General features: G+C 46.1%; 15 protein-coding genes, 1 long non-coding RNA gene and 2 pseudogenes across 30 annotated transcripts in view; 7 read left to right on the top strand and 11 right to left on the bottom strand.

Moving 5' to 3' along the window:
* Positions 1-14223: 14223 nt before the first annotated feature.
* LOC120654482 (pentatricopeptide repeat-containing protein At1g02060, chloroplastic-like) lies at positions 14224-17024 on the top strand. Of its 3 annotated transcripts, none has more exons than XM_039932021.1 (2): positions 14224-16399; positions 16475-17024. In XM_039932021.1, the coding sequence occupies exon 1, from the start codon at positions 14270-14272 to the stop codon at positions 16133-16135; it is 1866 nt and encodes a 621-aa protein (XP_039787955.1). In that variant the 5' UTR covers positions 14224-14269; the 3' UTR covers positions 16136-16399; positions 16475-17024. The 3 variants fall into 3 exon arrangements, with proteins under 3 accessions (XP_039787955.1, XP_039787954.1, XP_039787956.1); XM_039932020.1 differs by having other exon boundaries at positions 16480-17024; XM_039932022.1 differs by having other exon boundaries at positions 16611-17024.
* Positions 17025-26249: 9225 nt separating this feature from the next.
* On the top strand, positions 26250-28983 carry LOC120654483 (annotated as a pseudogene).
* A 997-nt stretch (positions 28984-29980) lies between these two features.
* Positions 29981-30556, bottom strand: LOC120654285 (ergosterol biosynthetic protein 28-like). The gene is made up of 3 exons (XM_039931794.1): positions 30439-30556; positions 30157-30363; positions 29981-30051 (listed from the first exon to the last, which is right to left on the bottom strand). The coding sequence occupies exons 1-3, from the start codon at positions 30554-30556 to the stop codon at positions 29981-29983; spliced, it is 396 nt and encodes a 131-aa protein (XP_039787728.1).
* A 2037-nt stretch (positions 30557-32593) lies between these two features.
* LOC120654484 (histone deacetylase complex subunit SAP18-like) lies at positions 32594-36491 on the bottom strand. The gene is made up of 6 exons (XM_039932024.1): positions 36260-36491; positions 36046-36078; positions 34186-34296; positions 33713-33808; positions 32959-33030; positions 32594-32861 (listed from the first exon to the last, which is right to left on the bottom strand). Exons 1-6 carry the CDS (start codon positions 36371-36373, stop codon positions 32829-32831), a joined length of 459 nt encoding a protein of 152 aa, XP_039787958.1. The 5' UTR covers positions 36374-36491; the 3' UTR covers positions 32594-32828.
* Positions 36492-51933: 15442 nt separating this feature from the next.
* On the top strand, positions 51934-55003 carry LOC120654485 (UTP:RNA uridylyltransferase 1-like). Of its 2 annotated transcripts, none has more exons than XM_039932026.1 (6): positions 51934-52727; positions 52864-53223; positions 53479-53702; positions 53773-53836; positions 54332-54528; positions 54650-55003. In XM_039932026.1, the coding sequence occupies exons 1-6, from the start codon at positions 51984-51986 to the stop codon at positions 54861-54863; spliced, it is 1803 nt and encodes a 600-aa protein (XP_039787960.1). In that variant the 5' UTR covers positions 51934-51983; the 3' UTR covers positions 54864-55003. The 2 variants fall into 2 exon arrangements, with proteins under 2 accessions (XP_039787960.1, XP_039787959.1); XM_039932025.1 differs by having other exon boundaries at positions 51935-52727; positions 52861-53223.
* A 304-nt stretch (positions 55004-55307) lies between these two features.
* LOC120654486 (protein DETOXIFICATION 46, chloroplastic-like) lies at positions 55308-62737 on the bottom strand. 2 transcript variants are annotated; one of them, XR_005667077.1, is made up of 14 exons: positions 62191-62737; positions 61806-61900; positions 61166-61274; positions 60694-60749; positions 59859-59914; positions 58891-59029; positions 58018-58155; positions 57874-57942; positions 57667-57777; positions 57134-57262; positions 56944-57013; positions 56315-56386; positions 55984-56046; positions 55308-55879 (listed from the first exon to the last, which is right to left on the bottom strand). XR_005667077.1 is itself a non-coding variant. In XM_039932027.1 (14 exons), exons 1-14 carry the CDS (start codon positions 62561-62563, stop codon positions 55778-55780), a joined length of 1590 nt encoding a protein of 529 aa, XP_039787961.1. In that variant the 5' UTR covers positions 62564-62724; the 3' UTR covers positions 55308-55777. The 2 variants fall into 2 exon arrangements, 1 of the variants encoding a protein (XP_039787961.1); XM_039932027.1 differs by having other exon boundaries at positions 56944-57021; positions 62191-62724.
* A 473-nt stretch (positions 62738-63210) lies between these two features.
* LOC120654487 (eukaryotic translation initiation factor 3 subunit J-A-like) lies at positions 63211-66324 on the bottom strand. Of its 2 annotated transcripts, none has more exons than XM_039932028.1 (6): positions 66078-66324; positions 65023-65147; positions 64297-64445; positions 64006-64156; positions 63761-63920; positions 63211-63637 (listed from the first exon to the last, which is right to left on the bottom strand). In XM_039932028.1, exons 1-6 carry the CDS (start codon positions 66088-66090, stop codon positions 63537-63539), a joined length of 699 nt encoding a protein of 232 aa, XP_039787962.1. In that variant the 5' UTR covers positions 66091-66324; the 3' UTR covers positions 63211-63536. The 2 variants fall into 2 exon arrangements, with proteins under 2 accessions (XP_039787962.1, XP_039787963.1); XM_039932029.1 differs by having other exon boundaries at positions 65026-65147; positions 66078-66319.
* A 580-nt stretch (positions 66325-66904) lies between these two features.
* Positions 66905-72486, bottom strand: LOC120654489 (protein ACCUMULATION AND REPLICATION OF CHLOROPLASTS 6, chloroplastic-like). 3 transcript variants are annotated; one of them, XR_005667078.1, is made up of 7 exons: positions 72087-72445; positions 71121-71351; positions 70786-71010; positions 69651-69911; positions 68461-69457; positions 68234-68367; positions 66905-67747 (listed from the first exon to the last, which is right to left on the bottom strand). XR_005667078.1 is itself a non-coding variant. In XM_039932030.1 (7 exons), the coding sequence occupies exons 1-7, from the start codon at positions 72363-72365 to the stop codon at positions 67454-67456; spliced, it is 2289 nt and encodes a 762-aa protein (XP_039787964.1). In that variant the 5' UTR covers positions 72366-72486; the 3' UTR covers positions 66905-67453. The 3 variants fall into 3 exon arrangements, 2 of the variants coding, with proteins under 2 accessions (XP_039787964.1, XP_039787965.1); XM_039932030.1 differs by having other exon boundaries at positions 68593-69457; positions 72087-72486; XM_039932031.1 differs by having other exon boundaries at positions 68896-69457; positions 72087-72441.
* A 4315-nt stretch (positions 72487-76801) lies between these two features.
* LOC120654490 lies at positions 76802-78203 on the bottom strand. The gene is made up of 2 exons (XM_039932032.1): positions 77497-78203; positions 76802-77390 (listed from the first exon to the last, which is right to left on the bottom strand). The coding sequence occupies exons 1-2, from the start codon at positions 78001-78003 to the stop codon at positions 77052-77054; spliced, it is 846 nt and encodes a 281-aa protein (XP_039787966.1). The 5' UTR covers positions 78004-78203; the 3' UTR covers positions 76802-77051.
* A 2030-nt stretch (positions 78204-80233) lies between these two features.
* Positions 80234-81652, bottom strand: LOC120654491. The gene is made up of 2 exons (XR_005667079.1): positions 81370-81652; positions 80234-80730 (listed from the first exon to the last, which is right to left on the bottom strand). It is a non-coding gene; the product is annotated as an uncharacterized LOC120654491 (long non-coding RNA).
* Positions 81653-87369: 5717 nt separating this feature from the next.
* LOC120654496 (calcium-binding protein KIC-like) lies at positions 87370-88171 on the bottom strand. Its single transcript, XM_039932041.1, has one exon. It carries the CDS (start codon positions 87978-87980, stop codon positions 87531-87533), a length of 450 nt encoding a protein of 149 aa, XP_039787975.1. The 5' UTR covers positions 87981-88171; the 3' UTR covers positions 87370-87530.
* A 2220-nt stretch (positions 88172-90391) lies between these two features.
* On the top strand, positions 90392-92225 carry LOC120654492 (histone-lysine N-methyltransferase ATXR6-like). The gene is made up of 3 exons (XM_039932033.1): positions 90392-90819; positions 90913-91229; positions 91331-92225. Exons 1-3 carry the CDS (start codon positions 90528-90530, stop codon positions 91802-91804), a joined length of 1083 nt encoding a protein of 360 aa, XP_039787967.1. The 5' UTR covers positions 90392-90527; the 3' UTR covers positions 91805-92225.
* A 2100-nt stretch (positions 92226-94325) lies between these two features.
* LOC120654494 (serine/arginine-rich splicing factor RS41-like) lies at positions 94326-98362 on the bottom strand. 5 transcript variants are annotated; one of them, XM_039932037.1, is made up of 7 exons: positions 98208-98316; positions 97604-97709; positions 96882-97015; positions 95533-95645; positions 95205-95440; positions 94681-95067; positions 94326-94598 (listed from the first exon to the last, which is right to left on the bottom strand). In XM_039932037.1, exons 3-7 carry the CDS (start codon positions 96985-96987, stop codon positions 94568-94570), a joined length of 873 nt encoding a protein of 290 aa, XP_039787971.1. In that variant the 5' UTR covers positions 96988-97015; positions 97604-97709; positions 98208-98316; the 3' UTR covers positions 94326-94567. The 5 variants fall into 5 exon arrangements, with proteins under 5 accessions (XP_039787971.1, XP_039787972.1, XP_039787974.1 ...); XM_039932038.1 differs by lacking the exon at positions 97604-97709 and adding an exon at positions 95903-96161 and having other exon boundaries at positions 98208-98225; XM_039932040.1 differs by lacking the exon at positions 97604-97709 and adding an exon at positions 95824-96161 and having other exon boundaries at positions 98208-98224.
* Positions 98363-99547: 1185 nt separating this feature from the next.
* On the bottom strand, positions 99548-103834 carry LOC120654493 (ribosomal RNA small subunit methyltransferase, chloroplastic-like). Of its 2 annotated transcripts, none has more exons than XM_039932035.1 (10): positions 103588-103834; positions 103337-103498; positions 102733-102789; positions 102363-102455; positions 102168-102263; positions 101801-101885; positions 100949-101001; positions 100756-100839; positions 100519-100624; positions 99548-100344 (listed from the first exon to the last, which is right to left on the bottom strand). In XM_039932035.1, the coding sequence occupies exons 1-10, from the start codon at positions 103813-103815 to the stop codon at positions 100322-100324; spliced, it is 987 nt and encodes a 328-aa protein (XP_039787969.1). In that variant the 5' UTR covers positions 103816-103834; the 3' UTR covers positions 99548-100321. The 2 variants fall into 2 exon arrangements, with proteins under 2 accessions (XP_039787969.1, XP_039787968.1); XM_039932034.1 differs by having other exon boundaries at positions 99548-100438; positions 100514-100624.
* Positions 103835-107107: 3273 nt separating this feature from the next.
* LOC120654497 (cyclin-dependent kinase A-2-like) lies at positions 107108-120360 on the top strand. Its single transcript, XM_039932042.1, has 7 exons — positions 107108-107145; positions 107269-107399; positions 107544-107701; positions 108293-108456; positions 108551-108638; positions 108807-108860; positions 119998-120360. The coding sequence occupies exons 1-7, from the start codon at positions 107123-107125 to the stop codon at positions 120082-120084; spliced, it is 705 nt and encodes a 234-aa protein (XP_039787976.1). The 5' UTR covers positions 107108-107122; the 3' UTR covers positions 120085-120360.
* Positions 120361-124776: 4416 nt separating this feature from the next.
* Positions 124777-128634, top strand: LOC120654499 (peroxisome biogenesis protein 16-like). Of its 2 annotated transcripts, XM_039932046.1 has the most exons (8): positions 124777-125080; positions 125538-125595; positions 126858-127071; positions 127142-127467; positions 127586-127851; positions 127946-128013; positions 128095-128156; positions 128241-128634. In XM_039932046.1, the coding sequence occupies exons 1-8, from the start codon at positions 125012-125014 to the stop codon at positions 128300-128302; spliced, it is 1125 nt and encodes a 374-aa protein (XP_039787980.1). In that variant the 5' UTR covers positions 124777-125011; the 3' UTR covers positions 128303-128634. The 2 variants fall into 2 exon arrangements, with proteins under 2 accessions (XP_039787980.1, XP_039787979.1); XM_039932045.1 differs by having other exon boundaries at positions 124794-125080; positions 128095-128634.
* Positions 128635-128921: 287 nt separating this feature from the next.
* LOC120654498 lies at positions 128922-132038 on the bottom strand (annotated as a pseudogene). Its single transcript, XR_005667080.1, has 5 exons — positions 130381-132038; positions 130138-130288; positions 129882-130029; positions 129556-129801; positions 128922-129305 (listed from the first exon to the last, which is right to left on the bottom strand). The product of XR_005667080.1 is annotated as an uncharacterized LOC120654498 (transcript).
* A 1772-nt stretch (positions 132039-133810) lies between these two features.
* The window catches only part of LOC120654500, a 3453-nt gene continuing 959 nt past the window's right edge, over positions 133811-136304 (top strand). The window contains exon 1 of the mRNA XM_039932047.1: positions 133811-134073. Coding sequence (XP_039787981.1) covers positions 133969-134073 — 105 coding nt within the window. The 5' untranslated portion in view covers positions 133811-133968. The remainder of the gene's footprint in view (positions 134074-136304) is intronic.

A 136304-nucleotide genomic window follows, 5' to 3' on the forward strand; every position in this document is an offset into this window, starting at 1 on the left:
AAAAACGAGATCGAACGTAGCTAAGACGAAGGTTACTATGCGAACTCGATTAGTGCTAATGACAGTGATTAGCCTCAATTAGCGATTAAGCATGATATTAGCGTCAAGATTAACACCGGGGTGTTACAGCCCTTCCCCCTTAAAAGAATCTCGTCCCGAGATTCATGCCCGGTAGAAAGTATAAGGCGAGAAGGTTGAAAGGTGAAGTACCTGGATGAGCGTTTAAAAAGTCCGGATACTTGGATCTCAGAAATTCCTCTTTCTCCCAAGTAACTTCTTCTTCGGAGTGATTGCTCAATTGAACTTTGTAGAATCGGTTGGTGGTGCGACGAGTAACTCAATCCTTGCAATCAATAATCTTGATAGGATGCTCAGAATATGTGAGATCAGACTCTAACTGAATTGAGTCACTTTCCACAGCTTCAGTCAGAACTTTCAGACACTTTTTGAGTTGCGATACATGGAAAATGTTATGAATTGCGGAGAGATTTGCTGGAAGATCCAACCGATAAGCCACAGGACCGCATCTTTCCACAATTGGATATGGGCCAATGTACCGAGGAGCTAACTTCCCTCTTACTCCAAATCTTTGCACGCCTTTCCAGGGTGATACTCTTAGGTAGACATGGTCACCGACCTCAAATACCAGTGGCCTACGCCTTCTATCAGCGTAGCTCTTCTGCCGAGATTGCGCGATCTTCAAGTTTGCTTGGATAAGACGGACTTGTTCTTCGGCCTCTTGAACCATGTCGGGCCCAAAGATAATTCTTTCCCCGGTTTCAGACCAATTCAAAGGTGTACGACATCGATGACCGTATAATGCTTCAAATGGCGCCATTTTGATGCTTTCTTGATAACTATTGTTATAAGAAAACTCAGCCAATGGTAAGCACTCATCCCATTTCTGTGGATAGACTAAGACACAGGTGCGGAGCATATCCTCCAAAATTTGGTTAATCCTTTCCGTTTGGCCGTCTGTTTGAGGATGATATGCAGAACTGCGAATAAGACGGGTTCCCAAGCTTGCATGTAGTTGCTCCCAAAAGCGAGCAACAAACTGGGTCCCTCAATCAGAGATGATGGTTTTGGGTACACCGTGTAAACACAAGATACGGTTAATGTACAGCTCAGCATACCTCTTTGCCCGGTAGATGGTATTAACTGGAAGGAAGTGTGCTGACTTGGTCAGTCTATCCACCACGACCCAAATAGAGTCGTAACCCTTTTGAGTTCAAGGTAAACCGACAATGAAATCCATGCTGGTGTCTTCCCATTTCCATTCAGGAATATTCAAGGGTTGAAGAGTTCCAGCTGGTCTGAGATGAATGGCCTTAACCCTTCGACAGATGTCACATTCAGACACATACTTGGCAATTTCTCTTTTCATCCTCGTCCACCAAAATCTTTGTTTCAGATCTTGATACATTTTGTTGCTACCAGGATGGATTGATAGTCGTGAAGTATGAGCCTCATCAAGAATTTGTTTTCTGAGCTCAAAATCCTTAGGCACCACTAATCAGTTTTTGAACCGTAACACATTCTCATTATCTTGGTGGAAACAATTGACTTTAGGATCTCCTTCTGATATCCTTCTCTAAATTTCCTTCACCCCCTTATCTTTCTTTTGTGCCGCGATGACGAGATCATGAAGAGTAGGAGTGAGTTCTAGATGAGTCAATGTGCCATGTGGTACAATGCTTAAATTCAGCTTTTCCATTTCAAAGCAAAGAGACTCGCTTAATGGTATAGCTGAGATGCAATGGCAGTGAGCTTTGCGACTTAGCGCATCTGCAACCACATTTGCTTTGTCCGGATGATAATGCACTTTGAGCTCATAATCTTTAATTAGCTCAAGCCATCGTCTTTGACGCATGTTCAGATCAGTTTGAGTGAAAAGATATTTGAGACTCTTGTGATCGGTATAGATGTTGCACAATGTACCCAGAAGATAGTGTCGCCAGATCTTTAAAGCATGGACCAGAGCTGCTAATTCAAGATCGTGAGTGGGATAGTTTTCTTTATGCCGCTTGAGTGATCGAGAGGCATAAGCAATCACTCAGTTATCTTGCATCAGAACATAGCAAAGTCCTGTGCCTGAAGCATCACAATAGACATCGAATGGCTTTGTAGTATCGGGTGGGGCCAAGATTGGAGTTGAAGTGAAAAGTGTTTTCAATTTCTAGAAAGTTTCTTCACATTTATTACTCCAATAGAACTTGACACCCTTCTTAAGGAGTTCAGTCATCGGTTTAGCAATTTTGGAGAATTCCGGAATGAACCGATGATAATAACCAGCTAAACCCAGAAAACTGCGAATTTTCGGAACTGAAGTTGGGGCCTCCCAATCTAGTACATCCTGTACTTTACTGGGATCCACAGAGATACCCTCAGCAGATATGACATGACCGAGGAATGGAACTTCCTTCAGCCAGAAGTCACACTTGCTGAATTTGGCATAAAGCTGATGTTCTCTAAGACGTTGAAGAACTATGTGAAGATGATGAGCATGTTCTTCCTCAGTCTTGGAGTAGATCAAGATATCATCAATGAAGACCACGACGAACTTATCTAACTCCGGCATGAATACTGAATTCATAAGGTACATGAAGTAAGTTGGAGCATTGGTTAATCCGAAAGACATCACCAAATACTCGTAAAGACCATAACGAGTAGAGAAAGCTATTTTTGGTATATCTGCCGGTCTGATTTTGATTTGATGATAGCCAGATCGAAGATCTATTTTTTAGAATACTTTCGCTCCAGCCAATTGATCAAAAAGAAGATCAATACGAGGAAGTGGATATTTGTTCTTGATGGTGACCGCATTCAGAGGTCGATAATCCACACATAACCTTAACCCTTGGTCTTTCTTCTTTACAAACAGAGCCGGGCAACCCCAAGGTGAGGTGCTCGGTCGAATGAAACCTTTATCTTGTAACTCTTGCAACTGGACTTTTAATTCAGCTAACTCGCTTGGAGTCATTCTATATGGCCTTCTAGATATGGGTGCTGTGCCAGGTTGTAACTCAATGACAAATTCAATATCTCGATCGGGAGGCATGCCTGGCAAGTCCTCCGGAAACACATCAGGGTATTCACAAACCACATGAATTTCTTTTAAGGTTCTTGCCTTGAGATGATATATTGCTCTTGTTGGAATCTCGTGCTGGGAAAGATGAATATCCATAGAACCATATGTGGGAGAGTTTAACTGAATGATGCGGGAAGAGGTATCAATGATAGCGCCGTTCCTTTTCATCCAATTCATTCCAAGTATGACATCTATTCCTTGACTTGGAAGGACAATGGGAGTGATCGGAAAAAATTTCCTCCCAAGTTAAGGGGAACATTTCGAACTACTTGGCCGGTATTTAATTGGGTGACAGGTGTCTGAATAATGTATGGTCTCTCCAGACATGTTACCTGTAAGTGAAGTCGTTCCACACATGCTTCACTAATAAAGGTATGGGATGCTCCCGAATCAAATAACACAGTAACAGGGCAGTGATTAATGGAGAACATACCCGCCATTGCTTGGGTGCCCTCCGGAACCTCCTCCAGAGTGGTGTAGTTCACGCGACCAGTCTTAGCGGGTACAATCTTCTTTTTCTGATCCTTCTGGCTAGAACCTTGACCCGGCGCAGGAGTGTTATAGTTATTCTGCCGAGGTGGCATACGGCAGTCACGTGCAAAGTGCCCCAGATTACCACAATTGTAACAGGGATAGTTGTTGGGACGTGGAGCTTGTAGCATTAGAGGACTCTGCTGCTGTGTCGGGAGACGTGGTGCCCACTGCTATTGTTGTTGTGGTGGTCTAGCGACCCATCGACCTTGCTGCGGAGGGCGGTTTGAAGCTTGCTGAGTCCCTGTCTGAACCAGCTTGTACCTCTGGGGTGCATTGCTGGAGGATCCCGCAGGTGCCTTCCTCTTCTTATCAGCCTTGTGCACTAATGTGGCATCTTCCTGTGTGATGGCCTTATTAACTAGCTCAGTAAAGTTGTCACAAGTAATGAGAGCTAGCTTATCCTGAAGTTTTGTGTTGAGTCCCCTCCTGAACCAATCATGTTTCTTCTCATCAGTATCCACATGGAACCCACCATACTGGGACAGCTGATTGAAGGTTTGGGCATATTGAAGGACCGTGTTATTTCCCTGCTTCAGTGCTAGGAATTCTGCCATCTTTCTCCTCATCAAGCTAGTAGGGATGTGGTGGGCTTTGAAAGCTGCCACAAACTCATCCCAAGTGAGACGCGTATTGGCGGGAAGTAAAGCCTTGTGATTGACCCACCATATCTTGGTAGGGCCTCTCAGCTGTTGCGCTGCAAATGCAGCTTTGTCCATTTCTGTGCAATGGAGAATGCTGAACTTGTCATCAATGGTGCGAATCCAAGCATCTGCCTCAAGGGGATCATCGGCCTTATGGAACAGAGGTGGTTGGGTGGCCAGAAAACCGACAGTCAGTTTCTGCTGGTGGTGGCGGAGCTTGTCAGCCTCTGCCGGCATTGGCTTGCACCAGTTGTCTCATCAACTCAGCCTGCTCATTGCGGTCGGCGATAAGAGCCGCAATAGCCTGACCCAAAGAGGGAGGTTGTGGTGGCTGTGCTCCGTGATTCTCATGATCGTGGTTGGCAGCGTGGTTATCACCCATCTACAAAATAACCACCCCTTGGTTAGCCATTCCTCTATCAGGACTAATCCAAGCAAATAAAGAATGTGCATAATTAATATGAACACACAGTATGAATCGTTCCCTTCGTGATATGGTTCACCAAGAGAACAAAATGGCTTGCTTCAATTGGAAACCGCATCTATTCAGATTTGAACAGCATGTTGGTAACTCGGCTAGCCACAAAGTTGTAGTCCCAAGGTTGCACAACTATTAACTACGAAGTGACCAACCAACTCGAATATGCAAGATGCATGCACGTTCTATCGTTCTCACCCAAACAATTACCTATTATGGTATACGAAGACGACTAGTGGCACAAATATGTACTCTCTCTATATATACTAGTCGTTCCTACGATCAAGGATTTCATAACGCGCTTAACGTGGTTAGTTTACCTGCAGAAAAACACATAGTATATATAACCACATCTGGATCCTTCGTGCCAGCACTCACGAACGGCCCTCATGTGTTCTACGCCACATGGGTAACGCATATGCAGTTTCCCACATATTTACACATACATTACCATCCACTATAGAGATGGCACCCAGACGTTCGACGCTGAATGGGCAGCGTTGCATACGTCATAATAACGTATTCACTTCCTGTACACTCGCCTTACAGGACATCCAAGGGTAGACGTGTCCCAAGGGTCACGGTCATGGCCAACCGCATGACAGGTTTACATCTCGTAACATTGCCTTACAAGATGACCGTGATTACAATCACACAGTAGAAATCCGCGCTCCATATCAGGCGGCAGATAGCGACAGGCTCGTTTGAATTGAGCCTTATCACCTCCTCGTATGCTCATCATACGGGACCCGCGCACGTATGAAACACATGGGCTATTCTAAGGACTACCCGAATGCTTACCTCAGCGTAGGTGCATCGTTACAGAATAGTAGTTATGCACAAAGTAAGGTTTAACGAAAAGTAAATGCTGGAAGTGCTGGAATAAAATAGATACTTAGTTGCCACTTAACTCTTATAACATATAATTAGGGCATACGAACTATCTATCTTATTCCTTAGCGCATCTAGCGTCAATTTTCCGAAAAAACCCGAAAGTTTTTTTTTGCAAAACAAAAGTTGCTTAACTTAATTAAGCACGCAAGTAATCACCCCCAGTGCAATTTAGCTCTGATGCCAGCTGTAGCAGATCCGCCCAAATTAAACCGGCTTAAGTGCGCTAACTATCATCTTAATGAATAATCAAGTTACCACGCACTTAAAATGGTGTAATCCGACAGTCCGTCGGGTAATTCCCGATTAAACTACTGTATTCCAGGATCACATTTGCACTAGAAGACTCGCACGAAGACGAGCACATGTGATACAAGTATACAGAGATCCTCAAATTAATTTACAACACGGGTCTTACATAAAAGTTTTGAATACACACTACGGAGTTCAAACACACAGCGGAAGTTTAAAACAACGTTCAAAATACAATAAAGTACTACGAACGACGATAAAAGTGGGCCTCACATCTTGCCCACGATGTGCTGGCAACTGGCCCGAACTTCACAGAGAAGACGGGACCCACTCGACGGTCCAACCCGGAGGAAGCGGTTGTCCAATCAAGGACACACAGACCTCCTCGAAGTCAGCGGGAACACAACCTGCTCAGAAGGGTTACAACAACAACCCTGAGTATACTAATACTCAGTAAGGCTTACCCGACTCTGGGTATACTTAGCCCATTAATTAGACATGCAAAGCTTTTTGGCTCTGGAGCTCTTTTGTTGAAAGGCTGCAAGCGGTGAATCCTTACTTTCAATATTTTAGCTCCATTTAGTATATCAAGTATTAACTAAATTCGCTTAAGTATCTAGAGCACACATGGTGAATCAGATTATCTTTCAGTAACATACGACCCAACATTTCCATTCTGTTCTCATTCCACTTCTTTACTACGATGTGACAGAGAGATCAAGGTTCTCTTAACCGAGAGAGACGGCGAATCGATCCGATTTAACCTTGCAAGGTGGACCTAACCAACACAACACATGTAAGCCCCGTCGGGCCACGCGCATCAACTATTTCCATCATTACCACGACATCTGAACCACGCCTGCTAAAACCCAGGTGATGGGCCCCTCACGGTGAACTCCCGGAGAACCCGGAGGCGGCATCCTATCCAACACCCGCCAACTCCCATGCCCAGCGTAGCAGGACGGAATTTAAACTATCATTGTAAAGCGGTACACAGCTTACCGGTTTCGACTACCTCCTATTTCCGGCATGTGGTCAGTACTGTTCAAGCCTCTATCAATGTGCCAACAACGGTACGGTCCTCAACCGACACAGACGGAGCCTTACTTTACATTCATTCCCAAACCTTCTTTCCAACTTGTCTCAGCCCAGTCTCCACTTTTCCTTCCTTCCGGATTTATACTCAAAGCCACCTGCCATCAGAAACAAAAATCTTAAATCTCGCGAGTGACAGGAATCACTCGACTTCTACCGAGATCCTACTTAGCAAAGCACTTTTAACGACACCTGAAAACTACTATGGACTCACGGGTACCTAGGGAGAACATGCACGCTAGGGTTCCATTCAACTCCTAGAATGTAAATGCACAAATTACTTAAATAAATATTGAATACTTAAAATTAGGTTTATGCTCCGGGGCTTTCCTTGCAGGTCAGCGGGATTAGCAACTTCCTTGGGAGCGTGCTCAACGGTTTCCTCCTGCTGTTCTTCTGCTTGTGGCTCCTGGACTGGCTCAGCAACTAGCTCGTAGACGTCTTCATTCGCGGTGTCTACATGTATGAAAAAAATATGCCATGCAATAATTAAAATGGTGCAATGAAATGATATAAGTGCTCATGATGCAACGATATTACCGAAAGAAAGATTATTTGGCAACGCAAAAAGGAAAACTGCGGCTAGAAGCGAAACATGCGCAAGAACTTAACTTGCAGACAGGAATAAAGCCACAAAATTTACTAGCATGAAGATACATTGATATCACATGCAAGAAAAATTTATTAACTTTTATTGCAAAAAGAAAACATTTATTTTTTCCCTAGCAAAATAAACTGGACAACAATAGACCCACAAACATGTACATAGGCTATGCACCTAAAATTTTTTTAGTGAACTACACACATAAAGAGTAAGCAACTGCATAAATTTCATAATTTTTAGAGCAATAGAACAACCGGTATTAAATAAACTATATTAAGCACAAACCAAATTTTTAGCAGGGACAAAATTGACATTTCACATACACGAGTATTTTTCTTCTGAAGATCTTAACTTAAGAAACCCAAAAAAAATTAGTTTCAATTTTTTGCATTTTTCTACAATTTGCTACACAATTTCAAAATTTTCAGACAAAATAAATAAAACGAACAAAAACTACCCTTAACCCCCCTCCCTGACCCGCGGACCCCACCCAGCAGTGGAACAGAGAAAGAATAGAGGGGCTCCCCTGCTTTGCCTGCCTGCCCCGGCCACGCACGCCGGCGGCGCGCCTGGCGGGCGCGCGGCGGCCGTGGGCCAACCGGCCGGCGGGGTAGCGCGGGCGGGCTCGCGCGCAGGGGCCAGCCAGCGCGCCCGCGGCCCGCGCAGGGGCGGCATGAGGCGGAGCGAGGCGGCGGCGGGAGGGGGCGGCGCAGGGCCAGCGCGCAAGGCCAGGGGCGGAGCAGGCAGCCGCGGGAGGGAGCGGCGCGACGCTGAGGGAGGCTCGGCGGCCTCGGGGCGCATGGCAGTGGCCCGCAGGCTTGCACAGGGCAGCCCCGCGGCGACACAGCGGCGGCGTCAGGGCGGCCACGGTGGCGCGGCGGTGGTCCAGCGCCGGCGGTGCTGGATTCGAACGGGGAAAGGGTTGAGAAGGAAGAGGGGGTCGCGTCCGAGCTCACCGAGGGCTCGATTTGGGCGGAGGGTGGCCGGAGGACGAGGATCGACGGCGGGGCGGAGCTCCGGGCAGCCAAACGATGGCAGCCGGCCGGCGCAGGGCCGATTCGGCCCGGGGATGACACGAAAGGGCTCGGGGAGGGGCGGCGTAGCTGCGGGGTGAGGCGAGGGAGGTTAGGGCGTAGCGAATCGACGAGGGATGGCGAGGGGCGGTCGGCGCAAGGCCCGGCGGCGGCAGCTCTGCTCTGGCGCGGCTTTGCTCGACCCGAGCTGGAAGAAGGAGAGGAAGGGGATGGATAAGGGCAACGTGGTCTCGGGAAGGGATAGGGACGCGTCCGCGCGGAGAGCGAGGATTGCCGCCGGCCGACGCGTGGAGTCGCCGGCGGTCGGTCAAGGTATGGGCGTCGGCGACACAGTGGAGCACAGGAGATGAACAGTGAACTCATTTGACTCAATTTGACTCGAGTTTGACCATCCAAAACATAAATTTTCATATGGGAACATGAAATTTGGCCAAAATAGAAGTTGTAGAGGAAAAGAAGATCTACAACTTTTGTTTTGGGTGAAAGTTGATTCGAAGCTCGGATTAGGGAGAAAAATGAGATCAAATGTAGCTAAGACGAGGTTACTATGCGAACTCGATTAGCGCTAATGACAGTGATTAGCCTCAATTAGCGATTAAGCACGATATTAGCGTCAAGATTAACACCGGGGTGTTACATATACAAACTAATCTCATGGTGGTCAACAAAGAATTATGATTCTTTGGGCATATAAATAGTTCCATACAAGTAATAATCACTGAGATAAAGGGTAAAGCACCGAAACCTACAAATAAATGTGACTATTATTAGCTCAATCTAAATAGATGCATGGGAAAAATCAGGGAGTTAGTCATGTGAGGAATCAAATAGCATAGATAATTATTAACATTATTATCCCCATCTAATCTTATATAAGTACACACTAGGCATGGAACACAAATGTGATCGATACCTCTAAGGAAGTATAGAGAAAGAGAAGAGAAAAAGATAAAGAAGCACCAAGATTGATGGGTAAGGAAAGTAGAAAAAGGAGAATAGAAAAAAAAGTCAGGAAAAATGAGAAAATGAGGGGGGAAGGACAAAAGTGAATTTATTAGTTTAGTCTATAAATAATATAATTAGAATAAGAAAAATATTAAATTATAGTCATGTCACGTTGAATATTTGACATCTTTCATATATTCATGAAAAAATAGAAGAAGCGGTTCTACCGAACGATTTTCAAAACAGCTCTATATCCATAAGAAAAGATACTCCATCAAAGAAGCCACAACTTGAGTTATTTTAGCCACAGATACAGGTCTGAAGCCCTACTAATCTATCTCAAAGTCGATTGCCTACAATACAAAATTAAATGATTCAAACAAATGTACATTGTCGATGTTCCTCTTCGCTCAGAAAAAAAACCCCGAGGCACAATACTAAACAGAAAACTTCTCCATTAGATGCATCGGATGCGATACACACTAATTGATTTCAAATATACCGAGGAACAAAATAGAAGACAGAGAAATCAATAAAAATTGCTAGAGAAAATGGAAAATAAAGAAAAGAGTTAGAAACAACAATAAAGATATATATGGAACTATCTATCACCGAGATGACAAAACTCTAAAGTAGACCAATATATGCAGTCATATGGGCTAAAAACAAATAAATTGTGCAGTAACCAAAGTGAGAAAAATAATAATAGGTTCGGTTAAATAAAAAAATTAAAATATATATGCATTAACATAGCATGCATATATATATGTTTTGCATAACATTTATTTACCAAAGCCAGCAGGAGGCCTCAACTTATTTTTTAACATAAATTTTTTTGTCTAATCCATGATCATTTTTATTTCGCTCCGATGATGAGTTAGGTCTAGATCTGCTAGATGCTACTTTAGTGCTCTAACAACTACACTAGATATATTTTCGCTAAATATTAATCAAAATATTGCAAGATACAAATCGAACTCCAACATCTAAGTTACAGATTGTTGGCAAACATAACTATCAAATACATATAAATATATTTCATAATTATAAAAAACTTTATATGAATACAATTATGTACAATTTGCTCCATATTCAAGGTGACCCAAAATTGAATTCAATCCTCAAATTTAGATTTTGCAAGTTTAAGTACTAAAATATGCAACTATAATATAGAACAAAGCAACATAAAAAGTGATGATTGATATGAACTCTTATGCATAGAAAGCTGCAAGTATTATAATATTCAACAAGAGCAGAGGTAAATAAATTACAAAATACATATCTTCTGTCAATGTAAATATTTTTAAAGAATTAAATAAAAAACTAACTACCCGCGCTATTAGGGCGGGCCACCTTGCTAGTTATTTATTATTTGGTTGTCATAACATTTTAGTTGCCAATACTATATATATATATATACACACACACACCCATTCTGTTATTATTTATGTATCGTATTAGATTTGTCTTAAGTCAAATTTAGCAAATTTTGATCAAACTTATAGAAAGAAATAATAACATCTACAATACCAAATAATGTGAAAGTTTGGATAACAAACATGACGCTCCACACGGACTTCAGGCCTATGTGTCATCGATATGCGATACGGCGATACTGGTAGGGGTATACGATACGCATCTCCCAAAAAATAATGATACGATGATACGACACTACCCATAAAAGATCCTATCATCATCAACATATGCAGCTTAATTATGAAGCATTTGAAGGATGTGATGTCATTTAGAGCAATGATACGGCAAGACTATCATCATAGCTAGCGTTGCAACTGTGATTAGCTTTGGAACCTTCGTCCTGAAATGTAGGATATTCTGGAGTTTTTATTAGAACATATTATGGTTGTGTAGAAAAGACTCTCCTACCCTTAATTATTATACATTGGAACTCTATTTGGGTCATTAAATATGTGCTAATTAAAGTAGCATGACATTTTCCCATGCACCTCCACCACATGCACCTCCCCTTACATGGTTGCATGTGTATCTTTCTATTGAGAAAGACCCGAAAATAATACACAATTATGATGATTGGGTCCACTTTCAACCTGAAATGCCTAATATTTGAGGACAAATTTTGAATCCTAAAATTCCCTATATTTCAGGACGGAGGGAGTAGGCTGAAGGACCTTTCTAGTGGCGGTGGCACAAGCTTCGAAGTGGGGAATTTAATATTTTACCATTATAACGATGGCTACCTCCTCAGATAGCATTTTTATTTTTGGCACTACAGATTTAACATTGGAGAGAGAAAATCTTTATATTTTTAGCATTCTTGCTCACTTGGCACGGCAGCACAGCAGTCCAGCTCGTCTCCGAGGCAACATAGTAGGGGGGAAAGACCGTGGAGCCCCTGGGCTCTCTCTTCTTCCTCCAGCCAGTTTCTGCGGCCGCGCTCCGGGCAGCCGAGATGCGGAGGGAGGCCGTGGCCGCGCCTCGCCGAGGTGCTGCGCGACGACGAGAAGTGTGTCCGCGTCGTCGCCTCCGACGGCGCATCCTCGTCGCGCTGCTCGAGTGCCCCGACGCGCGCTCCAGGAGGAGGCGCTGGAGGCGGTCTCGGTGATCGCCGGGTCCGATGCGCACATGGGCGACCTGGTCGTCGGTGGCGTCATCGCGCCGGTGGTCCGGGTCCTCGACGCGGGCGCCTGCAGCGCGGCGGCGCGGGTGCTCTGCAGGCTCACCGAGAACTCGGACAACGTCTGGGCCGTCGCCGCGCACGGCGGCGTCACGGCGCTGCTCACCGTATGCGCGGACCACGGCGCGAGCGGCGGCGAGCTCGTGTGCGCGGCGTGCCGGGTACTGCGGAGCCTCGCGGGCGTCGACGAGATCAGGAAGTACATGGTGGCCGACGCCGGGGCCGTGCCGGCGCTCGTGTCGCTCTCGCAGGGCGCCGCCACGGACGACGCGGCGCGAATCCAGTCGATGGAGTAACTTGCCGCCATCGCCTCCAGGGGAACGGCTCCGCCAGGGAGGCCGTGATCCAGGAAGGCGCCGTCGAGTCCCTCGTCCGCGCGCTCGACCCGTCCTCCCCGACCCGCTCCTCTCAGCTCCTTTCTTCTCTTCTTCCCTCAGACACCAAGCCCCAACGCGCACCAGCCCCCAACTCGCCCACACGCCATTCGCCCAGACTCAGAACGCCAGCGCGTGCGACGGCCATGGCGTGGCGCATGGTGGCCAGCCGCTCTGAGGCTCCGCAGCCCCGACAGACAGCCAAGGTAGCAGCATCCGCACCCCAGGAGCACGCCTAGGCCCCCAGACTGGCCTTGGAAGCGCCGGAGCACAGGGCTCGACGGCGACCCCCATGGCCACAGCTCGGCCACGGCGGCGAGCCCGCGTTCCGGCGAAGACACGCTCGGAACCGGCCAACCAAACCCACCTACACCATCTGCACACCTCACTTCCGCTTCTAGACCACGCAGACCTAGCCCAACACCACAAAACCCCCTCCTCACCGGCGACCTCACCTTCACTGAACGGTGGTGACCCGAGGTTGAAGATGATGGCGGCGCTCGAGTGTAGGGTTGAGGAGGCAGGACAGTAGCTTGATGGATGGGTTCACGACTCCTAGACACAGGTTCTAGCGAGTGGGTTGGGCGGATAGCGGACGGACGGCGGCGGATTTCGCTGGAGACTGCGATGGTGGAAAAACAGAGCGGTGGCAGTGAAACGGACGAGCGCGAGACGGGAGTGCAGTAATTCATTCAAACACTTGCCGCCCAACGCCGTGCCACCTCCTGCTGCTACATATTGGCACATATCTCCGTATCGCGCCGAATCGGATATGGGGGTCCGGCGACCTGTTGGTCGTATCGGTGATACATAGCTTCAAGCGCTCCCAATACTACTGGGAGCTAATTACACAAGGCAACAACAAACAGAATGGGAAAAGAAGGCAGGGAAGAGAATGAGAAAGGAAGATAGGGAAGAGCTAGAGCTATCCGTAATCCGTGTTTGATGCAGCTGATGAGATGAATTAGAAGGTTCACACACACACACCCCTTTCACATTCTAGCATAATTATATGCCTTATAATACACTAACACATATGCTTTATATTCTTTATTATTTGGTTGTCATAAAATTTTAGTTGCCAATACTCTATACATATACTCACTCTGTTTTTATTTACATATCGTATTAGATTTGTCCTAAGGCAAATTTGGATCAAACTTGTAGAACGTAATAATAACATCTACAATACCAAATTTGTTTCATCTGAATCCACCAACCATGAAGTATATATTGATAGTGCATATATTGAATAATATAGTTGTTGCTATATTTTTTCATAAATTTGGTCAAAAACTAATTAAATTTGACTTAGAACAAATCTAATATGATATGTAAATAAAAATGGAGGGAGAGTATACCTTTTCATTCATGTTCGAGTTTTCCCTTCAGATGGATTTATCCGTTTGTGATAATTTTAGTTGCCAAAAGTAATTTATCGCAGCAAAAACGGAAGATGCAAAGCGAAGTGCAGGAATCGAGTGGTGCAACACTTGCACTACCATATGTCCTATATATATGATTTCCATGAAAATATGTTGCTTTTTGTGCAATGCTCACAGAAAAGATAAGCCATTACCAAAAAATTAGCTAAATTTTTTTTGCTCAAAAAAAGATTAGCTAAATTTTACTCAAAACAAGTGCAGAGAACGAGCACGTCATTTTCCCCCCACCTCTATGGGCTCGTCGGGAGCACCGCCGGAGCCGCCGGCAGTGGCGGCGGCCAGGAAGCTGCACCACCTCCTCCGCTCCCGCGACCTTCGCCCGGCGCTCTCCTACCTCCGTGCCCTCCCTTCCCCGCTCACCCTCCTCCCCAACCACGCCCTCAACGCCCTCCTCCGCGCGCTCGCCGCCGCCGGCCGCGTCCGCGCCGCCACCTCACTCTTCCGCTCCATCCCCAACCCCACGCCGCACTCCTTCAACTCCCTCCTCGCCGCGCTCCTTCGTAGGGGCCGCCGCCGCGCGTCCTCCGCCCTGCTCGCGGCGTTCCTCCGCTCCCCTGACGCCTCCCCCGACGTCACCACCCTCAACACCCTTCTCCATGGGCTTTCCACTGCCTCCCCGCGCCCGTCAGCTCCCACGCTCCTCAAGCTCTTCCGCTTCTTGCCGGAGACCTACGCCTTCGCCCCCGACGCCATCACGTACAATTCTCTGCTATCTGCTCTGTGCCGAGCGGGCGACCTGGCCACCGCGCGCAAGCTATTCGACGGAATGCGCGAGAGCGAAGAGGAGAGCAAATGTGGCGCCCTCCCTAATGTTGTCACCTACACTACCATGATCAGGGCGTACTGTGCAAAGGGGCTTGCTGACGAGGCATTGTCGCTCTTCATGGTGATGGCTGCAAATGGCGTGCCGCCAAACAGGATCACCTACAACACGATGGTGCAGGGCTTCTGTGAGGCCGGAAGGATGGAGCTAGTTAAGGAGGTGTTCGAGGTGGACTCGTTTAAGCCAGACACATGCACGTTCAACACGCTAATGGCTGCACATTGCAGGGTAGGGCGGATTAAGGATGCAATGAAGGTGTTTGATCAAATGACAGAGCTTCATGTGAGACGTGAATCTGCAAGCTATAGCATGGTGATCCGAGCATTGTGTGAGAGCGGTGACTTTGGTCGGGCTGAGGAGCTTGTGGATGAGATCTTGGAGAAGGAGGTGCTCAAGAAAAGAGGTGGTTCTGTACCACTTGTCGCAGCGTACAACCCAGTTTTTATGTACTTTTGTGATAATGGGAAAGCAAAAAAGGCCAGGGTGCTGTTCGGGCAGTTGCTGGATAGGAGGAGCAAGGTTGATTTCCAAGCATTCAAGACGTTGATACTAGGTCATTGTAAGGAGGGCAATTTTGCAGAAGGGTACGAGCTAGTGCTCTCAATGTTAAAGAGGGATCTTGTCCCTGACAATGAGTGTTATATTGCTGTAATAGATGGCTTTATGAAGAAAGGAAGGATGAAATCTGCTTGGGAAGCTCTTCACAGGATGTTAAATAGTGGCCTTCGGCCTAGCACAAGTACATTCCACTCGGTTCTTTTGGGGCTTTTGAAGAAAGATGGCTGTGCGGAAGAAGCTGCCAATTTGATTGAGATAATGCTAGAGAGGAAAATCCGGCAGAACCTTGATCTTTCTACTAATCTGATCGATGTATTGTTCAAAAGTGATCTCAATGACCGTGCATACAAGATTACTAAGTGTCTGTATGATAATGGCTATTACATCAATATGGAAAAGGTAATTGCAACACTTTGCGAGGACAAGAAGTTCGTAGATGCAGCAGAGTGTACTTTGTTTAGCTTGCAGAAGCACCATGAACTGGGTGTTGGAGTTCACAGTCTTGTTTTGGATGGCCTCTGCATGGACGGTAGAGCTGAAGAGGCATTCCGGCTTTTCTATGAGCTAATTGAGAACGGAAGCACTTCTGCTGCTGTTGCTCCCCGCAGCTTAGTCTGTCTTCATCATGCACTCGAGGAAGCTGGAAAGATGAAAGAAGCTGATTTTATTGGTAAACAGATGAGACGTGCCACTGCGAAAATTAGGCAAAGGAGCTAAGACTTTACTCACATTATTCCAAAGAAAAACCTTGCAAACTCTTCGCAGCTTCTGTGCAGTGTGGTCTGCATGAGAAAAATGATGCTGAAACTGGAAATCCAGTTGGTTGCCTGATCAACTGATTGGCAAGGAATTGATGGTCATTCAACAAGGTTTGTTTGATGGTGCAGGATTGCTTGTGAAATCAATGGATCATCAAATAGCTCGATTTTCTTGGAGTTGCCCCTATCATCAGATATTCTGATTGCACAAGCACATCTCATGGTTAGTCCTAAAGTCAAATAAAGCCTTTATTTCCTCATACTATATTTGCATCTTACTATTCCTGTTTAAATGAAGTAAAGGTTCAACAAATTTTGCGATCAATGAAATCACCACGGACGCTTTCGCAAGTACCCATGCTGAGTTTAGAACTTGAACCTGATGACACAAGGAACGTCCGAGGGATGTCTAATGCACATCGCTGTTCCTACAGCATCCCACTACAAGAGCAAGGGCGGCAGATCGCCGCTGCCGAATCATCGAGGTCACAAAGCCAGCACCGTCAAGTCTTCACGGATGGTCTGCTGCCTGTGTTGCCTAGCCTTGGCATAATGCTGTCTGTTCTCAATCTCAGTTGTGCAGAAAACCTCTGTGCGGGCAGCAAGTAGGGGCACAAAAAGGCATGCCAAATTGGAGATTGTAATTTATGTGAATTTAGAGTGGAGTTCAGGAATCGTGTCACTGAATGTTAAATTCAGACTATAACTGATGTGATTTGGGATTGTAACTTATGATCGTGCACCACCACTAGCTGTTATCAAACTGCCATACTGAATTCTGTTATCAAACTGACAACATCAGTGATATGTTCTCAAATTGATCTGTTATCAGTTAACGTTCTATATTACCAATGAAACCAAAGAATTGAAGAAATGTTATCTTTCTCTAAAAGTTTTAGCTTGGATGTGACACTTCTGGTTTGGAGCGGACCTGGCAGCAGGGGACGCCGATGTAATTACCCTGAAGACGATTACTACTCTGTGAATGTTCTTCAATGTAATATAATAATTTTGTGTAACTTTGGTTTGACATCTTGGTGCTCAAGCCTCTGGGTTAACCAATTTGGTTTGACGGATGAATTTCTTTAGAGCTATGGCTGTGTTTAGGTATTGTACCACATTTCGTTGTTATTTGAAAATTATTGTCCAATCATGAATTAATTAGACTTAAAAGATTTATCTCGTATGAAATAGTTAAACTGTGTAGTTAGTTATTTTTTTCAACTGCATTTAATGCTTTATGCATATGTCCGAAGATTCGATGTGACGGGTACTGTAATAAATTTTTTGAGAACTAAATAGGGCCTATGTTTGAGTATAAGTATTTGTCAGTAAAATGATAAAAAAAGTAGTCTTTTAGATGGAGATGTAGCAGAAAAATCCTGGAAGGGGAGAAAAATCCTATAAGCAGAAAAATTAAGATAATCTTCAAGTGTAGCCTAATTTGGTGAATTTTAGTTTAAATATTTAAACTGCTCAATATATATTTTTAATTTTTATTCAAAATAGGTTGGCTCCATCTCTTATATACCTGCAAAAAGTTTTATAATTTTTGGAGGTGATTTGTATGTCGTTTTGGTTAAAAAAAACAGAGAGCTAGAAGCATTCATAGTTACTGTTCACGTCGCTTAACTAACGGAACGAACGCTAGTGTCAGAAATAGAAAGAAAGTTAACTGTCAAATAGGGAAAAAGATTTTGAGGACCAAAGAAGGAACTAATTAATATATATATTAGTGTCAAATAGGGGAATTTGCTATTTGTTGTTTCTTCAATCCTATGCATTGCTATCTTTGCAATTTGTTGCTTCTAGAACGAGTACCGTTAGGAAAAAAAGAGGCTGTGGTATTTTATCTTACTAGAAAAGAAATCGTACCAATTAGGAAATTGACGGTGAACTGCAGGTTACGTGGTGTTTGGTTTGGGAGATTGTAACGTGATTTGATTATTACACAGTGTACAACCAAACAAAGAGGAGTGACCTACGTTACGGTAGCAGATACGCCCTAATTGATTCCATTAGCATTTGCATTACCGTCGTACTAACCAAGTCCAGTCCCTTTCCTGTGTACGAACTAACATGGGAAAAGAAAGAAATTAACAAGACAAGAAATTAAATTAATGCATTGTTTTGTTGCATATGTATACAAATGTATGCATTAAATATAGAGTAAAATGCACTGGAGTCCATAAACTAGTTGATCTGTTCTGTTTAGATCCATGAACTTCGAAATTGTTGATTGAGCCCCCTAAACTATTTAAGTGTGTCACTTGAGGTCCAAAACATCTCTAACCCCACTGATCGTCTATGTGGACAGCCACATCAGATCCAACGTGGATCGGGCCTGTGTGTTCGCGGTCACGATGCTCTCCCAGCCTCCCGCGGGACGCCGCAGCCTCCGACAGGGCTTCTTCACCAGGGGATGTCACCATGGCTGGCGTCACCGACTTGGCCGCCGCCGCTGCCGGATCGACGGAGGCTGTATCTCTGGCGGCCCTAGCTCAATCGACTGCTCCACCACCCAGAGAGGGATGACCCTAACGCGGCGACATGGTCGAGGTACTCGTGCAGCAACCCGCGGGACCCCACCGCCTACGCCAGAGCTTCACCGCGCAGTCGGGTAGTTCTTCGGCAGCGCCGCCAGCTCCGCGGCGTGCATGAGCCGTTGCCGAACACGAGCAGCTGCCAGCGCGAGCTCCGTAGTGGGCGGAAGATCTGCCGCGGGCAGGCAGGACTCGGGGGGGGGTGCGGCACTCCGGCGTCCAGCGGCGGCGCCCCTCCTCTCCCACACCGCACTGCTCCACTGCATCCGGCCGAATTCCAGCGAACTAGGACGAGGCGGCGGTGGAGGAGGCGGGGATCGGAGGATGTAGTGCATGGGGCTCGCTGGCATCAGGTGGCCTGCCTCTCTCTCTGACTCCCCGCTCCAATGTTGGCCTCCGCCAAGAATGCAGAGTGACGCTCCGCCCCGCTGCGGCTGACCTGCCGCTGCTCCGCTCTGCGCTCGGCCGGTGAGGCTCGCCGCACTCCCGCACCTGCGCCAGTTCGCCCTCCACCTCCTCCGCCTTTAAGTGCTCCACCAGTCCCGACCCCAAACCCTAGCCCCCAAATTTCCTTCCCTTCCTGCATTACCGCCGCCACGAGTTCCTTCCCCGATGACGGCCGCCGTCGATTCGTCCTCTACGGTGAGCCATTCATTGATTCCTCTCACCCACACCTCCTCCTCCCTCCTGTCTACCTGTTTGAGCCCTCAATCAGCCCTTTGCCTCGTCGTGTAGAGCACCCGATGTCGAAGCTCAGCCCGCTGCCGCCGTCCTTCGTCGGGCCGCCTCCTCGCCGCCGTTCTCCGCACTTTGGCCGGCCGGTGAGGCTCGCCTCACCGCCGCACAACCCATGCGCGCACCATCCCTGCTCCGCTCGCTTCCCTCGCTGCCTCGCCGCCGGCCAAGACGCGATGTGCGCGTCGTGCAAAGCCTCAGCACGCGCTGACCGTGGGTCAAGGCGTGCGCTGTCCACGTAGATCGGACGTGGCGGTCCACGTAGGCGGTCAACGCCGGTAAGAGACGTTTTGGACCTCAACTGACACATTTAAATAGTTTAGGGGGCTCAATCTGCAATTTCGAAGTTTATGGACCTTAAAAAAAATTAGTCAACTAGTTTACGGATCCAGTGCATTTTACTCTTAAATATATCAAAGTTGCAGCTCACATGATCTTTTTTAATGAATAGGTGTGTTTCACGTGCTCAAGTTATACAATATTTAATGCGTTAGCTAGGAAACCGACAGCGAAAAACAGACGATGTGTTGATATGGAATGTGGCATCCCACCAACCTAAGGATAATTCCAACTCAAAACGCAACCAGTAGTTTCTATACTTGCCATATCATATACACATGCATTACTCACTACATTTCTAATAGATAGTTTCTTCAAAATAAATTGATATCTAATCATATCTCTTCTCTCTCTTTTCTCCCTCCAACCATCTCTTCTTTTGTCTTGGTTTTCGCGTAGATACGGTTTCTTGCATGAAATCCGGTTTTTTCATATTTTTTTCTTATCTCCTCACTATCTGTCCTGCCAACTTAGCTTTTTGCTTACATGGCACCATATTTAATACTATGGAAACCAAGTGAGTTGGAGAGTTGGGACTGTCCCAAAAAAATGGTCTCATTAATTAAATAAAAGTATATTTAATTAAGTATTAATTAAATGATTATTCAAAATAAATTTTAAAAATATGTATCATGATAAACGTCACTGCTATTGCATAGCTTAGGTCAACATAAATCTAATGCAATAGAAACGGACTACACGGAATCAAATTTTGCAAATATAAAAAAAAGAAAGAAGTGATCTCACCTCAATTTTCCTTCTTAGAAAAAAAGAAAAAAGGGGTCAAGATCAAGATCAAAATTAACCCTGTGCGTGGGTACATGCAGTGCTAAATAAAACTCAATAACTTATCTCAAAACAGTTTGAAGCTCTAGTGGTAATAAATTAAACATGAAACATACTCCTGTAAAACTCACAGGCGAGCAGCCCACGATAGCCCATGAGTGGAGCGGTAACTCTTAGTCTACTCGAAACCATCACTCTCGTTTGACGAAACCTCTCGTAGCGTCGTCGGCTCAACGCGCCTCAACCACAAAGTCGAGGAGGGAGGCTTATGGGTTGTGGCAGACAGGCAGAGGCGGCTACCTCATGGCCAGTTACGCGTTGGGGCTACAGAGCTCATCCGTCCCTCACTTCAAGACTGACCGGAGGGTCTCGTCGAGGTGGGCTTTGGGGCACTGCATTGGGCGAGGACAGGGTTGCCTGTTGCAGGAGAGGGAGCTCATTCTGGGCGTGGGGTGCCTTTGCAGGCAAGTGGTGATTTTGGATGTTGCGATGATTTTTTGTATGTTGCCCAGATTTTTTTTTTGGAGGAGGGGGGTTGTTAAATGTATATAGTTTTTTGGTGTACATGTTTTATCAGTGGTGATTTTGTTTTTGGTTATTGGACGAGGCTAGCTCTTGGCAACTTGTTGGCGCGCGGCTGTAATCAGCCAGCAATCCAAAACGGAACAGCACGATGCGAGACGTACGGAAACGAGATCGATCAGACCCGGGTTCCGATCCGCCCGGGGCTAGGCGTCGGCCACGCGCCTCCATACACTAACAAGTAACAACGTCCCGCCAGCTACAGCCGTACCATGTCGGGGGCAGACATGGTATACGATGTTTTTATGGGTCTACGTCCTCTTCCACCTTCTTGGATCCTGACACACGGATCCAATGTGAGGGATAAGATGAGCCCAATTTAGCTAACAAATATTTTCAATTGTTTTCATCTGTACAGATATAGATTTGGGACTGGGTGACAATATAACTAATGGAATTAACAAGTTTATGAGATCATATTTGTAGAATTTCTAGATTCCACGGATTGCTGAAGCACACTCTGTTCTTCTAGCATATATCGTTCGGAATTTTGAATTAGCAAAGAGAATTGATTAAAAAGTGATGGTTGGGAACAAGATTCCTTATAGAGCGTGCGCGCGCCGCTACTGGCAGGCGGGAGGTGGGCGGGGCGGTCGGAGGCTGGCGGCCTTCTTGTTTTCGGGAGGTCGGGGGCGGCAGGCCGGGCCGGCGGAGGTGGCGGGCGCGGGGGCGGCGAGGCGCGGCGGCGGGGGCGCCGCCAGTCGGGCAGTGGGGGACGCCGGTCGGGCCGGGGCGGGGGCAAGCTGCGGCGACGAGGATCCGGAGACGAGCAGGGCGGTGCCGGCGGCAAGGGCGAGCTCTGGTGACGAGTTATGGTGGGAGAGATCGAGACGGCGGCGGCAGATCCGGCGGCGTGAGCCGCCGGAGACGATCAGGGCAGCGCCGGCGGTGGAGGCGAGGAAGAAGCCAGTAACAAGAACAATACTAGTACTAAGGGGAGTTCGTTCGCTGCTACTCTTAGCGGCGAACGCGCGCCCTGCAGTGTCCCCCGTTGGGAACTGAAGGATATGACAGCAAAAGCCACTCGAATCATGCATCCATTATTTTTTTTGCTAATTGGATGCCTTGCGCTGGAACCTAAAGCATGCATGAAACTATTCGAAACAACATAGACACTATACATGCTGATGAGCATCATTTTTTTTTCAGCTGATGCATTTTTTCCACACTTCATGTTGTCAACTGTTCGTGTCTCGTTGCTTAATGGATGGGTGACTGTTATATGGATAGGATAGGAGGATGGGGCAGATATATGGTACAAAAAAACCTTAGGTTTATTAAGGCTCTCCACAATAATGTGACAGTGATGCTAAAAAAAAAGGACCCCCACAATGAGTAAAAGCTCCAGCGTGCAGAAATTTAGCATCGAAGCTATCTAAACCGTTGGATCCGCATGAAGAAATAAAATATTATTATTATTGGCTCTCGTCCGAGTTTGCCACCGCGTTGAGCAGCCGCACGTGGAGCATTAGATGAGTATGGGACCAACAAAATACTTTTTCATCAAACATGCACCGGAGGTTGTACTTGCCTCGCTCCAAATTTTCTAGGCATCGCCAGGAGTTGGCATCGCCTGCCAAAACGTGAGGAGCGATGCTCTAATATTTTCTCTCCTCTTTAAGCATCACTTTAGCCAAAACGTGAGAAATAAAGACAAGATGGTGGCATGCACAAGGAAGGATACAGTGATGTGCCACCTACACCACCACAGGACAGGGTTGAGATCGCTTCCTGCTACTCCTCAGTGAAAAACGTGCTTTAGGACGTTTTCAGAAAAAAGATGTGACACCTACACGTATGCACATTCTTCAGTTGACGATGAATAAGCCTTTGCGCAAAAGCCCACAATTCTAAGAGACTAAAAACGTTCTCCGATCCTGCAGCTAGCCATACATACCGGTAAAAGGTTTTCCTTCATTTTTAACTTACGATACTAGAAATAGTTTTTCCGTAAAAGGAGAAAAGAAAAACAACAGGGTATATATGAACTATATCTTACGATATATATCTTGGCGCGCACAGCCCCATTTTGGACAAGAGAATGGAACTATTTTTGTGTAAACTCTACGTGTTTCCAAATATGACTTACCTTTTTTTCTAGATACCGACAATGCACAAGCATATGTCGCAGATTCACACATTTCGTTGTATTTAGTTCGCTTGAGAAAAAAAAAGAGATGCTAAAATTTCTCATAAAAATGCTGGTCGGTCCAGCTCCAGCAGGTTTAAAGAGGGGGCTGTCCTATTCCTTCCGACAGTCTCAGGGACGCAGAGGGGGCGGAGCCAGCATGGGGGCAGGGGCTCCAGCCCCTCTACCCTCATGTTGTCCATTGAAGTCCCCACAAGCCTGTGACGACGGAACCGTCAAATTTAAAATTCTAATTAATCGTAATGGCCGTCATTTGAACATATCGGGCTCATTAGCTTAACGGCTTAATTTGGCGATCCTTTCGCAACCCACGTCCCGATCGAAACATCACCAATAGTCCCACGCGGAGATGGGCGCAGATGGTAAAAGTACAACATACTTAAAAATACAACAAATATACATGATATTTTACTTTAAGTTTTACAAACCAAGTGTGAACAAATATATAATTTATAAACTTTGCATTAATGAAATCCGGCTCAACTAAAGGAAGGGGCTATAACTACCAAAAGTGTGCCCTAGGGAGATCCCTAACTAAACGTCTGGCTCCACAACCTCTCATCCCTCTGCATCCCGGTGGATGAACTTGGCGCAGCAGGGACAGAAGTCTACATCTGCGTGTCCTGAAATAATGGTGGCAACAAACCCTGAGTACACTAATACTCAGCAAGGCTTACCCGACCAGTGGGTATAACTTAGCCCACATAGCTAGACATGCAAGGCTTTTGGCTGGTGGTTATTTTGCGGAAAACAGCGACTAAAGTTATTCCTCACTTTCCTTATTTTAGCCAAGTTCTATATAAATTAACATAGTCTAAAATTTGCATGACCAAACCTAGAGCAAGAATAGTGGAGCAATAAATGATAAATCATATATCCATCAACATAGACATAACCATTATTCCATCACCACACTACGCTGCGACGCGGTGACCAAGGTGCTCATATCCGAGAGCGACTGACGGCGAATCGATTCGATTTAACCTTGCAAGGTGGACCTAACCAACACAGCACGCGTATGCCCCGTCGGACCACACGCACCAACAATTCTCCTCCCCGCCTCGAACCACAGAACCACCCCACCTTCATATAATCAGCCGAGCTCAACGTGAGACCACCAAAAGTAAACATATGCATCCCGTTTCTCCGCGACTACTCGACTCGCCCTACGGGGTGGTGATGCAGTTCTGTACTTTCGAAACGAGGCAGTACTAGGCTTACCGGTTTCGACTACCTCCTACTCCCGGCATGCGGTTAGTACAGTTCAAACATGATCAGCAAGGCCAACAACGGCTCGGTCCTTAACCGACACAGGCGGAACTACATTTCTCCCGCCCGGTCTCAGATTCTATTCTTTCTTTCCTTCCAAGACTTTCATCCATAAATTAATAACTCATATCTAGAACATAAAACTAACCAATATCTCGTGAGTAACCAAGAATTACTCGTCTTCTACCGAACCCTATCTAGAATAGCATTTCTAACGTCCTATACATACTAGTATAACTCCAGGACACCTAGGGTTCATGCAGCTAGAGTTTCAAACAACTCTTAAACGTAATGCATAAGCAATAATTACACATATAGGTGTCATAATTTTAAAAGTAATAGGATGTGCACCGGGGCTTGCCTTGCGCCTGTTGCTCAACACTAGGATCAACCGGGCTTTGGGCCGGGTGCTCACACCTCTCCTCCTGGGCTTGCGTCGGCTGCTCCTGCGGTGCCGCAATCACCTCAAATACGGCGCCCTCAGCTGCGGATGCTACACTTATGCATATGAAATAAATGAGTGCAACTCAATGATGTAACTAATTTACTTTAACTAGAACGCCCAGCGGACTGTCCGCGCCCAAGTGGCGGACCGTCCGCCATATTATTCTACCGACCCACCAGAGACAACAACGTCTCTGGAACAACTTCTAATTCTACCTGCGGACTGTCCGGCCACCCTTGGCGGACCGTCCGCAGTTTACGTATTCGATCAACCAGAGACGGCAACGTCTCTGGACAAAATCCTAGACTCTACTGCGGACTGTCCGCGCCCAAGTGGCGGACCGTCCGCAGTTCAATCCTGCGAACCCCCACCAGAGACATCGTCTTTGGACAAACTTCCAGTTTCAACGGCGGACCGTCCGCTCCCCTATAGCGGACTGTCCGCAGTCAATCCTTCTGAACTACCAGAGACAACATCGTCTCTGGACGAAACCTAAACTGACCGGCGGACTGTCCGCACCTCCCAGGCGGACCGTCCGCGATACCTAACTTTTGACACCGCGCACAGGCGACAGCAAGTGCAGCGGCGGCGGCGGCGGCCGTTCAGCGGCGGCGGCGGCCGTTCACCGGCGCCGGCGACTCACCACGGAAGGGAAAAAGACCGGGGAGCGCAAGGAACTCACCACGAACCCATTCCCGCGGTCGGTTCGAGCAGAGGACGACCGGAGAGGCGAATCGATGGTGGAGCAAAGCTTCAAGCACTTTCAATGGCGTCCGGCGGTGGCGGGGATGATTCTGGCCGTAAGAAGCCGGTCTAGGGGTTTAGGAAGGTGGAGGAGGTGCCGAGCAAGGTTCCCGCGCGAGGAATCGAGGTTTGGTGGCCGGAGGAGGGAGATCGACGGGGAGGGGTGCCGGCGGGGCGAGCACACGAGCTCCGCTCGGCTCTGCAAGAAAAGTGAGGAGGAAGAGAGAACTAACAAGTGGGTCTCACATCCATCCAGATAAATATCTGGGCGTCGCCTTGGCAGACCGTCCGCAGGCCCAGTGCGGACCGTCCGCGAGGCAGTTGTTACAAAGCCCCCTCTAAGAAATTTTGGCATAGTTAAGAGAAGGAAAAAGGAGAAGAGAGGAAGAAGAAGAAAAAAGAAGAAAATAAGTCTCCCCTTGATACAAACTCTGGATCCGCCCGTGCATGGACGGACAGAGCGTAGTCACGGCCTCACGGGTGAGGACTGACAGCGCTCAAATTATTGCACTTGTCACGAGCTGAAATCTTTGGTAGCATTCAGATTTCAGAAACACTTCCCATAAATCTTTGCTAGCTTTCTGCTTGTTGTGTGTATTCAGCTGTAGCTAGCAATGGCCGCTCACATCTTCTTCGTCACCTCCGTCCGGCCTCTTCTCCTTTCGGCTTCGCCGGCGGCTAGGAACGGCCGGCGAGGAGGCCGCCCCGGTGGCTGTATCCGCACTTTGCCGGCTTCCAGAACGCTGCCGCCGAGCGACCATGACCTCCAGGTAGCGACCAACTATCTTTGCACGTGTACACGATGCACGTCCAAGAGTTTCATCGTTTGAAAAAGCAAATTTTAAATTTAGATGTGGGCTTACTGCTTAGTGCTTACACTCTGCCTGAAACAAACCCGGCCAGAAGAGCATCATGAGTGTACAAAAGACTTTGCATGGACATCTGAAGAGCGGACGGGAGGTGATGGCCGCCGTCGACAACCTCAAGCGCCTCTGCATCGACCACTACTTCGAGGAAGAGGTCGAAAGCGCCATGGCCGTGGCCGTGGATCTCGTCCGCAGCGACGACCTCCTCGATGCAACCCTGTCATTCAGGTTGCTGAGAGAGACCGGACATGATGTTTCAGCAGGTCAGTAATACTTTGGAGCAAATCCTAGGGATTGATGCCAACCGGCCGGTGCTACCAAAATGTTCTACCCACGCCAGAGCCCGGCGACCATCACCTTTCTGCTTTTCCGTTCACATAGACAGATCGAGAGAGGTATGACTCCAGCATTGATCGATGTGTGGCAGATGACCTTCTCCGGAGGTTCACCGACGGCGCCGGCGAGCTCAGCCTCGCTCTCACCGAGGACATTTGGGCACTCCTGAGCCTGCATGACATGTCACACCTGGACATGGGAGAAGAGGCATCATCACTCCACAAGGCAAAGGACTTCTCAAGCAAGCACCTTGCATCTGCCATCAGGTACCTGAATCCCGGCCTGGCAAGGTATGTGAGGCAGTCCCTGGATCACCCCTACCACATGAGCCTGATGCAGTACAAGGCCAGGCACCACCTCTGCTACATGCAGAGCCTGCCAAACAGGAAAAGCACTGCAGCAATGGAGGAGCTGGCAACTGCAGAGTTCCATTTCAACAAACTGCTGCATCAGAAAGAGATGGAAGAGGTTAAAAGGTACATAATTACAAGTCATCCTTGTCAAGAGAATGACAGTTTAACTGATATGATCTGTAGTTTCGTTGCTATGGTATATTGGATGAAATCTGTGACCCAGATGGTGGATGGGCCTAGGATTGGCCCAAGAAGTACCGGTGGCCCGGGACCAGGTGCTGAAATGGTACATGTGGTCCATGACAATCATCCAGGGATCTTCCTTCTCCAGATTCCGGGTTCAGTTGACAAAGATAATCTCTCTTATCTATGTTGTGGATGACCTATTCGACCTTGTTGGCACACAAGAGGAGCTCTCCCTCTTCACCAAGGCAGTCAAAATGTAAGCCAGAAAATAACAGTACGAATTAAAACTCCTACACTAATAAATGGTACAGTAGTAGCTATACAATAGTTGTCAAGTTTCCAAGAAAATATATATACTTGTTCTAATTTTTGATATTGATTGATCATTGTTGTAACATTAGAAATATTTCTGCTAATTGTTTCCTGCATATTTTACAAATTGCAATTTGCAGGTGGAATACTGCGGCTGCTGATTCACTTCCCAGCTGCATGAGGTCATGCTACAAGGCTCTTTACACCATTACGAATGAGATCGCAGATACGGCCGAAAAGGAGCATGGGATGAACCCTGTCAATCATCTTAGAAAAGCAGTATGTTACTGTCTTGCATTCCTTTAGTTTGATCTGCATTGACAACAACAATCAAACAAAATGAACCTGCATGTGCTCAAATGAGCAATCATGAACACAAGAGAACAATCTACCATTTCGTGCAGTGGGCAGAGCTGTTTGATGGTTTCATGGTCGAGTCAAAATGGCTGGCAGCCTGTCTGGTTCCTGCAGCAGAGGACTACCTGAGAAATGGCGTTGTCACATCAGGAATGCCGCTTGCATTAGCACACGTGCTCTTCCTTCTTGGGCATGATCATGCAGCATTTGGTGATGCTGCAAGGTTCACTGACCACATCCCTCCGGCCATCTCTTGCCCGGGCAAGATCCTCAGACTTTGGGATGACATGGGCAGTGCCGAGGTCAGAGCAGAACATTCAATTGTTAAAAAAATTTCAAATCCAAATAAACTGCCTGCAAATTTAGCAGCAAGGCCTCAGCAATTAAATTTTCTTTGCAGGATGAAGCACAGGAAGGATTGGATGGATCCTACAGGGACTCGTACTTGATGGAGAACCCTAGCTGCACCCCAGCTGACGCGGAAGAACACATGCGGAGGCTGATCGCGAGGGAGTGGGAAGAGCTCAACAGGGGGTGCTTCAGCAGGACGACCTTCTCCTCCAGCTTCATGCAGGCTTGCTTGAACGCAGCAAGGATGGTGAGCGTCATGTACTCGTATGACAAGGACTCAAGGAGCAGAGGCTCCTCGTTCGTGAGGACTACGCGAAGATGCTGCTGCTCTGAAGCTTTGCTGCATGAGAATCCACTAGTGTTCGTTCATCTTGTATGACTCTACTTACGCTACTCTAGTGTTTCATTTTGCACCAGAGGTAAAAGAGTCATTTCGCGTGGTTTTAACACCGTACCGTTAGCTTGTCAAACTAACGGAAGTGCCAAGAACTAGAACGAAATTCGTTTTTAGACCAAATAAGCAAATTCAATCAAAAAGAGGTCAAGAAATTAAGATTATTTTTGTTAGGATCAAGGAACTAATTTGCTCTTTGCCTTATGGGCATGCTTCCAAACCAAAAGAAACAGAATATGCAAATCTTTATTCCAATCTGGGCCGAGCCCAAGCATGGAGCGGAGCGAGGAGTATGGCCCAATAGTGGCCCAGCTAGTCCATCAGCCCACGCCTAGGCTAGAAGTACCACTCAAAAAAAAAACCTAGGCTAGAAGTAGTGCCCAATAGTACCTCTGTTCATTAACGGTTTTACGGTTTTCTTTACTATTTTCATATAAAAAACTAAAGAAAGGTACGAAAAATGTGACGTCTATTATTATTAAAGTAATGGTGTCTTGCTTGATCATGGAGAAGTCCCTGCATGCCTTCAATTCAATCCTTCATCTTTTTAGGAAAAAACAGTAAGAAACAAACAGTAATATTACAAATTCGCAACTGTGAGACCGCGGGGCTCGACCAACAAATTTGTCCGTCGAAGCATTGGCCCTGTTTGGTAACTTCCTAGAAGTGTCTAGAATGCACTTTGACCGCTAATTAGAGGTATTAAATGAAGGCAGGTTACAAAACCAATTTTAGAATTCCTGCGCTATCTAGAAACCCTGAAGAATCTAATGATATCTTTGACGCGTGATTAGAGCATGGTACTGTAGCATCATTGTAGCCAATCATCGATTAATTACCGTCGTTACGCGAAAAGTTACGCCCATCCTCGAAGAGATTTTGCAAATAAACTTTATTTAGTATTTCATGCGGAGTCTAGAATTGGTATTCTAGAATCTCTAGAATGTAACCAAACAACAAATTTGTTTGGTGTTTCTTCTGTGCGGCACGGTACGGGCCAAGCTTAGATTGGTATCCAGTTAGAGCAGGCATGCCGGAGAAGCCGCTCATGATCTGATCAGGCCCGCTTGGCAGCCGCACGGGGAGCATGGGAGTTCCACTGCAGCAGCATCCAGACGATCGACGTCACTGCAGCAGCAGCATATCCAAACGATCGTCCAGTCATCATCTTCCCACGAGGTGTGAATCGATGGTGTAGTAGGACACAACACAACACAGTAGTACGTCTCGTACCTGCGACGAGGGCGAAGCTGCCGAGGTTGGCGGCGGTGAAGGTGTGGTAGACGAGGTACTCGAGGATGAAGTGGGCGTAGGCGTAGACGAAGGACAGGAAGGTGGCCATGTAGAGCGGCCTGTTGTCGAGGTTGAAGGCGCAGAGGAAGCAGAGCGTACAGGACAGCAGCGTCCACACCCCGAACGTGCGCCCGTGCACGTCGGTCACTGCACGAACAAGGCTCTATTAGTTTAATTTCTTGACGATGAGGCTGATCGATGACTCGATTCCGTAGTACGTACTCTCTGCACGCGCGTAGGTGGCGGCGCCGAAGAAGCCGGAGCAGGTGAGGCCGACGCGGAGGGCGCCCGCCGGCATGCCGCTGCTACTACTCTTCTTCCCCGCGGCGGCGGCGGCCATGCCTTGCGCAGGTTGTGTGAGCCAGACCTGGGTGTGGATACTTATACCTCGAGCGCTTCGCGTTTCATACACGGTTGTATGTTGCGTAGATAGAAAGTAATAGAAATGAAGGTGGATGTAAAAATTAGGGGTGTCAATTGGTGGCCCATAGGTGCCCCTTCAACCCTCTTTAATTTAAAATTTTGTACTAATTCTTCAAAACGATATTTCAATTTGAAAAAATAGTACAAAATTTTGCACTAAAGAGGATTGGAGGTGCACCTAAGGATCACCAAATTGCACCCCTAGAAAAAATATTAAATAGATATGATACTATATATATCACATATAACATTAATTATTCTAGGTAATTTAGGACGGCGAACCATAGGCTGTATGTAGCTAGTGTGGAAACATAAATATATTTTACACAGAGATAATCATGAGCAGTTTTGATAGTTGTTACAAAAAATCCATGCATGGTAGCGTGGATGTAGACACAATATTATAGAAAATCCAGGCTTGGTAGCGTGGATGGAGACAGGATGAGCAGTTTTCGAACATTATTTTTTCCAGGTATGCTATTTTAAGAAGTTTGTTTTTTTTTCTTGAGCAATGCTTCATACTACATTTAAACTGTGGAAGAAAACTAAGGTTACAGTCTTTTCAATTTTATACAATACACGTGGATGAAGTCTACATTTAAAAATAGAGCTCTGCCTTGAGCTACGAGAATAGTCCATTATTTTTTTTCCCAGCTAGTTACTCTTGTATTCCTCATGCTTAGTAGGTCAATTTAACTGCAAAGCATACTAACGTAAGATTTTAGGGTTCAAACTACATAAAAACAAGACAGCAAGACAAGCTCTAGAATCTCCATACCAATAACCATGATTCCACAGTAAAGAAAAATGCAAAATAATTAAAGAAAGGGGTAACTAATGAACTGATAGTTACCATGAGTCACACAAGACCAAGATGCAAGTTAAAACAGCACTGCGCGTTATAGGATTTGATAGTTACCTTGAGTAGGATCAGACCAAGATGCAAAGTGAATATAATGGTTCAGATTATAGGATTTGTTTTTGGTTCCAAGGGTGGGATTGAGATTCAATTCGTAACAACTCACATCACTGAACAGGATAGCGCTGATTGACCAGAATAGACACCTCATATTTCACCTTCTTTGTTCTATATAACTTTAGGAATTTGCTTTGCTAAACTGGACTGAAATGCTGAACTTATTCAGAAAAAGAAACTTTTCAGAGACACAGGTGAGCTCATAGAAATAAGAAACAATTCTACTTAATTTCTATATATGGCCTCGAAGGGAGTCAACATGAGGTCAGGTCATCTAATGTGTCAAACTGTCAATGACAATTCCCTCTATGAAATCAAGGGCGGTTCCTTCTATGGTTCTATTTGATTTTTGTACATAAAGGTAGCCAATGTGAAATCAGCATGAAGGAAAGAACTATAGCAGAAGATTCAATTGTTAGATGTTTCTTTCACTATACACATATTAAAAAATTTCAAATCCAAATAAGCTGCCTGCAAATTTAGCAGCAAGGCCTCAGCATTTAAATTTTCTTTGCAGGATGAAGCACAGGAAGGATTGGATGGATCCTACAGGGACTTGTACTTGGTGGAGAACCCTAGCTGCACCCCAGCTGACGCCGAACAACACATGCGGAGGCTGATCGCGAGGGAGCGGGAGGAGCTCAACAGGGAGTGCTCCAGCAGGACGACCTTTTCCCTCAGCTTCATGCACGCTTGCTTGAACGCCGCAAGGATGGTGAGCGTCATGTACTCGTACGACAAGGAGCAGAGGCTCGTTGTTGAGGACTACGCGAGGATGCTGCTGCTTTGAAGCTTTGCTGCATCAGAATCCATGTGCCATACTGCCATGCGTGATTTATCCCACTCCTTGTTACAAATCTCGTACGTAGGACAAGGGAGTGTTCCTGTTTGGAACCGTCAAATTCTTTTGCCGGCGGTTTTGTGCGGCATTCATGTCCTAATTTCCGCCGAACAGGTGGAAAACACACGATGTTCAGATTTGCAAACTCCAGGCACCAAGATATAAGTACCATACCATATTAACAAGCAACCACACCAGACACCTTGAGCGTTCAGAATGTTTAGTGAACTTTGATCGTACCAGTATTACAGACAATTTTGGTTCCAATTCCCTAATGCTAACACAGATTCATCCCTTGCCCCCCTGGGGCTTTTGACGTCACAACAGTTACATCCAGTCCGGTGCAGTGATCGAGTTCAGCATGGGCATCGTCTACATGATTGCAACGCTCAAGTAATCACCAATCTGCAGAACGAGGCAGCATAGATGAGCAATTTGTGCATTGTCAGCATTGACGAAAGGCATAATCAGGAAAGGCACATAATACAGCATTGGCGCAAACCTGGAACCCGAGCTCTGCCAGAGTTTTGGCATCATCCCCTCTTCCATGACCATATGCAAAGGTCGAACCCACCTTCAAATATTCGACAAAACAGGAGTTATGAAAGGTTAGCAATGCAATGGAACATGAGTTGCATAGAGAACTTTGCACAAGTAGGCAGATCGCTAGCAGTTTGGATGAACTAACAAAGTAACAAGCAGCATTTTAGCAACAAGTTCAAGACCACCCTGATGTGAACAGTGCAGTAGCTTCAATACACGCATGGAAAGCCTAAAGTTGTGCTAATGCCTTGGGTTGCATATGTAATACCTAAGAACATAATTGTATGATGGCAGCAGCAGTAAATAATTCAACATGATATTAATTAATTGAAGAATAATTGAGATTACTGAAAGGTTAAATAGACACAGTCTCATAATGATAGCTCATGGATCAGTATTGACACCAAGGGGGCTTCTCATTTTTGCATTAACGACACAAGTTCATTTCACATCAGAACTTTGGTCAAAAATAAAGAACTGACATTTGCTATCATAAAAAAGGGAATGTGGTGGCATCAGCATTGCCGAGGAGGTTTCACATTTTAGCAACAGTTACAGATTCATCAATTCATTCCTTAGAAGGTTGATTTGATAATTGATACATCCTTAGAAGGATAGATTTGCCAATTGGTACAAGTGAATCATGCGGTACTTGTAAATGAAGGGAAGAGGATGTTATGGCAAAGATAGTCAAAACTGGAGTGAACTCTTACCTGTCTGACAACAAAACGGCCATTCTTGTCTGGGTACACAAAAGCAAAAGAAAGCCTAGCATTTCTTTTCCTTGCTGGAAGAGCAACCTCTTTTACCTGAAAAAGACAATCATAATAAGATTGCGAGAAGTGCAATAGACCTACTTGGCATGCATGCTCAGGCCCCACTTGTCACTGTCACAACCAGTGGCATATCAATACAACAACAACAACATAGCCTTTTTCCCCCAGCAAGTTGGGGTAGGCTAGAGATGAAACCCGAAAGAAATAAGTTCAAAGTTCAGGCACATTGATAGCTAGTCTCCAAGCGCTCCTATCCAAAGCTATCTCTTTAGAGATATTCCAATCCTTAAGGTCTCTCTTAACCGACTCATCACCAGTGGCATATCAATAAGACATGAAAATCTATTCTCCTCCAACATTTTATTTTTCCTTAAAATGTCACAAGCAACTAAAACATGTGAATGACTTACAAGGTCTGTGAGCTCACGGAGCGTGGCATCCTTCCATGTGTAAATCTGAACTTCATCTTTTGGCTCCTTCCCTCTCACCGCAAACTCTTCATTTTGGTGATGGCCAGCAACCTGTAAATAGTCACCAACGATCAATTTTCTGAATACACAGTGTTTCCTCATCGAACTTTACTACAAGACATGTACGAAGATAAGATATGCACGACATGTACTATCACCCGCATTACATTTGTGCAGATTACTCACATAAAAATTTATATCCTAGGGTTAGAGATTGCTACTGTGATTTCAAGAAACATCATAGGCGACCAACTTCAGAATTAAAATAGACAATATAGTTCCGATTGAACAGCACCAGTTGGCCCAGTAAGGTAGTAAGCTTTCAGGGAAGCTAACTAATTATACCACAAAAAAATGTGCTCGTAGAAAACAATTCCTTGCCCAATAAATAGCTACATGTAAATGGAAAATCTAACTTGCAGGGCATGTTACGGTGTGGCCCTATAGGGTGAAGCGTTCATGGTGGTTCTCAGCCGGTAGAAGGTTGGATTCCTTCTTAATTGAAATACTGTGGGAGTAGACTCTTCCCACCAGTCAAGTTTTTTTTTCTTTCAACATAACAAGCAGTTTATTCCCATTAGTTAAGCAGGTCAGCTTTTTCCAGTCATTCCAAAGGTTGGCCACATTATGTTTGTTCCCCTTTATGCCACTATGTAATTACAGCCTAGTGTTTAACCAAGCTTCCCTGGTAATTGATTTCACCATCAAACAGTTATACTGTTATGCAATCTTAGTTAGACGAAAAAGTGCAACCCATGCTTATAAAAGGATTTCCAGCACAAGTAAACTGGCAATAAATTGCATTTTCAGTACCAGAGTTCTATGAGTAAGAAAAAGCTTTCTAACAATTCCACTACTGGCCGACTATACCATGAAATCCATTCAAATGTTGAAGTCATATACAAACAAAAACATGTGGATCCAGAATAAATTTATGCAGATCACTCACATAAAAAATATGTCCTAAGGTCTGATATTGCAACCGCACTTCTCAAGAGACATTGAGAATGATCGGTGGACAACTTCTGAATTCATATCTTGGCAATATAGTTCCATTGAACAGCACCAATTAACCCAGTAAGGCAGTAAGCTCCCAGAGCAGCTAAATATGTGATAGGATACCACAAAAAGTTTGCTCATAGATCACAATTCCTTGAGCAGATTAGCCAAGTTATATAAATTGCAAATTTTAAAAGTTGTAAGAAAGGTTACTGTGCTCATCAAGTCAACAGCTCTATAAATAATTAAATAAGAAAGTGCGGACATCTCAACATAACAAACAGTTTGCTCCCTTTAGTTAAGAAGACCCGCTTTTTCCGGAGTCATTCTAGAACAGGTCGGACACATTATATGTTTGTTCCCCTTTATGCCACTGAGTATGTACGTCCTAGTGTTTAGCTAAATTTCGCTGATTGTCATTCACTAGTTTGACCATCGAACAGTTATACTGTTATGCTTTTTTTTGCGAACAGTTATACTGTTATGCAATGTTACTTAGCCAACAAAGTGCAGTCCATGCTTCTAAAAGGACTCCCGGTGCTAGTAAACTGGCAGTAAAATGCCTTTTTGTAAATACCAGTTCAATGAGTAATGAAAAGCTTTCTGACAATTCCACTATGGGCCGTTGATACCATGAAATCCATTCATAAGTTGAAGTCATATACCCATATACAAACAAGAATAAGTGGATCCAGATTCCAGAACACTACAACCTCTCAAGTTTGAACACACTAAAGTACTAATCAGCACATGCAACAAGAAAATTAGAGGGGGCAAAAACAAAAGGACAAGCATGCATACCCTTGTGAAGACCCTGAGCAAGAGAGGACAGGTCTGCAATAAAAAAAACAGCATGTTATCAGTGAGTAATCAGACAGATTCATGTTCCACTTGATGCAAAACCTAACCTAATGCCGTGGAATCGCACATCGTTATTCACCTACATCTAGAAGCACAACACGATGGCCAAGCCATGGGTTGGAAGAGCGAGATCAGGAGCAAGGGGGGAACTGACCTTCTCGCGGTCTATCGGTTCGGGGCGGAGGCGCGCCATCGGCGGCGGCCCCCGGTGCTGCATCAGCGGGCCCGGCCGCGCCGGCCTCATCGGCATCTCGCCCATGCCTGCCATCCCGGGTCTCTAGCCGGGTCTCTAGTGCTCGCTGCCGCCGCCGCCGCCGCCGCCGATTCGTCGCGGGGTGAGGTGAGGTCTGAGGTGGGGATGGGAGTCCGCGGCGAGGATGTGTCTGGAAGCGAAGCAAATAAACCCCTAAACTTCGCAGATTCATCCCTGAGCTCAATGAAAATTACATAATTGCAATTCGGTCCTCTCCTTAAAATTCGTCACCGTTCTTACGTAGTAGTAGTTCCCTTATGCTACGTTCACACCATCCTTGCACGTTGCCATGATTATTATGGTATATAAATATATAAATAAAAAACGGTACAGATCAAACTAAAACGGAGCGTTGAGTTTCATGGCTATTTAGTTTGAACCTTGCGTGCATGGAATCATGCCTACTTCCAATTTTGCTTATTTACAAATGAGTAAAGTCCATCATCGGAACTCGTTTATGTCATCTCGATCTTTAAACTTGCAAATAAACCATTTAAGTACTCAAACTTATTCTTCTAAATTTTCTTGGTCATCATACTTGTTCACATGTGTGGCAGAACCGTCTGAATTATCCCGGCTCAAGTGCGCAGGGCATCACCATAAAGGCAACACTAGCTCAAACGCACTTCAAACGGAACAAGCATACCCCGCACGAAGGCGAGTCCAGAGATATTACAACCACAAGTTTTGCATCACAGGCATAAAAGTTATTACAAACTAGTTCTAAAACATTATTACAAGTACAAACTTTAAAAAGCAGTTATACAAACCATAACTTTAACTTCAGAGTTTGAAAGCAGCGGAAAGAGACAACGATGGCTATAACACGTCGCAAAAGTATACCAAGCTAGCTCAAGCAAGGTATCACTCGTCATGGTCATTGCCGGCCGAAGACGAATCCCATTCGACGGACCAGCCAGGATGCAAAGAGCAGGGATAGGATAAACTAGCGACCTGGTCCTCAAGACTCATACCTGAAAAAGGGTTTCAACAGTAAGGCTGAGTATTCTAATACTCAGCAAGACTTAACCGTCAACGGGTATAAGTAGCCCACTTTATCTAGACTATGCAAGGTTTTGTGAGGCTCTGGTTTTCCTTTTGCTGAAAAGCAATAAAGAGTATGTCTTTACTTTCAGGTTTTAGCTTTCAAGATTCTAGTTGATTAACCATTCTATGTAAGCAACTATTAATCAATCATGGTAGAACTTCTAAGCAAACATCAAGATTGATCATAATATTGTTGCTCTTGTTACTCTGTGTGGCAAAGAGATTAAGCAGTCTCATTTCATCGTGAGAGGCGGACGATTCTGAATCGAAATTCAACCTTGCAAGGATAAACCTAACACACACGCTTGAAGCACCGTCGAGTCACTACCAAGCAATGTTCAAGAAAACGCTAGGCGCTAGGCAGGCGCTAGCCTACTGACTAGCGCCTAGGAAGATTAAACGTAGATTAAACGTGATTAATCGTTTGTGTGTTTTTTTATTTTTTATTTATTTTTGTGCTGCTGAGAGCAAGATTAGTAGTAAGTACTAAGTAATACAGAGGTAGCACACATAAAGACTAGAAGACTGCAGACCCCGATCCAATTCATCAACCAACAAGGCAAGTATCACTAGCAGACATCCATGCAGTAGCAGTCATACAGAGAATAAACAATCCAGTGAAGGAGAAATTAACGGATTAACATGGGGAGAGATTGTAGGAGCACCTTGATTGGATCTATGTCGAGGAGCAGAGGACGCAGGTGTGCAGCAGGGGCGCATGGCTTTGCCGGCGACAACGCAGGGGACGGACCGAGGAGAACGCCGCCGCCTGCACCAGCACTCGATTTCCCTCCAGGATGTGCTGATTTCTTGAGCAGCTCCCTCGATTCCCCTCCAGGCCGTGCGATTTCTGGAGCAGGGGCGCAGGGCTCCGCTCGCTACCGGCAGGAAGCGGAAGAACAACAACAGGTCATAGCCTCGCGTGTGCGAGGAAAGAAAAGGTTCGTACCTATCTAATCCCTGCCGCCCGCTCTGTTTTGGCGCAGTCCGCCCGCAGCCCGCCCTTTTTTCCTGCTCGCACTTTCCGCGCGCGCGCGGCCGCCGCCCGACCCTCCCGCCCAGCGACGTCTAGCGTCGTTTTTTCACGCGTCCGCGCCGCCTACGCTCCGCCTAGTGCGTAGACGCAGCGTCTAGGCATGCCCAACGCTTAATTGGGCGCCTAGGCCCTAAACGAGACGTTAGGCTGCCGTCTAGCGTTTAATCTCGATTAAATGATGTTTAATCACGTTTTTTTGAACCTTGCTACCAAGCAACCGTTGACCTTTCTTTCCGGCTTGTGGATAGGGTCACTCTCCCCGACTACAGGGCTCCAAGGTCCACCCGTGCCCGGTCCACCCTTGTCCCTTGAAGTCGTAGTGTTGATCAACAATAACATTTAAAAACATATCTCTAAAGAGAGAGTGAAAGTTATATCCACTCCCCGGTCCAATCGGCTACTAGGCTTACCGCGTACCATATTTACGGCATGTGGCTAGTACTTTCAAAAACTTAACCAACACTACCACACACCGCGACCTTAGCAAGTTCATCAACACAGACGTGGTCTCACCAAAGGTCATGATATCGAACACGCCCCCGTCCGTCGTCCTTATATTGATAACAGAAAGTAAACAAGCAATTCCTATAAAGCTCGCGAGTGACAGGCAATCACTCGACTTTTACCGGTCCTATAAGCTTAGCAAGTAGTCGAACTCAGGTCTAGTGTTCAGTACATAGGTTCCTAGGATTATGCATCTAGGTTTTCAATTCAAATCCTAAGAACTGTAGATGCACAAGTAAATAATAACAGTAAATGATAATAATTTGAAATATAGGTTATGTCCGGGGCTTGCCTTCTCGGTAGTCGCTAACTATTTCAGCTCTAGGCTCTTCCGAACTTTGGTTCGGGGCTTCAGTTAGTTCAGCAGTGTTTACTTGAGTTTTGAAATCACCTTCTTCGGAATCCGGGATCAGCTCGTACGTCCCGTCCGATAAGACAGTCGTATCTATATGTAATGCAAGAACAGAATTATAAACACACATGAACAATCATTTATAGAGTGGTAACTCAACATTTCTAACTACACAAGGCATCATGATCAACAGCACAAGCAAGTTATACTAACTTCATAAAATGAGTGGTGGTTGATTCCTATAGCAATTAATTTCATGTTTGCTAATAAACAAATAACTCAAAGCAAGAACAGTAATAAATTTAACAAAAATTACCCTAAACAAAACATGAACATATTAAGCTACCCTGCAAAAATCATGCGAAGACATGTAGCCAATTAATCACAACAATTCATTCATTCAGATAACACCTAGAACAAGAATGAATTACACAGGCTAAACCATAGCAAAACAGAAGCTCAAAATTTAACATCAGGCCTACACAGGGATGAATTAGCTACTGTGAATTTTTCATGATTTTACCTACACATAAATAAATTCTGAGAAAATAAGCAAAACAGGCAACAGATTAGCAAGATTCATTTTTAGCTCCTGTTATAGCCATGAACTGAGGCTCAAACTTCATGGACAAGCTAAGCTACTCAAGAAGAACATGGAGAAATATTTCCATGATTTATTACTAACATAAACTATTTACCATAAATAAAGTCTATTAAACAAGGTTTAAATCAAATAAATAGCTACACCAGAGAACTGATCATGAAATTTTTATAGAAATACTAGTGTTATAATAACAAACTACCATAAAAGTTTCACTCCAAGACATGGCTTAAAACAGTAGTTAAGAAAAAGATAAAATCAACCAATATTTATGCACTAGTAACACAAATCAAATTCTACAGCAAAAACTTGCAACTAAAGCCTAACATATTATGGTTCTACTGCATAGAAATCTTCCAGAGGATTCCAAAACATCCAAGTTTACATTTTTCTGAATTTCCTACGATTTTCTATGGAATTTCAAAGTTCACTGCAAAAAATTACAAAGGAGTCCCTGCTGGCACTATTCGTATGAGTCACTGACTATTCAAATAACCCCCTGGCACTTTTGTTCCTTCTAACACGGGGTCCTTGGCCGATGGGGAAGAACAGAGCAAAGGGCGCCGGCCATTACCGGTGGCGCAGGTCGCCGGCGGCGAGGGGATCGGGGTGGAAAAGCAAGAGGGGAAACAGGCGCACCTCTAGGTGGCTTCGGGATGGCCTATGGCGGCGGGTCCGCGGGCTCCGGCGGCCGGTGGTGGTCGGAGATGGCGGAGGCGGCGCTCCGGTGGGGTAGAAGTGGCGTGGAGTGACCAGGAAGCTTCACCTCGACATGAGGGAGCTAGTGGGGTGCTTGATTTGGGCAGAGGAAGGAAGGAGGAGCGGCTCCACGGCGAGCAGGGCGGCGGCGGCGGATGTTCAACGGCGGCGGGGTGTTCCAGTGAAAATTGGGCGAGGGGGATGGGTCGGTGAGCTACGCGGGCCCACGGTAGAGCTTTCTAGGGGGTCAGCGCAGGCAGATGGGGTCTTCAGTGGAGGTCCCGCGGCGGCGTCGAGCTCGCCGGGGTTGCGGGTGGACGGCGGCGCTGGTTTGGGGAGTCTGGGCAGGGAGCGTGCGAGAGAGCGAGGGGAACGCGTTGTGGAACTTCCAGGGGTGCTGATGCGCGCGATAGATGAGGGTCTGGGGTGCTGCGCTGCTCGGGCCACGGCGGCGGCGAGGTGGCAGCCGCGCGAAGCTTCGGCGGGGGCGTGGCGAAGGGAGGGGAGGTCCAGCGCGAAGGAAGAGGGCGTCGAGGAGCTGGGGCGCGACGCGTGGACGCCAGCGCGAAGCAAAGGCGAAGTTGGAGTTGGCCGGGGGCGACCCAGCGCGGCGGCGGGCGGCGTGGCGCTGTCGGCGGTGAGAGAGAGCAGAGAGGGAAGCTGGGGAAGAAGACAGGGACCTAAACGAAATTTCAAAACTTTCAGGGACCTGAATGTAAACAAGCAATAACTTTTAAAATAGGGCTCAAATGAAAAAGTGCCCAACATTAAAGTTGTTCAATTTTTCAAGATCTACAACTTTGATGTTGTGCAAAAATTTATTTGACCAAAAATTCAAGAGCTAAAATTAAAAACATTGAAGGGATTTTGAATTCCAAGGAATTTTGTCTTTTTTTAATGCAAATTCACTTTAAACTTACACTTAAAAGCAAATTTTGCTGCCATGCATTAAATGCACTGAATTTTTCAAAAACACCCTCCACAAAAATTATAATTACACAACCTATTCAACATAACTAAAGAAAGGACCTTGCATAAAATTATAATTACACATATAACCTTTTATAATTACACAAAGATCCTTTTTCAAGCAATTCAAGCACATGATGCATAATTTGGTTCTAATTACCCTAAATTGGCTATTTAAAAACCTGGGCCGTCACAGCCTACCCCCCTTAATAAGAATCTCGTCCCGAGATTCCGAACGAAAAACTCTCAAGGGAAGAGGAGTAGACTAACCATCAAAGCCAACAGGACTAAGTCACAATAGAGAAGGTTGATGTTGACGATATGATCTTTTGTAGATAAGGATTGAGAACTTAAAGAAAGTTCAAGAAACAAGGTATGAATTTATGAGCGAGAGGAATTACTGTGCGAATGTGTGAACTAATCAATTGTTTTTCCACACTAAAGGCTCTAGGATTTCATTCTTGGCAGCAAGAGTCGGTGGATAAAATATGAGATCACAATCACCATCAAAGTCGGCTGGAAAAGACCGGTGGATTATTCTAGTAATAACATATAGTAGGATTTTTGTAAAGAAGAGAGGTCCTAAGTTCTGGGAGAATCAAGGTCTCAACCTGGTGGTGAATCTAGATAGAAAAGATATCAAGGTGAGTTTTTGCTCCAGGACATTCTTGCTCAAACTGTTGATTAAATTAAACCTTATGATGCGAGATGCATATGCTCGATGACCATGAGAATGATGCATCCTGGAGATGTATGATTGCAATGCTGGTTAGTGACCCAGAAGAATATACCAAAAACTCATGGTTTTTGGTTGGCCGAATCAAAACCCCAAGTTAACACAATATTCATGTCGCGAAAAAATGGATTGTCGGGGTATTGCTTACATGTACCAAGATACCAGCGCGCTTCTAGTGGCACAAATGTATGGCTGCAGCACACACGAGGCCCTAGATCTCGTCGTGGCACCATTGGTCAGTGACAGACAACACGACAAGGTAAAAATATAGCAACCTAAATAATGTGCATGGCTAGAAAGAAAGACGGAGGGTTAGGTGATAAACGCAAAACCCTTCCCAGATGCATATGATGTTAATTGTAATTGAGCCCCATGATGCACATGTTTAAGTAATGGCTATGCAACAACCATGCTAGTAATGATCCTGCGTGTTATTCTAGTATTCTTGATTGCCACTCTTTTTAGTTTTCAAGGAGAGTTATACGAGCAAGGAGGGTAATGAGACTTCCCTTTTGATATGCAAAGTATGGGCTAGATGGTTTGAGAATAGAGAATATACCCGTCATATCCGGTGCACCTTCAAGAAGATCGGCAAGTGGGGTACCTCCAACCCTTCATTGTAAACTAGCCTGTCTCTTGCCCTTATTTTTGTTGTTCTGCAAAGAATCTTGACCCCGTTTTGGTCGTCTAGGCTGGGAGCAGTGTCGAGCGAAGTGGTTAGGATTCCCACAATTGAAGCAACGTTTTATTTTGCCCGAACCACCACGTGGGATGAAATCCGTGCAGGTAATTTCCCACCCAGTCAAGTCTATGTCGCTTGGGTCATGCTTGAGAGTCCGACGCTTTGCTTGGCGAGCCTTAAGTTCCATCGGAGGTCGCGATGGTGGCGTTAGGGAGTCTAAGTAAACATCCCTCGTCTCCTTTATTTCTTCATTGAGCTCTTGATATTCCGCAACCAGAGGTTGGGGAACATTATACCCACCCCCTAGCTGGTGTTGCTGCTGTAGGAGTTGATAAATCTCTTGCTGTCTCTGAGCAAGTTGCTGGAGTAGTTTGGTCTGGGTAGCCACGAGTTCAGCCAGGTTGGACAGTAGTGGCTGTCCGCTATCACAAGCACTTCTCAACCCTGCAGGAGCATTGTGTGACCCTTGCACCATCTGCAATGCGTAGTTCTTTCATTAACTAGAGAAAAATTAAAAGTAGCTAGGGAACACGTTTTCGAACAAAACTTTCCACAAGATCAACTATAGATCAGATCACATACTAGGCCAATTAATTTTGTTTTTCCCAGATACAATAGGAAGGCAGATTCTAGATAGATCTTAGGCGATCGAATAGATAGGGTTTTTGTGCTATGCTGCTAATCAACAGCGATCATAGTAGTGATCGGACTAAAAATATAGTCTCACAGATCCAATAGACTAAAATTTGATGAGCACCCATGTCACAAAATTTGCAACATTTTTAGTATTCATCAAACAGCCTAGAAATGCACAAATGAAGAGATTTGGCAAGTAGGAAGGATTATGATCTTCCAAACTGGTAGTCCAAGTGGTACTGTTTCATCATTTGAGATTCTAAGGAATGAAAAGATCACTAGACATCAAGATGGGGTTTCGGATGAAGGCATGACTCAAAAACCATCTTTTTCATCCAAGAAAGTCTAAGCATTTTAACAAGCATGCTCCTAAAATCAAAATTTAACTCACTCATGATTTAAGCACACTAACACTTATCTATGAGGATTCATACTAGAAATTCCTTACAAAGCTCATGTAACAACTTCAAACACTAGGAACCAATTCAAACATTAACCAAATATGTATGCACGTCCTGACCGTCCTCACAAGATAAACAATTGCCAACTATGGTTGGGCTTACGTGGTTAGCACGGTGTCATAACATAGGTACGGCTCTCCCTATATAGCTAGTCGATACATTCTAACCGTTCTTAACTTATCGAATCACGGTTAGTGTACCTGCAGAAGATTGACAGAACATACATATATATCCAATGAACCTTTCATGCCAGCACTCATGAAAGCGTCCCCATGCATTACCGCTCACTATAGAAGCGGCAGCCATACAATTTCCGCCGTATGACCAACGTTAACATACGCTACTCAGTGGCGTATTCACAAGTTCCTTTTCTCCCAATATAGTTGACCGAGACCGATATATTGGCAGCAGCTCAAGTAGGCCACTGCTTGAGCGCAGCGTTCGGTTCGCATCGCCGACGGGAAGGTCAGACTCCCTCAGCTGACTGAGTACACTTTACTTCCAATATAGTCAACTAATCGTTGGTATATTGGGAGCACCTCAAGTAAGCCACTGCTTGAGGGCAGCGTTTGGCTCGCATCACCGACGGGAAGGTCAGACTCTCTCAGCTGACTGAGGATCCTTACCATTTTACCTCAACGTAGGTGCATCGTTACAGGAATTAAGAGTTGCTTGTGAGTATGGTTTGACAAAATGTAAAGTGCTGGAAGTCAGATAACATAAACCATACATAAATAACCACCTAGTAATTCCCATAAATTCCCTAGGACTTTACGTTCTAAGCACAACTCTTAACGAACCCAACGTAGTTTTCCAAAATTCGTTATTGTTCCAATTTTATACGAAAAATGGTTTTTAAGGTTCCAACACCTCTGATGTACGCTTGCAGCTCTGATACCAGCTGTGGCAGAACCACCTGAATTATCCCGGCTCAAGTGCGCAGAGCATCACCATAAAGGCAACACTAGCTCAAACGCACTTCAAACGGAACAATTCTTGGTCTGTCGGGTAACGTCCCGATACAACCACCGGTTCTCGGATCGAACAAGCATACCCCGCACGAAGGCGAGTCTAGAGATATTACAACCACAAGTTTTGCATCACAGGCATAAAAGTTATTACAAACTAGTTCTAAAACATTATTACAAGTACAAACTTTAAAAAGCAGTTATACAAACCATAACTTTAACTTCAGAGTTTGAAAGCAGCGGAAAGAGACAACGATGGCTACAACACGTCGCAAAAGTATACCAAGCTAGCCCAAGCAAGGTATCACTCGTCATGGTCATTGCCGGCCGAAGACGAATCCCATTCGACGGACCAGCCAGGATGCAAAGAGCAGGGATAGGATAAACTAGCGACCTGGTCCTCAAGACTCATACCTGAAAAAGAGTTTCAACAGCAAGGCTGAGTATTCTAATACTCAGCAAGACTTAACCGTCAACGGGTATAAGTAGCCCACTTTAGCTAAACTATGCAAGGTTTTCTGAGGCTCTGGTTTTCCTTTTGCTGAAAAGCAATAAAGAGTATGTCTTTACTTTCAGGTTTTAGCTTTCAAGATTCTAGTTGATTAACCATTCTATGTAAGCAACTATTAATCAATCATGGTAGAACTTCTAAGCAAACATCAAGATTGATCATAATATTGTTGCTCTTGTTACTCTGTGTGGCAAAGAGATTAAGCAGTCTCATTTCATCGTGAGAGGCGGACGATTCTGAATCGAAATTCAACCTTGCAAGGATAAACCTAACACACACGCTTGAAGCACCGTCGAGTCACTACCAAGCAACCGTTGACCTTTCTTTCCGGCTTGTGGATATGGTCACTCTCCCCGACTACAGGGCTCCAAGGTCCACCCGTGCCCGGTCCACCCTTGTCCCTTGAAGTCGTAGTGTTGATCAACAATAACATTTAAAAACCTATCTCTAAAGAGAGAGTGAAAGGTATATCCACTCCCCGGTCCAATCGGCTACTAGGCTTACCGCGTACCATATTTACGGCATGTGGCTAGTACTTTCAAAAACTTAACCAACACTACCACACACCGCGACCTTAGCAAGTTCATCAACACAGACGGGGTCTCACCAAAGGTCATGATATCGAACACGCCCCCGTCCGTCATCCTTATATTGATAACAGAAAGTAAACAAGCAATTCCTATAAAGCTCGCGAGTGACAGGAAATCACTCGACTTTTACCGGTCCTATAAGCTTAGCAAGTAGTCGAACTCAGGTCTAGTGTTCAGTACATAGGTTCCTAGGATTATGCATCTAGGTTTTCAATTCAAATCCTAAGAACTGTAGATGCACAAGTAAATAATAACAGTAAATGATAATAATTTGAAATATAGGTTATGTCCGGGGCTTGCCTTCTCGGTAGTCGCTAACTATTTCAGCTCTAGGCTCTTCCGAACTTTGGTTCGGGGCTTCAGTTAGTTCAGCAGTGTTTACTTGAGTTTTGAAATCACCTCCTTCGGAATCCGGGATCAGCTCGTACGTCCCGTCCGATAAGACAGTTGTATCTATATGTAATGCAAGAACAGAATTATAAACACACATGGACAATCGTTTATAGAGTGGTAACTCAACATTTCTAACTACACAAGGCATCATGATCAACAGCACAAGCAAGTTATACTAACTTCATAAAATGAGTGGTGGTTGATTCCTATAGCAATTAATTTCATGTTTGCTAATAAACAAATAACTCAAAGCAAGAACAGTAATAAATTTAACAAAAATTACCCTAAACAAAACATGAACAGATTAAGCTACCCTGCAAAAATCATGCGAAGACATGTAGCCAATTAATCACAACAATTCATTCATTCAGATAACACCTAGAACAAGATTGAATTACACAAGCTAAACCATAGCAAAACAGAAGCTCAAAATTTAACATCAGGCCTACACAGGGATGAATTAGCTACTGTGAATTTTTCATGATTTTACCTACACATAAATAAATTCTGAGAAAATAAGCAAAACAGGCAACAGATTAGCAAGATTCATTTTTAGCTCCTGTTCTAGCCATGAACTGAGGCTCAAACTTCATGGACAAGCTAAGCTACTCAAGAAGAACATGGAGAAATATTTCCATGATTTATTACTAACATAAACTATTTACCATAAATAAAGTCTATTAAACAAGGTTTAAATCAAATAAATAGCTACACCAGAGAACTGATCATGAAATTTTTATAGAAATACTAGTGTTATAATAACAAACTACCATAAAAGTTTCACTCCAAGACATGGCTTAAAACAGTAGTTAAGAAAAAGATAAAATCAACCAATATTTATGCACTAGTAACACAAATCAAATTCTACAGCAAAAACTTGCAACTAAAGCCTAACATATTATGGTTCTACTGCATAGAAATCTTCCAGAGGATTCCAAAACATCCAAGTTTACATTTTTCTGAATTTCCTACGATTTTCTATGGAATTTCAAAGTTCACTGCAAAAAATTACAAAGGAGTCCCTGCTGGCACTATTCGTATGAGTCACTGACTATTCAAATAACCCCCTGGCACTTTTGTTCCTTCTAACACGGGGTCCTTGGCCGATGGGGAAGAACAGAGCAAAGGGCGCCGGCCATTACCGGTGGCGCAGGTCGCCGGCGGCGAGGGGATCGGGGTGGAAAAGCGAGAGGGGAAACAGGCGCACCTCTAGGTGGCTTCGGGATGGCCTATGGCGGCGGGTCCGCGGGCTCCGGCGGCCGGTGGTGGTCGGAGATGGCGGAGGCGGCGCTCCGGTGGGGTAGAAGTGGCGTGGAGTGGCCAGGAAGCTTCACCTCGACATGAGGGAGCTAGTGGGGTGCTTGATTTGGGCAGAGGAAGGAAGGAGGAGCGGCTCCACGGCGAGCAGGGCGGCGGCGGCGGATGTTCAACGGCGGCGGGGTGTTCCAGTGAAAATTGGGCGAGGGGGATGGGTCGGTGAGCTACGCGGGCCCACGGTAGAGCTTTCTAGGGGGTCAGCGCAGGCAGATGGGGTCTTCATTGGCGGTCCCGCGGCGGCGTCGAGGTCGCCGGGGTTGCGGGTGCGAGAGAGCAAGGGGAACGCGTTGTGGAACTTCCAGGGGTGCTGATGCGCGCGATAGATGAGGGTCTGGGGTGCTGCGCTGCTCGGGCCACGGCGGCGGCGAGGTGGCAGCCGCGCGAAGCTTCGGCGGGGGCGTGGCGAAGGGAGGGGAGGTCCAGCGCGAAGGAAGAGGGCGTCGAGGAGCTGGGGCGCGACGCGTGGACGCCAGCGCGAAGCAAAGGCGAAGTTGGAGTTGGCCGGGGGCGACCCAGCGCGGCGGCGGGCGGCGTGGCGCTGTCGGCGGTGAGAGAGAGCAGAGAGGGAAGCTGGGGAAGAAGACAGGGACCTAAACGAAATTTCAAAACTTTCAGGGACCTGAATGTAAACAAGCAATAACTTTTAAAATAGGGCTCAAATGAAAAAGTGCCCAACATTAAAGTTGTTCAATTTTTCAAGATCTACAACTTTGATGTTGTGCAAAAATTTATTTGACCAAAAATTCAAGAGCTAAAATTAAAAACATTGAAGGGATTTTGAATTCCAAGGAATTTTGTCTTTTTTTAATGCAAATTCACTTTAAACTTACACTTAAAAGCAAATTTTGCTGCCATGCATTAAATGCACTGAATTTTGCAAAAACACCCTCCACAAAAGTTATAATTACACAACCTATTCAACATAACTAAAGAATGGACCTTGCATAAAATTATAATTACACATATAACCTTTTATAATTACAAAAAGATCCTTTTTCAAGCAATTCAAGCACATGATGCATAATTTGGTTCTAATTACCCTAAATTGGCTATTTAAAAACCTGGGCCGTCACAACATGTGTCATCTCGGTCTCTAAACTTATAAATCATCCATTTAAATCCTCAAACTTGTTCAAATGTGTCATTCCAGCCCCTAAACTTAATTTAAATCTCATCTAGGTCAAAACAATACAATCTAAAAATTCTATATAAATAAATAATTTATATTTTTTCATATAAACTCAAATGAAGATAAACTTTATATCAAAATTGTAGCCCTCAGTGCGATCTATAACTTTGTAGTTGAAAAATTTCTGAATTAAGATTGTTTAGGATCCCAAATATTGCTGCAAGTCTATAGATTTTGAAATTTAAACCCAACTCAGCTCCGCCGAGCCAAAAGAACGACTTCAAATAAAAAACTTTAGAACTATAAAGTTGTAGACCGTGTCGAGGGCTATAATTTTTACATAAAATTTATCTTCATTCGAGTTTATATGAACAATTATGAATTATTTTTCAATATAGAGTTTTTAGACCATCCTGTTTTGGCCCACGATGAGACACAAAAGTCAAAACTAAGTTTAGGAACCTGGACTACTACAATAATCTTTGTAAGGCGGTTGAAAAAGATTTTTAGAGGCGGGCAAATCCAACCGCCTCTTTAAATAAATCATTTTCAGAAGCGGTTGTCTGCCCGCCTAATTAAATAGAAAAAAAATGAAAAAGTCTGCTGAGCCCATCGGCGACGCCGCCGCCGCCGGCGACCGCCACTGAGCCCGCTAGATCCGGCCTCCCCCATCCGCTCCCGCACGCGACGGCCATGGAGCCCGCGCCGCCGGTGCTCCTCCTGGCCGGAGCACCAGAGGGGGATAGGCAAAGGGGCGGCGCGGCGGAGCCACCAAGCACGAGCGGAGGGAGGGAGGGAGAGCATGCCACGGAGGAGAGCGGCAGAGGATCTGAGCTGGGAGAGAGAGCCACACGGGAGGGAGGGAGAGCGACGACGGATCTGAGTTGGGGAAAGAGAGATTGTAGGGAGGGAGAGAGAGATTGGGTGGTTAGGGTTTGGCTCAGGTATATGAGTTTTTATTGGACTCGGTACATTAACTGAGGCGGCATTTTATAAGTGAACCGCCTCTGAAAATATGAGTATTAACAGAGGCGGTCATCTTAACAGTAACCGTCTCTGTTAATTGATTTTGAGAGGCGGTTTTTTTAACTGTCTCGATTAATAAGAAATGACTGTCTCGGTTAATGCTGAGCATTAATAGAGGTGGTTGTTTTTTATGCCCGTTTTAGAGGTGCTAAAAATGATTGCAGTAAATCATTTTTCGGAGTAGTGCGCGATGACACAACTGTTTGAGGACCTAACCGGGTGATTTCTAAGTTTAGGGACCGAGATGACACAGCCGAATAAGTTTGAGGACCTAAACGGTCGATTTGTGAGTTTAGGAATCGGAATGACACAGTCGAACCAGTTTAGGAACCGGTGATGGGCTTTACTCTTTACAAATTATTTGTTGCAACCGTTGATGGTATGTAGAAGGTGCGCATGAAGAGGCGAATATTGCTTGCAATTTATATAATGGCTAAAGTCCTATTCAGATGGGAGTTTTATAAGCTACAGTTTTATTTTATTGTGCAAATCGAAGCACTGTAGCATAAACTCTTTCGTAAATTCGGGGCAAAAACAAACTACAGAAACTAGGCGAAACTATATTTTTTTTAACTTCACCGACTTTCAAAACGTATTCTAAGAGAATCTCCAACAACATATTACTCATCCCTCTTCTCAATACCAAAAAATAATATTTTGGTGGATTACCAATCTAAGAGCATCTCCAACAGATTACTCGTTCCTCTCCCCAAAACCAAAAAATTGATATTTTGGTGATGGAGGTGCTACAGCAGATTACCAATCTGATCCCTATTATCTATAAATTTTTGGTAATCACCAAAACACACCTCTCTCTCTCACCTAAATGAAGAGGATTTTCCCTCTACCCTATTATTGGTGATTGGATTTTGGTAATCTACTGCAGCAACCATTACCTAAACAACAAAAGTAGTTATTGGTAATGAAGAAAGAATGTTTAGGGTATGAGGTCCCTCCCCCCAATACCAAAAAATTGATGTTTTGGTGATGGAGGTGCTCCAGCAGATTACCAATCCGATATCCCATTACCTATAAGTTTTTGGTAATCACCAAAACACACATCTCTCTTACCTAAATGAAGGGGGTTTCCCTCTACCCTATTCTTGGTGATTGGATTTTGATAATCTGCTGCAGCAACCATTACCTAAAAAATAAAAGTAGCTATTGATAATGGAGAGAGAGACTATTTAGGGTACGAGATATGATTAATCTGTTGGAGATGTTCTAATCTCCGTTACCTATAAGTTTTTGGTAATGGCCAAAATCAATATCTTTCGCACCTAAATGTAGGGGGTTTTTCTTTACCCTATTCTTGGTGATTGAATTTTGGTAATCAATTGCAGCAATCATTACCTAAAACTTAAAAATTGTTCTTGGTAATAGAAAGAGAATGTTTTGGATATAGGATATGAGTAATCTGCCGGAGATGTTCTAACCCATCTCCACTCAACAACCAACCACATATAAAGTATAGTCCATTTCTAACAACATCTAATTGTAGAACCGTCGAGTCATTTGTAGTGCAATCACCGATCGAGTGTGACTTAGGTACTAGTATTTATCTCCCATGATGGATTTGTGTACTCTTATGATGACTACTCTTGTGAGTAAATAAATCTTTTAATGATACTATCATCCCCCTACTCCTTTTGAAAGGTCGCAAAGAGCGCATGTGCTGATTGTGATTTGCATTCATACCAGTGTATCAAAACCCTGTATAGAGGATAATGGAGCATTCATGGATGGCACTCTACTGAATGCTACTAGTACTCGCGTTTAATTTTGATTTGATGAACAACTCTCTCTCTCTCTCTTTTTGAAAGGTACTAATGAATTCACAACTGGTTGCAACGTGTTTTACCAGCGGTTTCCGTGCGAAGGGCCGCCGCCTTTTCAAAAAGGCCTTTCCTTGCCCCAGGCAGGCCCAGTCCACTCACCCCCCACGCCTTCCTCGCCTGCCGCGCGGCCATGGCCGGCGACGCCCGGGCCGCCGGGGACGCCGCGCCCCCGCCGCGCCCAGTCGCCGACGGCTTCCTCCGCTTCCTCATCCCGGCGCCCAAGCCGCGCCCGGCCGCGCCCACCACGGCTCCCGCGCGCCTCGTGCCGCCGCACCGCCTCGTCGCGCCGCGGCCCGCGGCCCCCGCGCTGCTGCGCCCCGAGGAGCGCCTCCACATCGTCCCGCCCACGCGGCCCGACTGGCTCCCTCCGCCGGCGCCGCGGCAGCCTCCTGCTCCGCCTCCTCCTCGCCCGCCGTCGCCGTGGGGCGCGGGGGCGAGGCCGCGGCCGTTCCCGCCGGCGTTCAGCGAGCCGAGGACGGCGCCGCGCAATGCGGGTCGCTTCGCTGGACAGGTGAACGGCGCGAGGGGGAGGAGCCCCGCGGCCGCCGCCCAGAGTAGTGGAGGAGGTCGCTCTGGTTCTCAGAAGCCCAAGGCGGCGGCGGCGGCGGCGGTTCGCAAGGAGAAGAAGGCGTGGGTCGCCGTCGAGAAGAAGGGCGAGGATGCCGGTGACGATGATCGGGAGGCGATGAGCGAAGGGTATTCCGGTGGGGATGAGGCGGGCACTGAAGCCGAGGACCGACTCGAACCGGAGAGCGAGCAGGACACCGGTGGTCATCTCCGGGGTCTCGATCGGGAAGACGTCGCGAAGAATTCTCTGGACATGGCTGCTAATCAAGAGTGGTCCGACGTCGGCGGCAGCGAGCGGCCAAGCGAGGTAGGAAATATCTGCAGTCTCTCCGTTGTGGCAGTGAAAATGCAAACCGTTCATGTTCATCGATCGATCCCACATGGTTTGTTCATGCGCTTGCTGAAGCTGAATTACCTGCGCTCGTTTATCTGTTCTGCAGCAGCTCGTACGTCAGTCGAATCAAGTACCACATTCACGGGGCAGAATGCGCCGATCGCCGGTGGAATGCCGCCCCGACATCGACACCTTTACGCCAGGCTTGCTTGCGCTCTACGAATCCCTGAGGCCGTCAGAAGAGCACAAGTCAAAGCAGCAGCAGCTCGTGGACTCTCTGGCGAAGTCTGTCAGCAAAGAGTGGCCCAATGCCCAGCTGCATCTCTACGGATCAAGCGCCAATTCGTTTGGAACATCACACAGTGATGTTGATGTTTGTCTTGAGATGGAGATTGGCACCGCGAGCACAGTTGAGGTTCTTGTGAGGTTAGCAGATGTATTAAGAGCTGATAATTTCGACAATGTGGAGGTAAGCCTTTGTTGTGTTTTACTATTGAATTATGCAGCATTCTCATCCAACTTACTTGCGTTGCTATGCACATTGTTGTGCAATTCTGTACTTGTGTTCAATTTGTATTGTACGTGTCATTGAACTCTAATGAAGACTTGCCTTCCATGTCTTCGCATGATTGTCTGTTCATGTTTTTCCTCTTGGTCTTCCATGTCTTCGCATGATTGTCTGTTCATGTTTTTCCTCTTGGTCTCTAACATGAAGTTTATGCAGGCAATTACCAGTGCCAGAGTTCCGATTGTAAAGATGTCCGATCCAGGAAGTGGCTTCTCTTGTGACATATGCATCAACAATCTCTTTGCTGTTGCTAACACAAAGCTTCTCAAGGATTACGCCCAGATAGACCAGAGATTGCTTCAGTTGGCCTTTCTTGTGAAACACTGGGCCAAACTGAGGGGTGTCAATGAAACATACCGTGGAACCCTCTCTAGCTATGCGTGAGTAAAATTGATATTTTTAGTTTTAATACAAATTAAGGTTCTAATCTTTATTTACATGAACCTGCAGGTATGTTCTTATGTGCATCAACTTTTTGCAGCTGCGAGAGCCCAAGATTCTACCATGTCTGCAGGTTTTGTAGCTAACTTTATCAAATTTACTTGTCAAATCCCAGTTATATTTTAGGATAAGATCACTCCTGAATTTTCCCAACATGATTTATGATGTTGGTAGGTATGCTAAACCAATTATTTGCATTTCAACCCCCTTTCACTTTTTAAACTCTTTTTTCTTTCTTTTTCTTTATGGTGGAGTGCTAAGCTCGATTGGCCCTTGATTTTCACCATCCCACACTCCTTTCATATGTATACTTCTTTTTGAATGGCAGTGCTCATCATTCAACTATGGTTGGTCACTTTTCTTCTTCTTTTTTTTTTCACTTTTCTAAAAAGGAAAGTTATGTGCTATTTTCCACCTATATGTCACTGAACTGTGAGTACAGTTAGAACTCTAATCGCTCATATAGGTTGGAATTAGCACGAAATTTTCAGTTGATGCCAAATAATCTACCTTTTGAGCTTCATGCTTCACATTGGTTTGTCAATTTCACCCTTCCCCCAATTTTCAGGCCATGGAGCATACATATACCATGACTGTTGATGACACCGAGTGTGCATATTTCGATGAACTCCATCAACTCCAAGATTTCGGTGCTGAAAACAAGGAGAGCATCGCGGAATTGCTCTGGGCGTTCTTCGACTACTGGGCATTCCGCCACGATTACAGGCGCGGCGTCATCTCCGTTCGCACAGGGAGCACAATCAGGTAATAAGAACCAACGGTCTTTTCTGAACAACAAAATTTCAGCATCGTTTTCATCAGATTTCACGTCAGTCTGGAAGAATTTTACTAGTTCACTTCACTCTATATGATTTATTGTGAACAGTAAGCAGGAGAAGAACTGGACTACTCGCGTCGGAAACGACCGCCACCTGCTGTGCATCGAGGACCCGTTTGAGACCGAGCATGATCTAGGCCGTGCAGTTGACCGGCAGACGATCAGGATCCTCAAGGAAGAGTTCGAGCGAGCTGCAGCCTTGCTGCAGTACAACAATGACCCCTGCGTGGCTCTCTTCGAGCCCTATGACCATGAAAATTAATCAACTGACAGGTAGCTTAGAGGACAGTTCGACGACGATATCGAGAAATGAGATAAATCGTTAAGACATCTGATAAACAAAATACTAACTGGTCGAAACGTAGAATTCGTGCCGGTGCATTAAGGGGGTGTTTGGGACTTTGGATCCAATCCAAGTGATAATGCCTCAAAGTGCTAAAGTTTAGCACTATTCTATCCAAACGGCCAACACTTGAAAACTTTAGTAAAGTTATAAGTGCTAAAGTTAAGCACTCAACAGCCTATCCAAAAAATATAAGATCTCATTTGTGATAAATTTAAGAAAAAACGATGGTAAGAATTGTTGCAGGCCGCAATAAGTTCCTGTAACTGGCACGCTTGCACGTGAGTGCTCTGCACCCTGAAGAGGCAAATTTAATTATCTGATTTGGAACATGCCATTGAGGCCAACACTGATTGCCTGTACTGTAGGCCAATGACGCATTCTTGCAATCTCACTTCCCAGGATTTATGAAACAATTTCCATGATATTAGACATCTCGTAATTCTTAACAAAAATAAATAGGGCACCCTGTAAGCTCACTTAACTCCAAACTTATGGCGTCAAGTGTCTGACAGTGTAGTCGCTACCGTACTCGGTACCAGGAAGGCAGGAACCTATCACGTATAATTCCTATTTTCCGAGGGAAAAAGATACAAGAGGATGGTTTCTACCCTAGCCAACTGGCCTTTTCATGGCCCTAATCTCCTAGGCTAAGTATCAAACCTTGCTTCCAAATAATACCGCCCACTACTGCACATCTCCCCCAACACAGAGCTAGGCCAAGTGGCCAACTTATGGCACAAAGAATGGCAGCTCTATGATCTTTCCAGGTTTGTGTATCTCCTTTTGTATCTTCATCATGATCTCACCTCATCAAACGGTATGTACGATCTTCACGTGGCCTTCGTTTTGATATAGTCAGCCTGGTTAAAATTTTCATTGTACAACATGCCCGTTGGAGAAATGAGCCGTTGTAAACCACTTGCAAACCGACTCTGCAATGTACAGTTGGACACATTGTTCAAGAAAACCAGATTACGGCTAGTAAAGACATTAGATGTTTGATGTAAAGATATCCACTATATAGAAATGACCATACCCACTGAAACAAGACGAGTATCCACCAGCATCCTGGCAAGCTACCAAATTTGTTGCGGAGAACCTTTCAAGATGAAACAATAAAAAATATCACCATCATAAGCCTTTTAACCTCAGACTATGTAGTATGGATTCTCGCTCTTTTCCTTGCTCAACCTAATCAACTGACAGCAATCAAAAGTGAACAGAAGGTAGAAAGTACTGTGGAAATCATATTCTTATTATTGATTGTCCAGGCTCCTGATCCCTCTTTTTAATTTAAGTAGCAGAAAGATTCATGTGGTCTCCCACTAATGACTCACGACAGGAAAAAGGAGAACAAACAGGCATACCATCAATAGAAGGGTTCCAATGCAAAAGCATACACCCATTGATTGACTCAAATATCGCAGATCCCTTCCAGCCTAAAAGATGACGGAAATATAAATTAGATGTCAGCACATTGTCCAGCAAATGATAGGCAAAAATATGCTGGCCTTACAAAATTATGCATGAACAGCCCTTCGTCCATGCCATAATGTCAAAGATTGTTCAAATTATTACACTACTACTATGCCTTTTTTGCATGGTAATAGTATGAGGGCTCCTCTGGTATGTTATTGATATGTTTATTGCAAAAGCAATCATACTCAAGCATGCAAATTTATCTGGCATAGTGTCTGTTGGCTTGTGTCCAATCAACACGGCGAATTTTAGGTAGCCCCAGGAGTTGGGCACTCTTTGGATGGTCACCAAATTTTTAGAAGAAACTCAGCTTCTTAGTCATACCTCATGCATTTTTCTTTTCAAATGCTTGGCCAAATGCCCCGTGCAACCAAAACATTGGCCAAAATTGTTGCCAATGTTTGGTAGGGCTAGTTTGGGTGCAAAACAAACGAGTCTTGTTAACCCAATGCACTTTAAAGGAGAATCCATGTGGGCCAGAGCCAGACAGGTGACATAAATCAGATTATCAACATACCAATAATGTTCCTTCAAGGGAGTGTACTGAAGGAGTCACCAGCAACACACTGAAATATGGAGCCAGTACTCTGTGCATCTGTCGGAAATATAAGGCAGACGTAATGAGTTACAAAGAAAATTCAAGCATTAAACACTAGTGGCCAAGCATGAATAATATCTCGACTTTTTTTTGAAGCGATGTTTCAGACCTGTTGGATGACCATTCTGTCATTGGTAAAGAGACTAGGGAAAAGCCATGGAACAAGTGTCCCTACTGCCCCCAAAACCGCTCCAGTAATCACTCCAATGATCACAAGTGACTTCAATAGCATCCTTGCCTACAATAAAGTCAGCTTTAGGATTTTTCATAATAAGGAACAAAGTATTCACACAGTTTAGTGCTGAAATGAATTTGAAGTATGCTGTGTCAACCATTAGCTGCTGCTCTAATGGAGAAGGAAGGTCTGTGCGAATACACTTTCCATGAAAAGTATATAGAACATGAAAGCTCAAAAGGATGTGTCTTCTCAGAAACAAACTGCTGAAGAGAGGCTAAACTGTATCAATTGACTCATCAGGTGTAATTGGTTTGCTTTAGAGGAACCATATGAAATCATATAAATACAAGTGTGCAAGGACACATGTTCATCAAACAACGCATTACTGTCAATGCCGGTAAGGGCAACCTGCTATAGCGTTGTTATTTACATAAATTTTAACACTGCAATCAATAGGTAGGTACCTTGATCAAATTACGATTAGCACCATATATCAGCTCCGGCATGAATGACTGTGCAGTTTGTGACAAAGGCTCACCCCAAACAGTACACATGCATAAGATGTTAATCATAACCTTCAAAAAATATGACATAAACAATAAATTTATCAAATTCCCTTCTATTAGATATTCCCTCATAAGTAATCGTTTTGTAAGTCACCAAGTATAAACCTGATGCGCTGCAAGAGTTACTGCTCCCATAGAAGTCGCTGAATATGTGAGCAATGCATAAAATGCTACCTGAAGAAAATTTTGAAATAATTCGTTACAATGATATGAAGAAAATATACAGATTTTCGGACCCCAAAATGATACCTTGGATGTCATTGTCACGAAAACAGGAGCTGCAATTTCAAATATCTGCAGCAGCTCTCTCGCTGATGGAATCGTAAATGAGAAAGCTCGAAAACCCTTATTGTTTAGATTCTGCATCATCATGAACGCTGCAATAACCTGATAGTGTGTCAAAAAATAGCCACTCAAGAGACAAACCCAACAATCAAAACAAATTGACTATAGGTCAACATTAGTAGCCAGAGGAAGACGGTATAGTGATCAAATCATGAAGAAAGAGAACTTGCTGATAAGAAATGAAGTTTATACTTATAGGTTTCAGAGGCTGTCTGGGAAAAAAAAACTTTTACCTCTCTGGTATTTCACTTGGGGACAAATCAGAATGTTGTTACATGCTTTTTGGGTGACAGACAGCCTAGGCCAAGTCCTGAGCATAGCAAGAAGGAATTATCCATCTAGTTCTTGTGTGCCCCTCATAGATGATCTCCTCTCCTTTAACCTTGAATAGAGAGGAGTATCCTGCCATAAGCATATAATAGGTACAAACTATTCTTTTTCAAGTTAAACTAACCTGAGACTTCATTATCTCTCGATTTCTAGCTTAATGTGCAAGACAACGTAACAAGTCCATCTTCCATAAAATTGAGGTGAAAGGGCCTCTAGCCTAGTGGTTAGAGCATCTGAGTAGCACAAAAGGGCCGGGTTCGAGTCCTCACAGGAGTGAATTTACGGCGCTGGTTTTTAAAAAAATCCCCTCATGCTGGGGTTCAGGGATTTTCTAGGATGGGAGCAGGTTGCTTCTTAATGAAAAGTCGTGGCACCATAACATAGAGAGAGGAAGTCAATAAGTGCCACCAGAGACGTGAGATGGTGACTGGAAAAGTGTGTCGTTACCTGTGAAACCATAGTTGCCCAGGCCGCACCAGCAATTCCAAAACCACAAACAGAGCAAAGAAATATATCACCAACACCATTTACCACAGTAGCAGCTGCCAATGCTTTCAAAGGACCCCAAGAATCCTTCATGCCCAGACTGAGTTATACAAAACACACTATATAATAAGAGATGCATCCAATCAAGATAGTTGTAATATAGATAGCTTATAAGTATTCATTTACTCCCTCCATACTCGAAAAGAATGTCGTTTTGGACAAGGTTTGGATCAAACATTGGGAATATAAATCATGAATAACTTTCAAGTCGTTGAGATTCAAAATACAAAAACTATATGAATAGATTTGTCTTGAAAAATACTTTCAAAAAAGTATAAATATATAATGTTATGATAAATATTTTTATAAAAATAAGAAGTCAAAGTTAACCTTTGGAGACCGTGTCCCTGTCCAAAACGACATTCTTTTTGAGTATGGAGGGAGTATATCTGAACCATTTTATTAATGTAAGTGTGTAGCTGTGTAACCCATGTTCATGTCAATATTAAGACTTGGTGATTACAAGTCCTGACTATTCTTAATACTACAATTGCCAAATTCAAAAAGATATCTACCAGTGTTCCACTAGTTCTCGCTAAAACTCTTAAGAATTATGCACATTTCCACTGCTCTGCTACAATTATAGCATTTGAGAAAGCAGTTGGGGATCTAGAGTAGAGATATAGCTTTTAACCCACATTCCAAACTTCTGCTTAATGACTTCGATTAACTTTTAGCATTAGGTTTTTCTTTTGTGGCTAATTTTACTATTTTAATCTGAATAAACAAAAGTAATACATTTAGACTTCAACAACCTGCAGTTTGACAAAGAAGAAAGACAAGACAGAATTAGCAGGCACAAAAGTATAACGAGAACTACCAACCTATATCCAATAAAATAAGAGAAAAGGAATAGGCATAGCATGTACCTGGCACTTTGAGCAACTAAGCCCACAAGAACTGCAGGCCATGCAAAGCCTCTTATCTGAAAGTAAGTACACATATTGGTACATGTTATTTCACACAAAAAGGGGAGGTTAACTTTATATCCTATAATATAGGGTATTTGAAGAATCCAACAAGCTTAGAAGTTGGTGTGAAACAAGAATCCAAGCCACCTAGCCAAGTAAGGAAAGGGGTCTATCCAGACGGTCTAGGGACAAAGATAATAAACATATAATAGAGACAAACTAGGCAATTCAAAAGATAGTTTTACAGAATATGATAATAAGCAATATCTGGAGCTAAATAAGCATAACACAGTTTGAAGATCAATTGTGATATATGAACCTCATCTGCATCAGGTGAGGACGTGACGTGATCATGTCATATCAGTTCACCACATGAAAATATGCAAAAGTACAGCTTTCTCACATGTAGACTTCATACGTAGAAAACAAGTCCATCGGGTCTTATCATCCATCATTAACACCCATGTTTACACATAACTCTACCAGCTAGTTAAATATTGAAAGTAATGTGTGAAGGAAGCTATCAGAAAAAATGACCATGAGTTCATTTTTGAACCTGCCTTGATTTTTTTTTCTGTCTGTTTACCATTCTCATGCACAAGCCTACAAGGTTTTGTTTCACATACAACATAAAGTTGAAATTTGATTTATGCTAGTATTTTTTTAGTGCTATGCTCAGTAAGAGAAAATTCAAACCATAACATGATAGCTATATATCCCAGAGAAATATGACATTTCCTATAGATTAAACCGGGGAGTAATGTCGCAGAGAGAGATGTTGAACTATACAAACCTGTGCATATGTATTGGCCGAAGAGATAATTTCATAATTCCCTGATCCAGCAAAAGCTGGAAAGCAGAAAAAAGAAAACAGGTTATATAGTTCAATGGAGGATAGTGCAGGTACCACATATGAAGTTCAATTAATGTATCAAGAGTATAGCAAAGGATTATATGTGGAACAACAAACTGAAAGGAGAAATATAAGCGTGTTCTATCTTTTCTAACCAAACACCCTAATCTGAAAATAAGACTAAAATCAGAACAGTAGTCAAGATAAGGTGAGTACATAATCCGTACTTCAAACAGCATTGCGTGCTTGGTTGAGTCTACGACAAAGCGAAAAAGCAGTAAATGAGATAATACTATGACTACTTAAGTAATCATCACGATTTCATTAGAAATACAAAATGCTCAACACATCAAAGTATGAAAAGCTGGATGATAGTTGTAGCTCCAGATACTATTTTTCTTTAGAGTCTTACCAGTCAATGCTTGAGTACCAAAAACCTTGGTGAACAAAAACATTCCTATGCCACACGTAAGAGCAATAAACAGCAACATAGATACTTGATGTTGTGCAAGGTCTTCGTCCTGCATAGAGTAACTGCAACCAGATTAGGTTACCGATACAGTAAGAATGTAAAATCCAAGAAGGTGATTGACATCTGACACTGATAACCATTGAGCACACAAAGTACGACTGTAACAACATGCCAAACTGCCAAGTGCTAAAATTCACGAATCACAAGAGCTTGGTTTCACATTTAGTCTATAAACTGCTAGGTATCCTATGGAGGGCCTGGTCCAATATTCTTAATACCAAAGAAATGTATAGTCACATGAAGAGGGAGCAAACTTATATCAAAAGTCAAGCATGCTGGGGAATGATTATCCTTTTTTTTGTCACAGCTTCCTTAATTTGGCACCTCTAATCTTTTGAAAAAGGCAAGCATACTAATTATAGTTTTGGAATAACTTTATGTGGCTATATGACACTACAGAACCGTTTCTCATAGCTAAGGTGGTATCATCTTTTCCTTATAGACTATGACACCACAATGAGTTCATGTAACATTCTAACATAGAGGAACAGAGCATCTGGGATGGAATCAGAGGATGCACCTTTTTAGCTAAGGAGGTGGCCACCATGTTAGAGGTTGCAACCGAAAGGAACATGAATATGTAGCTTAGGTAGTCGCAGAACACTGTCCCAGGCCCTGAAAGGAATGGAAAGCAAGCAGAGGAATAAGAACAATGCATTGAGCTTTCTGTCAGATGGGCCTGCTATACAAATTTTATGGACATCGCAACACGTTTATCAAGCGTGCGATCACCGCATTGGACGATTAGCTCGCCCCTCGCCACACGGGAATGTGTAGGGTCCACGTCGCATTTGGGCAGGGAGATTAAGAGCGATAGATAAGAGAGCCACTGAATAATATTACTAGTATGTTGCGATTTGGTGTAATGCCATATGGAGATGGATAGGAATGCAAAGGAGAAGGACCTAGTGCGGCGAGCTGGAGGGCGGAGGTCTGGCCGATGACCATGGTGTCGATGAGGCTCATGAGCGGGCCGCAGATCCAGAGCCCCAGCGCGGGGCCTGCGAACACGACGATGTCCCGCACCTGCTCCCATATCCCCGCCGCCGCCTGCTCGCCGCCGTCCTCGGCGACCGCCGAGCCGGCGCAGCGGCAGCGTGCGGCGCTGGAGAGGCGCGGGCTCTCCTCGAGCCGCGGCGGCCGGAGCAGCCTGAGGCGGGCCGCGGGAGGAGGAGCAGGGAGGCGTTGGCGGAGGCGGTGGAGGGAAGTGGGCGCGCGGGTGGGTGCGGGGGTGGGGATGGAGTGGGCGGCGGAGAGGAGGCGAAGGTGCGCGGACATGGCTGCTGCTGCCGCCGCCGCCGCCGCTGCCGCCACCTGAGGAGTCGGAGACCAGAACTAGTTCACCTCTGCGCCGGCCTCCGCCTGCCTGCCTCCTCCCCCCTGTGCCGCCGCAGCCGAAATGGAAGGGCAATGGCAGTGGTGGTAGGTTGTTGTCCTGTGCTTCTCCGGATCGTGTCGTGTGAAGGTAAGGGGGACGCGAGCAACGTTACATACCTTGCGTTTTTTTTGTGAACACTCGGGGCCGTTTAGTTTCCAAAAATTTTCACCTCCTCTTTAAACACATGTATGAAGCACTAAATATAATTAAATAACAAAACTAATTACACAGACGAGACGAATCTTTTAAGCCTAATTAATGCATAATTAACCATAATTGCTACAGTAACACCACATGTGCTAATGCTGCGATCAAAGACCTCAACCAAGTGAGTTCTGGAATTAGTTTTTTAATTAATGTCCGAAAAACCCTCCCGACATCTAGTCAAACACACAACGAGACATCCAAAATTTTTTGCCTTTGGAACTAAACGGCCCCCTGCGTTTGCATCACGACGTCACTGATTTGGAGCCATTCAAAAAACACAGTAGGTAACCAGACTGGACGTTCGAGGGACCAAAATCTTCAATAGGGACTCAAATACAACTCAACTCCAGAAACAAGTGACCTCCAGGATTTCTTGCATGTTGCATGACTCCAAAGTAGTAGCCAGATACATGGTATATCGTACAGTTGGCAAAAAATAAATACGGAAAAGCAAAAGAACAAGAATAAGAAAACGCACTTGTGGGATCTAGACCACAAATGGTTTCCTCATCCTATAGAGTCAAAAATCAACCTCAAATAGATACAAAATAGTTTCAGGTGTCCAGTCCACGAGCCTCTGGAATGCCAACTATGCCGCAAACTCTAGTAACAATCTCTGCTTGCCAAGGTATACATGACAGAAACCTACTTTCGCTCCCAGCCAAATCACATGAAGTCATACTCATCTGGATCATCATAGCCACCACCCCGGCCTGGGATGAAGTCATCGTCTCCTTTCTCGATGTGGAGTTGCTTCTTTTTGGCTCCTGCAAGAAAGAATTCCGTTCGGTGTATCAGTGATAATGTACTGGTTGCTAGATCTGCCTTTAAAATAGAAGAGCACACATTTCAAAAAAAAAAAAGAGCACCTCGAGCCCATGAATTGTTACCTTGTTTCTTTTTGCCTGCTGCAGCTTCTTTCTCAGCCTTGATCTTCTCATTAGCAATTGCTGTCACGGATGAAGATATATCTTTTGCATCCGCACCTTTCAAAGATGTCATGGAAAGTCTCATGACATTCTTAAGTAGACCCATGTAGTGAAAGCTTTTCTGAAAATGCAAAATGAAACCAACAAGGTCAGATCTGCCGAAAAGGGGCAGATACCAGAGACCTCACTGCCAATGTTAAACAGACCTCGTAGGGGAGTAGTTTATTTGCAATAAGCTCTGCATATTCTGCAAAGTCGCTCTCAGACTTTGGGATAAATGTATCTAGTGACTTTTGGTCGCCACCCTTCTTTGCAAAGAGTTCTGTGGTTGACTTGAAATCAGCTTCTTCCACAAGCCTGCAATAAGTAAACATTGTAACCATGAATAAACTTTATAACCATGACAGTCTTAATAAAAACAATCACACGTTGATGTGCACAGCATTTTGATACAATTTTCAAAAAAAAAACTAACAGTTCGTAGAAATAACATATACCTTTGCTGGCGAATTTTCTCTGAAGTGGGGCTAAGAGGAGGCTCATCTGGTTCTTCAGCACTAGTAGATGCCTGTTGTTTTCCCTTTTTCGCAGGAGCCTTACTGCTAGGTTTTGCTGCGGCCTTTTCTACAGGCGGTGGCTTAGGTTTCTGCAATAGTCATTAAAACAAAAACACATGTGTTGAGTCAGTGACAATTCAATATGAGCTTATTAAGTTGTAGGCATCCATAAAACAAGTAAACAACCTATAGATATCAGGGTGAACATGAAAATGCTGCAAGTATCTTAGCATATCAAAGCCAGCAATAATCACGATGGCTTACAATCACCAATTACATTTCCATGAAGTGTATTTTAATGAGAAACAATATATACATAATTCAAACTCCTGAGCAATTGTTTAAGCTATTCAATGAGTCATGGAATCAGCAACCAGGCATACAAATAGAATGGTATTAAACCATATAGAGCCGAGCCATATAGATCAAGTCTCCACCAAATTATTTCCAAAAGCTAGGCAATGTAAAATAAACAATCAGATCATTATTGATCAAGATTATCAGAACTGGGCAGTTGTACTTATAACTGTCACAAGTCACGACTATATACAAATAATGTTATGTACAAAATCCCTAAATCAAAGAACCAAAACATAGGAATGTATGTGATGTATTAGTTCACCAAGTATGCCTCTTAAGAATCATGGGTATAGATTTTCACTGTACCTCCTCCTCCTCCTCTTCTTCCCATGAATCTTTTACGTCATCTTCTTCAACATCTTCATCAGCCCATTGATTTTTAAGTGGCTCTGCTTTAACAACAGATGCGGCTGGCTGAAAATCTTCAGCATCTGAAATGCAGAGTAGATTTATATTCATAAGACACTAACAATAAAAAGGGAACTGCCACAGTAAACCAATATCAGAACTGACACTTAAATTCGATGGACTAACATAGATTGCACAAAGGCACGTCTAAAGTTTTTAAGTGGCAGAAATTTTTTCTCCCTGTATACTCTCTTCTCTCTAACAGCAAACAGCAAGGTTGAAATTCTCTGGAACAAAGACATCGAAAAATTAAGCGGACACAAAAGGTGCCTAATACAATAGTTAGCAGGTGAAGTCAATCTACCTACTATATTGGATCAGTGTCCCAAACTAAGTGAAGACAATTTGAACCTCATGTTTGGGTGAAACCCAAACATCCAGCACTCTACGTGCAGCGCCACATTCATCAGAAAATTTATAGGAGTAGCCTTTTAACTACCATGTAGAACCTAAACAGAGGGAAAAATATACATAATAATTCTACATGCATGAACAGATGCCTGGTCTTTAGTGCTGGACATGAAGCAATGGACCAGTGATGACGTCTACGCCTTATTAGTTGATAAGTGCAACACAATTGCCCAAGATTTAACAGACCTACATAGGCAAATTAATCCTGCAAACCATAAGCCCACAAACTAACTATAAACCCCAAAGCCTATATTAGACTTGGGCAGGTTAAGGTCCTTCTGCTTGGCAACACCTAAATTTGACGAATATCGCGTGAAACAGTCGCCCGCGCCCTCCGCTCGAAAATATCCGCGCTGCTTCGCGAGATACGGAACCGGTCGTGTGAGCCTATCATCACGATTCACGAAACGCGCATCGGGAACACGAACTAGTCGCGTCAGATGGCGACCTCCGCTGCCGGGAAAACATCGGCACAGATTCCCTCGGACAGAAACTGCCCCGCTACAGATCGGAGGTCGCGAAAGGTAGAGAGAAGCGCTCACCCCAGTCCTCCATCGTGGCTCGACGGTCTTCGAGATCCGATCGCTTCGGCGGCGTAGGACGCGGGGCGGCGGGGACGCCGGTGGGCGGAGAGGCGGGGAGGACAGCGGCTAGGGTTTCCGCTGCTGTGGCCGCGGCGGCGGCGGCGGCGCTGTAGGGGTGAGGAGGGGCGGAAGCTTCTCGAGGGTTGTGGAAGGGGCGGAACCGAAAGGATGAGTCGAGTCGCGCTCTGCTCTGCTGGCTTGGCTTCGCTTGGCTGGTCCTTGTGGTGGGGTGGTGGTGTTCTCTTCTGATCCTCCCATTGGACGGTCACGATCGTCTACAATGCACGTGTTTGGATAGGGCAGAAAAAAATTTCGCGAAAATTTTTTGCATCTTTGACCGCTAATTTAGAGTATCAAATAAAATCTAATTAAAAACCACCTCCACAATCCCCATGTAAATTGCGAGATGAATTTAATGAGGCCTTTGACCGCGTAATTAGAGTATGGTTACTATAGCATCACTGCAGTAAATCATCAATTAATTATCGTCATTAGATTCGTCTCGAAAAATTACATCCGTTCCTGAAAAAAGGTTTGTAAATATACTTCATTTAGTACTCCATGCAGACGTTCGTCTTTTTATGTAATTTTGATTTGACATTTAACCAAACACAGCCATATAGGGCTATATTCGTACACGAAGGTAAATAATCGGAAACGAATTTTTTTTGTTAATTGTTTTTTATGTAACTCCGGAATCGAATTCGAAACGGAGCCGAATCATTCAGCGTTTGTACACGTTCCGTTTGTTTACACTCCCTCCGAATACAATCTGGGCAAAGACAGTTTCAATTCCAACTATCTATTTCCATCTGAATATATCTGTGGAATAAAATAAATACAGTTTGATGTAACTTATTTCCAAGGAGATTTACAATCTCATTCTCCTCGGACAAATCTGGGAAATGAAATGAGCATAAAACCCAGCAATGGTATGGAGCCACAGCCACAGGCAAATGATCTGATGTGGTAAGCAGTGACCTTTGTCTGATGCAGTGATGTGGTAAGCCAGTGGCACTTACGCCTACCACTAGGATCTCATCTCATCTTGTACTGCCTTTTCCTTACAGGATCCAACCAAAAACACTTTCCCTAACACAATCTGATCAGCAAGTCTCTGCCGTCCATTGCTTCAAAGGATCTATCTCAAACCTCCAACTAATACAAACTAAACGAAGAGCATATGCCTTAGCGACAATTTTTTTCCACCGGCGGAACTCGTCACAGACCAACCTAATCAAGCTCTCTAGGACTGAGAAGAACCCGTTGTATTTACAGTGCAAAACTGAAAGGGAATTAAGCTACAGCTACTGCTACTGCTACAGCACACCGTTCTATGACTTGAGGACTGCTCCTTCGGTTATCCTCCACCCTCCTGATTTCGAGTAGGCCATCTCATAGCGCGTAGTGTACTTTGTGTCGTATGAATCATTGTTCTTAGGGTCTGCTACGTCTGTAAGTTGGCCCACCTCCTCAATCGTCGCCTCCACTGTTGCACGTCGGCCGTCCACTGAGACAGTGACACTGTCAATTGTCACGTCGGACAGTGTGTACTCCCAGAACCATCCATGGCGCGCAATCTCTGTAGCTCGATCAGTCCATACCTTCAGCATATTGCCGTCAAGAACCTGTAGGAGTTGGAAACATCAGTACCACCTTGATATTTGGGCAAGGGCAACCAAGCAATGCAAGAACAAGTTAAAAAAGCATGCTTGAGCATTTGATGTTCAGGCTGTTGCACTTATCTCAAATGACTAGGTTACAGACAGTTCTCATTATGAGAAATTAAAATTTTAGTTCTAATACTGTGATGAGAATTTTGATAGCCTCCTTACCAAAAATAAAAGCCAGCAAACTACTTCTTTGTTAGTCACCTATTTTTCTAATGTCAGGACAGTATCTTAAAGCACTCAGTATCTTCGAAACAGTGAACCGGCACAAGTACAAAATTCCTTGGTGCATTTTACAGTCATCTTAAGCTGTCATGGTATCTTAAAGGCAACAGCATGATCGATAGGACTACATCCGAAGTGTCTCTAGAAACATAAAAAGTTGTGCATGGGAGTAAGCACTAGCCAGGGAAAAATCAAAAAGGTCAAAATTTTGAGCCTCACCTCTTGCAATACTACAGCAGAGTGTTCTGGACCCAAAGCCTTGGACTTGATACTCTGCCACTTGCGAACAATATCTTCAGCCAACTTTGCATCCATTCTAGGAATTTCTAGTGGTTCTTCATCTGCTGCTGGACCTTCAGCAAACAATAATGGAAGGATTAGTTTTCGTGAAGAACATTACAAACAATATGGCTTTTAAGCACTTTATGTATACACTTGCACATTACATATAGGGCCAGGAAGTATTATGGTTCCAGAAACATTTTTGTGGAATATTTGGTACATAGCTTTGCTGGAAATGTCAATCAAAATCCAATGACTTGAAGAAAGTAATGTTATTTGATCACAAGTTTACCCACCACCAACGGACTCAGCAACTGCCACAGACCCATGCTCACTCCTAATAGCAGGAAGTGACTTCTTACGAGGCAAGCACTTTAGGCCTATTACTGCAAATAGTGCAAACAATGCACCAGCAGAGATAATCTTCAAAGCAGCATTTCTGGAATCATTGATGACATCTCCAGTAACATGCTGTGGGGCAAGCTTTTCAAGAGATTTCTCCAGATCATCGCTAGGATTTTCTTTGTCTGATCTGTCTAGCTGTTCTATCAATGGGAAAACATTGCTGAATGCTTGAAGAGCACTTGATGTTACCGTACCAAGCACAGCTGTAGCTTGAGCACCAAGTTTTGCTATAGCAGCAGCTGCAGCCAAATGAGAAGCCCCACCACCTTCCATCCTTTCTAGGTAGCTTAAAACTTTTGGGTCATCATAATAGTCACCAAGTCTGAATTGCATCCCACGAGTATCTCTGCTCCTTGGGAAAACCTCAGAGACAAGCCAACTCTCCAAAAGCTTGCACAGCCCTGGAAGAAGATCATTCTCTTCATCGATGCTAGAGTTATTCACCACAAACTCAATAATTTTGGGGTCTCTATATGGCCAGGACTCATTATCAATTCCAAGCCACATTCTGCAATTGCTAATATCTCCCACCAGTAACGAGCAGAGTGCCCGTTCCAACGCGAGGTCCATCTCATTTTCATAAGGATATTGAGAACCTATATTGAACTTCTGAAGTTGTTCAAAAAGATCATCTGCCATCATGATGAATTGTGGCCTTTTACTTGCAATTGCTTGAGCAATATTTGCAAGTGCCACACTATAGATTTCAAACCATTCTGGTGGTATGCTATTCGGTGTTTTAGAGAAGAAATCCATCTGAGATATACAACAGGAAATGATTAAGGTCTTCAAGAAATTATGCTCAAGTAAAACATACATACTACATGTTGTTAGCGCGCCCCACCTAGCCAACCCGACCATAAAACCCAAGTGTTATAGTGGGAGGGGTGGGGGCTTTTATCCATAGTCCATCACATGTTGCTGCTCATTAAACTTGGTAGACACAAACCTGCTCAGCTGATGTCATCCGCAAAAAGGCCTCATTCATGAAGGCCTCGCGAGAAAATCCTCCTCCAACAGTAGCAATACCGCCTCTACCAACACTCCACAATATGTTTCTTGCACCTTGCAGACCTTCTTGGCGTTTATTATTATGTTTTTCATCAATAGGAAGAGCAAGTAGCTCCAATACACAACGAGGTGTAATTTCCTCCAAAGTTTCATCAATCTGTGAAAGCAGATCGGGTGCAAGATTGCTCGCACCATCCTCCTAAAGTACATTGTTTCTATTAGCACTGCTTCTACAAAATTTTCTTTAACAAAGAAAGAACCAACAAGCTGATCTTCATACACTAATCTAGTCTAAATTAAAATTTTGATAGCTAAAAGGCACATATATCTTGAGGCTTTATTTAGCAGCAGCCTTTTTAGGTTATAGCAGTTTGCAATAACAACAACAACAACATATCCTTTTTTCCCAAGCAAGTTGGGGTAGGCTAGAGATGAAACCCGAAAGAAATAAGTTCAAAGTTCAGGCACATGTTTCAAATCCATTAGAGTAGCTATTTTTTATGCTGGTTTGCCAAAACCTAACGCAACCCTCCTCCTTTACCCGGGCTTGGGACCGGCTATGCTGAGACGACTCAGGAGAGAGAGAGTCTTCCAGTCAGCATAGGCGGAGTTGTTCATGCAATAACAGGATGGTAAATTTGAGAATGAGGGGAAAATGAAAAGATTGAAGCATTCAATATCTCTAGGCAGTATGCTACTAGCCTAATGCCAGTTCGGATTTACAGCAAAACAGGATAACAGCTATGTCATGATGTAGCTAATAATGATTAAGACCACCAAATTGGATTGATTTCAATCTTTTGAAACTGACAGTGACGCCAGGGCTACAGAGCTCCTAATTACAACAACATATATGCATCTGATGCTACATCTGGAGGGCTTGCAGAAAACAATTGGTAATCAGTATTAAGTATCAATGGGAAGCAAATTAAATAAATCCAGAACATGCTGATCTACAACCTATTGAATATACAGAGCTACCGAACACGTCACATTAAAATTAATAAACAACTGTGTGTACAGAGTCACCTTAAGATAGATTTGATATGGGACCTTAAAACAAATTAATTCACCTGCAGAAGCTTGAGTGCCCTCTCGAGCACCTCACAGCAGTGGATTACATCTGGAGGGCTTGCAGCCATCGCGTCCCTTGATAGGTCCACATAAGCCAGTGCCATTGCTAGCACCACATCCTGTTTGAACCGCTTAGGTGGACGGTCCTGAAGCAACTGCTCTCCTGTTGCAAGAACTAGCTGTGCCTCCCCAGCCTCCTGAAGTACACACAGCACCCCTGGAACCTGCTTAGCAAGTCAACCAAAAGAGGCAGCAACCATCATATCCCAGTGCCATTTGAAACTCTAGAAGACCAGACTGCACTGTTGGTCTGTTTACTGATCTACAACCCCACCTTATCCCAGGCAACATCCATGGTGAGTGTCGCATCACGGTCCTCAGAAAGTGAACGATCGTACTCAGTACGGGAGCTCTGGTTTGTCAGAGTATCATGGGCAAGCTGCAGCATTTGCCGACGCCCAACAAGAGCTTCTGTGCTGTAGCCATACTGTGGTGGCTTGGCTATCCGTGCCTCAAAGGCCCTCCTAATGCCATCACCAAGAAAATGTGGCTCCGCTCCGAGAATCTGAGAAGAGCAACTCCAACAGATCATGACCCAAATCCAATATGAAGATTATTTTTTGTTCACAGCATCAGAACACAGCCAAACTCTCTTCACAATGCCATTTTTTTCTGAATTAAGTAGGGTGAAATGTAAGTTGCAGGAATATGACGGATTTGCAACCCAAAGAGCTGGCATTGCTAGTAGTCAACAGACATCCAAAAAACAGTTAAGAATGCAATTTTTCATGATACTAATGAAGTACTCAATAGCCTGGTGATAAACATGAAAATGCAGTAACAAAATCGAGTGCCAAGTTGAAGCTTTTCTACAGCACGGTACTATCCCCGCTAACAAGTTTATCCCCTATTTCCTGATCAAATGGTAACCCCAAATCTGATCAGGGCCAATCAAACAGATTATTTTCCGAAAAGCAAATATGTGGGTTCTTTTTTGTAACAAGCATTGGAATGTACGATACAAATGCACACAATGTCACCTTTACAGAACCAAGCAGATTTCAAATGAAACTGCAAGATATGGTGGATCCAAAACCCGTTGAATTGGAGTTGCTAATTGCTAACTGGTCATACAAAAGCAGTAGTTAATAACCTAGTAACAATCCTGGAAATGGAGTGATCGAGCCGAGTGGCCAACCGCAGCGTTTCTGCAGGGCAGTATTATCGCCTTCTAGAAGGTTAATAATGATAACCCCAAATCACCCGAGATGCTCACGAAGGAACTAACTGGAATACTGACCTTGTAGAAGTCGACAGGGAGGGGCAAGGCGCGGTCGGCGGTGTCGGGGAAGATCGGGACGAACGGGGACGAGGAGGGGGAGGCCGCGGCCGGCGGGTCGGCGGCGGCGGCAGTGGGGAGGAGGTGGAAGTCGGCGAAGAGGCGGTCGGCCCAGCGGCTGGCGGCGCGGCAGGCGACGGGGGGCGGCGGCGGCTTGGGGCGCCGGTGCGTGGCCGCCGGGAGGGAGAAGGCGAACGGCGCGGAGTTGGGCCGGGAGAGGAGGCTGTGGACGCCCTCCATTGCCGGCGGCCGGCGGGGGCGGGGGCGGAGGCGGCGAGCTCGTGAGCGAGGGTTTTCGAGTTGTCCTCCTGTGGAAAAGCTGTTTGTTTTCTTCTTGTTGAGTTGTTGGGTGATTAATTAGCACGCAGGAGATGCCAGACCGGAGGCGTCTCATGTTCATGCCATGTGTGTGAGTCCGTGTGTGAGTGTGACTCACAGTTCAGGGTTTTTTTTCCTTCACCTTTTTACCTTTTGGGTGAATTTTAGGTTTAACCAATTCTAATTTTGTTTGCATATTCAACACACAAAAAATCGGTCTGTCGCGGGATTTCTAGGGTACTCACAGCCGGGTGGCGGAATGCACCCGCCTATTCCCAGAGAGGGAGTACTCGGGAAGGTACTAGGCGATTGGGCTGATCTAGCTCTGAGACAAGCACAGAAGAACACACGATCTAGAGTGGTTCGGGCCGCCGGAGCGTAATACCCTACATCCACTGGGAGAGGTATTGATCTTGGTTGTGTATGAATCTATCCTCTGCCGGGTCTTGGCTTTCACCCAGTCTGAGTTTTTCTTCTAGCGGGCGCCCCCTTTTATATACCAAGGGGTGCGGATACATAGGACGTTGGGGCCCCAACAAGTGGGCCCAACGTGACTGTGCAGCATACTGCGCAGAGTACTTAAATGACTACAGTGGTTACGAATCTTTCTTCCGATATGCTTCCATGCCCTGCTGACCCTCTGGCGAAGGGAGGTCTTCTCTTGTCCCGTCAGCAAGGTGCCCGTTGGGGGAATCGTAGCTTGCGGCGTGGCCTGTTGAGGCTATTATGTAGGCGTCATAATGGGTGAAGCCGAGCCGTCGCATCCACCGCAATGAATACAGTGGTAGGTGAACCTTAAAATGGAGACCAAGCGGCTTTATATACGTGTCTGCGCTTGCAGACACGTGGCGGCTCCGGACCACCCCGAAGCGGGGTGTCGATTCCTTCCCTTGGCGAGGGGTCCGGTGGTGCCCCCGGGGTCCCGGACCCCATGGGGGGTCCGGGATTCCGCGGGGATCCGGACCTCCACGGGAGGTCCGGAGCCCCCCGCTGTTCGGGCTGAGCGCCTGCTTCTTCCGGAACACGTGGTGCTCCCGGACCTTTCCCAACCAGGGGACGGGTCCGGGACCGTTGTCGGGTGAACAGGGCTTCCGGACCGCAGGGGTCCGGCTGCTGGACGTAGTTAAGGATAACTACAAGGCACCTTTCGCCTAGTCACAGCAAGAGGGGGTACCCCAGTTCTGGGGTACCGACAGTGGCACCCGGGCCCAGCTCGAGAGAGGCACGAACCCGCGGGTGGGGCCTACTATCGTGATGTGTTTCCACGCAAACTTGATTGCGTCGGTGTGCTCATGCAAAGAGCGGGTGCTCCGGATCCCTGAGGCCGGTACACCGGTTGCCTGGTTCAGGTTCTAGAGCGCTCTCCGCAGGGCGACGAAGGTGTAGGCTTAGGGTGCGGAACCAACCTAAGCGGCTACACGGACCTCGGATCGCTCAGGGAGCAAGCACCACTTCCCGGACCCGGCTCTTGGCGACCGTAGGAGCGGGCCACCGGAGCGGACTTGAGTCGTTGCTGACATTCTGATGAAATATATCACCGGACCTGAGAGTAAGGTGTGAGAAACCAAGCCTTATACTAGAAGGGAGCCCGGGACCTCTAAAAACAGCAGTCTCGGATACTAGAGTACTTGTAACAGGGTAGTGAAGTACGTAAACTTAGGGTACGTTACCAGGCTAAGCTACGCGGAGCTTCTCTACCCCAAGATACGAGTACTACTTCTCCGGAGCAGGTTCTTAGGGGTCCGAACTGCCTCCCAATTTGAAGGGGTGTCCCCACCTGGCCACAAGCCAGCAACTTAACTTGGATCGTTAGTAATAAAAGGAAGATTCCGCTTAAGAGGAAAGAATAGTTAAACCAAGGCGAATAAATGTAATCAAGGTGGTGCCTAGATAAAACTGAGAAAGAAAATCTCCTTTATTATTGTGGTTGTCATGGTATACATCTGAAGTCGGGATTACGAGGTCGGACCTCTACCGCTCTGGACCGTTTCTTGCCTGTTTGTGCGATAGGGCCAGAGGTCGGGTTTACAAGGTCGGGCTTTGACCGCTCTGGACTCACACGTAGGCGCCACGTTATTACAAATGAGGAATTTCCTCAGTCCTATTTTAGGAGTAACCTTCGGCTGCATTCTATACAGCATGTCCTTCTCTGATTGGAAGTGGTACCACTACTCCTGGGTTCTTCATGGTCGTCGGAGGTGAAGGCGCCCTGGATGTGCCTGAACTGCATCATCCAGCATCACCTCGGGAGCTCGGGGGGCTACTCCTTGCCTAAGAGCTGTCATATGCTTAGGTAGCATGAGACAAATTCTTTGACTTTGAATGGAAGAGGCCCCCTGCCGGCGCCATCCGCCATCGGGAGCCATCCCGCCTGCCACCCGCTGCGGCAGGAACTGGCTTTCCGCCCTGGCGCAGCGGGAGAATGTGTGCTCGTATGGACGAGCACGGAATGTGGAGAAGGGCAGTCGTTCACCGGCTTGTCCTTGGTGCTCGCGCCAGGGCCCCCCGGACCTGGCGGGGTCCTGTCTGCAGCAGCACCAAGCACCTCGGGTGGTGCCGGAGACGATACGACGACACGGCCAACTTCCTCCGGGATGGCAGTCGGCTCCAGGCTCCATGTTGAGAGAAAGCCTTGAGCCGATGCCATGCCACCGTAGAGGAAGCATGGCCGTTGCTTGAGAGAAAACCTTGAGCCGACGTAGGGGCGGCGGCGCCCAGTGGCGCCTCCGCTGTGTGTTGCCGCGCCGGCTCTGAGGTGTCGCAGTGGCGATGCACAACAAACGCCGCTGCTGTGCGCCGCCGCACCGTGGGCGTTGGCGCCCCAGTGCCACGGCATGTGGCGTGGGTGACGCCCTGTCTTCCTTCATCTTCTCGTTCGCCGTTGCAGAGAATGAACACAGCCCCAGAAGCCTGAAGATCCAGCCAGCGCCTGCCCTTCCCCACGGACGGCGCCAAATGTCGCGGGATTTCTAGGGTACCCACAGCCGGGTGGCGGAACGCACCCGCCTATTTCTAGAGAGGGAGTACTCGGGAAGGTACTAAGCGATTGGGCTGATCTAGCTCTGAGACAAGCACACAAGAACACACGATCTAGAGTGGTTCGGGCCGCCGGAGCGTAATACCCTACATCCACTAGGAGAGGTATTGATCTTGGTTGTGTATGAATCTATCTTCTGCCGGGTCTTGGCTTTCACCCAGTCTGAGTTTTTCTTCTAGCGGGCACCCCCTTTTATAGACCAAGGGGTGCGGATACATAGGACGTTGGGGCCCCGACAAGTGGGCCCAATGTGACTGTGCAGCATACTGCGCAGAGTACTTAAATGGCTACAGTGGTTACGAATCTTTCTTCCGATATGCTTCCATGCCCTGCTGACCCTCTGGCGAAGGGAGGTCTTCTCTTGTCCCGTCAGCAAGGTGCCCGTTGGGGGAATCGTAGCTTGCGGCGTGACCTGTTGAGGCTATTATGTAGGCGTCATAATGGGTGAAGCCAAGCCGTCGCATCCATCTGTTATGGCAGACTGACAGGCGTGGCGTGGGCGGCGCCAGCAGCTCCACTATGCATCTTGGTAATGCGCGATCAATAATGCCCCCTGGTCAAAGAATCGCTTCGGCTTCTGCTACAACAATGCGGACGTTCTCCTACCGCAATGAATACAGTGGTAGGTGAACCTTAAAATGGAGACCAAGCGGCTTTATATACGTGTCTGCGCTTGCAGACACGTGGCGGCTCCGGACCACCCCGAGGCGGGGTGTCGATTCCTTCCCTTGGCGAGAGGTCCGGTGGTGCCCCCGGGGGTCCCGGACCCCATGGGGGGTCCGGGATTCCGCGGGGATCCGGACCTCCACGGGAGGTCCGGAGCCCCCGGCTGTTCGGGCTGAGCGCCTGCTTCTTCCGGAACACGTGGTGCTCCCGGACCTTTCCCAACCAGGGGACGGGTCCGGGACCGTTGTCGGGTGAACAGGGCTTCCGGACCGCATGGGTCCGGCTGCTGGACGTAGTTAAGGATAACTACAAGGCACCTTTCGCCTAGTCACAGCAAGAGGGGGTACCCCAGTCCTGGGGTACCGACACGTTCGCACTATGGAATTCGCTCCCTCTTTCCGATGAAGTGAAAAAAAAATATTTCACGAAGCTGTTACTATGCTCTGAAAATAATACTAAATTGAACTCCCTCCACTTAAATTAATCGTTTTACTTTTTGTAGATACATAAATTTTACTGTATATGGATGCATAATAAAAAATTTAATAATTTGTATTGGAAGATCTTTGTATCTAGAAAAGTTAAAATAGCTAACGATAAAGATGGAGCAATTAGTTGAAAGTGGTAGAGCTATTTCCTAAGAAAGTATTTGTCATAATTTAAGAAACGAGCTCTTACTCGTGTATTAGATAGAGAGAGAGAAAAAAAACAGGGTTTCGACAGTCTCACAAGTCACAGCCTTTATGAACATCGACACAGGTCAAGAAAACCATCCTGCACAAACGGAGAAAGAACTGCACCGAACGAACTGAACACACACGGCTATCATCATTGACCAAGTCAACAACCTAACGGGGTGGAAGAGAAGAGACATGCAGAGACTATGACCGCTCGCCGGGCGCCGCTCATGGCCAGGTGGTGAACTCGAAGACCTTGCCGACGATCTCGAGCCCGGTGGGGATCTGCCAGATGAAGAGCAGGACGTTGAGCGCGTTGAGCGCGATGTGCAGGCTCCTGGCCGTCTCGTTCCCCTTCTGCATCGCCGGGACCAGCGCCGCCGCGCCCGCCCACAGCACCGTGATGGCCGCTCCGGCGAAGAGGTGGGGCCCCGGGAAGAGCTTGCCGGTGCGGAACCAGGTGTTGAGCGCGCCGCCGACGGACTCGAGCACGCCGAGGCCGAGCAGGATGGACCCCGCGTTGAAGTGCCGGTCCCGGAACGACCCCTTGAGCAGCTTCTTGCGCTCCTGCGATCGACGGCCATGCACATGTGTGAGCTGCTCAACAATTCCGTTCCTGCAACAATTGAGCTGCGCCGCGCTTCTGATGTACAAGGCGATCGGTAGGTGTTACCTCGGTGAGCTCGTCGATCTTGATCTCGGCCGGCGACTTGGGCGCGGGAGGCGGCGGCGCAGCGGAGGAGGAGGCGTCCCCGGCCCCGACCGCGGCCGGCGCCGCCGCGGCGGCGGGCTTGAGCTGCTTCTTGAGGTCGTTGATCTCGTCCTGGACGGTGCGCACCCGGCGCCACTGCCAGCCAAGGTACCCGGCCCAGAGCGTGTAGCCGAAGAGCCCGCCCATGACGAGCGGGTGCAGCAGCGCGAAGCTCCGGCCCTCGAGGATCCCGAACTCGCCCCCCGCCGCCAGCGCGTCCGGCGGCAGCGCCGCCGCAGCCAGCAGCAGCGGCACCGCCGCGGAGCTCAGCGGAGGAGCGGGCAGCTGCTGCTGCTGCCGCCGCCGCGCTAGCTGCTGCTGCTGCTTGGGGCCGCCGTTGCTCTTGGACGCGGAGCAGGAGACCCGGAGGAGGCCGCCGAGGCGGAGGGCCGCGAGCGGCGGCGCGGCCATGGGTGCGGCGCCCACCATCTCGCGTGCTCTGCTCTGCTTTCCGACGCGGGCGGGCGCGATCGAGGTGCGGCCGTGCTGGTGACCTGAGCTCCGACTGGTTTTGGTGGGGATGGTGGTGGAGCGCGGGAGAGGAGATAAGGCGGGGCGGGGACGAGAGCCGAGTGGACGACGAGACAAGTGTGCTGGGCTGGGCCTCTCCCGAGGAGCGGAGAAGGGCGAGGGTGAGGGGTACGTGGCGCTCACGCGCGCCCGGCACTTTTTGGCCTCCGGCGAAAGCCGACGCTGGACGGGGACGTGGGTCGTCGGTGGTGCCCGGCCGACGTGGCCGATCTGTGGCACCGCCAACTGCCAACAGAGAGAGCGCAAGAACGACCCGACCCGGCCCAACTAGGTCCTGCCGTATCCTCTTTGTTCACAGCTATTTGGTGGCCCAACTAATAACCTCGTAAAAGCTCTATGATGATTTCCCAGTTTCTCTCCATCTTGTTACATGCCAATTTCTTATCCCTTTCAGTTTTGACTGCTGTAGAAAAATTGTCCTGCTCCAGCACTATTCCCTCTTTAGTTCAAAATATTGTATTAGTTTTCCAAAATGAAATCATATTTTAAAGAAATAGTACAAAATTTTGAACTAAAAAGAGTTGGAGGTGCCTCTTAGACTCATCCATGGGCACCCCTAGTTTATAGTATTCGGAAACTTATAGCAATATATATGCTATATATTAAGTTCACATAAGAAGTTGTAGTTGTGTGCTGCAATGAAGTATAGTTTCATGTTTCATGCTTGCTTCGTCACAGTTGATGCTTGTATTTGCTGAGATCAAATATGACCTTAAAATACCATATTTTTTTTCATACTCCTATTATTTATTTATTTATTGAGGGTTCATACTCCTATTATTGCATTGCAATTTTCGTGACTATTGCATGTGCTATTTTCGTTTTTTTTTTGTCTTGTTGGTGCTTGATTTCTAATTATATCGTCTAGTTGATGCAACGAAAATTACACTATAAGTATTTTACCGTTTGTAGCAGGGCACAGACACTTACCCAGTCAAATTAGGTTCATAGGGCTGTTGCGTTTCCATCCGTGTATAGGGATTTCAATTCTGAGTAAGTAATTGAACATAGTGCGGCAGGCACCGGCAATGTTTGGCAATGCAAGTTGTATTCATTTGTAATGCCTAGGCATATTTATCTCATGTCTTGTGTGTTTTTTGTTCGATTCTCGGTGACTCCATCTATTGCACACTTTGATTAGAGAAAACATAGTTCTCATGATTTGTGGGGTGCCTCCCTTTTTAAGTGAACCAAGTTAGTAAACATGAACAACCATGTCTTACTAATTTCATCTTTCCAGTAAAATACCAAATGTTTCTATGTGTACTTGAGTACCATGTCGTATAACTATAACATTATGTCTCTTGCAGCAGAGAAATATGTGATGAAAAAGGACATTTCAAATTTTTTTCGAGACTGAAGATAATTGCATGATGGTCTGTGTTCTCTAAACAAAGCAGCTACGACGGCTAAATTAGATTTGGGCACAAGAGCAACTAGCGACGTTAATTATTTGTTATTTAACCATCCAAACGCAAATGTCATGAGTTACGCCGCAACATTAAGCCTTTCCATATAGGCAAGTCGGTGGACGGTGGATTTTTCTGCAACATGGGTTGGAGTGTCCGATTTTTCTGCGCGTCGGACATACTAATCAATCCTAGCATTACCGTAAGATAAAAGTACAGTTCATACACAAGTCTTACATGAAGAAGCACCGATAGAAACCCACATTTCTTACGATTTAGTTTAAGACCTTACCTGGATTATGGTTAAGTGTAGCAGGTAGAAAACATCATGGGAACACCTGATACCACAAATAATCTAAAATAACCTATTCTAAAATATTTGTGGAGCCAGAGTGGTCTCAAAATAGCTCTTTACTAAGCCAACAAACCAAACACACTATATACTACCCAAGACGGACAAGGCGGCCTCTTAACCTAGCATATATAATCTACTCCCTCCGTTCCAAATTATAAGTCATTCTAAGAATTTCGGAGAGTCAAAGTTTTTCAAGTTTGATCAAATTTATATAACAAGATAATAACATTTATGATACCAATTAAGTATCATTAGATTCTTTGTTAGCTATATTTTCATAGTATACCTATTTGATGTCATAAATCTTTGTGTTTCTCTCTATAATTTTAGTCAAACTTTGAGATGATTTGGCTCTCCAAAATTCTTGGAATGACTTATAATTTGGAACGGAGAGAGTATTAGACAAGCGAAGAGGCAGACAAGGCCCACAACTAATGGTGGTGATTATTCAGCCGTCAGCAAACGGAGGCGGCCTGTTAACCTAGCTTATATAATCTATTAGACAAGCAAAGAGGCAGACAAGGCCCACGACTAATGGTGGTGATTATTCAGTCGTCAGCAGACAGCCCACAGCTTTTAATCGCCCAGAGGCCACCTCTCCGCCACGTAGGCTGACTAAAACCTTTCTTTTCTCTTCAATAGAAGTATCGGCACTTTTGTTTATAGCTAACTTGTACGAGAGACCCGCTCTGTTCACTTGATGCACATGCAGTACACAGTTCTTGAACTCAGCAAAACGACGAACCATTTCATCATGGTCACGCTCCATCTTGAAATGCTTGCACCAGCGGTGATACAAGGCCCACATTGCTTCGTCTGACTACAAGTCCTTCTCCTCTGCAATAAACTTGTCCTGTTGATCTATAGGAAAAGAAGTGTTTAACATTAGGGGGAATTAGATCACAATCCATCAAACAAGTGGTTCCAACTATTATAGGTGAACTACAAGTCTACAACTACAAAACATAGATCAAACAGCCTCAGGTTGCATTTTGGACAAAGTGGGTTCAAATTGTTAAATCACTCCAATTAACAGACTCGGCTCACCAAACTATTATGGCACCAAACCTATTCTACTACCTACTCTCAGTTCCACAAAAATTCTACAGCAAGCAAGCTGTTTCAGTACTACCACAAACAGTCTACAGGAATCAAATTACTACAACTTTCAACAGCTTAAACTCGATGGCAGCTCAGGTTGCTTTCTACCTCCAGCTAGAAAACAGCAGCGCCCTGCTCGTCTCCGGCCATCCCTCCGGTCAACGTAACCGCGTAACACAGTAAGAACCTCCCTCCAATTTCAGGGGCTTCAAAGCATGATAGCTCGGATCGGCGTGATTATACGGAATGTCAGTCACGGCGGACGGCGACGGAATCAAAACCAAAATTCAATGCAAGATGAGGACCTTAGCTACAACTATAAGCTTCGGACGACTGGATTACCAGCGACGGAGTTGACTGAGCTACTATAGCGCAACAAGATTCCAAGGACTGGATTACCTGCTTCGGAGTTGACTCCGTTGAAAGAAGGGGTGGACAGAGGGCGGCGAGCGCCGTGATGGGCGCATCCGAACAACTGGATGGCGCGATTGGAGGAGGAATGGCCAGTAAGGTTGCTCCGGGGATGAAGTCCAGCGATGCGGTAGCTGCGGAGGATAAGATCGCCACCGGCTTGTAGAGATCTGGCTGACGCGCGACGGGCAACACGCGCGATGGAGAAAGCCAAGGTTGCCATTGTGGTGGATCTTGATGTCTCGCCGGTGTATTGTAGCCGCTTTGAGACGTCTGGCTAGGGTTCCCGGAGCCCTAAAAAAAGCGTCCTGCTGGGCCGGTCTGTAATATCTGGTCATACACGTACACGCACACTACCCTACACACGCACATCTCTATACACATAGAAACAGCCCTACAACTATACTCGGAACCGAAGACCGCGTCCTTCTCGAGATCGTCACACTCTCTTTGTGGCTCCACACGTGAGAGGCTGCAAAATTAATTAAGGGAACATTGTTCCCGAGTGCGGACCCGTGCCGAGCAGCGCTCGAATGCGGGCGGCAGGCGCTTCACCGAGCAACCTTGCCAATGCGCTACGCGCGCGTTCGCGCCATGGGCCAGTATTTTTTTTAAAGAAAGTTAAGTCAACGCCCCTTAGTCGCGAAAGGGGCTGCTTAGTGGTTACAACAGCTAGCAGGTCAGGTACTTGGTTCGATTTTTGTAGGAGCAAATTTTTTATAGGATTTAATAGCGTGTGCTTTTTAGTGTGCTTTTTAGTGGTAGGCGATGTTCCCATAAGTAACAAGGCATTTGTGGTGACTTTGTCTATATTAAATATTTGCCGGCTCAGTTTTCGAAGATACTCATACAGGTAGGTTTGCACCCCTATGTTCATAGGGGTGAGTGTGTGTGCGTTGTAAATATCTGAGTTGTACTGTGTAATTAAAAAAACTATCACTTCTATTTGAGTTACTCCCTCAACCGGAAAAATAGATATTGGGCACCCTCCAACTATTGAAACTAGCTCAATGATGCTTTTCATAGAGGGGGTGCCATGTCAGCTTCGATGAGTGTAAATTTGACCACACAGTTTAGTTGAAGAGGTTAACTATACTTGTATAAAAAAGTGTCATACAATATGTAGCAAAAAAACATAATAATTCTTAAACGCCACTTCGGTAAAAAAAAAATTCGTTGTCAATCGATTTTTATCTTGCGATGATTTGCGGCCCAGCCACAGAACGCATAGCAGATGTGCGTAGATACAGCCCAACTACTGTCAGCACTTGTGCTTCCTTGCGTGTGAGAGGTTGAGGCCAATGGCCGGTTGTTTTTTTCGAACAAAATCGGGTGGGGTGGGGTGGGGGGGGGGGGGGTAGGACGAGATTACAGAGAGGGGGAGAAAAAAAAGAAGTTAACAGCAAGAGGAGAAGAAAGCACGCCAGGCTTCAATGGAGGGAGCCGATTGCTTGTATCTGAATCGCCACACATCCAAATCTAGGCAGGCCCTGCGAATAACTTCCTGAGCTGGCAAATCCAATTGATCAAAGATTTTAGCATTCCTAGCTTTCCACAGGTGCCAAAGGAGAACAAGTGTGGCATCTACCCGGGTTTGATCAGGAAGGGGGAGATGGCAGCCGATTAGCCATGGAGTTTTGTGGTGACCCGGAAGTAGATTAATTCCCAATCGAGACCAAACAACACGGGCTCGACTGCAGAGGAAAAAAATGGGTTCATCGGCTTCTAGGACGCCTGGACAGAATTCACAATTTGCCTCATCGCGCGCACGGATGTTTTTGTGGCAGAGGTTCGCTCTAGAGTTGAGGCGCCCAAGGAGGAGCAGCCAGCCGAAGAACTTCACTTTACTAGGTAGTTTCGTGGCCCAGATCCTAGCAGCATCCAGGTTTTGTTCATCTTCGGCATGGAGGGAGTGATAAGCACCGCGCGAACTGAATGGGGAGCGCTGCGAGAGATCCAGGTAGCGGTGATCGGCACGGTCAGTAAGATGGGAGAATTGAATGCAATTCTGGAGAAGCACAAGCTCCTCACGAGCCACCCGCGTTAACCTGGGCCTAAGGTGTCTAGTGACTCCCTCAGCGACTACAGCACAGACGGAACCAATGGTTTGCGTGCAATGCGAGAAGAGAGCCGGGAAAGCCTAGGAGAGGGTGGTGCCGAGGAGCCATTTGTCATGCCAAAATGAGGTGAGCTGGCCGTTACCGATCTGCACCGACGTGAGGGAGCGATAGCGCGGCAGCTCGACTGCAATCAGTCTGTTCAGAAAAGAGCCATCCATGGACGAAGTGTGGTTAAGGTACCAGTGTTTCCAAGGAAGCAAGGATGGTTCATGGATCTTGTGAACAAACTTAAGAAGGAGGCAATGGTTCTGATCTTCCAAGTTCTTGACACCCAGCCCTCCACAAGCTTTGCTGGTGCAGACGCGTTCCCAGTTCAGAAGGCAATGCAATCCATTGCATTTGTCGTCACCGGTCAGTTCAGAAGGCAATGCAATCCATTGCATTTGTCGTCACCGGTCCAGAGGAAAGCACGGCGGCGAGCATCCAGCTTGTCAACCACCGTTTTTGGCAGGAGATGAGAAGACATGAAGTAGATGGCAAGACCCCCGAGGACGGCGTTAACCAGAACAGGCCTTCCCTCATAGCTTAGCAGCTTGGCCTTCCAACCACAGAGGTAACGGTCAAAACTATCAAGCAATGGTTTGTAATCGGCCACCCGAAGTTTGTACGGGGAGAGGGGCAGACCGAGATAAGTCTGGGGGAAGCTGGAAACCGAGCAGCCTAGGATGGACGCCATTGCAGCAGCAGCATCGGCAGAAACATGCATTGGGACAAAGGTGGATTTATGGAAGTTGATCGTCAGGCCGGTGGCAGCGGAGAACTCATCCAGGATCGTTTTCAGAGCGCGCATGGATGCCACATCCCCTTTAATGAAAATCAGAGTATCGTCAGCGTATTGTAGTACAGGGCATGGAAGGGAACAATCCACCGGGTGACTTAGATCACCACGGCGCGAAGCCTGCTGGAGTAAGCGTTGGAGGACATCGGCAACGATGATGAAGAGATAAGGGGAGATGGGATCACCTTGCCGAAGCCCCCCTACGGCAAGTAATCTAGCGGCCAGGCACCCCGTTAAGCATAACCGCTGTCTTCCCAGTGGAAAGGACAGCAGAGATCCAGCCCCGCCACCGTTGATCGAAGCCACGGGCCATAAGAATGGCATCTAAGCTGCTCCATTCGACCGAGTCGAAAGCTTTTTTGAAGTCAAGTTTCAGGACATCAGTAGGTAAGTTGCGTTTGTGACAGCAACTAAGAAGGTCCGCTGCGTAGACAAAGTTTTCAGCTATGCTCCGGCCATGAATGAAGCCTGTTTGGTCAGCATCAACTATCGCAGCGATCGCAGGGCGCAGACGGTTGGCCATCACTTTGGTGAAAAGTTTCATGGGGCAATTTTGTAGGGAGATTGGGCGGAAAACATCCGCAGAGCAGGCTCCCATTTTTTTGGGCAGAAGAACCAAAAGAGCTCTGTTAAGACCACCCAAATCAAGGGAGCTGGCGAAAAAACCATCAAATAGCCGGAGAATGTCACTCCGGAGCTCTGACCAGAAACGCTTGTAGAAGGAGGGCCCGAAGCCATCGGGACCAGGACTGGCGTTCATGTCCATGGAGAAGAGAGCAGTAGAGATTTCGTCCGAGGCGAAAGGGCGAGACAGGTTCGGCCCGGCAACCGCCATTGTCGGATAAAGTTCAGAAAGCCGGAAGCACCATTCCACTGGACGCGTAGTGCCCAACAGTTCAGTGTAGAAGTTGTGCAGGATTAAACTCTTGGCATCATGGCCAAGGAAGGTCTGGCCGTCGTGTTCCAAGCAATGGATAAGATTTTTGCGCCTGCGGCTAGATGCAACGGTGTGGAAGAAACATGAGTTTTCGTCCCATTCTGTTGCAATCCGAATATTGAAACACTGTCGCCAGAACGCTAAACGTTCACGGTTGACATCCTGTATTGCCTGAGCAGCCAAGCGGCGTAGCGCAGTCTCGTTGGCGTAGCCAAGCGGCGTAGCGCAGTCTCGTTGGCGTTCAGAGGGTGCGCCTCCTCCCACAGGTCGAGAGCCTGGATCAGTATTCTAGTGTCTTCTCGCGCTGATCGAGAGGACCAAGACGACGAGCCCAGTTGTTGTGTCAGTTATTAATGTATCTTTTGTTTTTGGATTCTATAAACTAGCTGGATGTTCTTATGTGGGTCTATTTTGTCACATTTGAGGGAATTAAAATTGCAATTTATATTCTATTATTTTTGTAGATCTACGCGCCGTTTATCCGCGCACCATTTGATGGATATCTTTGAGCGGAATGGGTGGCAGTTTAGTAATAGGCTTTGTGGTTTGTAATTTGCTTCCTGTTTAGCTCTCAAGGTTTGTAATAAGGGCCGGATATAACTCTTTGATATAGAGGCCGGAATATTGTTCAATATTTCTTTATCTAAAAAAATCCGCATCACCTGTTGTCGTCATTTTTTCACGATCCATCTTGAAACTCATTTGTATTGTAATAATTCTTGGTTTTATTTTAGATATTTATGTGGTGTTATTGTTCTATCACCCTAACTAGGTTTAATTACTGTGTCATTCTTGTGTTTTCAAATAGACTGCAATGAAAAGAATTTTCGTGCAGTCGATTTGTCAATGGCCTAATATAATTTAGTGTTAATCCGACCAAAACTGTTCCCGTGTGAGAGCATCTCCAAGAGTTCTCAATTTCTCTTCCCAATCCTTATTTTTTTTGAAAAAAATATAAAAAAACACTCTAATAGTTCCCCATCCTAATTCTCCATCTCCTAACAATTTGTAAATTAGGCTCCCTTGTGTGTAAAAATATGCACCCCTCGTGGCTCCCGATCGCCCCTCCCCCACGACGTTTCTCGCAGAATTTCTATTTGGCTTTTGGAACAAAATGCTAGAATTGTTTCTCTAGAACATAATTGGCGGAGAACAAATTATTGCATTTGTTCCTCTGGAACAAAACTTCCAATTTAAAAACAAATATTTGTTAGAATAGTATTATATTTGTTCCATTAGAACAAATTTTTTATTTAGAACAAATTATGGATTAAAATAAAATTAGGAATAATTTGTTCTACTATGAGATGGGGCAACAAATTTAAATTTCTCGAAATGAAACAAATTATTAGATTTGTTCCAATGGAACAAATTTTTTGATTTAGAAAAAAATAATAATTTGTATAAAATATGTGGAACATAACACTAGAAATTGTTCCAATAGAACACATCCTTGATTTGAGAACAAATGAAATATGTGGAACAAAAATTTCTATTTGGCTTTCGGAACAAAATGCTACAATTGTTCCTCTTGAAGAAAATTTCTGGAGAGCAAATTTCTACAATTGTTCCTTTTGAACAAAATTGCTGGAGAACAAAACGACATGAAGAGAAGCGAATCTTCAAACGTTCTGGAGGTGCCATGCTGAAACTAGTTGGACTGGGTTGCCAGAAGTTTAGATATTCTCCCCAAATTTGATTGCTGAACTTGATTGGCTGCTAGCAGGGTTAGCACCATTCGCTCTTCTCCAACCCACGCAAAGGAAGCTCCGGCTACAGCCTCCCATTCTCACGTTCCTCTTAGGATTGCGCCGCCTCCGCTTCATTCCCGTATACCCCAGCTCCACTCTCAAACCATCCGTGACCGCTTGGTCCCGTCCAGGAGGCGCTGCGCGGCTCAACGGCGCAGCAGCCATGACCGTGTGAGGAGGCCCTCCGTCCCCTGTCCCCTCCCCTCTCTCCGGCGGTGATTTGGTGGCAGTCGGAACGGTCAGCGATGGCAGAGGAGAACGCACGGCGGCGGCCTGAGCACAGAGTGATTTTTCTCTCTTGCAGCTCCGTCATCTTTTTACTGACAAAACATGACGAAATTGATACGTCAAATGCAATTGGTTTGGATTTGCAGAGAGGCTTTGCTTGAGCACTGACCAACATGTCAAACCAAAGTTGCACGAAATTATTATTACGTCCAAGAACAGTCACTCGCAGAGTAGCAATCATCATCACGGTAATTACAGCAGACACCTCACGATTAATCTCCGATCACGGCGGCACAGGCAACGCAGAGTCCACAGGCAGTCCGGCCAATTGATTATCAAACCGAGCGGCGGCTCGCCGGGGCCGGGGCCGCCGTGCCACTGCCGCCGGCGTCAGGTTCTTCTCCTCGGGCGAGCTCCTCGGCGATGGCCTCCTCGAGCCAGGCCTCGGCGTCGGCCATGATGCCGGGGCTGAGCCGCACCATGAGGACGCAGAACTCGGCCTCGCTGAGCGCGCCGTCGGCGTCGGCGTCGCCCTCGCGCACCATGGCGTCGGCCTCGGCGGGCGTCATCCCGGCCACGCCCAGCGCCGCCGCCGCGCCGCGCCGCAGGCTCTCGGCCGTGATGGCGCCCCGCGCCGGGTCGGCCAGGAGGCGGAACCCCGCCCGGAGCTCCGCCAGCAGGCCCGCCGTGCCCAGCCGCTCCCCCATCACCGGCAGCAGGTCCTCGTACGCCTCCGCCGCCGCCGCCTCGGAGCCGCCGGCGCGGGGGCTCGCTGGTGCCGCCATGGTGGGCCGGGCTGAGCACGGCGGAGGAGAAAAGGAAGCAGCTTTGGTGTTCGGATGGAGGGCGGAATTCGGTGGTGTGTGTTGACAATGGACAGCAGGAAGCTGCGTATAAAACCCGAGCTTTGGACGGCACGAGCTGGACGCCGCCGCGGCTGGTGCGTGTGGCTGCGTCAGGCACACTGCCACGCGATCACCACCTCATCTCATTCTCATCTGTTTGACTGCTATTCAGTTTAAATTTTCAATTGCCGTTGGGTTCAAAGTTTCAAACGCGGGGACGAATTCTTTTGAACGATGCTCAAATTTCAACGATGCTCAAATTTCAAAGTTCAAACACGCTTTGTTCTAGAACGAGAGATTTCTTCTACAAAACATTTGAAGATATCGGCCACGTTCACAGGACTTGAGAAACAGAACGGGTGGCGGCGTCAGGACGGGGAGGATCCCATCGGAGCGGAGGCGAGCTTCCAGGAAGCTTCGGCGACGGCAAGATTTTTTTTTAACAGACGGCAAGATTTTTTTTTAGCATGGGATGGCATGAGACCAGAGTTTACAAAACCGGTGGGAACCGGTCCGGTTTGATCGGTTACCGGTCAAACCGGTCCGGCTCGGTTCGATTTGGGCCAGTATCAAATTTGAATTAAAAAAATTCCAAAAAATTTCTAAAAATACTTCAAGGTGCGACGAATCTAATTGTGTCAAATTTTCTCAAAAATTCATTCATTTAGTATAGTTTGCAGAATTTTGAAGCTAAATCAAAAAAGAAAAAAAAACCGACGGCCCATTAAGACCCACGGCGCTCTGGCGAGGTAGATAGGGTTCTGGACAGATGTGGGAGGGGTCGCGCGACCCCAGAACCATTCCGCCCCCCCCCCACCTGCTCCCTGTCCGGCACTCGCAGGAGGCGACCGACGCCCGTAGCCGGGAAGCCGCCCGCCGAGCCCGGCTAGCCGGCCGGTTAGTCCGGTAAGCCGGCCCGGCCTCGGATCTGCTCTCCGACCGGCGCGCAGGGGCGGTTAGCCGGCCGGTACGAGCGGCTAGCCGGCCGGTATCGCCGGTAAGCCGGTGCGACCGGGAGAGAAGGTAAGAAGTGAATTTTTTTTAATAGAATGATTGGTTAGGTGTATGATTTAAAATATTAGGTGATTTGTTTTAGAATTTAGGTTAGAGTTAGGTGTATGGCTGATATATTTTAGGTTTTAGGTAAGATTTAGGTGCAGAAATTAGGATTTAGGTAAGATTTAGGTGTAGGATTTAGGATTTTATTTATGTGATTGATATGTTTTTGTTGTCTATGTATGTAGATAGACAACGGCAGGTAGAGATGTTGTATGAGAACACGGTGAAAATCTTTATCCCGGATGACGATGCAACTATTGTCGTACGCAGAGAAGAGGAGGTGGTGCGACTAGATTGAAATAATATTTGGCTGGGCGCTCGGTATTTGTATGCACGTTTATTACTATTGTATTTGTATGCATGATTATAAATTCTTGCTTTGATGTGATTATTTACATTAATATGTACATAGCTCATGTCAAATTTTTTTTATTTCACACCGGGAATCCAAAATTACTTTAAATCATCGGTATACCGGCCAAACCGGCCGGTAAACCGGTCCAAACCGGTTGCACGGCGGTTTTTGAATTTAAATTTGAATTCAACCGATTCCGACCGGTTTCCGGCCAAACCGGACTGTATACCGGAACCGGACCCCGCCGGTTTGGCCGGACTAACTTAAATACTGCATGAGATGGGTCCGGGTCAGTGAGCCCTTTCTCCTTCGTCAGGTCCCGCACGTCCGGCCACGTCGTCACCACGGCGCACGGGCGCGGAGGAGGATTTCTGTTTTCGGACCGGACCTTCTTCTCGTGCTGCGTGTTGCAGGGTTGGTTAGTTGCGAAGAGCTGTCTGCGATGGCATGCATCCGATCGGGATCCCGGAGGGGAGGAGCCGAGGAGGTGACGACACGGCCGGTGCACGTCGCCGTCGGAGGAAGCTTCCCAGAAGCAGGGAGTCGCGTACCGTACCGGGACAGGACGATCCAAATGAATGATCGGTCGCCGCTAGTGTAGAAGCAGTAGGAAGCAAAGCAGCAATGATCTCTTCTTCCCGTGGAGATTCCTTTGAGCTTGCAGATTCCATTTTTCTATTCTTTTTTTTTCGGAACATTTTTTCCTTTTACTATTTTTTCAGAAACTCCTTTTTTTAAAGATACTTATTCCTGGCCCAGCCCATTAAGCGCCAGCAGCCCACTCCACTCGAACAACCAAAGGCCCGAATCCGACCCGGGCCCACGGCCACGGGGGCAACAAAAAAATGCTAGCGCGCGCTGACCTCCTGCCTCCCGCGGTTCCCGCGAACCCGAGCCCCCGTGCGCGCCAAAACCCCACCCTCTCCCGCCTCCATTTCTCCATTTTTACCCACCACCTGTCCCTCCTCCTCCGCCTCCGTACCCCACCTCACCCCAGCCCCGCTGCCGGCGCCCGCCTCACCAGTCTCACACGAGCTCGTCCCCCGCGTCCCCGCCCTCGTGCGCCTCAGCGGATGGGCGCCGCCGGCCAGCTCCGCCGCCGGACGCGCGCGCGGACGCCGCCGAGCCGGGCGGGCGCCGGCGGCGACGACGACGTGGGCTGCGAGGCCTGCGGGTCCGGGGACGCCGCCGCGGAGCTGATGCTGTGCGACGGCTGCGACCGCGGGTTCCACATCTTCTGCCTCCGCCCCATCCTCCCGCGCGTGCCCGCCGGCGACTGGTTCTGCCCATCCTGCCGTTCCCCGGGCCCCGCCAGGTCCAAATCCGCCGCCGCCTCTTCCGCCGCCACCGCCAGGAAGCCCAAGCGTGAGCAACCGCTTCCCTCCCGCTCATCGATTTTGCAATGCAAGCGGTTCGCGCTTGTTTCCTGAATTGGGGATTCGTCTCTTCTCGCCGCAGAGTTCCCCCTGGTCCAGACCAAGATCGTGGATTTCTTCAAGATCCAGCGGAGCCCGCTGGCCGCGGCGTCGGCGGGGTCGTCGGAGGCGAAGAAGCGGAAGCGGAAGCCCGCGGGGGCGCTGGTGGTGTCCAAGAAGAAGAGGAAGCTGCTGCCCTTCATCCCCAGCGACGACCCCGCGCAGCGGCTCCGCCAGATGGCCTCGCTCGCCACCGCGCTCACGGCCACCGGCGCCGTCTTCAGCAACCACCTCACCTACCAGCCCGGCATGGCGCCGCGCTCCGCCAACCGCGCCGCCCTCGAGGCCGGAGGGATGCAGGTGCCAATTTCCTTTCTTTTTTATTCTTGTTACCGCCGATCTCAGGCACCGACCACCATTGCCTCGTCGCTGAACTGATCTGGATCTCTCCTCGCCGCCAGGTGCTGCCCAAGGAGGACGCGGAGACGCTGAGCCAGTGCCAGCGGATGATGGAGCGGGGGGAGTGCCCGCCCCTGCTGGTGGTGTACGACCCCGTGGAGGGGTTCACGGTGGAGGCGGACCGGTTCATCCGGGACCTGACCATCATCACCGAGTACGTCGGCGACGTGGACTACCTGCGGAACCGGGAGCACGACGACGGCGACAGCATGATGACCCTGCTCTCGGCGTCGGCGCCGTCCCGGAGCCTCGTCATCTGCCCCGACCGGCGCAGCAACATCGCGCGCTTCATCAACGGCATCAACAACCACACGCCGGAGGGGAGGAAGAAGCAGAACCTCAAGTGCGTGCGCTTCGACGTCGCCGGCGAGTGCCGGGTGCTGCTGGTGGCCAACCGGGACATCTCCAAGGGGGAGAGGCTCTACTACGACTACAACGGCTCGGAGCACGAGTACCCGACGCACCATTTCGTGTGACCAACGATCGAGTCCAAATCGAGCTCTGTCCTAAGTTACAAGCTCAAGGAGCTAAAATGGAGTGCTAAACTTTCGCACATATTAGCACTTGCATATATGCTAAAGTTGTTAAGTTAGCCCATCCTATTAGCACTCACCTTTGTATGAGCTAGTGCTAAGTTCCATACCTTCACTTATTAGCACTTGGATGCAGAGGGGATCAGAGTAGCAGCTCCTAACCTGCATATTCATGTAGCTGAAAAGGTAGCTATTTGAGAAGAGATATAGCAGTCTGATTGGTGACATTGGAGGTTCAAACCCAGGGAAGGGGATTGTATTTTGTCAGTGATTCCTGTTGTAAAACATTCTGTATGGCTGCTGGGTCAACCATCAGTCTGGGAAGCAATGGAAATGGCCGGGAAGGGTATCTGTTCATCTCATACCTGACTGACTCCATCATCTTCAGTGTTCCTACGTATTGTCCAAGTAGAAGAAACAAACTGTTGGCTTGAATACTGTTACTGCCTCACTAATAGTGTTGTTGCAAGTACAGTCTGAACATTTTGTTATAGTGAGCTTTGGTGCTTCAAAAGTTCAGGCTGGGGTGCTCTTGCTGTCTGGCAATCTGGCATGTGCTGGCTACGGGAAAAGGAGCTGACAGCAGGTTACTACTGGCAGCTTGTAAACCTTTAGCTTTAGGAAAAAGTTCATTTTTGGTCCCTCCACTATTGAGTTCGTCCAATTTTAATCCCCAAGTACAAAACCGGGTACGATTAACACCCTAACTTCTAATACCAGGCAACTTTGACACCTGAGCTCGGGTTCTGTGGTTTTGAGCAACTTTGACACCTGAGCTCAGGTTCTGTGGTTTTGAGCTGACGTGGGCCGGTTTTGACCCGCCACGGTGACATTGACTGCCAGGTCGGACGCGACCGCGGTTAAAGGTGCCGCCGCCCGCTCTCCCTTCTCTCTCCCGTCATTCTCTCCCCCGACCCCGAACCCTAGCTCTGCCGCCGCCCGACCTGGCTCCCTCACCCTCTCGCCGCCCGACCTGGCTCCCTCTCCCTCTCCACCACAACAGCCTTCTCCTTCCCCTTTGTCTGTCGAATCCATTCACAATATTTTCTGGCTGCTGCTACATCCTTCTGTATTTTCTCAGGTGATGAAATTATCCTAACAAAACCTTCCTTTGTAGCTTCTACCTCCCAGTCACTTCCCTCTGTGTCGAGCTCTTTATCATCAACAATGGCCAGCTCTACATACACCTCGGCACGAGCTCTTTATCATCAACAATGACCAGCTCTACATACACCTCGGCAACCCCCCTGTCAGTTATAGAATCACACATAACCTTGCAAGACTTATCATCTACCAAAGCTCTAAGGCCATCCACTAGCTGTTTACCACGGAAAAGCCAGTGGAGAAGTACAGGGTCACTGGGCTGAAAATGGTCTTTGAGATGTCCAGTTATCTCAGGAAGGGAAATTTTGTCCCGCTCTATGGATGAAACCCCCTCTTTTCCACCGCAGTAGTGTAGAGCCTTCCCATCATTAATAAACTCTCCCCCAAAGTGAAATCGAACATCAAGAAAATATAGCGGATCCATCTCTGACAAAGACATTATAATCAAGTCCTCGATTTTACCCCCACAAAAGAAACAAGCAACAATCAGTCAAGCACATGGCTGAGAACATACCTTCCGCCTGGATCTCTAGCTTCGTCGGCGACGTCTACAGCTACGGTCGGGCGTGCGGCGAGAGGGAGAGAGCCAGGTCGGGCGAGAGAGAGAGGGAGCCAGGTCGGGCGGCGAGAGGGAGAGGGAGCCAGGTCGGGCGGCGGCGAAGCTAGGGTTCGGGGTCGGGGGAGAGAATGATGGGAGAGAGAAGGGCGGCACCTTTAACCGCGGTCGCGTCCGACCTGGCAGTCAATGCCACCGTGGCGAGTCAAAACCGGCCCACGTCAGCTCAAAACCACCAAACCCGAGCTCAGGTGTCAAAGTTGCCTGGTATTATAAATTAGGGTGTTAATTGTACCCGGTTTTGTACTTGGGGGTTAAAGTTGGACGAACGCAATAGTTGAGGGGCCAAAATAGACTTTTTCCTTAGCTTTATTAGCAGGTTTATACACATGCTTACGTTTAACCACAGCAGCTTGAAGTTAGTTTTCGTTGCTATCACGACTCAGTCAATCCTAAATTCTTAACCATTTGGCCCACTCGTTAAAGGCTATTTTTTCCCTAACTACATTCAGGTGGCTAATCTTCCTGTCACATAGGCATATTTATTAGTCATTTTCAATATAAATCTGCTTGAGTCATTTTCAAATATCCAAAACAAACACAGGATGCAGAAATATATTCTGCAATCAAGTTTCAGTTAATTGACTTCAAGCCATCCAAAAAACCAATTGAAAGATAAATTAAAAAGAAAACGTTGGACGTGAACTACAGTGAATAAAATGGCCACGTTGGGAAAAATAATACAGCAATAGTGGTAAAATAAACAAGATCAAGCAATAGAGACGTTCAGCAGCAACACCACGGTAAAAACAGAAATACTGCCCACAAGACGGTTCAACCATTACTGAAAGCTACCAGTCAATACATGAGTTACATTCTGGAGTTGCTTCATAGAGAAATGGGTAATATTAGCTAACATCGCACGTTCAATACAAGCTAAAACAGATGGTACAAAAGTTTCCGGCTGCCTAACATTACCAACTTCAACATAACATCAGTTCACACATTCAGCCAAAGTGGTTCCTTGAACCACAAGCATGGAGAACTTATTCTCTCTCATCCCTTCCAGGCGAGCTGCTACATAATGCAAACAGGTGACTCAATGTGATGCCTCAACAAAATGCTAGACGCAGCAATATTACGATGACACCAAAAATACCTGGGGGGCCTGTCATAGCCAGGACTGGCTCCACGGCGTTCGCGACGAGGGCTGGCTTCACGGCGCTCACGACGAGGGCTAGCTTCACGGCGCTCGCGGTCGTAGTTGGGGCTGCCCCTCTCGTCACCTCTGCCACCGCCATTTGAGCCATAATCAGGGCTACGCCTGTCACCTCCCCTGCCATAGTCCGGGCTCCCCCTCCCCCGTGCTCTTCCATAGTCAGGGCTACCCCTCTCCCGTCCTCTGCCATAAGGACTTGGAGATCGCCTTCTACCTGGGGATCTTTCACGACCTCTCCTGTCTGGGCTGTATCCATTCCCTCTTTCACCTCTTTCATCATCATCACGAAGTGCATATTCAACTGAGATGACCCTGTCCATGAAATGGCTGCCACAAGAATGCCAGTCAGTCAAGGTCTACAGTGCACATACAAAATTTCAACTAAATGTGATGCAGTAAACTAGCAATAACACAACATGGCTAAAATATTCTCAGTAAGCAAATGACAAGCATGACCATATCACCTTCCATTAGTACCCTCCAATGCTCTAGTAGCATCCTCCTGTACCTCGAACTGGACAAATGCAAAGTTCTTTTTGATTCTCACATTCGCAACCCTGCCATATTTATCAAAGTGCCTCTCCAGATCTCGAATTCTTGTGTTGATTGGGTCAAAGTTGATGACAAACAAGGTTTTGGTCGGCCTTGCACTGGTTGGAGATCTCCTCAAGCTGCCTTTTCGACCAGCACTTCGATCCTCCTGCACAAATAATAGATATGACAATTCAGTAAATCTAGGTAATAGGTTATTAAGTTCTCACGGGTCAATACTCTTTTTTCACATCTGCTCACCTTTGTCCACTCAACTTTGATTCTCCTTCCTTTCCTGCCAAAATCAATTCCATCAAGTCTATTGATAGCATCTTCAGCATCACGTTCTTCTTCCATGTAGACGAACGCAAACCCTTCATGTTCAACATTAAAAAAAGAGAGAAGTGATTGATTGTTCAAAGAAATCACGGTATGGCCCAAACCCTTGAGTAAATAAAAAGGACTACAAGATGAACCGCGATGCAATTTCTACAAGGAAACTTTCACCTCGCAAATCTACAGACTGATACACTAGAATAAACAGGAACAGACCTTGTATATGTTGAACTAAACAAAGTCAGAGTACAACAATCCAAACATTCGTGGCACATCAAAGAATCGGTGGTGCAACCTCCACTTCTCTCCAGCCGGCCATGAGGTTGGCATGGTTGGATTGGCGAGGAAATGGTGATCAGGCGGGGGAGGAGGGTGCAATGTTGATCGAAAATGTAAGACATCGGTCACGAGGTGGTCGTTGCCAAGTGAACAGATGCCATGGTGGACTGTGAACTCCTGGATATGGACAAGACATGAGGTGGGGCTCGGGCAGATGCAGGAAAGGTAGAGCCCAGTCCATCAACCAGGAAGAGCACATATGCTCCATGATATTCCTGCGGCAAAGAAATAATTGAGTACTGGACCTAAATTTCAAGAAAAAGCTTCTTGTCTAAACTTATCCTGATTCAAAACTTGTCCAATGACTTAACAATAAAACATAAAACAATCTGATTTTGCTGAAACTCCTCTGGCTTCACAACGGATGACGTAACAACTTGGTCTATTTGTGGCTTCCTACACCAGACATGGCTGAAGGAAGATCAACAATATCTGCCACATCATGGTTATAGCAATTTCCACTTGAACTCACCGGATCATATTAGACAAATGAACACACTCTTAAGAGGTGTTATGTGAAGATCATGTATTTGTTCACAGCCATACATGATTGAACCAAATAGTAAATCTAAGTTGAAAAACCAAGAAGGCATTGCCCCTTTTATGGACAGCTAAAAATGATAAAAAATTTAAAACAATGCAAGTAAAGCAGCATTGTCTTATAAATATACTCAGTAATACGTCAGCATATACACAACAACAACAACATAGCCTTTAATACGTCAGCATATAAAATATAAAATAAAGAAACAATGGGGAGGAGACAAATCAGAGTCTCAATATCAGTAATGTTAGCTGACTCTTGAAGTAATTCACTTAATGAAATAAAACTCTTGTCCCTTGACCAAAAAACAACAGATAGCTAAAGCAGAAAAATATTATCTTGCTAAAAATCATCATAAATTCGAGAATATCATGGCAAAGAACAGACTAACCTGTCTTTAGATCCACTCGTTCCACTCTTCCATACTTGCCAAAAAGTCGCTCGATCTCGGAAATGCGGACGTCGTAGTCAAGGTTCCCACAAAAAACTGGCCTCATTTTACTGGTTGAGGTTCTATTCCTGAATCTGTAAATATTTTTTTACAAAAAAAAACATTAGCGCTTGAATACAAAACACAAATCCAAAATCAAGTCTAACAGCGTTTCATCAAAAGTCCTTTAACAAAATAACAGCAGCTCTTCACAGTCCATCAAAACAGAAAAAATGAACACCGAAGAAAGTTGCTAGAAATCAAAGCATTTTTTCCAGCTTTCCCAAATATCAGCAGACTTGTGGTTACTTTTTAGGATACAAGATACGCTATCTGTCTAAACACATATAAGGTGTCCTATAGAACATGTCATATGACCTGCAAACTGGTCAATAACATTAGACATTATACGTTATTACACTTACAATTTGTTTTGAGTTCAGAAACCAATTGCACCTCAAAAGTTTCACATTCCACCGGGTTACAGATTATTTCAAACGGGAGCAAACGAAACTGAACTACCATACAGTCAACGTAACTTCTAACGTAAACACTAGCAAAAAAAAAGAGTAGAAACAAACATGATGAATATTGAAAGGATCCCTGACTCTTCCAAGAAGACACTGCCAAATATTTCATGACCAATGTAAGCCAGTCTACAAACAAAACAGCAGCTGCAGAACCTGTTTAACAGATCACCAGCATAGGGACTCTCCGAACGATTTCAAAACCTTCAACCTTCTTACTGACTGCCAAAGCAAGCATCAAGCAAACAGAAGGGGCAAGGGGCTGCATAAAATCAAATCAAACATGAGACACGTAGCTCTATCAATACATTTGGATCTCCCCTTTCTCCCTGATTCCCAGTAAATCCAACCACTTCATTCTCACCTATACATAATGCAAGCAAAGATAGAAGAGAGAGCGTATAATTTTCTGGCAATTCCAGTTGCCTAAACCAGCCAGCCAGCTACTAAAAACCACGGGTGAAGCCAGAACCCAATCATCAAATCAACCATTGACCTAACAGTAGGCATCACTTGGCAGAAACCCCGACCAACGCGCTGAAATTCAAATTTCAGACAGCCTAGATTCCACACAAGCAGAGGCCCGTGCCTGCGTCACAGATCCAGCTATGTTTGCAACCAAATCTGCAACGAACTGGGCAGGTTGGGGGCATCGGCCCCAGATAGGCAGATTCGGATTCGAGGGTTCACAGCAACGAGAAGAAATCATGCGGAACACAAGGGGTTCGAGCAGCTAGGCTAGGGCACTAGGGTTGCTTACCACGGAGGGGCCACTTGGTTGGTGACTCGCCTCCCCTCGCCGCCGCCGCCGCTGACGCCGCCGTGGAAGGGGAACGGGGACGAAGGGGATTAGGGCTGGAGAGACGATCCCCCTATTTCTGATATTTATTTCGTGATTATTACAGGCGTGAACTTTGGACCACTGTTTGATAGTTTTTACCACTTTGCCACTGGTTAGTGGGTTGTGTTGGGTTGGGCCTACGGCGCTAAATTCGATCCACTTCGCTTCCCTTCGTTTGAAATTGCGTTAGCTGTTGGAAACTAAAAACTGATAAGGGTTCCCTAAATATTCGTCCATTAAGTAAACAAAACACAATCAGTTCATCAACGAACGCAATTATGAACACCCGCGAGATGCGATTTGTCACAAATATCTATGTGGTATTAATAGATTTGTCATGAACTTTTAATCTATATTTATACCTATATCTATATACCTATTTCTAAAATGAGTAAGATTTCCGGTTTGGTCCATTTGATTTGATCCGTCTTGTATTATTAACAAGTGGACCTTAGTCCATCTGTATGCGAGTCGGACTAACCTCTGTCGTCCACGATTTTGATCACGTAGATCTCTACAAATTAACGCACACCAATATGTATCCGATACTTATACAACTTTGTCCGTAGCATTACACGGGCACAATTGTCTAGTCTATATCTATTACTAAAGCGAGTAAGATTTCTACATATTTTTTGATTTGGTACGTCTTGTGTCATTGACAGCTGAACCTTAGTCCATCTTTTATGCGAGTTAAATAAGTCCTCCGTCCACGACTCGATCACGTAGATCTGAACGAATTAACGCACAAGCAACTATATGTATCTGATACTTACATTAACTTTATTTATCCATAGCAACGTACGGTTATATAATAACCTAATATTTCTAAATTGAGTAATGTTTCCACCTAAATTTTTTATTTGGTTTGGTCCATCTCATATTATTAACAGGTGGATCTTAGTCAATTCCGTATGCGAGTCAGACTAAACCCCTCCGTTCACAACTCAATCACGTAGATCTCTACAAATTAACGCACGAGCACAAATACGTATCTTATACTTATATCAACTTTATCCGTAGCAATGCACAGGCGTAATTTCCTAGTTATTGACAAAAAAAGGAAAATGCAGGAATTTTGTAGAATTCTAATTATACAGGACAATTTCATTTGCACGTTTTTAAATAAACGATTGCATCCTATGAAATTCTTATGAATTCACTTATAAAAAATAAAGCCTATGGATTCTGACAGGATATGTCTGAATTCATAGGAATTTTTGTAAGAAATCCAACATGACTTGAGCTGGATCTGGATCTCATGGAAACCTTTTTTTACCATCTATATAAACATGATTACCATAATTTTTTTTTGGCTATCGGTCATGAGTGTCTTAATACAATGTCTGTAAGTTTATCATGACAAGTACGCAACTACTGTCTGATTATTTCAGCACGCCCGTACTGGAAGAGAGGATAAAGTGTCCTTTCAGTACAGTTTATAATTGACGTCAATTATAAACCTGTCATCTCAACAGTTTAATCTATCACCGGAGTAAACCTGTCACCTCTATCTATCAGCAACATACCATGCACCGGCGTGAAGCGTATTTGCTCTGCCTTACATTGCTCCGGTATGCATCTTTGGTCTTACATCGCCTCCTCTATTTGCGAAGAGATGAACCAGGGTAGTAGATCCAGTATGCACATGGTAGTCATCTAGATCAAGTGAACTGTAAATACGTGACACATATAGCGCCCTTCTTTTCTGCAGGATTGTACAATTTCAATGGCATGGAGAAATATTGCTTTCAAATTTGAACATCACCATCCATGGAGAACTGTTGACTGCGTGCCAGTAGATCAAACACAACATTGCGGCAGCTGAGCTGGAGCTGGAGGCACCTGTAACCCACGAAGAAAACCCAGCTGGTTACTGGAGGTTAGCAGAATCTCAATTGCCCAAATGCCAGGATCAGAAAATCTGAACTCAAGTTGCAAGATCCTATCCTTCTAGCCAATTTACTTCCGGTATTAAGGGTCAGGTTTTATCTGCAGAGCAACTCTCTGGCAGTCAGGCCCCGCTCACTTCATCACCATGCCAACAAGCAATTTCCTAGGCATTTCGAAGGCACTGCATATAATCAAACTTCCACCAGGTGACTGTGCAATCTCACGAAATCGTCCAACATCAGGTCAGAAGGTCTAGCCTGCCAGCAGTTGAGCAGTTAGCACATAATGCAGAGAGGGTGGAGCGGATACACAGGAAAGGAGCGAGAGCTTACTGTAACTGGAAGGCCAATTTTGTGAAGAGCGGCCTCAATCTCAGAAGAAGAACATAGGTGCTGAAGAGATTTCCTAAGCATCTTGCGCTTCCCATTAAAAGCAGAATCCACCTGAAAGTCAAGGATGAGAGCTAATCTTAATGGTAGTTCCAAAAATGTGGGGATTAATTTCAACCACAGAAAGCACTTCACATATTGGGACTCGTTTTTTTCCGCATCATGGCCCCATGAGTCACACTCACCATTGAAAAGAAGCTTTTGGGGGAACCAACTGGTGGATACTCCTCGGCGTTCTTTAGTTTAAAGCTGATAACAGCGCCATGAACCTGCAAATGGCATTGGCTAAGAATACTATAGACTTGAAATGAGGTTTATGAAAACCAAGCCTATTCCCCAAAGACCCAAAGTAAGTCACACGTGTAAGAAAGAGATTACCTTTGGTCGAGGAAAAAAATTCTCTCTGTCCACTCTGAACTTGTATTCAGGTTCTGAAAAGAAGAAACAGATTACTTGCTTGTCAGTAAATGCAAGCTATGATCTGTGATCCATGAATGGACTAGGCATTCTAACTAAACAGTCAAAACTTGTCCAATTTCAGGTGATTCCACGATATTGAAGAACATGGATGAATAGCTACACAAAAATTATTAAGGCACTCTTTGAGCAGAATCCAAGATACTGGGCCCTCCCAATTTAACAAAGCAACATGAATGTGTATCTACAAGTGGAATCCCTAACAAACAATAACATGCTTAACTGTAGTAACGAACCTGATGAAATGTATCAGACAGAATTAGAAAACTGATTAAAGTGCAGTAGAACTATTCAAGGTAGAACAAAGTGATACTGTATTTTTTTTTCATAAGACCCCTGTCAGAGCTGCTGCCAAAATCAGAGTAATTGACAGAACTTTTATGATGAAGCTGTGAAATATAGAGTGTGGACAGTTGTGGAAGTCTGGAAGAGGTATCTCCATTGTTTGTTTTTGGAAGTGACATCCATTGTTCTATGAGCGACATAGAAGAAAAAAAAATAACAAAATAATTTAATAAAAATACTTAAGCTCTAAGTTTGTAATTTCCCAGTTTTCAATTTTTGTCCTTTTCACCAAATGCTTTCTTTATTCTCTGTCGGGACTGAGAAGGGATATCCAGAAGCCAAACTACTTAGAAAACGAAATAGATAAGACAGAAAATATACTGTCAAGTGGATGAAGCCTACGAGCATCGTTTACAAACAAGTTGGCCAACAAGGAGTCCCTCAAAGTGTTTCATACGAAAAGTTTACCTGAGTAGAAGTTCACAAACACATTTATAGGTCGGTACTCTGGAGTTTGTATTGAAGAATCTGCAAGGCGCGCTGCTGTTTCATCCTGAAAACGAGAATATGAAAAATGAAGGATAATGTGCCACCAAAAATATTTTAAAAATAATCCATTCAAACTGAGAGAGGAGGCAAAAATAGATAGATTAAAATGATTCCATTTCTAAGTAGACATACACACAAAAATGAACAGTGTTTCTAAAATCAAGAACACACATAAATATATGACTATTGGAAGTTCCATATCTTCTGAAGCCTGGACCATCACTGGTTCGTAATTAACTGTTGGCAACATTAGCCATTGAAAGTGAAAATAAGAGTTGGTTCAAACCTGAAGCATAAGCACCACAACAGAGAAAATATCCCCCATTGGGAGTAGTAGTTTCACAACTTCGGTGCTGACATTGAATGGTAAGTTTGAAACAACCTGCAAAGTAGAAAGTGGAATATGTTAAAAAAAGAAGCCTCATTGCGTCCCATGGATGTAGAGCTCCATATAAATTCTGTGTACAGGCATCAAGTTCACCTTTGCACGTTTTGTAGTGTTATGATATTTCTCCTTCATGAAAGGAAGAAAATGGGAGCGAATGTGAAATTTTGTGATGTCTTCTTCGATGACCTGCACCAGATTTCAGATTTGTACTATCAACAGAGATCATGTGCAAGGCAAGCTTGACTGATAGAAACAACACTTTGTTGATACATTTTTAACTTCTGGATTCCTGATTTTATCAAATGATGAAAATTATTCATCTGTGCAAAATGATGACAGATAGAAATCATAAGCTGTTTACAGGATATAATCGTCCATGTTGATGTCCAGAGAGCAACAAGAGAATATTGCAAATCATTTGCGTTAAGGAAACACAACATATCAAATCAAGAACTTATGCTACCTTCAGTCGTTCTGTAGATCCAAACCTATCTTTCACAAGGGTAGCCATATGCTTATCCTGTTGCCAAAAAAAGGGAATAGAACAGATGATGATGCAGATTATAGATCCTTAATACAAAGCATTTATAGACTTCAACAGTTAGAAGTCCAAAAATGAAAAAGAAAATGACAACTACTTTCTCCATTCCGACAAGGCAAAACATTCTGTAATTTCGAGGGAGCCATATCTATTTGACTATTTGGACCATGCACAAGTTCAGATTCAAGTTATATCGCAATCGTCAAATGTGAATGTACCAGAATTTTAAGGAACTAAAAGATACTTATGTCAAGCAGGTAACTTCTTCCAATCTTTCACATCACGAGTAACCCAAACATCACCCTATCGGCGTGTCATTTCGCAACTCGGTCTCAGCTCAGGTGTCCATATAAAAGTGAGACGCCGGTCATAGAAGTGTAGCACCCACCAGAAATGAAATGAACCCTTCACCGCACACACGCTGAATTATTTCATCACGGGATCTCGGTTCAGGAGCTCCGACTCCAGCAGACAGCAGTCGCCGTCGGCACAGTTAAGCTACGGAACAATCAGCAATATCACCGACCTTCTCGACGGCGAAGACGGTTGCGCCGGCCTCGAGCAGCGCGGCGGTGAGTGACCCGGTTCCCTGTCCGATCTCGAGCACGACGTCCCCCTCCTCCACCCCCCCCCCCCCCCCCCCCGCCGCCGCCAGCTCCTCGTTCACCTTGGAGTTGAGCATGTAGTTCTGCGTGGGGGAAAAGAGAAGCCAGGTCGGCACGCGAGGGAACATGTCGCGCTGGGAGCGACTCTCAATGCGAGCACGAGCGACCGGACCTGGCCGAGCGACTTGCGGGGGACGTGGCGGCCGCTGGAGTTGAGGGAGCGGATGGTAGAGTGGTAGTCGTCGGCGCCGGGCGCGGCGTCCGCGACGGTGGCGGTGCGGAGGGTCACTCCGCGAGGGGAGTAGGCACGGCCGCGAGGTGGCGGCCCCCGGCGAGGAGCTGCCGGAGTCGGAGACGGGCGCCGCGGCGCTGGGGATAAGGAGGTGAGGAGCTCCACCATTAGCAAAACCTTTTCTTTCCCCTCCTTCCCATTTTTTTTAAAAGCAAAACGATATAATAAACCGATCAATTGGGCTGTTTTCTGGGCCGGGCCGGGCCGGCATCCTAGTACTAAAATGCCGATAGATTATGGACTTTCGATTCTAGGACAATTTTTATAAATGCGTTTCATTTGCTTCTCTTCCATGGAAGTTTCATTTTTCCCAAAATGTATCCTAATTTTTGGCCTAATTCTTCTTCTGATGATCGATTTAACCTCAGATAAAAAAGATAGACCTTGGTTCTATTTCATCTCTTCAACAAGTTTAGTAATAAGCATAACGGCCCTATTGTTCCAATGGAGAGAAGAACCCATAATTAGCTTTTCGGGAAATTTCCAAACAAACAATTTCAATGAAATCTTTCAATTTCTTATTTTATTATGTTCAACTTTATGTATTCCTCTATCCGTAGAGTACATTGAATGTACAGAAATAGCTATAACAGAGTTTCTGTTATTCGTATTAACAGCTACTCTAGGGGGAATGTTTTTATGTGGTGCTAACAATTTAATAACTATCTTTGTAGCTCCAGAATGTTTCAGTTTATGTTCCTACCTATTGTCTAGATATACCAAGAGAGATCTACGGTCTAATGAGGCTACTATGAAATATTTACTCATGGGTGGGGCAAGCTCTTCTATTCTGGTTCATGGTTTTTCTCTTGGCTATATGGTTCATCTGGGGGGATCGAGCTTCAAGAAATTGTGAATGGTCTTATCAATACACAAATGTATAACTCCCCAGAAATTTCAATTGTGCTTATATTCATCACTGTAGGACTTGGGTTCAAGCTTTCCCCAGCCCCTTTTCATCAATGGACTCCTGACGTCTACGAAGGAGTGTGGTTCGTTCGACAAATTCCTACCTCTATATCTATCTCTGAGGTGTTTGGGTTTTGCAAAACTCCATAGACATGCAGAAGATAAATGCTATCCCCACTCCGACCAAGACAAAACTTTTACCAAAAGTTTATTGTGATCTTTTTGTTCAAATAACAATTAAGGTGAAGTATGGTGAGGAACAACAAATCTCTTTATGATAAACATATCCACTTTACAAGCTCGTTATTACGGATAGTTCCTATAAAGAATTGGACTAATGATGTATACAATGCTTGAATTATCGATGTAGATGCTACATATTGGGTTCTCGTCCTTCAGAGACTACGTGTAATAGGAGCATCCGTTGACAAAAGGATCACCCTAAGATGATCATCTCATGGCTATTGGGAACAAATCAAATCAGATGGTTCTATTTCTCAACCTTTCTGACTTGCTCCTACGGAACCAAGGTCGAAAGGATTGAAAAAGTCAGTCATTCACAACCACTGATGAAGGAATTCTCGAAAAGTTAAGGATTAGTAGTTTTTTTTCGAAATCCATTTCGAAAAAAGAATGGATTCGGTCTTATACATACGCGAGAATATCACTTAGAAGCCGTGCAAGATTAACTAATTTCATTTTTACCAGATCGAAAATTTTTATGTTGAAAAGAAAAATTTAGAGATCCAATGTCACATTCTGTAAAAATTTATGATACATGTATAGGATGCACTCAATGTGTACGAGCTTGTCCAACGGATGTATTAGAAATGATACCTTGGGATGGATGTAAAGCCAAGCAAATTGCTTCCACGCCGAGAACCGAAGATTGTGTGGGTTGTAAGAGATGCGAATCTGCCTGCCCAACAGATTTTTTAAGTGTCCGCGTTTATTTAGGGTCTGAAACAACCCGCAGCATGACTCTATCTTATTGATACGTTACAAAAAAAAAACTCCACTTGAATCGTGCATATTTAGGGCCTGGTTAGTTCGCGAAATTTTTTGGATTTGGATACTGTAGCACTTTTGTTGTTATTTAACAATTAATATTCAATTATGAAGTAATTAGGCTTAAAAGATTCGTCTCGTCATTTACAGTTGAACTGTGTAATTAGTTATTTTTTCAACTGCATTTAATGCTTCATGTATGTGTCTAAAGATTCCATGTGATGGATACCTTTGGAAGTTTTTTTGGAACTAAACAGAGCCTTATCCGTAGCTTGACCGGTCTCCAAAATTGGAAGTGTGGTGTGGGCACGTGTGAATTTCGATGCGTGTTAAATACATAGAGCAGTTAGCTTAGGGCATGTATAACCGTTAGTGATTAGACAATAGCCGTCTATATAAATCTATGTAAGCAAAATGAGCTGATATGTTTATCATTAAATGGGAAAAGAGTGTGTTATTTTCTAGTATTTCGTCTATAGCTCTGGCTCGTGCTTCCATACAAAATAACATCAATTGTCTAAACTATTGTAAAACTGTATATTTAGCCGTCTATGCATGTTAAATAAACAACAATTGTATAAGGGCATCTCCAACGCGGGTTGCGGAGCCGTCGGTTTGGAGGTGTTTTTTTTTTCTTCATAAAACACCTCTGTGCTCGGCAGCAGACGGCTCCGGCTCGTGCGCCAAGAAGTCGACGCCTCTTCCGACATGCGTTGGAGCGCTATCCCAAGTAGCCGCCGGCGACTATGGATCAGGTGCGCAGGTGGGGTATTTGGCGCGCGTTCGCCGGTGAAATTCACATCCTCGCGCCACCTCTCCACGAATCAGACATAGGCACGTAATAGTCTACACAAACAGTATTTATAATTGATCATGAGCGACATTCCAAGCATTAAACAGCCAAATAGACAGTAACTATATGTGAGTTGGAGAATCAGTCTGCTAAGCTGTCTGTGTTGGTAATTTGCAAAACTTGCATATGACAGATGCATGTGGATTGGAGATGCCCTTTAACTGTTGTAACCACAAAAGACAATCAGTATATTATTTTCGAAGCAGCAATCTTCATTATTGCCACCAGTAACTAGTAGTACCATAACAACGTGGCAGCTCTCAGGTCTCAGGTATGTCCGTCCGGTGCCACATCCTTTGTCATCTCTCATCATGCTACGCGTTTGACTCCGCCACTCCCGGCGAGGCCGCCGTCCCGTCAGCACATCACCTCCCCGATGACCCGCCGGGCTGGCGCGGAACGGGGCCCCGGATCGATCTCCCGGTTCGCGGAGAACGCGGGCGAGGAGACGAGACGTGATGACCGGGTCAGGCGGTCGCTCTTCCCGCGCTAATAAGCGCGAAAATAAAACGATGCCCGCGCGAGCCATATGATTTGTGACAGACAGCGACCACACCGCATCTGAACGCGATCAAGAAGATCCGCCTCGAGCACGAGGACGAGGGCGTCCCCTCCGCCATCCGCGAGATCTCCCTACTCAAGGAGATGCAGCACAGCAACATCGTCAGGTCACTGCTCTCCTCCTTCTGCTGCTGCTGCTTCTCCCCGTCCCGATTGGTTGTGTGCGGCGGATGTGTTTCGACGGGCGATAAATTGAATCGGCTGCTGATCCTGTCGCGCTGCGTGTGCAGGCGGCACGACGTCCAGCACAACGACAAGTGCGTATACCTCGTCTTCGAGCACCTCGACCTCGACCTCAAGAAGCACATGGACTCCAACCCGGACTTCAAGAACCACCGCATAGTCAAGGTCAGATTCTCCAGCTAATTGTACTGACGCACTAGTAAAGTAGTAATGAGTTTCTCCCACCAGAGTACCAGACAACAGTAGCTCCGCTGAGGAGGCTGTGGGTGATGATTGCGAGATACGAAATGGTAATGCTGGGTTATGCTCTCTCTGTGTGCAGTCCTACGGGGCATCGCGTACTGCCACTCGCACCGCGTGCTCCACCGCGACTTGAAGCCGCAGAATCTGCTGATAGATCGCCGTGCCAACCTGCTGAAGCTCGCTGACTTTGGATCGGCAAGGGCGTTCGGCATTCCTGTTCGGACTTTAACTCATGAGGTGCGCTTTGCTGTTAACGTAACGACATGCTGTCTGTCTTGCATGATGATTTAAGCTGTCTGCATGAGTCAAGCCGCTGTTGTTGGAAAATTAACATGCCGTGTTTGCATCTAGGCAATGAATTGCAATTACTTTTAACGAATGCGACAAAATACAATCATTGTCGCCTTTGTTGCACTACAATACACATTTCTTCATGGTTTACCAGTACAACTATCTGACTTGGAATGGAGGATTTCGTAACTGCCACCAGTAATGCCTTTTGCGTTTGCTCTGCTGTATGCCTGTATCATGTCTTAAGGTTGTTTATTTTGTCCTGTACAAATGACACAGCAAGTATCGAAGCTAAAAATGGAAAGAGAAAAAGAACACATGCTTTCTTGGTTGATTTTAGTATCCTCTTTGACTTGAGGCAAACATCATTGGGGCTTTCTTTCAGAAAAAAAAATCATTGCGGCTTTCTTTTGAAAAAGAAACTCATTGGGGCTGGCATTTATATAATTATATGAATGAACTGTTACCATGATTTTCTGCATCTGCTCCTTGATTTTGAGCTTGTTTTCATTTAATTGGAACTGAACTTTTCATTAGGTGATGACGCTTTGGTATAGAGCACCTGAAATTCTTCTTGGTGCGAGGCATTATTCTACATCAGTTGATGTGTGGTCAGTTGGTTGCATTTTTGCTGAAATGGTGAACCAGGAGCCTCTTTTTCCTGGGGATTCTGAGATTGATGAGCTGCATAGGATTTTCAGGTCTCATTTACAAAGTCTTGGTCAAACTTGCTTTAGTTTGTTGCGTGTTTTGGAAGAAATACCTCACCTGGGTTGCACTCTTCTGTCAATGCAGTATTTTGGGCACTCCAAATGAAGAAACTTGGCCTGCAGTTGCTTCATTACTGGATTACAGATCAACATTCCCGAAGTGGCCATCTGTGGTAAGTCATAAACGAGTTCTTTTTATTATTGCAAATGGTGGTGGGTGGGCATGAAAAGTTATATTGTGTTCTGCTCCATAATTAGATAAGTTTGGGATCTCCTTTTAGATAATTAAACATTTCAGTTATTGGCACACTTTTGGTTCTAACATGAGGCTCATGCTGTAGGATCTTGCAACAGTGGTCCCAACACTTGAACCTGCAGGAATTGATCTTCTATCCGTAAGTCACAGTCACACTCATGAATTTTTTGAATGCCATGTACTTGTGTTTGCTTATGTTCTCCACTTCTCCTAGTGACACTGCTTTTTATTAGTCCACTAGATCATCTGCCTTTTGCCAATGCCATTAGTTTAGTGAATAGCTGACATGGCCTTCTTTCTGTGGTTTATTCGAGGGCTGAAAAAATTGATTGCATAGGAATAGCTAGGTTCCATCCACTGGAATAGCTATAAGTCTACCCCCTTTTCTGTGCTCGCGTCTCTATGTGCTTAACATTTTCTTGTTTGCATTCTTGAAGCTGCAAGTATTGCAAAGCAGGCTAGCAGCATTGTAATGCTGTTGTTCCCACATGATGCACAGCCTAATCTGTGCATTACAACAGCTAGTTGTAGAGTTCAATATCAACCTATTATCTCCCACTCTGTGCAGTACAGCCTGTACTACACCGTATCCTGAGTTGCAATTGATCAACAAACGTTACAGAACATTTGCTTAAAAGAATTACAGAACATTAATCGAACTAGATTATATGCCCTCGGTAATGTTATTTTTCTCATTGCTAGTCTAAGTTGCCTTGTTCTAAATTCTGTGATTATATTTTGGTTGTACATTCTGTAACAACCACCACGCGGACAGTCCGCGAGGTGACGGCGGACAGTCCGCGAGGCGTCGCCCAGATATTTATCTGGATGGGCGTGGGACCCACTCGTCAATCCTCTCTTCTTCCTCTTTCCTTCCAGAGCCGAGCGGAGCTCGAGCTCCCGCGCCATCGTCGCCCCTTGCTTCGATCTCCCTCCTCCGTCCACCAGACCTCGATTCCTCGCGCAGGAACCTTCCTCGTCACCTCCTCCACCTTCCCAAACCCCTAAACCGGCTTATCCCCGGCTGGAATCTTTCCACCACCGCCGGACACCATTGGGGGTGCTTGAAGCTTGCTCCACCGCCGATCCGCCTCTCCGGTCGCCCTCCACTCGAACCGACTGCGGGAATGGATTCGTGGTGAGTTTCTTATGCTTCCCAGCCTTTTTTTTCCCCTTCCATGGCGTGTCGCCGGCGCCGGAGCACGGCCTCCGCCGTCGCCGCCGCCCTTGCTGCCGCCTAGGGCGAGGGTCAGGAATTAGTTATCGCGGACGGTCCGCCTGGGGGGCGCGGACGGTCCGCAGGTCAGGTTAGTTTTGTCCAGAGACGATGTTGCCTCTGGTTGTTTTTGCAAGATTGGCTGCGGACAGTCCGCTATCGGGGAGCGGACGGTCCGCCATTGAGGCTCAAATTTGTTCCAGAGACGATGTCGTCTCTGGAGGTTCGCAGGGGTGAACTGCGGACGGTCCGCTACTAGGGCGCGGACAGTCCGCAGTAGAGTCTAGGAAATTGTCCAGAGACGTTTTCGTCTCTGGTGGGTTGAGTACTTGAACTGCGGACGGTCCGCCAGGGGTGGCCGGACAGTCCGCAGGTAAAATGGGAAAAAGTTCCAGAGACGTTGTTGCCTCTGCTGGGTTGGTAGGATAGTGCGGCGGACAGTCCGCCACTCGGGCGCGGACAGTCCGCAGGGTATTTCAGTTAAAGTAAACTAGTTACAATTCTTGGGCTGCACTCATTTAATACATATGCATACGTGTAGCATCCGCATCTGAGGGAGCCGTCTTTGAGGCGATCGCGGCACCACAAGAGCAAACGACGTAAGCCCAAGAGGAGAGGTGTGAGCACCCGGCCCAAGGCCCGTCTGGCCCCAGTGTTGAGCAGCAGGCGCAAGGCAAGCCCCGGTGCACATCCTAGTATTTTAAATTAAGACACCTATGTATGTTTCTACTACTTGTGCATTAAGTTCAGGAATTGTTTGGAACCCTAGTTGCATGATTCATAGGATTCCCGGAGTTATACTAGCATGTATAGGACGATAGTTGTGCTAAGCTTAGCGTTACCGGTAGAAGACGAGTGGTCTCCTGCACTCGCGAGATGTAGAATGTTAGGAGTCGAGTAATTTCCGGTTACTCGCGAGATACGTTATTATCTTTATATGATTCAGTATGTGAGATTGGTTTTGAAATGAACATGGAAATGTGAGACCGGGCGGGGATGATGGATAGGTATGGCAGCAGGACAGGGTTCCTGGGTGTCTTAGCCCCGTCTGTGTCGATTAAGGACCGGTGGATGTGGCAGTGCTGATCGGGGATTGAACTGTACTAACCGCATGCCGGGAGTAGGAGGTAGTCGAAACCGGTAAGCCGAGTACTGCCTTGCTTCGAAAGTACAGGAACCCGCACCCAACTCCTGGGGCGAGTCGAGTAGTCGCGGAGAATTGGGATGCATGTGTTTACTTTTGGTGGTCTCACGTTGAGCTCGGCTGACCATATGTCGTTGGGCTGGTTCCTGTAGTTCGAGGCGGGGAGGGGAATGGTTGGTATGTATAGTCCGACGGGGCAAATACGTGCCGTGTTGGTTAGGTCCACCTTGCAAGGTTAAATCGGATCGATTCGCCGTGTCTCGCGGTTATGAGGGCCTTGGTCTCTTTGTCACACCGTAGCAAAAATGTAGAATATGAGTTAGGAATGTTTATATAAAATATTGAGCTCACCAAATTATTTTGCTTGCATCACCATGATTGCTATAGTATGTCTTCGCGAATATGAGATGAGAGTTAATTTTTATAGAATCTGAAGCTAAAATAATGAAAGTAAGGAATTACTTTAGTTGCTTTTTCTGCAAAATAACCACCAGCCAAAAGCCTTACATGTCTAGCTATGTGGGCTAAGTTATACCCACTGGTCGGGTAAGCCTTGCTGAGTATTAGAATACTCAGGGTTTGTTGCCAACATTATTTCAGGGCACGCAGACGTAGACTTCTGTCCCTGCTGCGCCAAGTTCATCCGCCGGGATGCAGAGGGATGGGTGGTCGTGGAGCCGGACGTCTAGTTAGGGATTTCTCTAGGGCTCACTTTTGGTAGCTGTAGGCCCCGTTCCTCTAGACGAACCAGGATTTCAGTATTGAAAAGTTTGTGAATTATGTATTTATTCAAACTCGGTTTGTAAAACTTAAGGTCAAGTTCTATGTATATTTGTTGTATATTCAATTATGTGTCGTGCTTGTACCATCTGCGCCCACCTTCGCGTGGGACTATCGGTGATGTTTCGATCGGGACGTGGGTTGCGAAAGGATCGCCAAATTAAGCCATTAAGCTAATGAGCCTGATGTGTTCAAATGACGGCCATTACGCTTAATTAGAGTTTTAATTTGGCGGTTCCGTCACAGCTGGTATCAGAGCCGAAACGCACCGAGGGTGGTACAGGCATGACTAAGTTTCGAGTTTTTCTAAAAATATAAAAATGGGTTTTGTGCGTAGGGCGAGCATGCATCTCATTTTTGGAGGGTTTTTGGGGTTTTTCCGTGGGAGTTGGTGGGGGTGTGAGTCTACGATCCTAAGGACCTTTGTAGATGACGTACGGATCGAGAGGGTTGGTAGGGGGCGTAAAAGGTTGCGAGAGTATCGTCGGTCGGACCGGAGGCACTGTCGCGAGGCATGTTCAGCGGACAGTCCGGTTAGGACCCGCGGACGGTCCGCCAGACCTTGAGAAAAATTTACCAGAGCCGGGTGGAACTGAATCTGGTTGACAGTGCGCACGGCGGACGGTCCGCAGACTCTCCGCGGACAGTCCGGTAGACTAGGATTTTGGGAAGCGGACGGTCCGCCCATGTACTGCGGACGGTCCGCCGTACTAATTTCGGCTGGACCAGGGCAGCTCGGTCAGACCAATTGGTGGCGCCGATCGATCGCCTGGCCCCGCCTGCTAGTATCCTTCAGAATTGTTTTGAAGCCCTACCTTCTGCATTGTGCCATGACTTGCAAGGATTAATTTGCTATCGGTTTTGTCTTGATTTATCTGGATGAGGGAACTAACCTCGTCATGGTTGAATGCAGAATGGGAGAACCACCGAACCCTCCTGAGTTGGCCCAGGCCATTGCGGCCATGCTCACTGGGCGCGATGAGCAGACGGCACTCCTCCGTGAGCTCGTGGCGCAGGGCAGAGCGCCGCAGCCTGGACCTCACCATCAGCCGCCTGCTCCTGGATATCCAGAGTTTCTGGCTACTCAACCACCGCTCTTCCATAAAGCGGATGAACCGCTGGAGGCAGACAGCTGGCTTCGGACTATCGAGTCCAAATTCACCCTACACCAGTACAATGATGGGGACAAGGCAGGATTTGCCGCTCAGCAGCTTAGGGGCCCAGCACGCACATGGTGGGACAATCATGTGGCAATGTTCCCTGCGGACACCCATTTCACTTGGGCACAGTTCCGGGAAGCCTTCAGGGCACATCACATTCCAGCGGGGGTGATTAGAAGGAAGCTCACCGAGTTCTTGGCCCTGAAGCAGGGCAATAACAGTGTACTACAGTACTCCCAAGCATTCAACACTCTCTCACAGTATGCTGGGTACCATGTGGACACTGACGAGAAGAAGCAGGCCTGTTTCAGGCAGGGGCTCAGTACCAAGCTCCAGGATCGCTTGGCGATGGTCAGGTTCGACAGTTTCAGTGAGCTAGTCAACGGGGCTATCATACAGGAGGACGCCCACCTAGCTCACAAGGCAGAAAAGAAGAGAAAGGCGCCGGCAGCGGGGTCCTCTAGCAGTGCCCCTCAGAGGTTTCGCTTGGTGCAGTCGGGCCCACAGCGAGCTCCTTTTCAGCACCAGCCACAGCAGCAGTGGGGATACAGGCCCCCTCAGTACACTCAGCCACAGGGGACGGTCAGGCCTCCTGCTCCTCAGCAGAATGAGCAGAAGGTCTGGGTGCAGCAGCCGGGGGTGCGCCCCAATCTGTTTCCGTGCTACAACTGCGGGCAGCCGGGTCACTTTGCACGGAATTGCCCAATGCCACCCAAGCAAGGCCAGCAGTCGAGCCAGCAGGGTCAGAAGCAGCAAGTGGCCCACTTCAAGCCGGGGCAAGTGCACTACACCACCCTCGAGGGTATTCCTGAGGGAGCTCCAGTGATGGCGGGTACGTTCTCAGTAAATGAACAACCCGTTACAGTATTATTTGATTCAGGGGCGTCTCATACCTTTATTAGCAAGGGGTGTATTGTTAGACTGGGATTGAAAACTGAAAGCATGCCCAAGCCATACCACATTCATTCGCCTGGGGGGAAGTTAATCACCAATCAGTTTGTTAAGCAAGTACCCCTACAGTTGCAAGGAAAAATTTTCCCTATGGCCCTGATAATGTTACCAACCCAAAGGATAGATATTATATTGGGTATGAACTGGATGGAGGGTCAGGGAGTTACCCTGGACACGACCTCACAATCTGTGCACATCAACTCCTCTATTCATGGTAGTATGACTTTAAATTTGAGGGATCCAGCGTCTTTGACTCATGCGGTGCACCACGCCGAGGGCAAGAAGCTAGAGGACATACCAGTGGTGTGTAAATATCCGGACGTCTTTCCGGATGATTTGCCTGGAATGCCGCCTGATCGTGACGTGGAGTTTACCATTGAATTGCAACCGGGTACGGCACCGATTTCTAGGAGGCCTTACCGGATGCCACCCAATGAGCTGGCGGAGTTAAAGAAACAATTACAGGAATTGCTTGATAAGGGCTATATCCGTCCTAGCAAGTCACCTTGGGGCTGTCCTGCACTCTTTGTGAAAAAGAAAGATGAGAGCCTCAGGCTGTGTGTGGATTATAGACTTCTGAATGCCGTCACAATCAAAAATAAATATCCCCTTCCCCGGATTGATATTCTGTTTGATCAGCTATTCGGGGCCAAAGTATTTTCCAAGATTGATCTCCGCTCTGGCTATTATCAGATAAAGATTAGAGCTGAGGATATTCCCAAGACAGCTTTTTCCACCAGATACGGACTTTTTGAATATCTGGTCATGTCTTTCGGGCTAACCAATGCCCCTGCTCATTTCATGTACCTCATGAACTCGGTATTCATGCCCGAGCTAGATAAGTTTGTCGTTGTTTTCATCGACGACATTCTTATATTTTCCAAGAATGAAGAAGAGCATGCAGAGCATCTCCGCATTGTGCTTCAGCGCCTGCGGGAGCACAAGCTGTATGCCAAATTTAGCAAATGCGATTTTTGGCTCAAGGAAGTCCAGTTCTTGGGCCACATCATCTCGGACAAAGGGATTTCGGTTGATCCTAGCAAGATTCAGGATGTCCTGGATTGGCGGGCTCCTACCTCTGTTCCTGAGATTCGAAGTTTTCTTGGGCTAGCAGGATATTATCGCCGGTTTGTACCGGAGTTCTCAAAAATTGCTAGGCCCATGACCGAATTACTCAAGAAAGGAGTGAGATTTAGTTGGGGCAACAATTGTGAGCAGGCTTTCCAGACCTTGAGAAGACTTCTGACGTCTGCTCCTGTCCTGGCTCAGCCAGACATCACTCGACCATTTGATGTTTATTGTGATGCATCAGGTATGAGTTTTGGCCGCATTCTCATTTCCGCCTTTGACTTAGCCAGGTATGATTCTGGCCTTGATGTTTGTATGTGATGCATTAGGTACGGGCCTTGGCTGCGTCCTTATGCAAGATCAGCGGGTGATAGCTTATGCTTCCAGAGCACTTAGGCGACACGAAGAGAACTATGCCACTCATGATTTGGAATTGGCAGCAGTGGTGCATGCGCTGAAGATTTGGCGACATTATCTCCTGGGTAATCCTGTGCATATATACTCCGACCACAAGAGTCTAAAGTATATTTTTACTCAGAATGAGCTAAACTTGCGCCAGAGACGGTGGTTGGAATTGATTAAGGATTATGATCTGGAAATCCACTATCACCCGGGCAAAGCTAATGTGGTAGCAGATGCATTGAGCAGAAAGGCAAGTTGCACTTGTATCTCAGTAACCCCTATGCATGCAACTCTATGCCAAGAGATGGAGAAGTTGAATTTGGCTATAGTAGCTGAGGGTACATTTACTCATATTACCCTCACTCCAACACTGCGGGATCAAATTATTGCCGCTCAAAGAGATAATATTGGCATGGAAAGGATTAGGCAGAGGCTCATGGAAAGTGACCCTCGTGTGGCATGTTTTCAGCTAGATGGCGAGGGTGTGTTATGGTTTAAGAACCGGCTGGTGGTACCTAAGGATTTAGAACTCCGGAAACAAATTCTTGATGAGGCTCACCTCTCTAGGTATTCTATCCATCCTGGCAGCAACAAGATGTATCAGGATCTGAAACAGCGGTTTTGGTGGACAAGAATGAAGCGGGAAATCGCAAGTTATGTGTCAGAATGTGACACCTGTCGGAGGGTTAAGGCTAGCCACTTGAGATCAGCCGGCCCCTTGCAGCCATTGAGTATTCCATCCTGGAAGTGGGAAGACATTAGTATGGATTTCATCGTCGGTCTACCCAAAACTTCCAAGGGGTATGACTCGATATGGGTTATTGTAGATCGTCTCACCAAGTCGGCCCATTTTCTACCGGTAAAGACCACACATGCGGCGAAGCAATACGCTCAGCTATATATAGATCGCATTGTGAGTCTTCATGGAATTCCAAAAACAATCATTTCGGACCGGGGTGCTCAGTTCATTGCCCGGTTCTGGGAGCACTTTCATGCCGCCCTCGGCACTCGGCTCCTCCGCAGCTCGGCTTATCATCCCCAGACTGACGGTCAGACAGAGAGAATAAACCAAATATTAGAGGACATGCTTAGAGCTTGCGTGCTCACCTACAGTCAGAAATGGGATGAGTGCTTGCCATTGGCCGAGTTTGCTTATAACAACAGTTATCAAGAAAGCATCAAGATGGCTCCATTTGCGGCCTTGTATGGACGGAAATGCAGAACGCCTTTGAATTGGTCAGAAGCGGGGGAGAGAACTTTCTTTGGGCCCGATATGGTGAATGAAGCAGAAGAGCAGGTTCGGGTCATTCAGGAAAATTTGAAGATTGCCCAATCCCGACAAAAGAGTTATGCGGACAAGAAGCGTCAATCCACCCTGTTTCAAGTAGGGGATCATGTCTATCTGCGGGTATCTCCAATGAAAGGGGTTCAACGGTTCGGGGTGAAGGGAAAGCTCGCACCTCGCTATGTTGGGCCTTTTCTTATTGTTGAGCAATGTGGGCCAGTGGCATACCGTTTGGAGCTTCCTGCCCACCTATCCGCGGTTCATAATATATTCCACGTATCTCAGCTCAGGAAATGCCTCCGTGTTCCGGAGAAGGTGCTTGACATTGAGAAACTACAAGTGGAACCCGATCTTGTCTATCCCGAATACCCAATCAAAATTGTTGATCACAAAACCAGGGTCACTCGGAATCAAACCAGTGAATTCTATAAAGTGCAATGGAGCAATCACTCTGAGCGGGAAGCTACTTGGGAGACGGAGGAATTTGTTCGGACTAAATGTCCGGAATTGCTACAAGTCTACCAAGGTACACCCCAATTTATAACTCTCCCTTTAGCTATTCCTTAAATCTCGGGGCGAGATTTCTTTTAGGGGGTAGGATTGTAACAACCACCACGCGGACAGTCCGCGAGGTGACGGCGGACAGTCCGTGAGGCGTCGCCCAGATATTTATCTGGATGGGCGTGGGACCCACTCGTCAATCCTCTCTTCTTCCTCTTTCCTTCCAGAGCCGAGCGGAGCTCGAGCTCCCGCGCCATCGTCGCCCCTTGCTTCGATCTCCCTCCTCCGTCCACCAGACCTCGATTCCTCGCGCAGGAACCTTCCTCGTCACCTCCTCCACCTTCCCAAACCCCTAAACCGGCTTATCCCCGGCTGGAATCTTTCCACCACCGCCGGACACCATTGGGGGTGCTTGAAGCTTGCTCCACCGCCGATCCGCCTCTCCGGTCGCCCTCCACTCGAACCGACTGCGGGAATGGATTCGTGGTGAGTTTCTTATGCTTCCCAGCCTTTTTTTTCCCCTTCCATGGCGTGTCGCCGGCGCCGGAGCACGGCCTCCGCCGTCGCCGCCGCCCTTGCTGCCGCCTAGGGCGAGGGTCAGGAATTAGTTATCGCGGACGGTCCGCCTGGGGGGCGCGGACGGTCCGCAGGTCAGGTTAGTTTTGTCCAGAGACGATGTTGCCTCTGGTTGTTTTTGCAAGATTGGCTGCGGACAGTCCGCTATCGGGGAGCGGACGGTCCGCCATTGAGGCTCAAATTTGTTCCAGAGACGATGTCGTCTCTGGAGGTTCGCAGGGGTGAACTGCGGACGGTCCGCTACTAGGGCGCGGACAGTCCGCAGTAGAGTCTAGGAAATTGTCCAGAGACGTTTTCGTCTCTGGTGGGTTGAGTACTTGAACTGCGGACGGTCCGCCAGGGGTGGCCGGACAGTCCGCAGGTAAAATGGGAAAAAGTTCCAGAGACGTTGTTGCCTCTGCTGGGTTGGTAGGATAGTGCGGCGGACAGTCCGCCACTCGGGCGCGGACAGTCCGCAGGGTATTTCAGTTAAAGTAAACTAGTTACAATTCTTGGGCTGCACTCATTTAATACATATGCATACGTGTAGCATCCGCATCTGAGGGAGCCGTCTTTGAGGCGATCGCGGCACCACAAGAGCAAACGACGTAAGCCCAAGAGGAGAGGTGTGAGCACCCGGCCCAAGGCCCGTCTGGCCCCAGTGTTGAGCAGCAGGCGCAAGGCAAGCCCCGGTGCACATCCTAGTATTTTAAATTAAGACACCTATGTATGTTTCTACTACTTGTGCATTAAGTTCAGGAATTGTTTGGAACCCTAGTTGCATGATTCATAGGATTCCCGGAGTTATACTAGCATGTATAGGACGATAGTTGTGCTAAGCTTAGCGTTACCGGTAGAAGACGAGTGGTCTCCTGCACTCGCGAGATGTAGAATGTTAGGAGTCGAGTAATTTCCGGTTACTCGCGAGATACGTTATTATCTTTATATGATTCAGTATGTGAGATTGGTTTTGAAATGAACATGGAAATGTGAGACCGGGCGGGGATGATGGATAGGTATGGCAGCAGGACAGGGTTCCTGGGTGTCTTAGCCCCGTCTGTGTCGATTAAGGACCGGTGGATGTGGCAGTGCTGATCGGGGATTGAACTGTACTAACCGCATGCCGGGAGTAGGAGGTAGTCGAAACCGGTAAGCCGAGTACTGCCTTGCTTCGAAAGTACAGGAACCCGCACCCAACTCCTGGGGCGAGTCGAGTAGTCGCGGAGAATTGGGATGCATGTGTTTACTTTTGGTGGTCTCACGTTGAGCTCGGCTGACCATATGTCGTTGGGCTGGTTCCTGTAGTTCGAGGCGGGGAGGGGAATGGTTGGTATGTATAGTCCGACGGGGCAAATACGTGCCGTGTTGGTTAGGTCCACCTTGCAAGGTTAAATCGGATCGATTCGCCGTGTCTCGCGGTTATGAGGGCCTTGGTCTCTTTGTCACACCGTAGCAAAAATGTAGAATATGAGTTAGGAATGTTTATATAAAATATTGAGCTCACCAAATTATTTTGCTTGCATCACCATGATTGCTATAGTATGTCTTCGCGAATATGAGATGAGAGTTAATTTTTATAGAATCTGAAGCTAAAATAATGAAAGTAAGGAATTACTTTAGTTGCTTTTTCTGCAAAATAACCACCAGCCAAAAGCCTTACATGTCTAGCTATGTGGGCTAAGTTATACCCACTGGTCGGGTAAGCCTTGCTGAGTATTAGAATACTCAGGGTTTGTTGCCAACATTATTTCAGGGCACGCAGACGTAGACTTCTGTCCCTGCTGCGCCAAGTTCATCCGCCGGGATGCAGAGGGATGGGTGGTCGTGGAGCCGGACGTCTAGTTAGGGATTTCTCTAGGGCTCACTTTTGGTAGCTGTAGGCCCCGTTCCTCTAGACGAACCAGGATTTCAGTATTGAAAAGTTTGTGAATTATGTATTTATTCAAACTCGGTTTGTAAAACTTAAGGTCAAGTTCTATGTATATTTGTTGTATATTCAATTATGTGTCGTGCTTGTACCATCTGCGCCCACCTTCGCGTGGGACTATCGGTGATGTTTCGATCGGGACGTGGGTTGCGAAAGGATCGCCAAATTAAGCCATTAAGCTAATGAGCCTGATGTGTTCAAATGACGGCCATTACGCTTAATTAGAGTTTTAATTTGGCGGTTCCGTCACACATTCAAGTTGTTGACTCCTCCCCACCAATCTGCAGAAAATGCTACGTCTAGACCCGAGCAAGAGGATCAACGCCCGGGAAGCACTCCAGCACGAGTACTTCAAGGATCTCGAAATAGCGTAGTAGATCTGTCATGCCCGCTCCCCCCCCCCCCCCCTGTACATTAGCATTTGCATTGCTTGGCCCGGCCGAGTCCTCCTTTTTTGCTGCTGCGCTAATTTAAGATGGTGTCTGGTCCTATTATTGACTTGTTGTGTAGATAGATGAGAGCAGAAGGTTATCTATCCCGGTATCCTCAATGTCGCAATTTTGCTCGCTTATGTGTGGGGCGCTGTGGACTTTTCTCGTGCCCTGAATCCTGATGCTGCTGATGCCCACTTCTGTGCGTTAGCTGGTGCTGTTACTTAAGCATCCTTGTTGTCATCAAGGAATCTGCTGCCCCGTTGACATATCGCACTGAGATCACTGATCAGTGATCAGATGCCGTCGTTTTCATTTTTTTTTTGAAGAATAAAATGCCGTCACTTTCTAACTGAAAGGCACGATCGCATCTGAAATGCAATACGGCATGGCATCTGGGTGTGCAGTGTTCAGGTCTGTACTGGCCTCTCATGTGATGGGAGGGAGGTGTGAGGTTTCATTTGTGGACAGGGTTTTACCGACCGGTCCGGCCAAACCGGCGGGGTCCGGTACCGGTATACCGGACCGGTTTGATCGGAAACCGGTCCAAACCGGTCGAAGTCAAATTTGAATTTAAAATCCTCTGTGCAAACGGTTCGTACCGGTATACCGGCCGGTTTGACCGGTTTACCGGTCGGTTTGACTGTAACCCGCCAAATTCAAATTTTTTCTTTGTTGGTTTAAATTCAAATGCCTGCAAAGTATACTAAATGAATGTTTGTATAACATGTTTTAGCCTAAATGAACCCTCCAACCCTCTTTTGTACTACTTTTACATTGTATTTGTATATTTTTGTATGCACGTTTTTTTTGTTTAACTTCAAATCCCCGCAAATTATACTAAATGAACGAATTTTTGAGAAAATTTGACACCTTTAGATTCATCGCACATTGAAGTATTTTTAGGATTTTTTTTATTTTTTTAAATTCAAATTCAAATTTTGAATTTGGACTGGTTTGATACCGGCCCAAACCAAAACCTAACCGGACCGGTTTGACCGGTTGGTTAACTATGGTTGTGGAGAGGGAGTGAACACAGACCGCGGAGCCGACGTGCAACTGAATTGAATTTTAGTTGATAGGTTGGTACTTAGTACTTACACAGTACATCAATGCCAAAAGAGAAAACGGTGTTCATGTTTTTTTTTTCAACAAAAAGATATTCATGTGGTAAAGCGATTCCAGGGCACGGAAACAGGAAGAACAGGATGCCTGGACAGGTCAACCAGCAGAAAAACGGTTGAATAAATATAAGGGAAATTTATGTACAGCACATTCTGAAAAATTGATTTTGTGCAGAGCACACTATGAAAGCTGATTTTGTTCCTAGTACACATGAGTTTGTAATTTTGTCTACAACACACCACACTGAGTATAATAATCATTTTTAGCTGAGTGAAGGTTCAAAAGACCATTTTGCCCCCGGGCCCACATGTCATCTTCTTCTTCTCCCGCTACTCCCTCTCTTTCGCCGCCACCTCGGCTCCCTCTTCCCGTGCCGTTCTTCCCTCCGACCCTCCTCTCCGCCGCTCCTCCCCTCCTCCAATCTTGCGGCGACGAGCGCGCAGGGAAGCCCGCACGGTGGTGGCGGTCGGAGGAGGAGGAGGAGCGCCGCCCGCCCTAGGAGCTCGGGGCGGCGCGGGTCGGGAAGGGCGCGCCGGATCTGGGGAGGGCGGCGCGGGTCGGGGAGGAGCCACCGCGGGGAGGGCGGTGCGGAGGGGCGGCCCCGGTCGGGGACAAAGTCGCCGTGGGGAGGGGGCCGCCGCCGGGAGGCTCAGCGCTCGTCAGTTGGGGAGGAATCCGCCACGGGGAGGCGGCGCCGGGCAGGGAGGAGGCCGTCGTAGGGAAGGGCGGTGCGGGTCAAGGACAGGACCGCTGCGGGGGGGTGTTCGCGGAGGGGCGGCGCTGGTCGGGGAGGGGGTCGTGGAGGGAGAAGACGTGTGGGAGGGCGGCGGTCGGCGCGCGAGAGCAGACGCAGGGAGGACGGCGAGCGGCACGCTGGAACAAGCGCGGGGATCAACGGTGGTGGCCTGCCGAGGGGGAAGAAGAAGATGACATGTGGGCCCGGGGGCAAAATGGTCTTTTGAATCTTCACTCAGCTAAAAATGATTATTATACTCAGCGTGGTGTGTTGTAGACAAAATTGCAAACTCAGGATGTGCTGGGAACAAAATCAACTTTCATGGTATGCTCTGCACAAAATCACTCGTTCAGAGTGTGTTGTACACAAATTTCCCTAAATATAACAAGGGTCGTGTGATGGTAGCCTAGGCTGTAACTACAGTGTTGGCCACGCTGGCTGCAGAGAGGGCAGAGGGTCGAGAGGTCAAGACGCTCCCGCAGGCACCACGAGCTTACTTGGAGACTGTACAGCTCGTGTCGAACCTGGTCAACATCACTTTGGAGTAGAAATTTCACATGAGGTCTTGTTTAGATTATTTTGCATTTTATATTTTACATTTTTAGAAGGGAATCTTCAACAATTGAAATATTAAATGTAGAATAATCACAAAATTAATTACAGATCTCGTCTGTAAACTACGAGACGAATCTAATGAGCCAAACGAATTCATCGTTAGAGCATATTTACTGTAGCAATTTAGTGTCTAATCACGTCCTAATTAGGCTTATTAGATTCGTCTCGTGATTTACAGTCCATTTATGTAATACGATTTATTTTTTAACTATATTTAGTATACCATGCAAGTGATTTATAAAAATTTTGCATTTTATATTTTGGGATCTAAACGAGGCCTGAGTTTCATTTGAAACTGCAGTGTCCAAAATAGTTTCCATTAGAGGGTGTACAGCTCGTGCTGAAATCTGGGACCGGGTTCTCCAACAAGCAAAAAGCGAAGCACTAGGGACCGGGACCATTGATGAAGGAAGAAGCTTTGGTCCGTTTCTGTTGGGAGGGGGTAGCCGGGAGGGGTAGGGCTGGACGAAAAACTTAACTCGCTAGTTCGCTCGACTCGTTTGTTATTGGCTTGACTCGGGCTCAACTTGTTTTATAATGAGCCAGCTCGTTTTATATCGAGCCAGCTCGAGCTGGCTCGTGAGTTGCTCGCGAGCCATAACAAGCCAAGTTAAATCTCAAGCAAACAACTAAAATTGGTTCGCAAGCTGCTTCTATCTTGTTTTTGGTGTTAATATATTATCTACAAACCTGATCAGTCTAGCACTCAAGTTTGCTCATTTATTTTACTTATGTAAAGTGTATGGGTATAACTATCGTGGACTTATGATCATGGTTGTGGTGGGCCGGACAAAAACTTTGTGGAGTTGTGGATCAATCTCTGGATGGATTATATTCTCCATTGTTAAAATTATAAGTACTTTTTATTTGTTGCTTACTGCTTTTTATAAATCTCCTATATTGTGTTTTTGTGGTTTGGCTCGTGAGCCAAACAAACTGGCTCGAGCTTTTTAGCGAGCCGAGCCAGCTCATTGACGAGTCGAACTATAACGAGCCGAGTTGGCTCGATATCCAGCTCTAGGTAGGGGCGGGCGGATGGGCAGTGAGTGCATGGAGCCAAGGACTACGGAGAGTGCCAATTCTAAAAGAGAGAGAGAATCTATTGCTTGCCATAACGCACAAAAGGAATTTCCCCCCTTCTCCGAGAATGTGTTTTGTGCTTGAGATAGTATGTGAATTACTATGTCGTTGGTACGAAGACAGTTCAACGGCGAGGACTTCACTTCTTTTCCGTGCTTGAACATGTCAGTGATAATTGCAAGATCATTAAGTTCGGTTGGTTCCATGCCCGGCATGACACTTTATTTAATTTATTTAATGATATGAAATTCTCATAAAACCCCCACTGAAAGTGGCTATAGTAACTCGTATTGTGTAAGAAACCTAAATAAATGGTTATTTTTTTAAAATACGGTATAATGCAGAGTCACTTGCATGTACACTCACTCTATAAATATATACACATATCTCTATCTGTACGAGTATCTTAGATAACTGAGTTGGCGGATCATCAAAATTAACAATGTCACCACATGTTCGTCGAAAAAAAAACAATGTCACCACATTAGACATTAGGGTGTGTTTAGTTGGTGAAAAAATTTAGGTTTTAGTACTGTAACACATTTCATTGTTACTTGACAAATAATATTCAATTATGGACTAATTAGACTTAAAAGATTCAGCTCGTGCTAATCATTTAGACTGTATAATTAGTTATTTTTTTCAACTGCATTTAATGCTCCATGCATGTGTCCGAAGATTTGATGTGACAGATACTGCGCAAAAAATTTTGGGAACTAAACATGGCCTTAGATAATGCGGCACTAGTTTAATAAAAAGAGAGATGAAATGAGTTTCATCTAGATGAAACTATGTATGCACAATTATCGACTCTTGATGAGTCATAGAATTAAATAGAATGGAGCCTATGAAATAACAAATATGAAATAATGAATTATTGAGTGAGTTTTATCCAAATTTCATTTGTATGTTAGTGATGTGGCACTCTTGGAAACAACAAAATGAAACCTTTCATTTGTGTTGCGTCCTAAAAGAAGAATCGGAATCAAGAGAAAACGGTCTCGAAAATCCAATCCGGCAAGGAGGCGGCCCCACGAGTCAGGCTAAGCGAGTGCTTGGCTGACGCCGGGATCACCATCACCAGGCCGGCTCCTGCCGGAGGACCAATCCTCCCCATCCCGACCGACCGCGGTAGCGGTAGCAAAGCAGCAGTTGACGCCGCCCCACCTCCTCCCCGCCCGCCTCGCCCCGCCGCCGCCGCGTCCGATCGCAAGCCTCCACCTCGCCCTCCGCTTGCTGCCGGTCTTCCATCCACCTTCTGCGCGACGAATCGGCGGCGGCGGCGGCTATATCGGCGGCGCGTCGCTGCCCGCCATGGAGGCGTACAAGCTCTGGGTGCGCAGGAACCGGGACCTCGTCCGCTCCCTCGAGTCCCTCGCCAACGTAAGCCGCCCGATCCCCGCTGCCCGTTTCGCTCTCGTTGGGGTTGGGCGCCGAGAAACCTCGCCGCGCTCCTCCGCGGGTCCCGTGAGCTTAATCCGCGTGTGTCCCGTCGATTCGGGTGCTGCTCTTCGTACTAGGGGTGCGCATCTCGCTTGGGGTTGGCTGAATCGCGCGGTCTCGTGGTTGCTGGGGGGCTACTCGGCTGGGATCGTGTGCTTCGGCTGGTCCCTCTGAGCTTCATGCCCCCCCCCCCCCCCCCCCCCCCCCCTTCTTAGCCACAGAACTACAGAAGAGAGTAATAATACCACGTTGTGTTCGCGAATTTTGTCTTGGCTATGCTCTGTGGTCACGGGATAGTTGGGATCGCAAGACTTTTGTCAGGATTTCCTACCTTGGCGTCTTAATTTGAAGGGTTACGAGTTACCACTTTTGCTTATGCTGCTCGAACTCTTTTCAGGGGCTCACTTGGATACTACCTGAGCGCTTTGCCAACTCAGAGATCGCGCCAGAAGCAGGTGCTGTCAATGATCCTTCCTTCAATTGGAGTAACGTTTAGTTCCGCTTTGTGGTTTTTGTTGTCTGCCCAGCTCAAAGTCTGAATCAATGCCAATTTCTTACAATTGCAAAGGCCAATCTGTGTGAACTGTTAATGAAATGGAAACTAGGAGCTGCAACTTGCTCGTCACAAATATACTGTGAACTTTTTTAGAGGTAGAACGATGGAATGGTTATGATAGAAGAGGTATAGGTTGTACGTTCAAGATACATGGATGCCCAAATGTCAAATTCTGGGTGGGTGAAGTTGGTGTGTCCTGCCCTGTGCCCGTTACGGCATGTTGCATGTGATTCATGTGTCCAAGGCCCTTAATTTTTCAGCATTACTAATAAGTGACATAATATAGATAACATATGTTGACACAAAATTTGGCAACTGTGTTTCCTGTTTGGGTGCTGCCGTAAATGCTCACCTGGGTTTCTGAGATCTCATGTCTGCATGCACCGAGGAATACATGATATATTGTGCTTCAGGTCAAGATGCGATCAATATTATTCTGGCAAAATAATCTGTTTCTTACAAGACCAACAAAGTGCAATCTATCTTTTCCTGTTTGAAAATGCTAATAAAATCATCTAGGTACCAGAAGTCCACTGTGGACGCTGTTTGAGTTATTTCATAAATAACAAAAAAGTTATTCATTACTATCAGTCCCTTTATTTTTATGGAATTCATATGGAGCTGCCTTTGGTGGCCTTAGCACTAGAGTGATTAAGCTTACTTCAGAATCCGTGTTAACATTTTTACCCTTGAATCTTCCATTGTTAGATAAAAAGAGGTACTAATGTCATATGCTCATTTTGAACTATCCAATGTAAGAGACCATAGAAAGTTTACTCATTTGCCTGTCTGAAGATGTATTAGGGTTTGCATATAATATTCTGTATTGAACATGTTTTACTTCAGGGAATTGTATGTCTTGGGGAATCAAATTCTCTGCTATAACTAAATTATAGGATTGCAGACTGTTTGCCCAACTATTTTTGTTACTAATCCGAGATAAGACATCACAGAGCTTAGCTCTCGAATGTTACTATAATCTTGCCTAGGAAACTCAATCCTGTACGAAATAATTCAACACTTGTTCAGTTTGTAAACATATGCATACTGGCATGACAATGTTTTCAGGACATGTTTTTCTCTTCTATTTGATAGAAGTCTGTTTTGAGTGGTACATGCTTTGATTTCTTCATATTAATGTGTGCTTCATTGTCTGAACAGTATATTCGCTATTGGGTATTGTGAGTTCTGTCAACCAGCACATAATTGATGCGCCCACCGAAAACCACGCATTTGCCTCAAAGGAGCAATCTATCCCATGGGGTCTTGTTGTCTCTGTACTAAAGGATGTGGAGGCAGTTGTTGAGGTTGCTGCCCAGCACTTTGTTGGTGATGATCGCAAGTGGAGCTTCCTTGCTGTTACAGAAGCAGTGAAGTAAGACAGTTAGTTGTTGTTTTGTTGGTTGTGTATTCAGACCAACGATAACAATCTTGGAATATTTCAGAGCAGGTGTCAGGTTAGCCGCTTTTCGGGAGAGTGGATACAAGATGCTCTTACAAGGAGGGGAGGTGGCAAATGAAGAAGAGGTGACCGTTCTTGAAGATAATTATGGAGTAAATGGTAATGGAGTTCCAGTCATCTATCCGATGAATGGGCATTCCCAAAATGGTCACAAAGCTGTGACCAACGGTCTGGATGGAAAAAATGAATTTGTATCTAAGAGTCTCGAGAGAAGAGCAGTAGCTGCTTTGAACAAGTTTGGTGAGAATGCAAAGATGATGTCTGATCCTATGTGGATGAGGAGGCTCCAACCTGCGCCCGAGCCAACTGGTAATATATTTTAAACTAAATCAAGCATCCATCTATTTAATTATCTTGGTATTTCCATTGGATACTTCTGGGACTACAATTTTTTCTTATAGCGAGTTAAATCTTCTGTTCTGTGCAGTCTCAGTTGTCGAGAAGCCAACTTTGGCAAGTATTTGGTCTGCTAAAGGGGGTACTGGGCGCTTATTTGTTTTAGGGGAGGTTGTTCACATATTCAGGCCACTTGTTTATGTACTTCTAATCAGAAAGTTTGGAATCAGATCATGGACCCCCTGGTTAGTGTCGCTAGCTGTGGAACTGACAAGTCTTGGCTTCCATTCACATGCGACTGATCTAAATCATAGGGGAGGGAAAGTGCATCAGCTCTCCTCAGCTGAGAGGGATGAGGCAAGTTGATTTGAGCTCTCTTAACTACTTCTGTGTTTTTTTACCATATGCTTACTGTTGCTGAACTAGATATTCTTTGGTTTGATTCCATCAGTTGAGGAGGAGAAAGATGATGTGGGCCCTTTATGTGATGAGAGATCCTTTCTTTGCCAGTTATACCAAGTAATGAACACCCGGCCCTAGATGCTCATTGCTTGACTGATTTGAACCATTTATGCTCATGTCTACATTGTGTCCTGACAGGCGTCATCTCCAGAAGGCTGAACAGGTGCTGAATCCGGTGCCATTGATTGGTTTCCTTACAGGTATGTATGTCTTTCATGCCTTTGATGTATTTGTATTCCGTAAAAACATGCTACAACAAGCTTTTCTTGCTTGATACATCGCAGGTAAACTTGTAGAGCTACTGGAAGGGGTTCAGACAAGATATACATACACGTCAGGTTCATAGAGATGGCAGGATAGATGTCTGAGCTTGGTTCCTGATTTGGAGGACCTTCTTGCTTCGTGTGAGTTGGTGGATGGGTTATGTTTTACTGGCCTAAAACGTGTGCCCAGACCTGCATTCCCATTTCCTCGGCAGGTGTGGCATTGTTGTCCTTATGAGTTATGACATATATGAGGCTGCTAAGCTGCGGCCACTTTCATCCATATTGGCAGATGAGAACTAAGAATCCAAGTATATAATTCTAATGCGGATGTAATGCTAAGAACCGGCACTATATCTGGAACGCATCATGCATGAGCTAATGGAAAGTGGAAAAGAATGTTTGATTATATTTATTTGTTTCTTCTTTTATTGCGAAATTTGCGTTGGATGACGTTAACAGTAAGTGATTTGTGCTTGGATCGGATGAGGACCTTATCTTGAAACTTTTATCCATATCGCTCATGGTTTAAATGGTACCAGCTAGATCAAGAGCTGATCCAGATGGCATTTAACAGGTAGAACTGAGGTCTGTTTGAATTATCATTGCGACATGGAGTTTGTAAAATTGTTATCCGAACCCAGAGCCCAGAAACACAAAGCCTCCTTGAGAAACCTTGCATGTTCTTTTCCCAGAGGCATCTGAAATTTGAAAAACTTATGTAATCCTTGCAACATGTATATAATTTGCTGAATTTTGTACGCACAACACGCATCCAATATACCACATGATGCACTGATTTTACAAGCATGACAGATGATATCACAGGCGTGCCATAGTTCTGTTCAGGGTCAGCTCATCGCTTGCTACAGATGAAGCATTTGTGGCCTTGCTAAGAGACTCGCTATGACTGGACTGCGAGCTGATGTAGGAGAGGGACTGCAGCCACGACACAAGTACTGGCTTCCGAGTGACATCATCAGACTCTGCGACATGGGCGTGCATGTCATCGAGGAGCACATCCTGCCCTTCCTTCGGTAGCAGAGTCACTAATTCTGCCAGCTCCTTCAGCAGGTAAGGGAATGACTGCAAAGATAAGGAAAATCTGAGTTACTATAAAACATAGAACATCTTTGGTTTGCTGAGCATCACCAGGAAACAAAGACAAGATAGCCTCCATCTTCATAAACATTCAGCCAGCACATGAGAAATAGTCAGTTTGCTTGTATTTCTACTAAAATTCTGCAGACTGAGAAACCAATACCTGAATGCGATACATGAGAAATCTATTGCTCTACAAAACATGAGGGGGGAAGAAATGGCCATATAATCTAACCTGAATATCCACAAGGAAGATTAATCTCAGCAACAGATCCAATGTTTTCTTACAAGGTTCGGTGCTTTCTTCCCATGATCTCCATAAGGATTTGCCCTGAACCTTTGCACTATCACAAAGATCCTTAGCCTTGACAACAAGGCTATGGATACAAAAAAGAATGGCAGGGCTCCCTGCAGGAATATGCCGAACAATTGCTGCGACTCCTGATGCTAATCCATCGAATGGGGTTACCCCAGGATAATCCTATCAAGGAAAAACATCAGAAAAAACAAGTCATCTTCCAGTGATAAAACAAATAGAGAAAAAGATGCTGAGTGAACTACCTCCAAAGATCTTTTGATGTAGTAAAAGATAAGTTGCTCTTTCAAAGCTGTTCGGTCATCCTGATCAGCGTCATTGCCAGATGACAGGAAAGATACCATCACAGAATGTGAAGCACTTGTAACTTTCTCATTTGAATGCTGTAGGTATCTTGTTTGTGCTAAGGAGCACAATTTTCAATGCCGGAAATCTTGAAAAAAATGTAACAAAATAACAAAAAAGAAGACAAAACAATACAACAGAATATACAAAGGATACAAGAACATGATTGAAGCCACTTTATCCCGAAACATATGAGCTGGTATGAGGCCAATACAAGTTGGCACAACCCGCAGGTAAAACAGTAAGCGTGACGTCTGAACCTCATCTCTGTGCCAAATATATCTTGTTCCAGCCAAGCTTGGTAAATCTACAACAAACCAAACACAAATTAAAATTAACAATCACAAGCACATCCTAGCAATCAAAACATAACCGAAAGATAGGTGCCATTGAAATAACCTGGTTGATTTATCAATTCAGCATATGAAGGCATAGACTCAATAAACAAAGTAATTGCTGCTGCATTTTCTTGACTGAGACGAGTACAGCACGCCGGACTGGCCTCTGTGTACTCAGGAAGACGCCAGGCGCCTCAGATGCTCCACACATGAGAATGCCACCAAGATTTTAGCAGCAACCTCGGGTTGGAACCCCTCTGAGGACTTAGCACTTAGCCTATGTTTAGTGACCTTAGCTGCAAAGACTACAACCATAAGAAATGAGGCCTCAGCAATCTTGTCAATCGCAGTAATCAATTCATCATGCTTTCCCCAGTGCAGCAGCACTGCTGCACGAAGATGACAATAAATCTCCTGTGCATACTCCCACACACAACTTTCAACAAACTTTTTAGCCTTGTCACTGGCATATGAGTACTGATTGCAAAGAATCCCAGTAACCGGACCAGCCTCTTTGAAAAGGATACTATCCAGGTGTTGGTTGACCTTAGCCTTGACAACCTCAGCTGCGTTCCCTTCAGCACTTTCAACTGACAACCTGAGCATATCCGGCAGAGGGAGTAGCTCCTTCAGTAATCCCATACAGACACACTGTAAAACCGGTTCATGGAACATGACCTGCCCACACTGTGTTAAGCCCAATGCGACACACTGAACAAGGATATGCTGATCATCAGCAGGCCTCTCTTCCAAAACAACCCTCTCAGCTGCAAACCGAATTGTCCGCTCAGGCGCCTCTTTCAACCGTGGATCAAAGTCCAGCCGGTACCTCGCCGAAGCAACCCTCAGTGCTCGCAATCCACCGCATGCCACCATGACCACTGGAAACAGCACATAACCCTCGCCCTTGCACTTCTCTGGCGAAATCATCTCAAATAGCACCTGAACCTTCCGCATCCTCCTCCACTCAACAAACCCCATTACCAGCCACTCTACCAGCTTGAGCACCCGAACACCGACAGCCAGGTTCCCAATCCTCCCACAAATCCTAAGCAAGGACACAAGAATCCTTCTGAATTGCACCTCATCAGCAGACGCCAGCGTGTAACCAATCCCGGCAAGTGCAAGGTGATCAAGATCACCGATGCTCTGGCCCCCTAGTTCCACACCCTCAAGCATGCGACCCACAGCCCCAACAGGATCATCACCATCGTGGCCACTGTCAGACTCACCACTGCCGAGATTCTTTGCGGGGGAGCTCCCCAAGGTCTCATTGCTTGGGGGATCCTTGGCACTCTTAGCGAAGGCGCGAGCGCCGAGGAGGAGGAGACGAGGGGATATCGGGAGGGAGTCCGGGGAGGGAGGCGGGGAGGAGGTGCGGGGACGCGGCGAGCAGCGGGGCGACGAGGCGCGGGTGGAGCGGGAGGAGAGGGAGGAGGATGCGCGACGTGCGCGGAGTGAGGGGTCGGAGCGCGCGGCGGTTGGGAGGGTGGGAGGGGTCTCGAGTGCGGCGAGGGCGTCGGCGGGGGGGAGAGGAGGAGGGGTCGCGGAGGCGCGACCACGCGGAGAGTATGGCGGCCCGGGAGGGCGGGGCGGCGGGGGCGGAGGGGGGCGGCGCGAAGGTGGCGGACTCCGAGGCGGTCGGCGAGGGGGGGACGCGAAGGCGGAGGCGGCCGGTCCCGGTCGGGGCGGCGGTGGCGCCATGGCAACTGGCAAGTGGGTCCGGTCGGGGAGGAAGGGAAGCAGTTGAGATTTCTAAAGACTAGACTCAGGGAAAGCGGAAAAGCAAAAGGCACGCTGAGATCATACTCCCGTCAAATCACCATGGAATTCGAATGAATTTTGACATGTTTGACTGAGACATTGAAATTATGCTAGAATTTCGAACAAAGCTCAGCATGTTTCAAATTCCAATGAAAGAATCTTTGCTCATGCAGTTGGATTTTTACTGTTCTATCAAGATGCTTTAGACTGTCCGCTCCCTCCAGTATGCTGGTAGCGTAAAAGTGCCACCACCGGGCCACGGTAAAATAGAGAAGGCTCTCGTTTCCTCTGTTTCAGGCCCTTCCCACCCCGTAAACACAAAAAGCCATAAATACAAAATAGTGCAAAGGAATCTTACTAATTTGAAGTACTAAATGAAGTCTATTTACAAAACTTTTTGCATGGATGGGCTGTAAATCGCGAGACGAATCTAATGAGCCTATTTAATCCATAATTTGCAACAGTGATGATACAGTAACCATCCGCTAATTATTGATTAATCATGGATTAATTAGCATCATTAGATTCGTCTCGCGATTTACAACCCATTTGTGCAAAAAGTTTTATAAATAGACTTCATTTAGTATTTCAAATTGGCAAAATTACCACGCAAAATTTTTTTGCGTTTACATGTAAACTCAACTAAACAGGGCCTCAATGGAATAGCAGGAAACCGCAATGTTCTGCGCTGGCTCACCTCGCGTCTGTTGCCGCTGCTGGAAGCTGCTCCGCGCTGCGTCTCCGCACCGTGCTGTGCCTAGGGGTGGTAATGGGCCATGGCCCTAATGGCCTCTTCACAGCCCAATAAAACCCTTAAAATTTTTAGTTCAAAAATACATATGTTTAGAGCCCGGCCTTTTTAGAGTCCGATCCTTAGATTTTCTAGTTCAAAATGTTGGGCCCTTTACCACCCCTAGCTGTGCCTCCACCGGCGCCTGCGCGTCGCGCCTCTGCCTCGGCACCGCGCCACGCCACAACGCTGCTGTCGCACCTTCGCGCCGCCGTGCCCCACTTTCGCCTCCGCCTCCACGCCACGCCTCTGTCACGCTTTCCGCCTGCGCCTCTGCCCCACGAATATAGAGTATAGACAGCCTCCAAGAGCTTTTATAAAATCTAGTCTCTAGACCCTGTTTAGTTCCCAAAAATTTTTCTACAGTATCCGTTACATCGAATCTTCAAACATATGCATGAAGCATTAAATTCAGTTTAAAAAATAATTAATTACACAGTTTAATTGTAAATGACGAGATGAATCTTTTAAGCATAATTAGTTCATGATTGGACATTAATTGTCAAATAACAACGAAAGTACTACAGTATCCAAATTCAAAATTTTTCAGGAACTAAACATGGACTAAATTATCATTGGAGAGTTATTTGAGCAAAAATCGTTTTTCATATCTTTGTATGTTCTAGCAACCTTTTTATATTTTGTGTATAGTCTATAAAATCATCTTTACTCTTTATTTTTGGCTAGCATGAAATTTAGAATAGAGAATATTTAAATTTGGATATTCAATTGAAGAGACTGTTGGAGAGTAATTTTTCACCAAAATCACTATTTCTATACTCTAAATTAAGGAAGGTATAAAGAATCTTTTAGAGGTGCTATTAGACGCGTCTGACCTCTGTCTGTCTTCTTTATTCCCTACTCTATTCCCGCCCCACGAATTCCTGCGCATCACAAACTTTTTCTTCCAAACAAAGGAGCCATGTGGGCCCACTGCGCACTCATCAAGCCTGCTCGGCAATCTGCTCCTGGAGTGTGTGAGTGAGTTGAGGGCGGAGCTATCCCTTTCTTTCCCCGTCCCAAACGGCCGAGACGAGAGCAAGCGCCACCACCCTAGCCCAGGAGAAGAGAGGGAGCCGAGGAAGAGTGTCAGCTATGGGGGATGTGGGGAGGAGCTCCATACTGGTGCACATCCTGGTGATCGCCCTCTGCCTGGCCGCCTTCGGCTTCGCCATCGCCGCCGAGCGCCGCCGCAGCACGGTACTGAACACACTCCCGCAAGTTGCTTCCTTTTCCCCTTTGCCTCCCGCATCCATAACCAGCAAGCATCCTGCAAGCACCGTGCGCCGCTAGGGCGCGCGGAGATCTGGGGTTGGATTTTCACGCTTGTATTGAAGATTCCTGCTATTTGGTTTAGCACAAAGGGTTTTGCGACTAGCTTTTTTTCAAAAAAAATATATTTAATAACGAAATCAGCAAGCGCCTATCCTGCTATCCCAGCCCTAACAGATCCAATCGTAACAGTAGGACTAATTACTCGACTGCCGTTGCTACGTTTTGTGTATCTTGTCTGTAGCACTTGTTGGTTATCCACGATCTAGGGTGGACAGTGCGGAATTGGTGGTGGTAGAGTACCTTAAGACATTATTTTTACTTAATCTTTTTACTTTTTTTAGAAAAAAAGTCACTCCGCACGGCAGTCCATTTGTACTTGGTTATGCTACTGCGTTGTCATGTGCAGATATGTGTTACTGAATTTTGCATTCGAAACCCTTACTTTTATCAAGATGATATTTTAAACATCGTGTTGGTAAAAATCGCTGTGCTCATGTTATGTTGAATGCAAATAGTCTTTGAGCATATATTCTTCCTATGTTGGAACAGAGTGGAGCCAGTCAATCTCTTGGGCAAGGCTTATTATTTGTTCATTCTTAAAGAAGCAACATAGATCAAGCTGCTTAACAATCTTGAACAACCAATCTGGCTCATGCCATTGCCACAGCTGGCTCCTGGGCCTGATATTTCTTCTTTGCTCCAATGGGGCCAATTTCGAGGTTGATATTGAAAAGGTTGGATTTAGACTTGAATAGGGAAAGACAGATTTGTGATTTCACTATAGGTATTTGAGCTTTGGAAAACAAGCTGGGAATATTTATGCCCCCTTAACACTCTGCTAGTTAACATCTTTTTGATCAAGCACAACCTCCACAGCTTGCATACTACAAGAACCGACAAGCATCCAATTTAGTTTCTTTCACTAAGCTGTATGATTTAAGATAGAGTACTTATGGTTAGTTATTGGAATCAACACCATGAGGCCAGATACAATGTTCCAGACCGTATGATATTCGGTTTTGCGAATATTTTGAGCTATTTGGTTTAAACAAGGGTTTCACGACCGTCCTTTTTCTTGGGTAATGGAATAAGCAAATTATAAAAAGCGCAGTCTGCACAGTCCCAGCACATCCAAGACAAAAGTTGGACTAACCACTCAAATATTATTGCTGAGTCTTAAGTCTAGTTGGCATCACTTGTTTGCTGTTCATCATGTTTTAGGAAGAACATAGACTGGTTTGGTAATGGTATAGAATATCTGAAATTTTCCTTTTAATTCATTCATACTCTGTTGTGCTATCGTCATTGTGTTATCATGTGTAGTAATATGTCTTGCTGGATTATTTGTTTGTAACCCTTACTTTTATCTGAGACATTGTGTTTGTACCAATCTTTTTTATCATGCTACGTTTAGGAAAATAGTTGAGTGATTCTTTCTATGTTCAAACAGAGTGGATTGAGTCATTCTCTTGGGGAAGGCTTATTCTTTGTTGATTATTAATGAAGCAATATATTGGCTGTCTAACAACCTTTTAACGAACCAAATATTAGATCTTATGGGTAACAGTCAATAAGCTCAGTTAATGCTGTACTTGGCCCAACGTTCGGCATGCCCATCTGGCTCATAGTAAATAAAGCAATTTAATCTTTATTTTTATATGTCAAAAACCATTCAGCATGTGCTGTTGACTATGGTACATAAGAATTAGGGCCTGTTTGGGATTGCTCTTCTCCACATTTTTAGCTCCATGGATTGGACTTCCTCCCAAATACCCGAACTCCACCAAGCTCTAGATCAACCAACTCCACAGAGCTGGAGGCCTCCCCAGTTCATTTTGGTGGATTTAGTGGGCAGGTAAAGGTGTGCTCTAGAGATTGGTGGAGCTGCTCCACCATGGAGTTTTGGAGTAGGCTGATGTTGGAGTATAAGTGAATTGCCCACCTCTCCCTATCAGCTTAAGCTTTTGGGTTGAATTGGTTGGAGCATGCAACTCAATATGGTATCAGGGCCAGAGGTCTCGAGTTCGAATCCTGGCGGGCGCAATTAAATAAAATAATTGCAGCCCACTCCAATCTCCACGTATGCGGCCTGAGGGAGCCTGCACGTGAGGGGGAGTGTTGGAGTATAAGTGAATTGCCCACCTCTCCCTATCAGC

Source organism: Panicum virgatum, chromosome 1N (assembly GCF_016808335.1).
Source record: "Panicum virgatum strain AP13 chromosome 1N, P.virgatum_v5, whole genome shotgun sequence".
NCBI classification, from domain to species: Eukaryota; Viridiplantae; Streptophyta; class Magnoliopsida; order Poales; family Poaceae; genus Panicum; species Panicum virgatum.

What these genes read in the sequence shown, in the direction of transcription:
- LOC120654482 (XM_039932021.1), top strand. Translation starts at nt 14,270, where the DNA reads ATGGGCTCGTCGGGAGCACCGCCGGAGCCGCCGGCAGTGGCGGCGGCC.
- LOC120654285 (XM_039931794.1), bottom strand. Translation starts at nt 30,556, where the DNA reads ATGGCCGCCGCCGCCGCGGGGAAGAAGAGTAGTAGCAGCGGCATGCCG. An exon ending in CACCTACGCGCGTGCAGAGA is followed by an intron (nt 30,364 to 30,438) that starts GTACGTACTACG and finishes TTGTTCGTGCAG; the next exon opens with TGACCGACGTGCACGGGCGC. An exon ending in CAGCTTCGCCCTCGTCGCAG is followed by an intron (nt 30,052 to 30,156) that starts GTACGAGACGTA and finishes CTGCTGCTGCAG; the next exon opens with TGACGTCGATCGTCTGGATG.
- LOC120654484 (XM_039932024.1), bottom strand. Translation starts at nt 36,373, where the DNA reads ATGGCAGGCATGGGCGAGATGCCGATGAGGCCGGCGCGGCCGGGCCCG. An exon ending in TGCTCAGGGTCTTCACAAGG is followed by an intron (nt 34,297 to 36,045) that starts GTATGCATGCTT and finishes GACTATTTACAG; the next exon opens with GTTGCTGGCCATCACCAAAA. An exon ending in GCCGTTTTGTTGTCAGACAG is followed by an intron (nt 33,031 to 33,712) that starts GTAAGAGTTCAC and finishes GAATATTTGAAG; the next exon opens with GTGGGTTCGACCTTTGCATA.
- LOC120654485 (XM_039932025.1), top strand. Translation starts at nt 51,984, where the DNA reads ATGGCCGGCGACGCCCGGGCCGCCGGGGACGCCGCGCCCCCGCCGCGC. An exon ending in GCAGCGAGCGGCCAAGCGAG is followed by an intron (nt 52,728 to 52,860) that starts GTAGGAAATATC and finishes TCTGTTCTGCAG; the next exon opens with CAGCTCGTACGTCAGTCGAA. An exon ending in AGATTCTACCATGTCTGCAG is followed by an intron (nt 53,837 to 54,331) that starts GTTTTGTAGCTA and finishes CCCAATTTTCAG; the next exon opens with GCCATGGAGCATACATATAC.
- LOC120654486 (XM_039932027.1), bottom strand. Translation starts at nt 62,563, where the DNA reads ATGTCCGCGCACCTTCGCCTCCTCTCCGCCGCCCACTCCATCCCCACC. An exon ending in TTAGTTGCTCAAAGTGCCAG is followed by an intron (nt 59,030 to 59,858) that starts GTACATGCTATG and finishes TGTATAACTCAG; the next exon opens with TCTGGGCATGAAGGATTCTT. An exon ending in TACTCGTCTTGTTTCAGTGG is followed by an intron (nt 55,880 to 55,983) that starts GTATGGTCATTT and finishes TGTACATTGCAG; the next exon opens with AGTCGGTTTGCAAGTGGTTT.
- LOC120654487 (XM_039932028.1), bottom strand. An exon ending in AAGAAGAGGAGGAGGAGGAG is followed by an intron (nt 64,446 to 65,022) that starts GTACAGTGAAAA and finishes TGACTATTGCAG; the next exon opens with AAACCTAAGCCACCGCCTGT. An exon ending in GAGAAAATTCGCCAGCAAAG is followed by an intron (nt 64,157 to 64,296) that starts GTATATGTTATT and finishes TACTTATTGCAG; the next exon opens with GCTTGTGGAAGAAGCTGATT.
- LOC120654489 (XM_039932030.1), bottom strand. Translation starts at nt 72,365, where the DNA reads ATGGAGGGCGTCCACAGCCTCCTCTCCCGGCCCAACTCCGCGCCGTTC. An exon ending in TCCCTGTCGACTTCTACAAG is followed by an intron (nt 71,352 to 72,086) that starts GTCAGTATTCCA and finishes TGCTCTTCTCAG; the next exon opens with ATTCTCGGAGCGGAGCCACA. An exon ending in CTGCTGTAGTATTGCAAGAG is followed by an intron (nt 67,748 to 68,233) that starts GTGAGGCTCAAA and finishes CAACTCCTACAG; the next exon opens with GTTCTTGACGGCAATATGCT.
- LOC120654490 (XM_039932032.1), bottom strand. Translation starts at nt 78,003, where the DNA reads ATGGTGGGCGCCGCACCCATGGCCGCGCCGCCGCTCGCGGCCCTCCGC. An exon ending in AGATCGACGAGCTCACCGAG is followed by an intron (nt 77,391 to 77,496) that starts GTAACACCTACC and finishes CGTCGATCGCAG; the next exon opens with GAGCGCAAGAAGCTGCTCAA.
- LOC120654496 (XM_039932041.1), bottom strand. Translation starts at nt 87,980, where the DNA reads ATGGCGGCACCAGCGAGCCCCCGCGCCGGCGGCTCCGAGGCGGCGGCG.
- LOC120654492 (XM_039932033.1), top strand. Translation starts at nt 90,528, where the DNA reads ATGGGCGCCGCCGGCCAGCTCCGCCGCCGGACGCGCGCGCGGACGCCG. An exon ending in CACCGCCAGGAAGCCCAAGC is followed by an intron (nt 90,820 to 90,912) that starts GTGAGCAACCGC and finishes TTCTCGCCGCAG; the next exon opens with AGTTCCCCCTGGTCCAGACC. An exon ending in TCGAGGCCGGAGGGATGCAG is followed by an intron (nt 91,230 to 91,330) that starts GTGCCAATTTCC and finishes CCTCGCCGCCAG; the next exon opens with GTGCTGCCCAAGGAGGACGC.
- LOC120654494 (XM_039932036.1), bottom strand. Translation starts at nt 96,987, where the DNA reads ATGAGGCCAGTTTTTTGTGGGAACCTTGACTACGACGTCCGCATTTCC. An exon ending in TCAAAGTTGAGTGGACAAAG is followed by an intron (nt 95,441 to 95,532) that starts GTGAGCAGATGT and finishes TTATTTGTGCAG; the next exon opens with GAGGATCGAAGTGCTGGTCG. An exon ending in TTGGAGGGTACTAATGGAAG is followed by an intron (nt 95,068 to 95,204) that starts GTGATATGGTCA and finishes TTCTTGTGGCAG; the next exon opens with CCATTTCATGGACAGGGTCA.
- LOC120654493 (XM_039932034.1), bottom strand. Translation starts at nt 103,815, where the DNA reads ATGGTGGAGCTCCTCACCTCCTTATCCCCAGCGCCGCGGCGCCCGTCT. An exon ending in CCGTCTTCGCCGTCGAGAAG is followed by an intron (nt 102,790 to 103,336) that starts GTCGGTGATATT and finishes TTTTGGCAACAG; the next exon opens with GATAAGCATATGGCTACCCT. An exon ending in TTGTGGTGCTTATGCTTCAG is followed by an intron (nt 101,886 to 102,167) that starts GTTTGAACCAAC and finishes TCTCGTTTTCAG; the next exon opens with GATGAAACAGCAGCGCGCCT.
- LOC120654497 (XM_039932042.1), top strand. Translation starts at nt 107,123, where the DNA reads ATGCAGCACAGCAACATCGTCAG. An exon ending in TTCGGACTTTAACTCATGAG is followed by an intron (nt 107,702 to 108,292) that starts GTGCGCTTTGCT and finishes ACTTTTCATTAG; the next exon opens with GTGATGACGCTTTGGTATAG. An exon ending in GAGCTGCATAGGATTTTCAG is followed by an intron (nt 108,457 to 108,550) that starts GTCTCATTTACA and finishes CTGTCAATGCAG; the next exon opens with TATTTTGGGCACTCCAAATG.
- LOC120654499 (XM_039932045.1), top strand. Translation starts at nt 125,012, where the DNA reads ATGGAGGCGTACAAGCTCTGGGTGCGCAGGAACCGGGACCTCGTCCGC. An exon ending in CCTCAGCTGAGAGGGATGAG is followed by an intron (nt 127,852 to 127,945) that starts GCAAGTTGATTT and finishes TGATTCCATCAG; the next exon opens with TTGAGGAGGAGAAAGATGAT. An exon ending in TTCTTTGCCAGTTATACCAA is followed by an intron (nt 128,014 to 128,094) that starts GTAATGAACACC and finishes GTGTCCTGACAG; the next exon opens with GCGTCATCTCCAGAAGGCTG.